This window comes from Sturnus vulgaris, chromosome 1 (assembly GCF_052056855.1).
Source record: "Sturnus vulgaris isolate bStuVul1 chromosome 1, bStuVul1.hap1, whole genome shotgun sequence".
Taxonomy (NCBI): Eukaryota; Metazoa; Chordata; class Aves; order Passeriformes; family Sturnidae; genus Sturnus; species Sturnus vulgaris.
Genome location: NC_142243.1, coordinates 50,969,033 through 51,100,576, shown reverse-complemented (window position 1 = coordinate 51,100,576; position 131,544 = coordinate 50,969,033). Strand labels below are relative to the sequence as shown.

Sequence of the window (131,544 nt, the reverse complement as noted above, 5' to 3'; positions counted from 1 at the left end):
TTTAGGGGTTAGGGTTAGGTTTTGGGTAGGGTTAGGCTTAGGATTACGCTTGGGTTTATGCTTAGTGTTATGTTTTGGTTTAGGGTTACCGTTAGGTTTGGGGTTAAGTTTTGTGGTATACTTAGGGTGAGGTTCGGGTTATCCTTAGCGTTATGATTGTGTTTAGGTTTATGCTTGGGGTTACACGAATTGTTACTCTAATTTTTACGCTTAGGTTTAGTGTTTGTCTTAGGATTTGATTTGCTGTTAGGATTACTTTTAGGGTTACGCTTAATGTTTAGTTTAGGTTTAGGGTTAGGGTTAGGGTTAGCGTTGAGGTTAGGGTTAGGTTTCGGTTTAGGGTTAGTTTTCGTGTTATGCTTAGGCTTACGCTTCGTTTTAGTCTTAGGTTTATGTTTAGGGTTTGGGTTAGGTTTAGGGTTGGTGTTGCGCTTAGAGTTAGTATTAGGTTAATGTTAGGTTTAGTGTTAGGGGTCAGTATTAGGGTTACCTTTAGGATTAGCGTTACGGTTAGGGTTTGGGTTAGGGTTAGGATTAGGTTTAGGTTTACATTTAGGGTTATGCTTAGTGTTAGTGTTGGGGTTTTGGTTACTGTTAGGGTTACGGTTAGGGTTGTGCTTAGGTTTAGGGTTTGGTTTAGCGTTATGGTTAGTGTTACAATTAGGATTAGTGTTACAGTTTGGATTATGGTTAGGGTTATGCTTAATGTTAGGATTTTGGTTTGGGTTACAGTTAGGATTACGGTTAGGGTTACGCTTAGGTTTTGTGTTTAGTTTACGGTTAGGCTTACGCTTAGGGTTTGGATTAGGGTTAACATTTGGGTTACGGTTAGGGTTAGGTTTAGGTTTAGGGTTAGTGTTAGTTATAGGTTTATGCTTAGGTTTATGCTTAGGTTTAGGGTTAGGGTTTCGTTTAGGTTTATGCTTAGGGTTTGGGTTAGTGTTAGGGTTACAGCTGGGATACAGGAAGAAAACCATGAAGGCAGATGCAATTCTGGTTTTGACATGATTTAGAAGTGATTTCTGATCCTCTAGCACACACTGTCCTTGAAACCGTGGGAGAAACTTAAGCTTCCCCTCTCAAAAGGGATGTGTCATCTGGCCACAGGCATCATCTATCGTCCTCTTCCTGTAGGACCTTCATCTGGGGATTAAAAATTCATCACTAGCAGCGTAAAACCTTCCTATTCCTGCTCACAAGTGGCTATTTCACTCTGTCCCAGTGACTACCATGTTTGATGTATGAACACTCACTACTTGACCAAACCTCTGATTTTCTTTTCACATGCACAGGAACCTATGACAGAAATGATAGCTTGTGGTGTATCTCGTGCTTCTGTCTGATACTGGGGAGCTACACGATATTTATCCCTCAAAATTATCCCCTTAGCAAAAAAGCTGGCCTTTGCCAGGTGCCAAGCTTGGCTATTGCCACTCTGTGCAGCTCTGCTACATGCAGCTAAATTCTGCATCCATTAAACTAGTTGAACCAGCATGAACCCTTGGATGTGAAACTGGCACCTGAAATAAGATCCAACATTTAAAATGTTTCTGAATGTCACAGCAGTGGTCACCATTTCTAACCAGCAATCTTCTAAGGACTGGGACTTACTTTTGAAATCGTCAGTTGGCTAAATGATGTGACCATTGAAGACATTGTATCAAGAACTATTTTCTGGCCCTAATAATTTTATTAACTTTGAATAGTATACAACAAAGTGTTTAGAAATTTATAGTCTTTTTTGCTTGTGTGAATTGGATCAAAGTCCAAAAGAGTCAATAAAGAGAACTCAATGTCATTTTTTTTTCTGCAGACGCTTGAATGAAAGCAACTTGAAAAGTTTTAACTCCTTTGACACGTTATTTAGGCTCAGAACATTTTAACAAGATTTTGTTAAGATTTAGCCTTCTCAATGTCATCTATTCAACTGCGTCCACCTTGTGCACTCTTTTTCTTTTTAAACCACTCATTATCCTACTTTTTCTTCTAAATGACCAAGTAGGGCCAGGGAATTTATATTAGGGAATTTAAATACAAAACCAAAACAAACTTAGAGAATCCAAATTGTGCTCCAATTGCTTTTTTATTTTATTCATTATGTCCATAAAAACTTATCTCAACTAGCCTCTGGCAAAGTTTCAGTGGCTCTTTTACTGCATCTGATTTCCACTCCTATTTTAGCAAGGAACATTACTACATATGCTACAAAATTTCTTACCCAATACAGCTGGGCAGATACTAGCTTGTCCCATGACTGGAGTGTAACTGCTTATTCTGCTTGGACTACATCACAATTCCAGTATTCATGTAATTTTCCATCTTATTTTCATGCCTGGTATTCTCTCATCCCCTAAATCTTTCCTCAAGCAAATTTTGGTACTCACCTTCATGTATCAGGATTAATATTTTTTTATTTTTCTGTACTGCTGGGAATTACTACTATGAATACAGTCAAGCTTTTCACATATTTCAGTCACATTTTGTACATGTTCAGATTTTTTCTGCAGATGAATTTCTCCCTCAAAACAGGAATATGCAAGAAAATTGTACTAGTTGAAGATCCCTAAAGTATAGAGAGGTCTGAGTTCAGCTGAGCCATTACCTTGGTTCAATTTGAATTTCTCTAAAAAATGTTTTGGTTTAATTTGAATTTCCCAACCAATGCATTAAATAATGTTATAGTTTTGACTTATTAATTTAAATATACTCATTTTTTGAGACGGACTCAGGAATAAAAGAGCAAGGCAGGGTTAAAACTTAGAAGAGTATAAAAAAAACTTAACTACATAAAGAAAGAGAAAGAAAAGCAAATTCAGAATAAGATCTTCAGACCACTCTTTCCTCCCCTTTCTTAACCTTCATAACAACAAGATAAACATACAAAAAACTACTTAAGTCAGTTCCCAACTTAAATAGTCCTTTTTTCAGTTCACTTTGGAGAGAGAAGTTTCCTCTTGTCAGGCCATAGGGACTTCTCCACAAGGAGGGAGAAAACTAGTTCTCTTGTGACTTTACTTCTCACAATTCATATTTGCCCGGGAAAAAGAACTTAAAAATCATGAGGCTCCTTTCATTTTCACAGCTTTCCCAAAGCTGTGCTTATGGGCCATGTTAAACTCATGGGGTATTTACTTTTAAGAATGAACTGTTCCAAACCAAAAATTCTTTTCATCTCTCTCTCTCTTCATGCTTTATCTCCAGAAAAAGAAATCTCCTTTTTCTCCTCAGAGGGAAAGATTTTTAACACAGATGCTTTTTGATTAACAATCTATCAAATAGAACATCTCTAACCCCTCATGTCTTTTCCCATGGTTTATAGGAATATTCAGTACATCAGTTCATCCCTACAATCTTACAAAAATATTTTCAGCCATCTTTACAGCATTTCATCATTCTTCTTTCATCTAAAGAAACTTAGGTCTTTCATTTTCCTTTCTCACTCCGGGGAAGACTGAAAAGTCTGCAAGTCTTATCTGAGCATTGAAAGAGTTAAGATTTTACACAGGGAAAGCAAAGCTGCAATACTGGCCCTGTGCTAAAATTTTGGAAACTCAGGCCATGCTGAAAAAGCAGCTGAGATCTCAATTAACTTCCTTGTGTTATAAATGAGAGACAAAAGTCTCGATATTCAGCAAAATTTTAGATTGCTTTATTTGATATAGAAAGAGCAAGCAGCGCGCTGGGGAACGCGAGGGGTCACCGCCCACTCCACGCTCCGCCGAACCTTGGTTTGTAGCCTCTTCTTATACTGTGGGTTCTCGTTCACAAATTCACAAAGCCTTTGGGTGATAATCAGTCACAGATTGCCATCCGGTCCTTGTAGATGACCAGCAGGGAAGTTCTGGAGGTCTGGTCTTTGTAGATAACCACCAGAGAAGTTCTGGGAGTCTGGTTTTTGGGATAGGCAGTATTGATTAGACCAAGGTAGGAAGGGCTTTTTGGGAAGTCCGAACTCGCAAGCTGGTAGCCGATACAACTTATTTGAAAAACATAATATAACATAATGTAATGTAACATAATACAACATAATATAACATAACAAGGTGATTTTAAACAGAATTATTTAATCATATAATTTCCTTTATTTAGTGTCCATGCTTCACTTCAGAGCTTAGTATTCTGGTTTATACAAACCCCAACACAAATCTTTTATCAATTGTCACAATTGGGTCTCCCTGGCCACTGTTGATGGCCACCCCTCCTCCCTGCCGGGCCGTGCCGGGTCCCCAGACAGGGGGCCCGGCTCTGCCCTCCCACCAGGCCCTCAGGCCTGCAGTGGAGCCAGGCCAGGCCAGTGTTACTTGCACTGCAGCTGGAAAAGAAAAAGAACTCTTTTCCGGGTTACCTCCTTCAAAATGTGTGTTCACAGAGCGAACTATCTTTCTTCAATTGCTTCTTCAGGCTGTCAATAATGAAACTGCCTTCAATTGGTCCCATCAACTCCCACAGGAAGTTCTTATAGAGAGAACTTCTCTCTAAGTCTGTTCTCCCCAAGTGAAACGGCACAGTCATCTTCAGTATTCTGGACGTTCTTAAACTGAGGCTCCAGAAATCTTTAGGTTTGGTAAAATAGAAACCAGTGCTGCATCTTTACCAGCCAACTTTGGTTAAAAATACTTATGTGAACTCCAATCCACCTGTTAACCTGATATCATGGGGTTTGCTTTGATATAAGGGAAGGTATTTTTCTTCATTTTCTTCACACTTTCTAGATCCCATTGCAAAGATCAGTCTTCTCTATCTCTCTTCGAGTAGAAGGCTAACCTCCACACATAACTAGTGTAAAACTGTATGTGAATCTGGTGAATCCATGCATTTGATACTGCCAGAGAGCAAACTACTGGTCTGTTTGCAGGTGGCTTAGGTATGATGCAAATCAGAGCTACCAGTTTTTTGAGCTGTTGGAAACTACTCATTATGTCTCTCTAAACTCTTGTGTTCATGGGTTTGCACATACTATAACTACAAAGGATGTTCCCAAAGCTACACTCTAATATTCTGCAAATCAGTATGTAAGGTGTCAAATGTGTTTCATACAGTCAAAAGATGAATCATTATACAAACAAGGAATAAGAAAAAATTAATAAATGAAAATATTAATACTGAAATTGCCAAACTCAAAACTTTAACAAAGGCTGTAATTAAATAAAAAGTACCATATGTACATCCACAAGTATTAACCATGCTGTTATTCACATAATTTTCAGATTCTAGCGTAAGGTAAAATAAAAAATCCCTGATTTTTCTTGCTCTAGGCAATCAAGTCCCAGAGGTAATAGTCATATTACTTGGGAGGATGAATGCTTATATTTCTAAAGATGTCTTAATCACTAAATTATCTGAGTTCCTTTTCATCAGTTCATTTTATATATATTGAACATTTACATTCATGAACCTCTATTGTGATACAAACTCTGCAAAAGTTTATGTATCAGTAACTTCCTTTAGGGCTACCAATCATGTTGTCTTCAGGGCAAATTAGGGGAACGTACCTACCACTGACAAGTATGGGTCATTCCTGAAAAACAAGCTGTCAAATCCTTTGTGTCCACTTGTGGGCAAAACTAATTGCTCCTCAAACCTCCACAACTGGAATTTATGGTGGTCTTGGACTGCCGCTCAGAAGTGCACTGCCTGGTTTTGGAGTCACCTGGTCTGTCACTCTGAGAGCCCACAAGCTGGTGTTTCACAGTAACTCCTTACAGAAAATTGTTCATTTATTTATTTTATGCTCTTTCTTTGTTTAACAAAACAGTTCTATTGCAAAGAATTATCCCACCAGCAACCATCAGACAGAGATCTGCACTTGCAGCAGCACAAATCACATTCTTCAGTTTTGCACTTTGTAAACTAAAACAGCTATCTTTGATTTCAAGAAGTTAAATTTTCCACCATTTCACATACTTTCTTTCTGTTTTACAGAAAAATACAAGAAATCAGAAAGCAGTTCCACTACTATCAGATCTATGGTCTCCTTATGACTGATGCAGAAAAAGCCAATACACACATACAGAGCTTTCAAGTTACAGCGGCTTCCACACTGCCAGGCTAAGAACAGTTTTGCAAAAGAGTTGGGAAGGTCAGATGTTCTCTCATCATAAACAGTCCTAGAACAAATCCAGGCAGAGAGCCAGGAGGAGCACACATGCAGGAAATCTAACTTGCAGAGGGCATAGGTTGAATGCACTGTAGCATCAGTACGCCTGAGGACTATGGAGCCACAGAAAAGACCACAAAAGTTTATGAATTAAGGTGATCAAGACCTCCATTGTGTTTACAAGCAGGCCGTCATCAGAGCTACATAGGCATTGGCTTCTAAGTATGTATTACGGCACATAAAAACAGCGACCAGCAGGGAAAACACATTTCTAGTTTTGTCTCAAGGGTTACAAGTTTCAGAAGGGTGTACAACTGCTTTCCACTATTTTGTAAAAAAATGTTAATAATTTGGAACTAGACCACTCTGGACATTAACAGCTCATGACAAAGAGCAGACCTGAAATCAAGTGGTATGCACAAAATGGAGTGAAATATTTTTAATGTTACTCAGAAAAACTATGCAGTTATTCATCATTAATACTTTTTTTTTTGTGGTTTATCCATTGCATATTTTCATTATACTTTTCATATACACTATACAAAACTTGAATAATTTTGATTCAGGGAAAAACCTTATCAACTCCTAACCCTTTCTCTCTGGATGCCTTTTATAAGGGCCACGAATACTGTTGGTCTACATAAGCTAACTATGTCATCATTAAATTAATTAAAAATTTTATAGAACTGTACTCTCTAACCTAAAGAAGGATAATTTTTTTTGCTTTTCAGCATTTTGAAATACCAAATCCCTTTACATTAACTATTTTGTGATATCCAAAGCTTGCGTATAATTCATTCTAACAGAGCAGTTAAAGAACAGGCTGCGTCAGCCTTTTAACATTTGCTATAGGAGCATGACTTCATTCTAGTGTTTCCTTTTCAGGACCTTTTTTAGTGGGGGGAAGTTTGTAATATATAAAAAGGTGGCTGTTCATGAAATAGTGTTCTGGATAAAAAAGTTAGCAGTTTGTGAAGGAAACCCCAAAAACATAGCCTAGTCTTTGAGTCTTTAACTTCCACATGGCGGTTCTGTTAAATATCTCATCTTTTTTAGTTCTTTCCAATTTTGTACGTCTATGAAAGTTTCAAAAGTGGTTTTCCTACTTCACATAGGAAAATAAAGATTATTCAACAGCACTCCCCCACTTCCAAGGAGGCCAATGCAGAGTTTGTACTAGTTCCAAAGTTAGGGTTTTCCAGTAAGAAATGTAGGATGTGATCTATGTTTGCCATATAAATGCATTATTTCCAACCTGAATACAAAATCTCTGTTGCCACCTTGTTGATCTAATTCAAGATATTAGGACATAGCACAATCTTTGCATTGAGAACTGCTGCAACTCTGTGGAAATGTTGCCTCATTCCCACTATTGCAGAATGAACATCCTTCAACTTGGGAAGATTTAACTGTGAGGAAAAATGTCTATTCTAGTGCCTCTAACAGCTTGTTTTCCCTACTTTTTTTCTTCATATTACTTTCATGAAATAAAAGTAACTTTTTCTTTGGAGCTTTGCAAGTCATACTTTGGTTAGCAGTAACAGACTGCTCAAGAAAAGCTACAAGAAAGTCACTGAAACTAGATTTTCTTAAGATATGGTAGACATACAACAGCCTGGGTATGGTATGCCCGTGCAAGGTTTCAAAAATAAATTGGATGCACAGGCAATTTATAGTTCTGTAACAACATGCATATGTGAAATGTGTGCAGTTTAGAGACACCAATATTTGATTTGTGAACATTCTCAAGACTTTACCTTCACAAAGAAATTCCCACCAGTCATGATGCCTGTAAGAGTTACTACATGAAAATAGCCCCACTGTACCCTGGACCAATTGTGCTTTCTATGTGTATAAATAAACTTAACCTTTATTCTTCTGTGAACTTTTTGGGGGCTGCTACAATGCAAATGCGCATCTTTAAAATGATAACTTTGTTCTGCACCAGTGTGATGACCGACCGGCACTATAGTCTATGAGCATGGGCACCACTATTAGGCTTTTAAGACCCTCTTTTGGTCACCATGACCTCCACTAAAATGTTCCTCTTTTAGCCTCTGCCGTCTCACAGTTTGCAAGACAGAGTGAAGGCAGATCACTGATTAGGTGCCAAGACTAATTATCTCACTTGTGAAAAGGATAAGGTTGACTCTCCCTAGGGTAAAGAAAACAGAGTGAAATGGTGATGTTTCCTACCAACCTTTCATTCCATAGCCTCCTCCCCATTTCCCTCTCAGCATGCCTGTATCTCAGCTGCCGATGCCATGTCAACTCCAGACTGATAAAATAGAGTGATGGGGGAAAAATGACCCTTGGAGATGAAGCAGAGATAGGGTTGGGCCGGGTAAAGGATGGGAGAGGACGTTAAGGCCGTTGAGGGACAGCAGTTGGGTGGCCACAGAGTGTCCCCAGGCGAGCAGCTACTCCAGGATAGATGCAAGTGGGCTGGGGGGCCTGTGTGTTCCTGAGTGGACTCCCACCTCAGGGCAGAGTAGTACTGAAGCCACTGTGCTGTGATGTGTTTACTGTGGGGGGTGTATATCAAACCACGGGGTACACAAGTGTCTGGGAACTGTTCCTGGTTACAACATCTGGTGTAGAGTGCTGTTGGCCCTAAACTGGCCTGTGTGTCTATGCATTTGTTCACTTACACGTGTGTGTGTGTGTGTGTGTGTGTGTGTGTGTGTGTGTGGAATCCACTGTCACACACAAGAGGTTATTATGCTCAGGTATTATGTGTCTGCATGCACATACCTATACACAGCAGCATGTCAAAATCTCATAAGCTCTTGGGTATCTTCATGTATATGTGTGATGAGGGTTTGTTGAATGGTTATCTGCAAAGACTGTGCATATTTAAATATCAGTTTGTGTATTCACTGTGTGAATATCACTTAGTGTATCTGAGTGTACACTCAGGTCTATTTTTATGTCTGACTAGTTCAAGGAAGCAGCTTTGATTGTAAAGAGAGTAAGTAAGAGATGCAGAGTTTGCAAATTTCATGATAGAGCGTGGATAGAAAAATGCCTTTGGTCAAGGTTAGAGAAGCATGTTGCCCATATCATAGACAAAGGAGAAAATATGCTTGTCTGTTCAGGTTTAATCAGTATAATACTGCCTGTATTACTGAGAGAATGTTCTGTGAAAATTTTATTTAGAAGTATAGATGTCACGTGTAGCCTTTACTTGTCTGTCACATACAGCTACTATGCCAGACTAATGTGCACATTTGTATATTTTCATACAGCAGCACGTGTCTCTTCTGCAGTGCTTTGCTTTGCTATCTTAGTATATATGACTGCATATTTCTAGTCGAGGAGCATGTAGAACAATTGGGATGTACAGACCCTTTTCATGTATTGGTTTATGTTTTGCAGAACTGATCTTGCAAAGAATTGATTGTCATTGCTCACTGACAGAAGGTAAAAATGAAAGATAGGTTATTTTGATGATTAACTACTAATATGATATATTTCTACCTGCCAGTTGTCTCCAGTGTCAGTAGTTAGCATCATCTCCTTAGCGTCTTTAAAGAATGGGAATTAATGCCACGTTTTGTACCACCATCTGATTTGAAGGATTTGAAGAAAGCCTTCATTTAAAATTTTAATCTTTAGCAACAATTTTACATGAAATGTGAAACAAGCATGAGGGTAAGAGCTCTCATATTGTCTTCTATGCCTCAATCTGTGATCTGAAGGGAACAGTTTTGGTGAGTGTATCAGGACAGTTCAAACCCTGGACATATTTGCTGGTTGATTTCTCAAGTAACAGTACCAGAGGAGTCACAATCATCGAGGCATTTTCCCTGATGCAAAGACCACTATCTTAACCAATAACTCTAGAAACTCAAGCTGCTCATGCTGAAGTCATGATCTATCCACATATGTATCTCAACTGAGATCATTGTTCTGTCCAGTTCACAGTTAATTGTCTACCACAAATATATGAAGGACATTATTTATTAATGAAAGAATGATGACTGTATCAGGATTCAGGGAGTTTAGTTATGGGGCGCAGGTATGTCATTGCTTTTTATGTATCACAGCAGACAGGAAGACTGATTTGATGTTATTGGAGCTGAAGCTCTTTAATCAGTATTTTTCTGAAATGGTCCAGTGTTATAGCAGCTGTCATCCCATTAAAGTGCTTGTGGCTATTCTGAGCAGAATGATTATAAGCATGAAAAATTGTTGAGGTCAAAAGTTTTGTACTCCCTAACAGATTAAGATACTAAATTTTCTTCTGTTTCTTGTGCCATGTGGGTTTTGCAAACAAGTTGTATATTTCTGCACAGAATTCAAAAGTGGAGTATTAATTACCATCATTGTAGGGGCTTCAATTGACTCAAATGCTAAGGGAATCAGAAGGCCGCGATACTTTGAGAACCATAAAAATCAATTCTGTATGTCATATGGTCTTTTAAGAAACTTCAAAGTGCTTTGGATTTTAATATTTTTCCTATAATCACAGGATAATGGCAGGCAAGAAGAAAGAAATCCAGCTGCAGGTATAACTCTTAATCACTTAAACAATTTTAAAGGGAAATAGATGCTTTTTCTGCCTTCTTAGAATGTTAAAACGTTAATTAATTTTGTTTCAGACCATAATAAGCAATCAAAACCAGTGGGATGAAATGCTGCAGACAAAGGATATAGTAGGTACTAACGGTTAATATTTCCTTTTTATACTTTCATGGACATATGTGAAGGTTTTCATATTTATTGATTATCTTTGACAGATATTCTAGAAGACTAGACTAGTGCCATATCTTTCAAAGAAACGCTATAGTAATATATGTTTAAAACGTATATCATGGAGCCATTGAATCATAGAATTCTTTCAGTTGGAAAAGACTTTTAAGATCATGTATTACAATTTTGAATATCTTATATAATAAGTATCATATGATTGAGTATCTTATATGATAAATACTCATAAAAATCATATTTATCTAAATTTTATGTTTATATGCTGCTATAAACCAATGTTTTGAAAATATCTTTCCAATATGGTGTTCTTCACGGTAGGGAGTTGGACGCTTCTGAGTGCAAAATCTTGCAAAGACTAAATAATTACTGCAGCATTCTAGAGAGTGCATGTTCTATGACATGCATTATTCCCAGTTTTCAGTTCACTTAGTCCGATAACTGTCTCTCCTATGTCTTGTAGGGACTGATTTTGGTAAAAGGAACAAATCTGTAACAGGATCATATCTACAGAGGGACAGTAATAGGCAAAGACTCAGAGAAGTGAAAATCCTGTAGAATAAAGGTCTAGATAAGAATGAAAACCAAGAGTGGGAAAAGAAAAGGAGAAAATAAAAGGAAAAAGAATGAGAGAAAAGTTGCTATTTGGATTAATAATCTCAAATAATATTCTGAAGTAGGTTTCCAATGTCAAAAGTAATTGCAATTAAAGAGTGTGTATCCACTAATATATCCACTGAATCCATTGATGTATTCATTATACATTCATTGACTAGAAGAGGACTGAAAGTGAATGCCTTCCCAGTGCTGTTTCAACCCAAACATAAATGTCTCATTTTATAAGTTCCTCAAGTCATCTGTCTGTAATTCTAAACGATTACATTTTAGTAATAGATGTGTATCAAGCATGGTGTGGTCCTTGCAAAGCTGTGCTGAATTTATTCAGAAAACTAAGGAACGACTTCAGTGAAGACAATGTGCTACATTTTGCTGTGGTAAGGACACAAATCCTGTGTGTGACTATATTTACATCTGGATTTAAATATATCTTCTGATTTGCATATCCAGAACTTTCATTTTACTGTCTTTATACTGAATTGCCATAATTTTGGCCTAGTTGCTTTCCCTGCATATATCCTCATAAGACTTTGTCTAGAGGTAGATTAGAAATGGTAATAAATATGTAAGAAGCTATAATAATAAAAGAGTTGATATCTCACAACTTTTGTTTTCTTTGTGAGATTGCAGAAGTATTCAAAAGCCAAACTATATGACTTTTAGTTTTATGTCTCTATATTATGGACCATTGCATTTTAAATTCTTACATCCATGAAAAATCGGTGCATTGTTTTTTGCAAATGTTACCTGGTATTTCATTTTTAAGCAAACAAAAAGGGGGAAATTAGAAAAAAATCACAAAACTGTAGTAGTAAAAATATTTGTTTACACTAGCAGTATATATATACATGAGTGTATTATATCTCATATTTAAAGTAGATAAATTTGCTTCACAGACTCAGCTTATCCAATATATTGACCAAGTTCATCCTTTTTTATGTTAGTGAAAACTTAAAATTCCACGATGAAAGAACTTTTCAGAAAAAACATTAATTTTTTATACAGTAAAAAAGCAGAGAGTCATGTTCAGAGGCTGTCTCACATGCTTTCATACAGTTGACCACATTTCACAAAAAATTAATACACTAGATAATCTCTTCCATCATGACTGCATGGGCTACTTCTTCATTTATAGATGTTATTATAACCTACATGAGAAAATAGTATCAAGAGAAGATATTTTTCCATTATTAATTGCTGTAATACAAAGGGAGGACAATCCCATGTTACCAAAACTGTTCTTTCTTCATCACTATAAGGACTGTTAGTTGCATTTAGGACTGCAGTTTGAGTTTGCAACACCAAAATATATATGAGTGGGGTTTTCCTGTGAGTAAAAAGGTTTCCTTTATATACGCATATGCATACACACTTATGTAAGCAAATAATTTTTTTTGTCTGACTTCAGGCAGAAGCTGACAGCATCAAAACTCTGAAACCATTTAGGAGGAGTTGTGAACCCGTGTTTCTTTTTAGTGTTGTAAGTACATCCCATCAGTTTCTTTTAATGTTCTGCCTACTTCTGCCTTAACTTTTTAATAGATTTTAAAATAGATGTGAAGCTGTATAAATCCTATCTTTACATTTTACATTATGTAGGATGGTACTCTCTGATGTTGTTTGCTTGAGCTGTTTCACATGTTTGTGTGCTGCACATACAGCCACAGAAGAATTGTGGTAGTCACTGTTTAGGTAGTTAGTGAGAAATACAGGTGAGTTTTCCAGGTTTGCCTTACATAAAGTGCCTACATGTGGTTACACTGAAATGATTATTTTATGCACGCTTTTCATCACAGAAAGAGAGTTTACATTTCCTGGCATTGTAAGATTTTTAAGATAACAAATAATGTTGTGTTTTCATTCTTGAGTAACCATAGCAACTAATCATATATTTATTATCTCCCACTGATGGACACAGAAAGCTGGTTCTCCTAGGACACAGCTCCAGGGCACTGCTCACTTGAGGAGAGGTGGGGATTGCTTTAACTTGAGGGTGCCAAGATTTGAATTTCCATAAGCAGGGACCAAGGATAATGATACTTTCAGGACACTTTCAGGTTTGAATCTAAATGCTGCCTAGAGATGTTAGCAGTATTTTGGGTCACCATTAGCTTCACTACTGCATCTGAATATGGTAGACAATGCACTGAAAAGTCCCACATGCACACAAAAAAAGACAGAAAACTCCATGTTACAGAAATTAAGAACAAGTAAAATCCATATTTGTATTTGCTTCCAACTGTATTATGAGTATTGAGCCTAAAAATAAACATGGAAAATTTGGTAAAGAAGGAAGCAAGGAATTAAATGCATGAAAAGTTTCATTCTGAAATAGAGGCAGTAGTAGCTTTGGTATTCCCTTCCTAAGACATAGGAAGTGATCCTATAGCTGAAAAAAAAATAGGAAGATATTGCATGTTTCAAAAATTTAAGTAAATGTGTAAATTAAGTGATGAAAACTCACTGAGAGTGTTATTTTCTCTTCTACAGCATGGTAAAATTCTTGCAATGGTGAAAGGTGTAAATGCCCCTCTAATAATCAAGACAGTAACAGAGCTAGTGCAAGAAGAGAGGGAAATTGCAGCTGGAGCAAAAGAACATGCTGAGGTACTCACAAACGAGATACTTATGCATAAATGTGCATTTTTATTACACTTACACTCTTTCTCTAAATGTCTACGATAGTGTTTAGATAATGTTTAATTTTTTGTATTTTTGTCCTAACAATAAACGATAATATATATGATGCACTTTTTTTTTAGAAATCAAGTAAAATTATCTCTGTTCTAAGACACTTCTAAGGATCATCTAGTCCAGCCCCTCCTGCCACAGGCTCACCTTTCACTAGATCAGTTGGCTCAAAGCCATGGGGATTGCTCCATACTCAATGATTCCAGTTTCCTACTAAAAACAAAGGCCATTCAACAAGTCTATTCCATCGTTTTTGACCCCTGACTTCCAGGTAACACGAGGATAGCTCAGTCTGACCTCAATAGCCTGCACTGTGAAAGATCCCACAGTTGGAATTCAGAGTAGTCGTGAAGCCTGGAAAGTTAATCCTCCCTTGTTGCTTGTTCACCTCAGAGCCCACAAATTTCTACTATTATTTCTACCTTATAAAAACCTAACAAATTTACAGGTTAGTCTAGCAATGTAAGAAATGGAGAGACAGATAAAATGCTCCTAGCTCATAAATGTTTTAGTAATCTTTTTTCTTTCAGGGCTAAGCATTTTTAATATATATGCATCATATGAAACAAAGACATGGGAAATAATCATGTCTCATTGCTTATTTTGTTAAAATGGAGATGAAATAACTCAGAGTAAAAAGGGCTTTTTAACAAACCGAAACTCAGTTAAGGAAAGTCAGACCAATCAAAGGTCCTTCTTAGAACTGCTTGTTTTCCAAGGTAGCAAATCCATTCTTACATTAAGATAAATATGTTGCAAAGATGTGACAGCTATGTTTGGTGACTTTACTTTTGCACTGATGATGTACTTTTACTCCATTTGCAATTACCTTAGGTAGAAGAACTCGTTTTTCAAGAAGAAGTTTCATCAGAAGGGTCTGCTGAGGAGACTGTAGAAGAGGGTAAATATATTTGATTTAGTTTAGAAATGTTAACAGAAAGAAAGAGAATAAATGTCTTTTGCTTAGTAATTGTCTATGTCTAGCACTAATGGACCTTCCTTTGGTTATGTTAATGAAATGCCATAACTGAGCTTTCTTCTGTAAGGAATCAATGTATTGCACTATCATAATCAATATTTTCACCCCCACACTGGGAACCTTCAGGCTTTAGACAGAAGTGATATGTGCGAGGCAATTTTCCTGTGTAAAGTTAAGGCCTGAAAATCACTTCTACACAGTCCCTGTGTGAGCTGTGTAATTCTGTTGAGGTGGAATACTAAGATGGAGCCAACCTGAGAGGATTGGAAGAGTTAATCTGTGAATTAACGTCATGCCTTCTATCTCAGATTACTCTTTCACCAGATTAGATTTAATAACAGATTTAAAGAAGAACATAAATCCACAATAGTAGTATAAGCTTCCAAAAAGATTGAAAAATAAGCGCCATCCTGTTTAAAAGTCCTGTCTGTGATTTCTCTCAGGTTTTTCATTAGCTGAGACCTACAAATTTTCTACTTTTATTGTTACCTGTGGCTACTGAATGTTCCTACTGCTTCATCTATGGCAGAGAATGCTATTCTACAACCCTGAGATGAAACAAACTCCTCTATCCTCTCCTTCTTCTTGATCTTGTTTTTTTTCCCTGTGAGAGACATTAGATCACACTCACGGCATCCCTTTTCCTTCCTCTTCATCTCTTCATGTTTTGCTTTTTTTTTTTTTTTTAATTGTATGGTTCAACTGACATATTCCTGACCTCAGCTTTAGCCTATATTTTTTCTCATAAACCCTATGAGACTTAGAAGTACAGTACTATCATTTAGTAATTATCTACAGACTTCACACTAATCCCCAGAACCTAAACATGATAGAAAATCAGAAAACAGAGCTTTAGCTCAGGTTCAGCTTCACATTAGAGGATGTCACAGACACTGTAATGTATTAACATTTGGTGGTAATATTTTCCTTAACACATGCAGTTCCTTAAGTGTTTCTAGTATCTGTAACATTATCACTATCTTAAATTCTACAGTTTTTGAGAGCTGATTGAATTACAGTCAAATGCTTAAATGTCAACTTCAGGTCTAGTAAAGATGATCCCCTTAATTTTGCTGAATGTATTACTTAGCACAATATTTTTTGCCTTTTTCAGAAGAAGTACTCACTTATTCTGTTGGAATTATAAAACCTGATGATGTCTTATCAGGACGTGTAGAAGAAATTAAAAAAAAGGTAGAGAGAATTTTAAAATAATAATTCATTCTATTCATTTAACAGACATAATAGCAAAATGTGAGGTTAAGTAGATCCTAATTTATGCCCAGGCTTCGGAACAGAATCTGACAAATCTTTTCTGCTAAGGATGATAAAAGTCCAATAATTTTTACCTGAAATAATGTGACATTCAAATTTATACTGTTACTTTAATATTCTATGCTAGCAGAGGTTAGACATTGATTCATATTGCTTCTGTTACCAAAAAAAATTGCCTTATAACAATATACATCAAGACCAACTTAGAAATTAGAAGAATTTTTAAAAGCGTTATGACAGGGACAGTGACCTTTGCAGGAAAGGGAATCTGAGTGCTATATATTGTTTCTGCAATTACCTTAGCTTTGCTGGAAAGGAAGGAAGTTCAGAAAGGCAAAAAAAAAAAATAAGGCAGTGCTTGAAAACAATTTAGCTGGAGCAGCCACTACTTGGTTCATGAGATGTGTTTTCCAACACTGGTTCCACAGTCAGCCTTGTTGGGGCAGGCTGAAAACACTCAGAAGCACCACAGGGGCTTTTAAAGGGCTAAGTGCTGGCACACAGGTTAATATTGGTGTATCATCAGTACTGGGTTAGATATTGTCTTTGCTGTTGAAATATCAGTATATGGTACAAACCTCATACCAATGGACTATGAACTTTGATGCAAGTCATGTGTGCATCACTCACAAATGCTTGCATTTAGTGCAGTAACCTAGTTTAAAACAAAAAATCAAAAAGTAGGTTTCATTTTTCTTTATTTGCTGTTTCTAAAGCCAAGTAGTTTAGCCCAATATAACTGTTAACAAGCATATATTTATGCGACTACTATAGCTACAATATAATTTATAGTATCTTGCAACATGGGTTGCATGTTAACCACTCATAGTGATCCAAAGGAGTTTATTCAATGTGAAATAAAAGGGATTATTAATTATTGAATTAATGTACATTGAACTGCAATATATTTATTCTCAAACATTAACTTAGGGGTATTGTAATCTTGAATTTAGTGAAGTGCTTTGAAAGACTCGAAGTTCAGTTTAGGCAAAGATAGCAGTTATACTTCGAATATTTCCGAGAATTTAAAATTAACATAGCTTCCAAAACCAATCAATCTTTAGATTTACAATAACATATGATTTTGTATGGATCCATTTTCAAATGCCCATGAGTAATAACTGAATAATTGCAGATTAAAGAGGCAGGATTTGACATTAAAGCAGCAGAGGAGAGAATCCTTACTGAAGAGCAAATCAGAGTATTTTATGCTCGGAATAAAGAAGAGGTAAAAACAAACTAAAAACCTAAATGAAAGGAACAGGTAAAACATATAATTGTTACCAGATGTGCTTGCAAATCTCTGTACGGTAAATTTAATGTATATTGAAGAACTGCATTAATGTAGATTTAGTACATATAAAAAGAGACATTTTCTCTCCCTTTTCTTCCACAAACTTATATAAATATCACTATGTAGCAATTTAATATTCCAACCAAATTAAACTGACCTCCAATTAAATACTAAAAGATTTTGTTCTTCTTTCTGTTATCTAAATGTGCATGATCCTTAGACAAGGAGCTGAATTTATAACACTATTGATCAAAACAAAATTATATTGATTTTAAAACATCCTATGACAGGCCTAATGACCTTTGTAGGAAAGAAAATTAGGGTGCTGTATAGATTATTTCTGCAATTCCTCAACCTATGTCACAGTATCTGATGTATATTTTTTCCATTTTTCCAGCCAGAAAATAAGTGATACTATATATTATATATATTTTTTATTCCTTTCCAGATTTTATCATGGAGTAGTTCTGGGAATAAACATGTGCACAGGCAGAGAGGGAAAGTATCTCAGTTAAAATGTATTTTTTTGTATCTTGTCCTATTTTAGGGGACAAAAATAGCTAGACAGATACAAAGTTCAAGAAAATAATTAAATTAGGCTGTCCACCATTAAATGGCAGTGGTCTGGCAAATTAGCAGCTGGATATGGCCATATTTTCCAGCAGTGTGATAGCTAAAATTAACTCTTCACAAGGATCTGAGATAAAAAATGAAGTTGCTTAGCAAATATTTATACCTTCTGCTATATGTATAAGATAGACAGAGGCTGGAACTATATGCAGACAAATAATTTGACATTATTAGAGGGAGCAATGGAAGGGTTCACCTAATCTTAAGAAGGTGGGAAGGGGTCCCTGTGGCATTCCAAATGAATAAGAGTGAGATGAGATGGCTCCTACTAAAGTCAGAGAGAAAAAAGAAAACACATAGTAAGGAACCATGAAGATCTTGGTTTTAGGAAAACTGGGATTGTAGGTTAGATGGAGGCAGTTTTGAAACAGAGGTAAAAGTGACTCATCTTCATGGGAATAGCAGCCAATTTGAGACTAGTTAAACGTAGAGGTAGACGCGGGAAGAACAAAGACAAACAAAACACAATGTTTGATACATCACAGAATCATAAAATCACAGAATAGCTTGGATTGGAAGGGATCTTAGAGATCATCTGATTCCAAGGGTGGGGACACCTTCCACAAGGACAGGTTGCTCAGAGCCTCATGCAGCCTGGCCTTGAACAGGGCTCCAGGGATGAGGCATCTGCAACTTCTCTGGGCAACCTATTCCTATTTCTTACCACCTTCACAGTAAAGAATTTCTTCTGATCTAAATCTACTCTCTTTCAATGTAAATCCATCCTCCCTTGTCCTATCACTATATGCTCTTGTAAATATTCCCTCTCCATCTTTCTTGTAGGCTCCCTTCAAGTACACTGGAAGGCTACAATTAGGTGACCCCAGAGCCTTCTCCAGGCAGAACAATCCAAATTCTTTTAACCTTTCCTCATGGGAGAGGTGCTCCATCCCTCGAATTGCCTTGGTGGCCTCCTCTGGACTTGCTCCAACAGTTCCATGTCCTTCCTGTGCTGGGATCCCAGAGCTGGACGCAGGTGGGGTCTCACCAGAGCAGAGCAGAGAAGAGGGGCAGAATACCTTCCCTTGCTCTGCTGGCCACACTGCTTTGGATGCAGCCCAGGACACATTTGGCTTTCTGGGCAGCAAGTGCGCATTGATGGGTCATGTCCAGCCTCTCATCCACCAGCACTCCCAAGTCCTTTTCCCCAGGGCTATTCTCAATCTGTTCATCCCCCAGCCTCTGCTGATACCAGGGGTTGTCCTGACCCGGGTGCAGCACCTTGCATTTGATCTTGTTAATGCTCAATGCTCATGGGCCACCTCCTTGTGCATGTTCCTCTGGATGGCATACTGTCCTTTGGGTGTGTCAGCTTGGTGTCATTTGCAACTTGCTGAGGGTGCACTCAATCCCTTCACCTCTGTCATTTTTGAAGATACTAAACATCACTGATCCCCAATATGAATTCTGGGGGACACCACTTGTCACTGATGTCCATTGGTACTCTGAGCCTCTGACTACTACCACTACAGCTGGATGCAGCTGTCCAACCAACTCCTTATCTACCAAACAGCAACCAAAACCACTTCTCTCCACTTCAGAGAGAAGGATGTTGTGGGGCACCATGTCAAGGGCTTTACAGAAGTCCAAACAAATGACATTTGTAGCTCCGCCCTTGTCCACAATGAAGTCACTCCATTGTAGAAGGCCACTGGGTTGGTCAGGCAGGACTTGCCCTCGGTGAAGCCATGCTGGCAGTTCCAATTCACTTCTTTGTCCTCCATGAGCTTTAGCACAGCTTCTAGGAGGATCAGTTCCATGGTCTTCCCAGTCATAGAGGTGAGGCTGATAGGCCAGTAGTTCCTGGGGTCCTCCTTTCTACCTTTTTAAAAGATGCATACAATGTTTCCTTTTTTTTTTTTTTGTCATCTGGGTCTTCACCATGACTTTTTATATCTCGTGGCGAAAGGAAAACAACACTATTACACCATAGCAGATCCCTGCCAACATTACGACAGAAGAATAATAAAACTGCTATGAAATGTATGTTTCCAGAGAGCCCTGTGCATATTGAGAAGCCAATTATTTGGAATTCCTTAAGTTTAATTTTAAGCTGAAAAATAATTTTGTTAAAACATATTGATTCCTTTGTGCTCAGTGAACAATGTTATTCCTGATTTAATACTCCACAATCTTGCTGAATTCCTGGAGTCTGCCTTTTACAAGGGAATGGAGACTCAAGGTGATAGACATTCAGATTAAACTGGAAGCAAAAATTGTTTCTTTTTAATGATGAAGCTCCAGGAAGAAGATGCAGGACAGACAAAATTAACAGCTACACGTAGTTCTTCTAACATAAGCAAGAGTACTTTTGGAGCCACCACAGTATAAAGATACCCTTTATGCATAGTACTGAAATTTTTTTACACTTCACTCTGTTTCTTCCAAGTTTGTTCATTTTGGGAAACGGATTTAGAATATGCATAGATATGAAGATAATTGAAAGAGAAAAGCAGTGAATTGAAAACATATATGTGAATACTTCATTCTTTTATTACTAAAGGAAAAAACTATCATATGCAATGATGTGATGCTGACTGGTAAGGATTTAGTCAAATATTTAAAAGGAGACTAGATATCTCAAGAAAAAGGTGACATTAAAAAAAAAATTCAAACTCACAGCACAAGCTTCAAAAATTATTTTTCTGATGGAAATGTACTTTTATAGGATTGAAAGTTGAAATTGAAGAAGTAAAAAGCACATAGCAAAGCAAATGAAGGAAAAGCCTGCAAATGTCTTGCAAGTAATTCAGCGCTCTATATTTATAGCCAGCTACATGACTTTTCGTTTCAAAAATTATTCATGGAACTCTATTGCAGTTTCTTACGTCACACTACATGCTGTAGTACAAGCATAGCCAGTGATCACATTGAATTTCTAGGTCATTTTCTTCATTCTTGTCATTTGCATTTTAACCTGGAAGAATATCTAATACTCGTTTAAAGTAGTTATATGCCTTTCTTTATCTCAATTTGCTTTGTTTTTAGACATTTGATAATGTTGTATCAAATGATTGATCAAAAACTTCCCAAACGGTTTACCAGAGTTCTGAGGAATGTATGTCCATGCCAGTTTGAAACAGGAATGTATGAGTTACTTTAAAAGCATAATTGTCTCATTTCTAATGACAAATTCAGAATTCCTGCAATTCATAGTGGGGGGGAAATTATATTTTTTAGCCTGACTTTGACGCATTTGTTCAATTCATGATGAGTGGACCATGCCATGTTTTGATAATCACTAAAAAAGAAACAAGTGATGCTATTCCTCAATGGAAAGAACTACACAAAACAAGTGTGTCTGGTGAGCCTGAGGAGCCAGTTAAGTAAGTACCAGTGAAAATGTGTATCTGTGATTCAGTCACAGTGTTCAGAGCACACCATAAACCAAGGCATGTCCCTACAGACGCATGCCCATGTGTGCAGGTCCAGGGAGCAGGCTGAGTTGGTCGCCTAGTCCTTCACAGGACCACCACTAGAGATGCAACCTCTCAAGTTCTCACGGGAATTCAGAAATTCATTGCTTCCTAGTTAAAGATGACAAGCCGAGATCATAGATCTCTTTGAACTCACCTTCAATGAGTTCTCAGAACAACGGGAGCAATGATACACTTCAAAGCTGATGTAGTCCTTGCAATTCTAGTTCACCCATGCCCAGGGGGACTGCCAGCACTGCCGATTGCAGATTGCACTCTTTTCCATGTTTTCTCCTACGTTTCTTGGGAAGCTGTAGATATGGCCCAGGGCAGACCAGGGCACACCTGAGGCATGCTCTTCTCCCTGGGAACACTGTAAAAGCCAGCAGAGAAGGAGAAGGGTAGTGGGGTTTGTGTCCCCACTCTGCATAAAGATACAAAAAATTTGTAAGGATTAGCTGTTCAGAACCATGGTATCTTGAAATGTGTGTTTCTCTTCTATGCCAAGGGTTTGTAGAGAATTGTAAGGATGGTAGTTGTATACACAGACTCAGACAATAGAGTATTCACAAAAATTCAAGTATCGAATTAAGTTTTATATTTAGACAAGACATTTACTTAAAGCAACATGAGGTTAAACACTTTGTCCGGAAAAGAATTGACATTTTTGTCGATGCCTGCTGCATCCCTTTCTGCATTAGTTTAGTGTAGCTGGGGAATACTGCATTTTCTACAACTGGCCAAGAGGGACTTTATTTACACAGCTAAACAAACAGGCAAGAAACAATGAGAAGTGTCTCTGTTATCAACAGCTCTGTAGTGCTGTCATTTTTATGATCATGTTGTGCATGAATTAAGCACAAGACTTCCAGTGACCATTCTTTATACCCTGTGTACTTGTCAATAGTAATTCTATCTCATGCAACAGAGAAACTATTTTGGATAAGCTAGAGGGGAATTGTTAAAGCAGCCTGGCTGAGACTTCTCCTTCAGAGCACATAATCAGGGACTTTTTGAGAAGATTAATAATTCTCTTCTCAGAAATGTTACTTTACTCATGAATATGAATTTAATAAAAACCTAGTTTTGCATTCTATTCTTATGTTTCGCTAAATTTTAAGAAAGTCTTCAAAAAGTCAGCTTGTTAACACTACACAGTGACTTAAATACTGCATGTTTCATCAGGTTGCCAGGACTCATGGAGACTGAGAGTCTGGTAAATTTATGTGATTTGCAAGATAGTGTTGAAGATGCCAGCAGACAACTTGCCTTCTTTTTCCCAAATTTTCATATAAACAAGGTAGAACAACACGTTGAAAGGACTTTGGCCATTATTAGACCTAGTCTCTTGAAGGAAAGGAGAGGTAAGTGTTAATAACTATATTTTCTATCAAGGGTATATAAATATTTTGAATTATAAAGTCTAACTCAATTAATGATAAATTTTTAAGTTGTACTGTCTCTCCACTGTTAGGCCAGCAGTAATCTTTGTCTGGAATGAAGTTATGAGGTTAATGATTTTAATATATTGAGAATGCAAATGTCAATGATATTTTGTTCCTTTGGTTAATTTTTCAAGAAACTCTGTAGATGAAATATTTCCAGAAGACCTCTCAGACAAGCTCATATTTTCAAACATAGTATAGGGGACAAGATTTCTCACCATAATAAAGCAGCTGATATTCTTGAATAGCAGGCTCAAGATAGATCAATGGCAAGGGGAAAAATATCCAATCCAAGATGCTCTATGTTACATGAGGCAATGCTGCTCAAGGGCAGTTCTAAACAATATTTTTACAGATGAAATTTAAAAATCCACCCCATTACATGAAGCTTCATCCAAACAAGTTTACTTTTCTTCTCAGTCATATATTTACATTTCTTCCTAGATTTCAGATAGTATTTTTAACTTGAGAATCCCTGTACTTGAGCAAACTTATGTGCAGAGAGCTGAAAGACTACAATCTTGATCTTTCCTTGTGAATTTATTTTCCTAATGGTTGTCTAGCATGTTGCTTAGAACAGCAGTTCTGCAGTTCATGTTTAGGTAATTACACACTAATTTTGTCGGTAATTTTGACTTGTGCCACATAGTGCTTACTTACCCATGTGGTCTTGTAAGACTTAGTTAAGTAAACATTTCACTTATTCAAATTCCTTAGACCTTCTTTTTCTTAGACCTTCTTTTTCTGGTAGTAACATGTATCATAGTTCTCAGTCAGGAATTCCTACTGAGGTTTTTTAACCAAGAGAATGCTTAAATACGATGAGGATCAGTTTTCTGAGTGTCCAGGCAGCTCGTGATGCCTCCTAGCAATTGCTTTAAATTAGTTTCCTGTTTTTCAGTTAGGAAACAAATTCACCCATAAAATATAACATTTTCATTGAAAAGTCCATGTCGTTTCTCTACAAGTGTGCAAATGAATGAATGAATGGCAATTTAGCATTATTTCAATATATTTACCAGATTCCATCATGAAAAGAATAAAGGATGACGGTTTCCAAATAGCAATGCAGAAAGAAATAATTCTCTCTGAGGAACAAGTACGTACATTTTACAAAGAACATGTAGATCAAGACTACTTCTCAGTCCTTCTAGAGCAAATGACCAGGTATGTTGAATGGAAAAGGAGAATGTAAATCTATAGAATCTCTATAGAATCAGATAAGACTGAAATTTTCACATTTAATAATTATTGAATCATAGATGCGCAGAATGGTTTGCCTTGGAAGGCATCATTATTGCCCATCTAGCTCCAACCCCCTGCCATGACACCTTCCACCTGAATAGGTTGCTAAGTGTCCCATCCTGGTGTTGAACACTTCCTGGATAATACATGGCAGTGAGATACACATGTATAAAAGTTTATTAGAAGACAAAACAGGAACAGATAACTGCAGATAACGGAATAATTTTCAAGAACAACAAATAAAAAAAACCCAAGCTTTTAAAAGTTACTACCTACTCCATATTGTTCTATGTATGATTCTCAGTGGCCAAGTCCACTGATTTGAATGAAAACAGTTTAGGTATGCTCTGAAAAGGCTGCATTTAGGTTGTTTGTAGGAGAGCTCTGAAATCTTCAACCAGGCTGTGTGCTGGATACCTTGAGGAAGAGAAATAAATCACTTTTGGATATTCCTTTCATATGATGTTGGGACATGGTTGTGGCATGATCAGTCTTTCTGTCTTGCCATTGTAACAAAATACAGTAACTTTACAATTTAAATTCATACTTAAGCCCCATAAGGTTTTATCAGCCTGTACCTTTTTAAATAATCATATCAGTTTTAAGGTCCTCCAATACTGGGGCTCATTTTCCTAGTCTGGGCTATATATAATCAAATTACTTTTTGAAAGTTCCAAGAGTTTGGGGTTTTTTTAAGTGTTACTTTTCCCCTTGTACAGTGGTCCAACTCTTGTATTGGCTCTAACACGAGAAAATGCTGTATCACACTGGAGAGATTTACTAGGCCCAAAGACTCTTGAAGAGGCTAATGAAAATCCAGAGAGGTAAAAATTGCAGAAGTAAATCATCATTCACAGCTTCCAACTTACTTTCACATTCCTCATCTAGTTCCACATTCCAATTAGTGTAACTATAGTGCCATCATCTGGAAACAGATACACATTTCTGCAGTTTTTTAAGCTTTTCTTGGAAGTAGTAGTGTATTACACATAGAAACTGCAGCATTTTATATAATGATATATATATGATACAATGGCTGCTAAACAGAATTAAAAGCTGAGTTTTAAAAATTGCAGTGAAGTGAAAGGGGAACCCTTGAGTGTGAGTCTGAGAAAAAATCTTGGCAATACCTATTCTTTATTGGGTGGGGGTGGGGAGGGAGGAGAAGTGTGCTTGAAATACCACCATTATTTTTCTTGAAATACCACTACGATTTTCTTGTACCTTATTGAAAACTTTGCATCAGTAGAATATTTTATTTGTGACTAAGTTTCTCCTATACATTTTATAAACAGACACCTTAGTTCTACATGCTTACCACATTGCTCTAGGAAACTGCAATGGTATCATCTTACCTACTGCTGACAGAAGTGCCATTTCATTACGAAATAAGTGGTATAATTTGGAATATAAAAACATGGGTGTTAGGAGGGAGGATGTTCATATTTCAGATTTCCAGATCAACACTAATATATATTCCCTGGGTTAAGGCTAATTATAGTTCAGAGCTCAAAATGGCTATGCTTTTAAGTAACTTCACTCTTTTAATGACTCTCAGTTTGCGTGCACAGTATGCTATTGAAAATGTACCTATCAATCAGTTGCATGGAAGTTCTACACCCAGCGATGCTCAGAAGGAACTAGAGTTCTTCTTCCCTGAGGAACAAACCTTTGCACTAATCAAACCTGATGCTGCTAAGACTCATAAAGGTAAGGCATTTAGAAAGTATGGGCTACATCTAGTGATAAAATAATTTCTACAAAAGATTCTTCTGATTCCCTGAAGTACATTTTCTGTGCAGAGAAATGCTTTTACACTGCTTGCATAATTCAGATCGAGATCTGAAATGTGATATTTCTTTTGCTTAAGCTGTCTATAGGTCTTTCTTCACTAGAATAGTGGTGAATTGAAGAGAGTTCCTAGCTAAGTTAAACTGTTTAAGGGCCAGGCACTTCTGCAGACTACCTGCCCAGCACCTTTATTAGTCAAAGGAGAGAGACACTTGCCAAACTACTATTACTTATTTCAGACAGGTATTTCTACTGGCTCAAAAGGGGTCATTGCTGAGTTAGATGCATCCCCATTCTTGGTTTAACTTACGGTTAGTCCAAGGGAATAAGGAGAAAAAAATCAAAATAAAAAGAGCACTATGTACAATTCAGAATCTTGCCCTAAGGATGTTTGCTTCCACTCTTTAAAAACCCTCTATCTAGACTCCCTACTTAGCATTATTTTATTCTGTCTTAACAAATTTCGGTAGTCTTTCTAATGCTAATTCATCATTGGCTTCTGGGAGTCTATCTTCCCCTCTTGTGAAAATCCAGATTGATTTTGGCTGGCCAGGTGATGTTTGATACAGCATTACAACTACCGTCCACATTCTGTTCAATATGAGAAATAACAGTGAATGTTGTTGGCATAGTTTATTAAAATCTGGGTTTGATAAGTGCATCAAGACGGATAATGCAGTTGCAATGGTTTCTGCCTATTATAGAGGACTGTTGAAGTGTTTCTTATGTTGTTCATATTTGGTTTGATATTGCAAGAAGAATTCTAATAGTTATTGTTGATTTTTTTTAGAAAAAGGCATCTACTATTTTCTGAAACTTTTAAAGTTTGGGTGTATGGGGTTTGCATTTGTTGCATCTAAACCATTCCAATCAAAAATGAGCTTGTTTGTTATTCTCCTAGATGAAATAATGAAAAAAGTTAAAGAGGCTGGATTTAGCATCACAAAGGTAAAAGAACAAGCCTTAACTCGTGAAATGGCTGCACAGTTTTACAAGGATCATGAAGGAAAACCCTTTTTTGAACAGTTGGTGAATTGTATGACACAGTAAGTGATTTGGTTTACAGTACTGAGGTATGTAAGCAGGCATCACACTTTGTACAGTGCCAAAAAAACATGTTACACCATAACTGGTGCAAGGATTTTACAGCCTGTCACTCTTTCTGGCAAGTTTAGTGGCTTCTAGCACAGAATACTCTTCCTTTAAAAGGGAGATTTACAATTATTTTCAAACTTATGGGTAGTTTCATTTTGGATTTTATTTTCCCTAAAAAGAAACTGCTTTCCAACAGAATCCTTTTTCTCCTCATGCAGGACAAATATCTTCCTCATAATATTGTTAATATAGCTGATAAAAACAGTATGTATTGTCTTGCGTCAGAAATTATTGGGTGAGAATGTCTTTTGGACAAGAAGTCCAAATCCAAATATCTGATCATCATAATCTCTTTGGCTTTCAAATATGGGATTTTTCCTTAAACAAAACACGCAGAAACAAATTTTAATATTTATGCAGCTTAATAAAATTAAGATAGTTCAATGCTTATTAGAACACTTCATGGTAGCTCTGACATTAAAACTACGTCTGCATCTCAGAAATCTCAGAATAGTATAAAAGTTTCTCTATATTGATTTTACAGGGGTCCATCAGTAATAATGGTCTTATCAAAGGAAAATGCTGTGGAAGAGTGGAGGCAACTAATGGGTCCAACTGATCCAGAAGAGGCAAAGAAGACCTGTCCTGAATCAATTCGAGCTCAGTTTGCACATGATATTTTGTCTAATGCTGTTCATGGATCATCTAATATAGAACAAGCACTGAGAAGCATTCAGTTTGCATTTGGAGAGCTGGATGCAGACTAAACAATTAAGATACAGTCTCTGAAAATTGATATTCATGTAATTAGATGTGTTTGTCTACCCAACAACTATACTTAAGACTACATAAACACACGTATTTTTCGTCATAATCCATCCAATTTTAGCTGGAGAGTTTTTGTTATCAGCTCTTCCATATTGCAAAGCATATCAATGTAACAAGTAACGCCTGCTAGGAGTTTGACATTAGTAATGGTTTCTTTATGTATGTTTAGTAGATGTTTTTTCTTTTATCGTTTTAACAGATTTGTGCCTTTCCAATAGTTCCAGGATTCTAAGGTGGTTTGTGTATAGCTAGTCTAAAAAGAACAAGGAAGGACAAGGGTCAAGGAAGATGATTAAAACACTATTAATGGCACATATGCTGGTGATGTGGATCGAGTTCTGCAGTTCCAAATGTGAGCCAAATGAGGCTCCTGGGCCCACTGGCCAACTGTATATGTGTGCATCCCTGGTGAGACTGCTCTGGGCTATTGAGGTCTATTGGTTTCCTCAGGGCCCTGAAAAACATTTGCATTATTTATTTATCCTTTTCCTAAATAGCTTCTAATGATTACTGTCACAGGTAGGATAATAAACTAAAAGGTCCTTTCCAGTCCATTTACTTAATTCAAATATAACAGAAGAACTAAAATATAAAGCCAACTCTTAATAACAGCTATTCTTGACATGTACCTCCTTGCCAAACTAGTGAATTCATATCCTGTCCAGTCTAACTTGGCTGGCCTTCATGAAGAACACAAGTATTATTCTGTAGCTGATATATTCTCACTTCTGCTGTCCAAATCTTTTGAAGGTTGAGATTCTAAGGAATGGCATTCACTTAAAGCAATTTACTTACATAATTGATTTTAAGTGTAAAGTCTAGAAAGAATGAAGTCCTTCTCATACTTTCTTTATTGTTCCTAATGTATTTAATACAACTAGCTGCTATAAAGAGCTTCCTGACAAATATTTCTGTTGTGATGGGGCATTTGTCATTGTAGACATTTCTCCAGAAGAAGCTGGACTGAGCATTCTCCTAATGGCCCTTTTTCACCTACAGCTGTTTTTCTGCCACAAACTCAGCATGAGGTTCACTAGCCTATAGGAGGTTGTAATTAGTACAGAATTTATGTCACCTTAGTGAGGTGGGTTCTGAGAAACATACTTCAAGATTGCTGTATGTTCTTTGGCTTCTTTTTTTTTTACTTCAAAAACTCATTAAAACTGTTCTTCCTGGCATTATTTAAGCACCCTGGGTCTTTTGGGTCCTGGCATTTTGTACTTGAAACCAAGAAGCAGCCTCAGAAAAGAGTAGCTTGCTTAAGTACAGCAGTTTCACATACATCAATTCAGCTCATTTTTCAGATCTTTGCTGGAGTTAATAGCTTCTCAACTAGTGGGACAAATACAAAGTTGAAAGTTTAGGTGGGTTTATTTTTTGACAGGACCAGAAATGTTTAAAACAGCAAAATGCTTTTATGTCTTATTAAGAGTCCATAACACGTCCAGTGGAAGTTCACAATCAAAGAGCTTGATAAGTATCATACAGGGGTTATGAATACTGTGAATCACTTATTGCTCTGGATTGAGAAATTTCAGTTTGCTGTGAGGGTACTGTAGCTCTGCTTCTGCCTATTTAAGTATGGTAAAATTTTGCATACTGAGTATTTGCTCTTGCTTAACCATTATCCTTCATATTGCATCACATCATTCTTTAAAAATATAAGATTTTTGCCAGTTTGGTTTAACTATTGGATGTTGAAGGATTTTGTCTATTTGGGGTTTCATATTCATGTGTGTCAATTATAATCCGTGCTTTGTGCTTGGTTAAAGCAATCCAGTAGATTCCATTGAAATACTATGCATAGATCCATGATAGTTTTTTCTTCATGTTGCCTACATATACAAACCCCAACTGAAATGTGGGAACATTTCATTTATTAATGTCCATCTTCTTCTCTTAAACATGTTCTTGATCTTAAAGTCTTTTAGCAACTTTGGAAAGGAGAAATTTAACAGATACGTCTTAAGACATCAAACGTAACTGTTTCATTCAGATGATGAAGAGATTCAGATTTGCAAAGCTTTTATATCTTTGAGAAGCAGACTTTTGAACAATTTGTACAACAAAATATGCATTCAAAAGAATGGCATTCAAAATACTGTGAGTATTTTAAAAGATTGCTTTGTCTCTCTAAAAGTTTAACTCATCTTGTAGGTATTGCACACATTATTTATACTGCCATCCACTCTTCTTCGAAAATTGTATTACTGTGACATCGATAAGGATACAATTTTTAAGGATTTGAACATTTCTGGTGGGATCAGCAATCATTTGATTTATAGAGTCAGAAGGACTCTGCTCCAACGTAAACTCCATGGAGTCTCAGAGATTAAAATCTTCCTGCAATTAAATTTACACAAAACTGTGGCATATAAAACTTACAAAAATTCTCTGTCCATTTATCTCATATCTAAATGCCAATTCAAAAGAGAATGTGGCCTTTATGACTATTTATTTAGAAAACGTCTTGTAGTTCATTATAGAAGTAGGTGGTGCAAAAATTTGATTATAATTCTTCCAAGACTAACAAAAGATAACATAATTATTCTTCTGATTTTTGTCCCAGGAGTAAGAACCACAGGGCATGTTTATTTGTACTACAGATCACATATTTCCTTGTTTCATTAATGGAATGCACTATAGAATAGAGTAGCATATAGAATAGCTCTGGGCGAAAAAACAACCTAAGTGATCATTGCTGAGCTTTGAGCAACTGGTTAAAATATACAAAGGTCAGCAGTTGAATGTAGCTCTACTGGTAATTCTGGTCAGGTGCAGTACTGTGTTGACATGGAACACCTGCAGAACTAGATCTAAAATTCATTCCAGGTGCCAGGAATGTTGAGCATATATAGGATCTATTGACTTTAGTAGGAATGATGTGTTTGACACGTCTAAAAAAAAGACTAAAAACTTAGGTGCTTAAATACAGCCTAGAGGTGAAACCTTAATCGTATTCAGTGAAATGGAAAAACTGAAATAGAAATCAAAGGAGACAGAATTTCACTTGCAGGTGACTAATTTATGTGAGTTTGAAAATGCTGATCTAAAAGATCAGTATGATAGGAAAATTTCTAAAATAGTTTTATGTACTCTGTAGCAGGAATTCTTCAGCTCTGATTACCTATTTATTCAAACTTAAATACCTCAATAAATGTACATATGCTAGCCATTAAAGAATGAGCAACAGTCACATCAATGTGATGTTGAAATAACAAACACTGAAGTAGTGATATATCACTTAAAGAAATTTTATTGTGAACATAGTCAAATGTGGTGTTTGTTAAATGAAACTTTTGGAACAGCTACCTATACTCCACAGCAACATCACATATTATTTTACAACTATTAAAGTCAAACTTTTTTTTGTTTTATCAGGGGTAAAAATATAAAAATTATTTTCTCCTGAGACTTGTCACCATTCCTTCTCCAAGCTGCTGTCATTAGATTGACCATTCCGATACACTGGAATAGACATGGATGCACAAAGCCAGGTGTTTCCAAACTCCTTAACATTTTTATGTACACTTTATGCTGACTAACTTTCAATCTGATATGATAAAAATATGGAAGAAGGAGAGGCAATACAACAAAAAGCAGGGGATATCGTAATAGAAAGAATAGACATGCAAGGAATAAATTAATGTTAGTGTGTTTTTCCAAACCCATTTTTCCTATATTTTAAAAAGCCATGGGTCAATCCAATTCGGCACTAATGCAAGCCATTCCATTTTGAAAATCCCCTACAATTAACTCCCTGTAACATCAATTGCCAGCTGAATCCAGACCCAGAACATCCACACCCTCCAGCCACCTTCCCTTCCCTTCCCTTCCCTTCCCTTCCCTTCCCTTCCCTTCCCTTCCCTTCCCTTCCCTTCCCTTCCCTTCCCTTCCCTTCCCTTCCCTTCCCTTCCCTTCCCTTCCCTTCCCTTCCCTTCCCTTCCCTTCCCTTCCCTTCCCTTCCCTTCCCTTCCCTTCGCATGAAATAGGTGTTGGAGCAGTTAAGGGCTGCCTGAACAGGCAAATTCCTCTCCAGAGGGTCCACTCCCCACCTCTGCTCCCTGGCATGTGGCCAAAGGTCAGAGTCACCTCTTCTCGTGCATGTCCATGGCCAGGTGTAGCCATTGCTGCACTAATGCACTCCAGCACTGGAGTCATGAAACCTCGATTAACCAAAGGGGGGCAAATAGTTTGCTGATGGATTAATGTAATTACTTTACTTAAAGATGAAAAATTAACAGGCCAAATTCTTGAAGTGTTAAATGGGTTTTTTTTCTCAGTGTTGCAGCTGCCTTCTTACTGAGGGGCTTGGCAGTTTTTTTTATATAAAATAAAATAAAATTTACCTGGAACACCAAACATATGTTTCTAGTGAGTTTCTTACTGCATCCCATACACATGTGCTCAGTTTAGTTAGAAATGCCATTCAGTATTTTCACTGAATGTTCTAACCTCAGTTCCAAAAGAATGAAACCTGAAAAAATATTTACTCTAATTGTGAATGATTGGCACCATTTTAGATGCCCACTACAAAAGCAATTCAGAATTGTTTTATGAAACATTAAAAAAAAAAACATAAACCCCTCTCCAACAAGACCCAAATGACCCGATCACTTCAATTCTGTGTTGCAACTTTCGTCCAGTCAGTGCATATGACAGAGAAATACTTCCTAAGCAAATAAAAAGAAGATTTTCCTGTCCAAAATACTCAAACAGCTCTTAAATTCTTTTATCCAGAATTGTAACCTACATTCCAAATGAATGAAACCTGAAAAAATATTTATTCCAATTATGCACAACCAACACATGCTTTTTAGTTGTACCTAGCAGTTAGTTGAATGTAAATGAACATCTGAAAACATTTCCTCAACCAGATTTTTCTGCTAAACTACATCAGCTACAATTAATTTTGTAAATATAATTCATCAATATGGGTCAACAAACATTCAAAATTATGTTTCAATTTATAAATATCCCCACCCCCCAGGAACTTGCAAGTCATTAATTTCTATAGAAGTGCATTACTTCTGATTAGAGCTAGCCAAGACTTTCTGAAAAAAGTGCAGTGAATTTCAACTGCTAACACTATATTTCATGTAGCATCTGTGAAATTAAACCATAGCCTTACTGGAATGTAAAACAGCATTTCAAACTTGCTTGTTGGATATGCAGTAAATTTGAGGGCTTGCAGGTAATGTATTAATATTAGATTTGTTCCTGCTGCTGCCAAAAGGCTTGTGGATAAACCACTATGGAAATGAGCATAAAGCAAGGGAGGGCAATCCTCCTTTTCTCTAGATGGGGATATTAAGATCAAGCCCCAAAAGTACCCTATATATATCAGACAGTCCACATCCAGATAGAAGGTTGATGGTTTTATCAGAGTAATCAAGAGATGCCCCAAACAGAACACTTTAAGTATTTTGATTCCTTGTGGTTACAGTGGGATAAAAATTTTAGTTTGTAGATACTTAGAGAACTTCAGTATGTATTCTCTGAGCAAGGTAACCAGAAAGCTGATCATTTGCTCACAGGGAACTGTGGATAAACTGAACAGATATTTGCAACGTCTGACTTGACAGTGTAGTTCATTCAGTAGTCAGAGTAAAGGAAAAACAGTGCAGCGGTACAGAGCTGCAAGCTGATTGACTCCATCTTCTCGGCAGGGAAAAAAAGCTTTTTCTCCACTTGCCTTATTTTTTTATGTAGTAATTCAGTACAAAAATGCAGTACAATCAGACATACTTATTCCTCTAAAACAATATTTTAAGATTTATAACCCTCTTGTTTATCATTCTAAACTGAAACAGATCTTTAATATAGTCTTTAGTGTCAGGTTTTGATTTCATTAAAGTTCCTAAACAAGGAAATATATGGTCCTTGGTACAAATAAACATGTCTTGTGATTCTATTTCTCTCCTGCTGGGACAAAAATCAGAAGAATAATTATGTTATTTTGTGTTAGTATTGGAAGAACTATAATCAAATCTTTGTACCACCTAATTCTATAATGAACTACAAGATTCCATTTTCTTGTAACACATCTGCCCCTTTGTTTTAAACATAGTAACTTGGCATCTATGTCTCAAATTTGCTTGAGCAAGTTACCAAGTATAAAATTGCTGCTACAAAAATCACTTCAGCATAATCTATTGTGAATTTCACTCATGCAAATTTCATTGGAATTCTTGTCATGCAAAGATCAAAATAATGGCATGACCAATTGTTACTCCTTATGATAATCTACACAGAACTCCTTTTTTTTTTTTTTCTGGCATAGAATTTCTCTACCATAAAAATCCTCATTTTATCAGAATTGACCAGTCTAGTTCTTAGTCTTCCTGCAGGAAATCTTGAAGGTCTTTCAGGCATCTATCATTAACTCTTCTGATCTTAATGTGAGTGATCTTGTGTGTTACATGAAATTGAAATCTGCATGTGTTATCTATACTGCCTCATCCAAGTACACCTTGGAAGGAATAGTATAAATGCCATCTTGGATTTATGTTGATTAGATTTGTATCATCTTTTCTGCTCTAATATCTCACACAGAAAATGTTAAGTCAGTAAACTTACTGTGTAAATAAAAATATCTGCTTTCCTGTCACCCTTTTCAGGGTAAGCATTACTTTCTGATAAGAAAAACTGCAGATAGCCACTTGTTTTGAGAAGCTCATTAATAGGGAAAAGGCTGATTTATTTATTTATTTATTTAATCTCAGAGAAAGGTTAGAAATATGGTATCAAATTATAAAAAGTTATCCAAATGATCACTGAGCCACTTGAAGCCCTATCTTCTTAATACTGTACAGAAGCTGTCAGTTATATTTAGAATAAAGCTTCTATTCCAGTTTTTATAGCAAAGCTATAATACAGCAATTGTGTTAAAGAATCCTACAGATCAGTTAACTTTAATCTGTCCTTTCAAAAAAATTTTTTCAATTAGATGTTTAAATATATTTGAAATTAGAACAACAGAAGCCAGCCTGAAGTACAATAAAAAAATTGAATATCTGCTTTGAATGCATTCTTACTACACGAACCCACAAGATCAAATACTATCACTGCAAGCATATTTTTGGCACACACATTAAAATAATCACATAATGCATGCCCAGATGCTTAATGGTAAACTATGCTTTTGAACACTCTGAACAAGGGCTGTGCTTCCAAATAGTAGATAGGATCAACTCCAGCAGATGCAGCTGAAATATCTGCCAGTAGTTATCATCCTTCTGCTGCTCTTCAGCTGCCGAGTCTAGTGAGCTCTCAGCTAATTCACAGGCTAATTCACCAACTACTGCACCAGCTGAGGAGAGAAACTCCATGTCGCTCTCCAACATGTGGCAGGGAAGCAGACCAGGCAGCTGATACAAGGAGTCAAAACTTCTGGCAGCCAAGGTTCTATCTAGTTCTAGTTCTATCTAGGTGGGAAATCAGAGCCCAAAGATAAAGCTCAGTCAGCTGGAATATGCCTACCTCATATTAGTGCAAACCTATGCTCTATGGCTTGCAGTGACTTGAAAGGATAAGCAAACCTTGTAACAATAAAGTGCAGCAAAAACGTCTATGTAGAAACTGACATGATTTTTAAGTCGATGAGCTCCAGATTAATAAAACATGCTGACCAAGCCAGATTGCAATCCTTGTCGTGCAGGGAAAGTCCTTCCTTTTGGGAATTTCACACTCATACTTTTTTGGGGTTGATTTCTTTCTGGCCATTTCTTATTTTAATGGCTTTTTTGGGGCCACTGATCAGTGGGTTGGTGTTCTTGGTTTGCGGTTTCAGGGCTCCACTCTGACCACTGCGTCCTGAGTTCTGGTTCTTACTGCGTGCAGTTCGCCTTTTTTGCTCTTGCAGTCGCTGTTCCCACCTCTGTAGAAATGCAGAAGACAAAGAGAATGAGTTAGGGAAGGACATATCAAAAATAATTACATCTTAATGAAAGCTATCCTGAAGCACTGATGCTAGTGCTGCCTTTAACAGTTTAATGCTCTGTATTGCAAGGCCATTGATGTCAGCATGTTATGGCTATTTGCAGGGAGAACCTTACACATGTGCTAGGTTAGAAGGAATTTCCACAACAACAGTGGATGGAAATGACAATTGCCCATCTCATGTTCAAGCTGCGAGTGCCCTTTCAGAAACAGAGGAGAGCTGGTACCATGCCATCAAAAGGTCAGGACCAGAATATTGGAACTCCTTTGCAAGGCCCTCCCTTGCTGTCTTGCTGAACGTGCTAGTTTACTTTTCCTCAGAAAAGTCTACAGGAATCAAACTATCCTTTCACAATATGTATTTAAGCACACAGCTACAAGGGGAGCTGGTATTTACTTTCTGCTTCTGCTTTTCCCTGGGTTGGAGAGGACTAGGCATGAACCAGCTTATGTTATGGACAGACAATAGCGATGATCACAGTGAAATCACATGCTGAGAGTTGCAATGACATGGTTTGAATAATGTACCTGCAGCTTTATTCAGCAGCATCCCCAAGAAATTTTGAAAAGCAACGAGCCTACCAAAGATAACAGTTGTCAGATTTTTAGACCCAATAGTGCAGTAGTTACAAAATAGGTTTTTACACTAAGTTTAACTGGTCAGCTCTCCAAAACGTGGAGGGATCCATAAAACAGCAACAGAGACTGCAGATTTTCACCTCTAGGAACAGAAATACATATTTTAAGGAAAACAACGTAGCTATTAGAACCCAGAAAGGGTCTCACCTCTCCCCTCTATTATCTTTCCCTTCTGAAACTCCTAAAGTCAGGGGATTTACCCAGTGATCAGAGCAAAAGAAATGGTCTCCAGCTTCCCTATTCAGTACCTCTGCACTGACTTGGTTGCAACTGAGACACTTGCCCTGGCTGGAGAAAAGACCAGCCATGTTGTGGTTACGTTAAGAACTGTCTTCTGTGGTTGACAGACAGCTCAAAACATCGATTTTAACAAATCTGGATGCAAGGCCTCAGAGATGAATGATAGGTATTAAAATGAAGTCACTGTGATACCTAGCTCTATACTAGCTTTGTGTGGTCAGAGTAATTTTATCCATCTTTATAAAACCAAAATTATCAGCAGATATTTGGTTGTGTCCCGCTCAAGCATGTTTTAATGAGGATTTAGTTTCTGAAACTATTAATATGAGAGGAAATGACATGTGCTTTGAAGGGTATTTTGCTTGGCAGTCCTGCATCTATTTGACAATTTGAAAATTAATGCCCAAACATGATTCAAGACACAATTAGAAATGATAAACAGTGTGAGGGGGGTGACAAACACACTGTGCACCAGTAACAGGCCATTAAGTTGACAGCTAAAGGATTTCAGGAACCCAAGTCATATGCCAATATTTTTCTAAATCCCACATGCCATCTTCGGCAATTGCCATGTATTTATTTTTTAAAGATTTAAAGCATGTTTTCCTTTCCACACATAGGTTTCACATGAGTAAGTGAAGAGGGTATGAGAGAAGATTGAATGTAATTTCCTGCAAGAAGTTGGTCTGTAATCTTAAGCTTCTGCTTATGGATTCCTACATCTCTTTTCCTCCTATCAATTGCCAATCAACTCATAATTAAAACAAACATGTATGTCCTTATACATCTATGTCCTTAATGCTCTGAAAACCTTTCTGAATTCCAAAAATAACTTTCTTCCATCTCTAAAAGTGGGAGGAAGAATCAGACCTTCTCTCAATCCATCCTTTCTTTCCATTAAAAAGAGGAATTCAAAAGTAGAGAGTGATATCAAGTGCTATCCTGAAGCCTCAAAAAGCAGGGGCATCTGCTGTGCCTGTCACCCATGTCCCTATATTGGACTTTTCCTTCCAGTGTTTCCTGAATCCAGAGAGAAAATGCCCAATCCTTTGGGTGGGTCTTAGTAGGGAGTACCTGATGAGAAGTGTATGTGCCCAGCCTGCAAAATTTAATGTAGCAAAAAACATTAATCCAGTGCAGAGGATTTTAACTTCCTTTCTTATCTAATGTGGACTACATAATCATCTGCATATCACCTTCACTTTCGTATCATCGCTTCTTGTGGTAGCAGGGATATGAAAGAAATTCCTAGAGACATTATTGTAAGAAACCAGAGTCCACATGAAGATCATCCCAGAGGGCAAAATTAAATACAAATAAAAATTTAGAGATCCTAATCCACAAGACTAAAGTATTCAAATTTTCACTTATAATTGGGTAACTATGAGGGCTGAAAATGATGAAAATAATTATATCCAGAGGAGTTACATATATCTGAAAGTCATCAAAGTTAATCAGTACTGAAGTAAAACAAAGGTGTTTAACGCTTTATCAAGAACATTAGCATTCTTTTCTTTGTTTGCATTTACCTTAAATCTTCTGTTTAGTTGATCCTTCCATTTCTCAACTAGACAGCCATCAAGAAGCATCAACCTGAAAATTAAGAAATACACACAAGTTATAGATATTTCTGATTTTAATTCCTGAGATGCCGTTCCAGATGATTTAACACGGATTGGGGTTGAAATGCACCCACAGGTACTGGTACTGACAGGTTTTATGTATGGGATGATGGGATACCATATGTTTCTCTATATGTTTATGTGAAGAGTAGATTAAACTGATGCATTTTACTTCTGACTTTAAAAAAGAAGCTGTTTCACATACACCAGCTAATAGAGCTTAGCTGAAATATAGCATTATAATTATATGATCACTTACAATTGTATCCATTTCTACCTATAAATACATGAGGATGGCAGTATTTGTTTCCTACACCTAACTTCTCAATGAATACTTTAAGGTGAATTTGGAAGATGGATAATTAGTGATAATTGCCATACTTGCCTACCAGTGAAATCTGGCTAGCTCCTGCATGAAAACATTGAGTCTAGATGCTATGAAATGAACAACAAAAAGAAAGTGACTATTAAATATATATATATATATATATATATGTCTTAAACAGCTCCTAAAGCAGCTTATTCTAAAGCAGCCTGATGCCACACATTCCCAACCTAGAGACAACTTTTTGGAGTTTTTTGGTTGGTTGGTTGAGATATCAGGCCTTAACATGCTCTAATATAAATTTCACTAAAATTCTGGGGGTTTTTACTTAGACACCAGTGTTGTCTGGAAACATCAAGACATCATTAGAAATGCATACAATATCACACAGCTGGTGTTCTGGCTGGTGAAGGTTAAACAGTGTAGTAGGGCCTGACCTCCATTTTCCATGAACAGTGCTGTTGCTCTTAGCAGCCCAAACACAGTACAAAATGCAGCCTCTCATAGTCACTAGCCACTGTGCATCTGGTTTGACCAAACATAAAAGCCCTAACGTGAGTGCAAACCCTGGAGAATCAGGACCAATATGTTGTACATTTCCCTTTCTTTCCAAAGAGAAATCAGAGGATTAATGTACAGGATTGACACCAAGGCCACACTGCCATGAATGAAACCAAAACATGGGATATATCTAGCACAGCTTTGGTTCAGGTCGAATTATCCAGTGATGCTCTAACCCCAACAAAAGGCAATAGGTATTTTGCCATTGACTGTAGAGGAGGTACAGTTTCTACTCATTCTGCCTCTGTCATTTTAAAAAACTGCTGTAACTCAAAGCCTTCTGTCTACCTGCTACTGAGCTCAACAGGAAGCACATAAAATAGTTTATGTTTCTTTTGCAAATCCATTTTATTATACTGTAAGAAATTAAAAACCTCAATGACCTTTAAAAACCATCACAAGATATTTAGGGAATCACGTGCTTTTCCATAATAATGGAGATGCTGATTGTGATTTTTGACTTATGAACTCTCTCTTTCCTATCAGCCTCCAGAGGATCCTCTGCAACCCAGAGCTCCTCCATCGCTGTTCTGGTCATAGTCCTTCTACATGAATCAGAGCTTGTATCCCTAAAATGGTGAACACAAACTGAGTGATCTACATTAATATTTGTGAAATACTTCCAGACCTGGAGGAGCAAAGAGCTGGGTAGTAATAAAATACTGTGTTTGCTAGCTCACCAAAAAACAAGTTAAAACAATACAATATCAGATGACAAATTTTAGAAACACTTATAAAATGCTGCCAAAAAATCAACATAAAACTCATTAAAAATATGGATATGGCCCATCATATCCCACACATGGATGTTGTGTGGTCCTTACAAGCGTGTGTGACCAATTAATAGCAACCTCACAATATGTAAAACCAGCTTGCACATTTTACAAACAGCCTTGTCTCCAAACCACAACACACACACCAACACAGAACCTAAAACACCACAACCTGCTCTGCTGGCATCTACTGGTGCACTTGGGGTGCTAATGGGGAATAGGATGTCCCCTTCTGTCTCAAGAAACCGGGAGAAAAGGAAGCTGTGATTCATCACTCCTTTCCCTCCAGACCAGCACTCTGGATTTCCTTCCATGTCTGGGGCTAGGCTGACTGCCAGATGAAAGGTCTGGTAAAGTTAGTTTTGTTTTGTTTTTTCTTTTAATCATATAGCAGGATTGGCAAGCTGCAATCTGGGAGATGGATCTCCAGTGGCTGCAGCTTTGGCTGGTCCCAGTATGGCTGTGGGATCAGAAACATCTCATTGATGGCATTAGTCCAAAGTATGGACAGGACAGCGGAGAAGGCCTGGCTCTGACTCCAGCAGCTCTGCTGACAGAAGATGTGTATCATCTCCTGCCCCCTCCCTTGGTGAGACAGAACGGTGCCTTCCATGTGGTCCTGCCAACACAGCCACCATTTGGCTTGTTGCACACAAAGCAGCTCATCCCTGTGGAAAGTGGTCCTGGAAAAACACTCCCAAGCTGGAGGTGACTGAACTGCTGAATGATGCCTTATCAATATGCTGTCAGCACCTAATGTCAACAGATTTTACACTCTTTGCGTGAGCCATATTTTGCAAACACCACATCATGGTGCAGAGCTGAGGCTGATGAAGTGGAAAAAATCAGCTGTGAAAGTAATGGAAACATGTATGTGTGTGTATGAATTATACTAAGAAAAACTATCAGCAAAAAGAGCCTATGATGAGGGAGAGAGCTTTTCTGGTCCTCCTTCCCATCTATCACAGCCAGCTTTAATACTGTTTTGCACCACGTCATCACAGCTCACCTTGAGTGCCACTCATAGCACATGATGAGAACATCCTGCTTTGGTTGAAGAGGTGGGCAGTGGCAGGAGGAATTTGTAAGAAGGGGCACTTGGGACAGAGGAATTGGTGTTGAAGACTTGAGTATGTCTTTGACTTCAACAACAGTCGTTATCTCATTGCAGTTCCCTCTTTCTATGCTTTTTACTTTAGCGTGAATGACTGCAAATAGAAAAATACAGGAGTGAGAACAATGAGCAGTCTTAGAAATTTAAACACACGTCAGAATTAAAATGTCTTCAATTGGAAGTTGTTGTTTTGGTTGTGAAACTAGAACTGCTTCTGCCTGGACATGAACAGTGGCTTAGAATAACAGGCCTGATCTTGATTTGGTTTTCAGTAGGACTGTTGACAACTGTGAAATTAAACATGTGCTTAAATCTTTGCCAGATCAGGTTAACCAATCTTGGCTGGAATCACACACACAAACAGCTCCTTCAACTCAGACTTGAACAACCCTTTGCATAAATCTAACCCACTCTCCAGCCACATCTGTCTTTTTCCAATTAAATAATGAATAATTTACCTCACAGACAATTATCATGAATTCAGTCTTTTGAATAATAAAATAACTTCCTGTAGATTGCAACCAGGAAATAGTTTTTCCTTAAATATAAGAAACAAGGGAAGGCTAGAAACAATAGTAAAAAAACTTAAGAGGCTTAGGATTGCCATGATTTACTTGACCTATACTTTTTTTCATCTTTTGCATTTGGATTCTGTACCAATAGTGAGATCCTCATATAAATGAGACATTGAAACAGGTTTTTTTTGACTGAATACACAATCATTTGTATTTTTACCTCTCATTGAGGAAAACTGCATGTCTGCAAGAATGTGAAATGCTACAGATTGCTCTGAAATGATCCCTGGCTAACTTCGTGCCTACAAACCCTGGCGTGACCTACCACTCCAGCATTTCATCTCTTCTCTCTTGTGAGAAATACCAGATCTAATAAGCTAAGTATAATTTTTACATAAAGGATTTTGTCTCTAGGAAATGTCAAAATAGAAAGGCTTCTACTGTCAAAACACTTTTCAGTGAAAAAAGCATTAGAAGCATATAGACCACAGACCATCAGCCTGCCCTTGCCAGCCACCGGGTCAAAAGCCTTCACATGAACCTCATAACATTTGGAATAAACTTCACACATAGAAAACAGGAGACCAGCACTTTTAAGGCAGTCTGGGGTTTATGAGCTACCTTTATCAGGACATGTACAACAGACAAAAAACGTGAGGAATTTCAGTTTTGGAGACTCCAATCCATTTTAAAGTTTGATTGGTTCTGATAGCTAAAAGTACAGTTTGGCTGTATGTCTTATTTTAAGGGTTTGCAGAAAAAAAAATGGATTGATTTTCAATCCATTAAATCTCATCTGTCAATTCATTTTCCATATCAATAGGTCTATTTATCTCAGAGGGTGCTGAACAAAAATTTATGTCTCAAAAACAAAATCTTGATTTCACAAATTCAATAGAATTAAATTTTGGACTCCAACATACAGCCTTTACTCAAGGAACACTACCACTGAAATCACTGGAATCAGAATTTACACGGCTAACACCTGTCTTTCATTTTTGAACAGTCATTTGATATCACTACCTTTTCATATGTTTCAGGCAACTGTGGAAGATCATTACTCTACCTAAACATATCTCTATGTTGTACTGATGCAGATCAAGGAATTATATAAAAAGAGTATGTCGTGTAAATGCACCAGAATGCTATAATGAACAAAAAATTGTACAATTACCTAAGCTAGAGGTTCAGCTTGATTATTCCCAGCAAACACGCTAACAAAGAAGCAAATAACTACAAACTTATTTTAATTTGATATCAAACAAACAGGAATTGAATTATAACCCTACTGCAGAAGAACTGGATAAATGACTGGGAAAAAACCTGCCATCTGAGAAAATGCTTGCAAAATGCAAAATGAAGCAGTAATGTATATTAAATTCATAGTTAGTAGAGGCTTTGTAATTAACACTAGTTTTAATGTGGCATTTACCTAATCTTAATTAGAGTTCTTCCTGACTGACACCATCATAAATCTGAGAAGAGAGAAGCCAAGGGGGAAGAGGAGTAAATACTTACTTTTATTGCCAACATGTCATGCAACATATAATAAAACTATTGACCTTGGTTGGATGGGACAAATTGTCACTGAATTCAGTAAATCTCCAACATTCTGCACCAGAGAGAACTCTGGCTAGTAAGTAAAAGCATATATAACTTTCCAAAAACGTTTTACTTTGCTGCAGCTGGCTCACATTTACAAGTTTTATTTGGGTAGCAAACTCCTGTTTATTCTACATGCTGGATGAAAACAGGAGTTGGCCAAGTCATAACACTCACATCAGATGAGTGACCTTCGCAGCAGCAACCACCCTTTCTGCAGAGCAGAAGGGTGCACATTACTGACATTTTGCTGCTTTTGTCAGAAACACAACATGACCTATGCAACTAGTATTACTGCCAGTAGTTTCCATTTTGGAAGAGGACAGCTAGGTATCCCCAGGCAAACACCCACTTGGAAAGGCTGTGTTGGAGCAGTCTTCTGATGCCACGCTTGCTGGATGGGCCTGGTGTAGGTTCAGCACCCTCACAGAGCTGCATAACTTGCAGGGACCCAAGGAGGGTGTGGGACAGGCAAAGTGAAGCATTTCCCCCATGCACTTACTGTAGCTGTAGTTCTTGGCCAAGTAGGTTGACAGCGTAGGCTTTGTCTTTTTGCACCTGCACCGCTCTTCAAAGGAAAAAAGGGAGAAAGGTTGAGGGGTGTCAGAGGGACCCAGTCTCTGGGGAGGTGGAGGCTGGGTATCGTCCTAGGCTCACCCTGGCCGCGGCTCCTGCAGTCAGGCTCCAGGGGTCTGTCCGGCACCATAAAGCCCTGTGTGAAGTCCGTCCACTTCACATCTGCAAACAGAGGGGCGTCAGAGAGTGAAACTGTCGGTAGAGGTTCCAGGACTGGAGCATGGGAGTCCCGCAGCCCCCCCATCCCACCCTGGGGCGTCCCGCGGGGATGGAGGGAGTCCTCGCTGCCCCCAGGGTTCTCACCCTGCGGCACGTCGGTGACGATGGCCTCTGGGGAGATGCAGACGCCGCGGTCGTACACGGGGAGGTCGTCGCAAGCCAGGCTCTCGGGCCAGCTGTGGTTGTAGCGGCGCATGATGGGCTCGCAGCCGTCGCGGGCGCGCTGGCAGACGGAACGGCACGGCTTGATGGGGTCGTAGAGGAACTCCAGAGTGCAGATGGGGGCGTACATGGCGCAGAGGAAGAAGGGCAAGACCGGGCTACAGCCGGTGGCCACCAGCTCCTCGTATTGTTCGATAGCGAGGACGGCGTTTTCCTGGGTGCTGTGGTGCAGGTGGTTGGGCATGCGGGTGATATTCCAGGGCATGGAGCGGCACATGGGGATGCGCACCGCCTCGCACGGCGCGCCCTGCGCCCGCGGGCTCACCCGCAGCCACAGGGACACCGCCACCAAGGCGCGCAGCATCCTCTTCCTCCTCCTTCTTTTCCTTGTCCTCCGCCTCCTGCAGCCGCACCGCGGGTCCTGGCGGCCGAAGGGCGCGGAGCGGTGCTGCCTCCGAGAGCCCTGCTGCAGTCAAGTCGCGGGAGCCGCCACGCCGACAGCCATGGACATTGCGGGACCGCATTTATACCAGTGGCACGACTGACGTGGGGCCGATCGCGCTCTGTTGGCAGCCCCGCTCCTCCGGGGGGTGGGGGGCGTGCGTGTATGTGTGCGTTTTGCTTTGCAGGCACGGTGACATCACCTCCACCCTGTTTAATCCCCCGGCGACATCACTGAGTCTCTCGGCCGCCGATCCAGCTCCGTTTCAGTTTTCATCTGTGTCATAAATTTCTTCAGGTGGAAGGGGGCGAGGGGAGGGGGAAGGAAACGCAAACCACATGGTTCTGCTGCGGGGCTCTGCGCTCTGGCGCGAGGAGAGGGAAGGCGACGGTAGGAACCGCGACCTCTTTCCCGTGGGGCTGTACTTTATGCGCCGCGTTTTCTCAGGGGAGAAGAAACTTTTTGCGGGCTTGAGCGAGCTCCGGCGGCTGTTCCCGACGCCTTCAGGGGTTTGCAGAATTCCCTCCATGAGCTCGGCACGGAGGGGAAAGGCGTGAAGCGGACTGGCGAACAGACGGGGTGGTGGCTCGTGGCCCAGTTTGCTCGGGACAGGGGAAGCGGCGGCGGCCGAGCTGAGACGAGAGCGGGCGGCGGGGCCGAGGCAGCACGGGGCCGGTGTGAGGCTGCTGTGCGGGCAAGTCAGCCCGCCGCCCCGCTCCCCCAGCCTCTGTCCCTCACCAATCGCACCTGCACACGAGTGGAAGAAGAGGCTTCGGACTTTTCCCAAGCTGTTTTTTATTTTCCTTCCCTTGGTGGTCCACGGCCACGCGCCCCTGGTGCAGCGGAGTGGTGTGCCCACGCGGGGACAAAGGGCTCCCTCACAGCCATCTTCCTCCCTTGCACCTCTGGGCCGGTTCTTCGCTGTGGGAAATGCCACTCCCCAGTCTCTGAGGACCCGCTGAGATAAGATTAAATCAATGCCAGGTTATCCCAGTGACCTGAGAGAGTCCCAGCGTGGCTCAGGCGTACCTGTCCCAGCCCTGCCCTGGTGCCACCGGTGTTGCCCTCTGCAGATGCAGCAGAGCTGCAGATACGGAGCATCTGTGGGGCACGGGTCTCCCCTTCCCCTAGTGGGTGAGGAAAGCACATCCAGACCAGGCAGGAAACTTAGCTGATACAGCTAAGAAGGCACTGGGACATGAAGGAATGCAAGTGGTGAAGGAATGCTTGGTGATACTGTCCGTGGGGAGGCACTAAAATGAGGGCAACATCAACATTAAAGCAGTTTGTCCCAGCAGGTCACTCCTGTTCGCGTACCCCCTCCCTCCCCGAGGTCACGAAGAACGCCCAGGGCTTGGGGCTCGAGCTGCCCCTCTGGGCAGCCCTCTCGGAGCAGTGGGCACGGCCAGGGCGCCCGAGACGCTCCTGGCTGCGGGGAGGGAGGAGTGGGAGGGCGAGTGTCTCTGTCGCCTGTCCCCGCGCTGCCTCGTACCCCGCTGGCGTCCGGACGCTGTGGCAGCAGCCGCACCTCGCCGCCGAGATGATGCGGATTTGGAGGCGGGCTGCCCCCGCCCCCCGGGACAGCCTGCCCGCCCGCCTGCGCGTCGTGCGGAGCGGCCGTGCGCCGAGGGAGCGCGGCGCCGAGCGGAGCATGGCGCGGCCACGGCCCGGGCGGCAGCTGCGCCTGGGGCCAGGGCCGCCGCTGCGGCTGCTCCTGCTTCTGGGCGTCCTCCTGCTGCGTGGTGGAGCGGCAGCGGCCGAGCCGTGCCAGGCGCCGCGGCAGTGGGAAGGGCGTACCGTGTTCTACGAGCATGGCTCAGGCCGCAATACGCGGGCCGCTGTCTCCTACGACGGCCCCAACCAGCGCCTCCGCGTCCTGGAGGAGAGGAAGGCGCTTATCCCCTGCAAGAAGTAGGTGGTGGCGGGACCTGCGGCGGGGCTGGGCCGGGTGGGGCGGTGAAGGTCGGCACAGAGCCCGGAGGCGCCTCCCGGGGCGTGTGGGGTGATGCGAAGCCGGGAAGGGGGGGTCTCCCTCGGGCCCCGCGTTGCCGGCGGCACCTCCCCTGCCTGAGTCGGGGTAGTGCAGGGACGGCGGAGGCGAGGCACCAGCGTGCTGAGAACAGCTGGCGCTAGGAAACCTGTCACCAACATGGCTTGGATCTATCTTTCCTGTAGATAAGTATGTGTATATATCGAGAAATTGAAGGTCAACAGTGTCAGCTTTTTATCTTCAGAGATATTCCCCCCCCCAACTCTTTTGCTATTAAAATGGAGTTGGAAGCTAATCAAAAAATGTGAAGTATAATGAAGAGGTTATACTCAAACATGTGAATAATGTTATGAGGCAAGGGAGAAGGTTCTAGCTCAGTAATTTGCTAACAAGTTTGAGTTACAAGTTCTCTGGGCCTTCTTGGTCCTTGCCAGTGCTTGGTCCTAAGTCAGTCAGGATGCATCCATTACCTGTGTTACGGTGTATTCATTCCTATTGCACAGCCCTGCAGGACCTTCCTGTTCTTCATTTATACAGGATGTATCTGTTAAGCCCATAACTAATCCCAGAAATCCCTGTGTCATTGTCTGTTTCTTGGTTTGCTGAAAAGCAAATGTAGAAAAATGCTGACTAAAGAACCTCTTTTTTCTTCCCCAGCCTGCCAAGCTCAGGTTGGGTGGAAGAACTGATCGGCCTAGAGAGGCCTTCCTGGTGAGACATTTCTGTCTACTGAGTGTCAATCACTTTCAGACAACATGTCATACCTGCTAGTGTGGAGATAGCAGGTCTGTCCATACCTTGGCCTCTCCCACGTACGAATTGTTCAAATAATAGTGTGTCCATTCTGGAGATGTGTGAGACAAGGTAAAGACCAGCCTACAAATGCTGTATTAACAAAATTAATGGTCTCTTCTGTTGAAAGATCAATATTCCTTTTTGCTGCTGTCTTTTTTTCCTGGCAATCAATTTCATATCAGCACTGCATAGTAATTGTTTTAATCTTTCCAAAGCATGTGCTCTTCTGTGATCCTTTCCCTTCAAATCCGCTGATGCTCTTAGAATTGTTTTGTGTGTTTCATTTTTTCATTACTGTTTCTACATAGGAGCCATATGAAGAATGTTGAAAACAACACACAGGTGTTTGCTGGTGGTCTGCTGACAGAACACAGAGTCTGACACTGGTCATGGGGTGCTCATGCCTCCCTTCTTCTGCAAATCTTAGATTGACTTTCATGTTTGACAAGCATAAAACTGTGCCTACAAAGCCTGATGCAAATTTTTCTAGCTCCTAAGTTGTACTACACTCATTTCTTCAAGCTTATGTTTATTTTATTTGAAAACTTTAAGATTGAATAATTATTCTATATTTTAGACTCTGGGCCAGAGTTTGCCTTTTGCCAAGATCTTACCTTTTTACGTTTTTGATAAATACTAGCTCTGGATGCAGTTTTGTGTGGGTTGGTAGGGCTAGAAAGAGGTAGAGTACAGACAGGTGTGCTTATTGGTTTTTCCTGTATTAAATTTTTGTTGTAGACAATATCTGACCTCAGCGGTCTTTAATGTTTCCAGGTTCATGTCTTCTACCATCCAAAATTGGCAGAAGAAAATTGGAGAGGGGTTTTGTTATATGTGCAGTAGTGTCTGCTCAGGGCATGACCCAGTTTCCATTTAAGTCAACAGAAAGTCTCCCATTGGTTTCAGTATGTGTTGGACCAGGTCTAGAATTGTGATCACAACTTCATTTCACTATGGACACAGTGAGTCGTAAACTGAAGCCTTCAGAAGTTAGAGGCAAAGGGATGTATCCTGTCTTTTGAAAAATAACCTAACCTCTTCTCTCCTCCACCCAGTTTTGACATTTACAAGAAACGGGTAATTATGCTGAGGCAGTGATTACAAAATCAACAAGAAAAATAGTGCTGCCCTGGTGTCTAAGGAAATTTCAATCTAAATTCTCACATTTTGTTCCTATCAGAAGTAACTTATGTGCAGCAGTCAGGATTGGCCAACAACCACATTTTTCTACAAAACATTTTCTGAAGCTTGCAGATGTGGACCTTAATCAGACACAGCTTTGTTTGAGTTATTGGCCGAGGTTAATCAAGGGCACAAATATTTGCCTGTGTGGAAAGGCTTGCAGGTTCATAACCGCAGGAAAACATGAAACTTTCAGGTCTTATTAGGTAGATATATGTTTCAAATTCATGTATTCTGCTATGTGGCATTTTCATACCTACATCAGCCTAGTAAAACATACCTACCTCAACTTCAGAAAAGTAGCCAATTGCTACTTTGTTAACATCACTTCTTTGCCCATCAGTTGTTTCAAGATCACCTGAGATGCAGTGACCACATTGGTAAAGACTGCCCATTCCCTGTTGTTCAGCTGCACTGTGTCACCTGCCACCTGGGCAGACACCTCACTTGCCAGGCAACCAGCAGAGCCAGCCATGAGAAGTCATAGCTGTGGTTTCAACCAGTGTCTTACGTGTGTGTTTCTCTAGATCTCACTGTTGACTCTGGCTCAGAGTGTAAAAAAATTCTGCATGATGGCACTTAGTATAAACTGTTCCATAACCTTACCTGATACTGAGGTCGGGCTAACTGGCCTATAATTACTAGGATCCTCCTTCCCACCCTTCTTATAAATGGGTGTCACATTGGCCAGCTTCCAGTCATCTGGAACCTCACTAGTGAGCCAGGACTGTTGGTAAATGATGGAGAGTGGCTTCACAAGCTCATCTGCTAGCTCCCTCATCACCCTGGGGTGGATCCCATCTGGTCCCATAGATTTATGAACATCCAAGCATCTCAACAGTTCCCTGATTGCCTCCTCTTCGATAACAAGGGGATCATTCTGCTCTCTAACACCATCTACCAGTCCAGGAGGACAGTTATCCTGAGGACAAACCATCTTCCCACTAAAGACTGAGGCAAAGAAGGCATTAAGCACCTCTGCATTCTCTTCATTTGCAGTAACTAAGTTCCCTCCCTTATCCAATAGAGAGTAAAGGTTGGTCTTATCCTTCCTTTTATCATTAATATATTTGTAGAAACATTTTTTTATCCTCTACAGAATTTGCCATTTTAATTTCATACTGAGCTTTGGTGTCCCTAATTTTTTTCCTACATGCCCTAGCAGTCCCCTTAAATACTTCCTGAGACACCTGACCCTCCTTCCAAAGAACTCTTTGAATAAGTCTCCTAAATAGGTCAGAGTCTGTCCTCAGGAAATCTAATGTAAAAGTCTTATTGATGTTCCTCCTCATGTCACCAAATCTCGAGAATTCTCTAATTCCATGATGACTGTGCCCCAAGCGGTCTCCAACCACCACATCTCCCACCAGCCCATCTCTATTTACAAACAACAGATCTAACATAGTCTCTCCCCTGGTGGGCTCACTCACTAGCTACAACAAAAAGTTATTCTCCACACACTAAAAACTTCCTGGACTGCCTTTGTTCTGTTGTAGTAAGTTCCCAGCAGATGTCTGGCAGGTTAAAGTCACCTACAAGAAACAAGGGCTGATGATCCTGAAACAGTCTCTAGCTGCCTAAAAAATAACTTGTCCGCCTCTCCTTCCTGATTGGGTGGACGATAACAGACTCCCAGTAGGATGTCAGCCTTGTTGGCCTTCCCCTTAATTCTTACCCGTAGGCATTCAACTCCATCATCATAGGTTTCAATACCTATGGCATCAAAGGCCTCCCTAATATAAAGGGCCACCTTTCCACCTCTTCTCCTTTTCCTGCCTCTTCTGGAGAGCTTGTAGCCATCCAGTGCAGTGCTCCAGCTGTGTGAGTCGTCCCACCATGTTTCTGTGATGGTAACTACATCATAGCTCTGCTGTTGCACCATGGCCTCCAGCTCTTCTTGTTTGTTACCCATGCTGCATGTATTGGTATACATGCACCTCAGCTGGGCTACTGACTTCACCCCTAACTCAGGTTTATCACCCTTGAGCCTGCTTTCAGACAGCCCAGCTGCACCCCCTTCCCCCTTCAAACATAGTTTAAAGCTCTCTCACCAAGTTCTGCCAATTCATAAACTAAAATCCTTCTGCCCTCAACAGACAGATGGAGCCCATCCAGTACCAGTAGGCCAGGTGCCGTAAAAGTTGTCCCATGATCAAAGAACCCGAAATTCAATGACACCAACTCTTGAGCCACATGTTAACAATGTGAGCTCTCCTATTCCTTTCACTGTTTTTCTCAGCCACCAAAGGGACTGAGGAAAACACTACCTGTGCTCCTGCCCTATCAGCCAATTGACCCAGTACCCTAAAGTCCCTTTTCATTGCCCTAACACTCCTCTTTCCAATCTCATCACTACCAGCCTGGAGTATCAGCAGTGGGTAGTAATCACACGGCTGAATCAGCCTGTGAAATCTCTTGGTGATGTCCCTCACCCGGGCCCCAGGGAGGCAGCGCACCTCCCTGTGGAATGGGTCCTGTCAACATATGGGCCCTCTGTTCCCCTCAGAAGGGAGTTACCCACCACGACTACCCTTCTTTTCTTTTTGATGTTGGAGGTGGTGATCCATCTCACAGATGAAGCGTAATTGGGAGGCTCACTGTTCAGATAATTTTCTTCTAAATCATCTGGCTGACTCTCTAAATCCAGGATCTTGTACCTATTCTGAAGTGACACCTGGCTAGGGGATGGGGGGGCAGGAGGAGTTTTTATTACGGCCTCTCTAACCAGAGACCCATTTCCACTCCCCTTCATCGACCAAGTGTCCTCCTTTTGCCTGACAGTGGGAGGTTTGGGAGTCTTCTGACTCCTGATGGGCCTCCCTCAAGGATGGAAGGGCAGAGCTCCACCAATATATTTCCCTTTCATTTTCCCTAATACTCCTTAGTCTTTCAGCTTCCTCCCTAAGCTCGGCCACCAGTGAAAGGAGATCATTGACCTGTTCACAACACAGGTAGGCTTCATCTGCAATGCCCCTGCTGTGAAATTTGATGATGGGAAGAAAGAAAATTTCCATTTGGTCAAGACAGTCAGTAGGAGGAAGAAAATGCACTTTTTTTCCCTTTTTTTTTTTCTTCCCTTCTGTTCATGTATTTTAACTGTAACCTCCTTGGCCTATTGTACAGTACTCAGCATATTGAGATGTCTGTGTATTTGCAACTGTTAGGGTCAGTGTCCTAAAAGCTGTAGCTACACAGCAGAAGAACAATCAGGAGGTACCCTACCAGTGTTAATTTAAAAACAGAACTGCATGTTAAATTCTTTTAGTTCAATAATATTTACAAAATATAGGCACAGATAAGGGGAGGATAAATTCCTCACCTGGCAACACAAACTACTGGTGTGATAGAGGAGTGACAAAGCCATGTTTAGAGAAATAAGTCTCTTATTCTGGCAGGCTCATTGCCTGCGTGTGTCAATCCCTGTCCTTGACTGAAGAGAGACAGCATAAGTTTAGGTGCAAATACAGTTACATTCATCTGAAGAAGAGGTGATGACTTTGCAAAATAAACTGAGTGTGGGCACGCATGTCTGACTTAACTACTTTTTAGTTGGTTTAGGATGTGTGATTGTAAAGGAAAAAACAGCAGTGGCTGACCTATTGAAATCATATAATCCATCCGTTCTGTGGTCATTGTGGTGACTCAATAGGCTAAGTATTGAGCTACCCTGAGCAACTGCAAATTTGTTTCCCAGACTTGGTTTTGGGAGTGGTTTCTGCAGTTTAATGTTTTGGGGAATTAAAGACTGTCAGGGGTAAAATTTTCAGAATTGGCCAAGTTGCTCAGGAACCCAAGTTCCATTTTTTAAGATTATGTAGAACATGCAGACTTGTGAGACCTTTAATTTGCAGTGAAACAGAAATGAATTTTCAGCAGTTTCTTTAAAAGTAACCTGAGTTATTGGAACCTAAGATTCTTCCTAAGCTGCTATGTATGTTACTCACTTCAGAGAATAAGAACTGTGGGAAAGTACTTAGACCTCCTCCATTTACTTTCCTCCTGTAGGTGTCAGGTTCTTTCAAGTGTCTGCTGCTGCTCATGACTGTGAGTTTGGAAAGGTGGCTTTGGAAAGCTCCTGTACTGGATGCACACAGACAGTCAGATGCCAGGCAATAGCCTGAAACAAGCCTCATTTATTCTGTTGAGTGTTGTGTGATGGGATGTGGAGTGTTGGTTGTACAAGCCTCAACTCCTGCATTTCCATCATAAGCCTATTTACAAGTCAGCTTACTGAATCCCTCAGTGATGCTCCCTGCCAAGGCAACTGGTTCCTTGGAGAAGGGCCCTGTACAAGGAGGAACTGTAGTGCGTGACGGCTGTGTGGAGGAGCATCATGTCTCACTCCAATTGTTCATTCTGTTTCTGCCCACAGGCAGCAGCAGTCATTCCCTTTTCCAAGTTCTTGATCTTGTTGGAAGTTGGCCAGGCTATACAGTTCAGGAAGGCACTGGAGTTAATTGCTTTTGTTGTTACAGGTGGACTGGTTGGGAAGAGATTAAAACACTGCTCAGGGGAGGCAGCTGAAATTCTTCAGCCATCAAACTGCAGCAGTAACAAACAAATGGACTCTGTTATAGGAAATTGGAAACTGTTAGCCTAGCAAAACTTTTTCTGTCTTGTGTGCTATGCTTCCTTGAACAACAGCATCTTTGTTAATTGTGAAAAAAACCCAGAAAAAGCCACCTGAGTATGAGTAAGCAAATCCATTGCTTTGAGATGGCTGTTCTGTTTAGTGTAATGTTCTTTAAACCATTGTTTATGCTAAGTGCTCTGGAGACATTTCATACAATACCAAAACACAGCATACATCCAAACTGAACAAAATAAACTGGCTCTTAAATTCAAAATAGCAGGATCCACAAAACCTTTTAAAGCTAGAGAAAAAATGTAGATAAAATGTCCAGTGACCCCCAAATTGATAATTTGCTAGAGTGCTGGTTAAAAACCACTGTCAGACACTCACTGGGGTCATTACTACCACGTGAGTTACAGCAACTGTTTACTGGATGTTCTTAAAAAACAGGTTCTCATTAAGAAGGTTTGTTTTTCTAAAAGTTGTTAAATGGTAGTCACTAATACCATGTTGTACTTGATGCTAGTGGATATAGGCTTAAGCCTTTTATCCACCGGAACCCTTTAAATCTAGGGAATTACTTCTTTTTTCCCTTTTATCATCTCTTGCTTGTCTGTTTGAACTTTTTGAAATAATGTGTTTCTGCATTGTTGGACATTACAGCAAAATCTTAAGGCAAAACCAGGACTGTACTGAAAATATGATATGTCTATATCTCTATAACTTGGACCAATATTTTCAAAAGGTAAATCGCTAAATTGTATTTACTTTTTTCTTGGCTTTGGGGTTTTTTTGTTTGTTTTTGGGTTTTTTTGATAAAGATTTAAGGTGGACATGAGTAGAAAGAGATTCAGTGTTCTATGGTCACAGACAGCTGATGGTGACATGACTGCACAGCTAAACAAACACAATGAAAGACATCTTTATATCCATGGTCTTAATTTAGGCTCCATTCAGCTTGAAGCCTGACGCAATTCAGATGTCACAACTGATGACATCACACTTATTCTCACAGGACCAAAGGCCATTCGTCTGAAAAAGTATCTCCTCTGAAGGTTAAACCAGAATTTTCTAATATAGGGCTTCTGTGAGGTTAAAAAAAAAAAGTTTTCTTTTCCAGATAGAGACCTGATATTTATTGCATATCAACAGGCTTATCCATTTATTAGCTGCATGGGACAGGTTTTCAAGTGGATGACCTTTTCCCAGACAAGTGAAGTCAGTGAAATGGTACCTTATTATGCCTTTTTTGGTATGCCAAGTCATTAGTTCATTCAAAATTGAAAGATGTGGTTCAGGTATCCTTCTGTCCTCTCAATTTTGCTATAAACTAACTGGTGGCTAGCCTTGACATGGCATAATAAATAATAGTGAGCTATTCAGACTTGATGCCATCCAGCTGTGAATCTGTGTAGCTTCAGCTGCAGCAATCCAACTCCTGAATCTCATCTTGATCTACCTCATCCCTGTCTTCAGATGACTTTCATTTTGGCCTTACCTGTAGATTTGCAAGGAATCACATGCTCATAGAACTTGATGAGTTCTTTCTCCTGAAGTATTTTTACCTGTTGCTCTTACTTACTCAAAGAGGGAATTATTTTCTCCTCCAGAGTGTTTTCAAGGCATGATATAGTGTCTAATGTGCTGGGGAGGGGATGATGTCTGGGTAAAATAGGGCCACTTTGTGCAGTATTTTGGCTCTTCTAGAATCGGGAGCATTATGCCCGGCATGGCATTGCATAATGTGAAGGTACCAGTGGCCAGTGAAACTTCTTACCTCTGCCAAGCAGCCGTTTCTTTCAGTTGTTTTTGTTTACTGCCTCACTTTCATGGCCCCAGGGGAGATGTATGTATGTTGACTAGAGATCTGAGATTCCACAGGGAAATTTTGTGTTGTCCCAAGTCTTCTCAGAGGATGCATCTTTGCCTGTATCGTGGTCACTCTCCCATACCTGAGAGTCAAGAGCAAGGACAGGATTTTCTGCCAAGAATTTGTTCCCATGTGTGAAAGCACGGATGGTTCAACGTGTGAGACAGTCTTTGTTTTAAGTAGTGTATTAATTTCTGGAGCTGGTACCTCTTACACTTTCATTAATAACAATCCCTGGCTAACATTTATTTGAGAATCAGTTTAATCATTGTTTTGAGGTTAGGTGCAGATGTTTGGCTTTTTTGTCCTATTCAGTTAATAAAAGATGTTTCCTGTGTATCACAAAAAGTCAAAAAGGTAAGGTAATTTCTGCAATTCTTGTTTTTGCTGAGATTTTTATTAGCAACATTCCTACGGTCAATAAGGTTGTTCCCATAACTTAACAATGACCATATTTATGCTTTTACAGATTTTTGTTTATGTATTTTCATGATTTTAAAAATTTCTGGAATCAAAACTTTCACTTGGCAGACATTTTCTTCCTGTACAGTGCTCACACTGTAGTTACTTCAATTTTTCAGTCTTTGGCTACTAAGAGTTCATATGTCTGGGGAGCTACTTAGCTATTCATTCCATGAAAGCTTATTTTCTCCCTTTCATTCCTTATGAAATTTACCCTTCCATTCTGGCATCATCTAGACTATGTTTTGTGGGCTAAATTCAGCCCAGAGGGAACTTCCATCCAGCCTTCTGCCTTTCCCCACTGAATAGCTCCTTTTTGGTTTAATGATTGTCTGAAATTTGAATCCCTCTGAGTTGCTGCCCTTCTGTACATGTGGGAGGAACAGAAAAAGACTAGATGCATAGGTTGGAAATTACCTCAGTGAATCAACCCTGTGGCTGAGGGTTAGTGATATACACTGCCATATTGAACGAGTGACTGAAAATTCATGGTAATATGTATGCAGATGCCACACTGCATGTGAATAGCTTATTTCTTCTGTATATGAAAGTGAGCTATCTCAGGATATTATTAATTTCTTTCTGACAAAAATAATGTGTAAGATTCCACCACTGAAAAATACTTAGATTTCAGACATCATTGAGAAATACCAAAATATTTTGATTCTGGACCTCTGTCCGCATTTTTGTTTGTTTGTTTGTTTGTTTGTTTTGTAACTAAAAAAAGAACGTGTTTCAAAGCTTCATAGAAATACCTGTAGGACTGCATAACTGTCTAATTCAACCCAACTCAAAGAGTGATTGAACAGCTACAGGTATAAGACCGCATAAGATTATGGAGTTCTAAAAGAGCAGTAAAAATCTCGATTGCTGTCTTCTTTTGGATATTAGAAGACTGAAACTTTCTTTGCTCTACCTTGACTTTCTTTGTTCTAGCTTTTCCCTAAATTATAAACAAAAGCAATCTCTTCATTACAGTTCAAATTATTTTTTAATATAAAGTGTCTAAGAAGTGGTTTATTCTTAAGTTCATTAAATTCATTTGCCCTTCTCAAATGGAAAGTGATATTATCTACTTAGTAGTTGTCCTACTTTCTGTATGTATTATTTTTCCTGAGGACAATTCATAATGGAATGTGATAATCTGATAGACAGCAAACAATGTGGAAGATCAATATTACCACATGTATTGCAACATCTCTTATTAAGGTTACTTACTTCTTTACTTAATTTAAAAAATAATGTTGTAATAATACCCTGTACATTTGCTATTTTGGTCAGTTGAATAGTTCACTAGTAAATCATTCCAAAAACAGTTTCACTGACCCTTAATGATTGACTTCTAGTGCAGTAGTGTGCTCTTCAGAATCTGTTCCTTTTTAGCTGTTGCCAGATATTATTTCATACTTTAGAGTGTATGTTCAAAACACACGGTCAACTGTTTTAGCAGGAAAAGTTTTGTGATATCTGTAACTAATTTTTTAGGTTGTCTGTTTGGAACAAACCATTTTCTAATGTACATTTTCTTAAGGATTTAATGGAGTAAGATGAAAAGGCCCCCAAAAACAAAAACCTCTGTCTCCATTCTACTCTGTTATTATTTGGAGCTTGGGACCAGCTGCAGTAAAAAAAAAGAAAAAACTTTAAAAAAAAAAAAGTGGTATAAGATGGTAAGGAAGATAAACCACTAATAAGATTTTCTGCTGAAGTTTTGGTCTCTGATGTTACCCATCCCTTACTCTTGTCAGTTCTGGTACTTTCACACTTAGCAAGCATTAATTTGCTGTCCTTCTGTCTGTTCTTTGTGGGAATTCACAGTTGCTACTTCATCTGAAAAATCAGATGGCTCAGTAGATACGAGGGCTTCTAAAAATGTGTCATGCTTTGCCATTTATTTTGGTGAAACCCTACACAGGAAACCTGGTATGAGACCTGTATAGCTGCTAAACAGCTGGAAATTTCTCCTGAAGTAGTCTGTCTGCATGGAAACCTATTGTTTGTATGGGTACCTGTCATTTCAGAAATTAATGTTTCTGAAGGGGAATGGCCAGATTTTCCCCAGTTTTCCAAGAGCAGTTTTGTCCATGGCAGTGCAAAAGATGTATAAACACTCACATGGAGGCCAGAGTCCACCCAGTGAACACATTAAGATTTCATTTTTCATTCTTCCAGTATCTCCTAATACTATTTGCAACTGTGGTTTTATCATACTCGGATACTTTTCTTGCCAGGAAACTTATGATTCTGCCATACTTTAGGCAGCCAGCACTGGAAAGTTTACTCATGCTGTGCAGTTCTGATATTTCTCAGGGAATGGTTATTTGGAGAGCAGAATTCTGTACAGATTGAGGAATTCTTACTAGAATTAGTTTCCAAATTAATGTATCACTATTTAATTAGATGCAGATTTGTTAACTTACATCTTCTGTATAAGAAATTAATTTCTTTTTCTTGTCTGTGAGAATACCTGAGGACTTTGAGCAACCTAGTCTAGTGGAAGATGTCCTTGCTCATAGCGGGGGGTTGGAACTAGGTGATCTTTAAGATCCCCTCCAACCCAAAGCATTCTGTGATTATTTGGACACTTCCTTGTATTATTTTAAGTACCTGTGCCCAAAACCACAGAGGATTTGCAAAGCCAGACTGGTTTGTTACTGTGTCACTTCCAGAAAACAGAGGAAGGCACAAATTCGGATAATGTGCTTGATAAAGTGTGAAGGTGAGGTATTTCCTGTACTTCTTTTATAGATGAAAAAAAAGAATTGAGGAGAGTAAAAGGAGATAAGGGTATGAGAGTAGAGACACCCTATTGCATTAAATTTGTCTCGTTGCTATGGAAGAGGGAAAATGTAAGAGACCATGTAATTACTTCAACACAGCCAAAGAAAAAGAATTGCTAATTTTTTTTACTTCAGCTCCCCCTATCTCTAAACCAAATGTAAGCATGAAGATACTGATTCTCAATACATTAATGTGTATTCTTTGTTTAGTGACATACTGACATGCATTTTTTGTTAGTTTCACTAAGTGTGAGAGTAGGTGACTTCACAAGGTACATACCTCATAGCCAAGTTATTTTAAGTTCCTAAATTCCTAAAGTAAATTATCTAGTCCTCTGAAGAAGAAAACAGTTGGTCACTAGAGATGTCTGAAGTACCCAGTCTGTCACATAAGTTGTGCTAGCATAGTCAAGCCAAGTTAAAGTGATGTACAGTCAGATGATAGTTGAGGCACTGCCTCAAAAATGTAGGTACCACAACTTCTTTGCTGGAGTCTGGTAGACGGATACATAGTGGGTCAAGTGGGACCTCTGTCTTATGTTTTGGAAGTCTAACACATCTGAAACACAGTTTGGTTCTTTGGATTTCCTTCCTCTGGAAGAATGGAAAAAATCAGGCTTACAAGCCTGATTCATGTTCCCAAATATGTGAATGCAGTTTCAGGTTGTAAAACTCTATAGATTATTTTTGTAGATAATTTTTGTATTTTTTTGATGTTTATGATGTTTAGCAGGATCCTAGTACAGTGTATGACCAGGCATCAAATATAAGTAATGAAGTCAGCTCAAATCACTAGACCAGACTGTTTGTACTGAAGTAGCACGTATAGAAATTAAATATTGTGAGACTTGATCATAGCAACCTCCAGGTATAATGCCCTTGAGATACACCTGCAGGGCGGAGCACTGGGGCAGGCAATAACAACATGAGGCTTGGTTGGTGGAGAAAGTTTTTGCCATCCTCTTTACCCTGGTTGCTTCAGTAGCACCTCCCTCCCTCAGAAACCACTTTCCTATTCCCTGGAAGAGTCCAACTACATGGTTAATACAATTCAGAGAATGTGGGAGATCAAGTACTGCAAGCAATACAGCAGACCAGAAAACGAATTGATAAATGAAAATGTCCCAACGATTTCTCATAATCAAATTGATTTTCTGAGTTTCCATACTCTCAGAGTTGTAACATTTTTGTCCAATTAGCTGTAGCAGGAGACTACATAAAAAAACCTTCCCAAAGGAGAGATTTTATGCCCAGAACACTATAAAGGAGAAGAAAAAGAAATATCACAAAGCACAGAATATGTAAAAGTTGGCTAAAACTTGTGTAAATATATATTTGTGTAGTTGAGATTGTATGAAATGTTACATTTGCCTTTCAGCATCTCCTTAAGTTGCCCATTTGAGATAAGTTGATAGCCATGTTAGATTTTAAACTTTTTTGAGCTAATTTTTTCTTCTAAATGGCATACCTGATGTAGCATATGTAAAAATCAGTGAAGCTTCTCTGGCTGATTTCACAAGACTTTGGGTCAGGTTAATGTATAATTTTGGAGAAGGCATTATAGAGCCATATTTTTCTCTAATTACATAGCTGATGGATGGAAATTGCAAACAGCAGCAGTTACATGAGGATCTATTACATGATGTGGAAAGAACAATTGTCTCTTGACAGTTGGAAACATGAGAGAAAATCTGATGGGCCGAAAGTGATTTCTGCTCATATGCTTCTCTGGGGAGAAAATTCAGGAGTTTCTTGTGCAGTCTTTGAATACAAAAAAAAAAGTGTCTAGTAAAACTAGGCACCTCAATTTTGAAATTATTATTCTGACACACTGAAGTCTTGAAAATACTGGATGCTGTCCCTCTGAAAATTTGCCCTGTTTAAGTACCTTCATGTTGAATGCCCAAAATAGGAGGCTGTTAAAAATCATTGATCAATTTTGAAAAGCTTACCCATTAAGTATATAAAATAATGCAGTTAGAACAGCATGAAATCTGTAGTATGCAAAGTATGTATGAGTCTGTGTAATTTTGAAATAATTATAAAGTAATTTTTTAAAACAAGAGTTATGTTCATTTCTGTTATGATTATAGGAATGGTAAAGGAAAAGACTTTCAGCATGCACAAAAGTTCTTAATTCATATGATTAGGCAAAGCTCAAAGAAAACGATGGCTCCCTGTGAGTGTATGTAGGACACTGGGCTCCATGTCAAGAAAACACCCCAAAATTAGGTAAGTGTACCACATTGCTAAAGACTTCAGTTTGTATTTGTGTCAGATGCTAAATGGTAAAGCTATTTTTGTCATGTTTTAAGCAGCATGGGTAGTCTAAACATGTTCAATAGGTCTGGTGACCTTTTCCTGAGTAATGGAAAACTTTCAGCTGTGCCAATGTAGTATATTTATACCAATATTATTTACACGTCTTGCCTTCTGCTACTTGCTTCTCAGAACTATCCTTAAATGAAAAATAAACGTGTCAGAAGTTTAATACAATTGAAATTAGACATTCTTAAACATAGAAATGCATGCTTAACCATGCTTTCTTTAGCTGATTGCAGTGTGTTCAGCAACTGTTGTTTCTGTGATGGATTAACAGATAACCTGTGAAATAGTTCTTTATCAAATACACTGATGTATGCCCAATAACTTGAAGATTGAAATGAATTTTCATCTACTAATTATTTATGTACTTTCAGCCCAGCTGATTTTTAAAAGGACATGCTAGTTTCTTGTGCTGCATCATGGTTATTGCTTACAGAGGATTCCTACAAGCAGAAGGCATATGGTGACTGCTGAAAGCCACTCCCCACCCCCCAAAGGTGGAAAAGTTGTTGTCATAGCAAAAAGCACAATAACTCAGTAGAGGACCAAAGAAAAACAGTTCTGTGAAGAGCAAGTTTAACAGATAGTTCAACTTTTTAATTATTCCCTGTGAATGCTGAACATGTTTCATTTGACTCCTATCTCACCAGTCCTCATTTTAGACAGTATTTGTCTTTAATTCATTCAGGCACTAAAAACTGTGTTAACAGGTGTCATTAGAGTTAATTGTGCAGGCAAACAGAGCTGAAGGTCATGAGTGTGCAGGAGATGGCACTATCTCTCAAATTCCCATGTGAAATTAAGATGAAGCTCTCTGCTGAGACTCCTCAGAGAGTGCCATTATTGCATTTGGGAGGTCTCAGGAAGTACTCTCCAAAGGTTGTTCTCTAGGAAGGTAGCAGTCAAGAATCCAGGTCTTGTAATATCAGGACTTACTGATTGAGCTAGTCTGTTACAAAAAAAAAGACCAGCAGCCATCAGTATTCTCCAATCACTTATATGTAAGGCTGGGAAGGTCTCCCAAGTTGCCATATAACCTGTTCCTCCATCCTGGAGGAGAAAAGTTTTACATAGGTTGTCCCTAATTCTGATTTTCTTACCAGTTCTTGTAAAAGCTGGACTGTAAGAAGACACAGACACTTTCAGAGTATCTCCTGAGTAAGCCCTGATTGCTTCAGATGACTTGGAGAAAAGTTGGTATTCATTTTTAGCTTTTGATATACTGACTGTCTTATCATCATACCTCAGTCTTGCTGTTGTAGACTAAGCATGCTCAGTTTCTTCATAGGTCATGTTTCTTAAACATCCCACTTTCCTTGCTGTTCTCTGGACTACACCCTGTCTGTTTATCTGTTCCCTGAAGTGAGGCATCTAAAACCTGGAGCAGCGTCAGTGTTCTGGTCTCATCAGGACTAAGCAGAGCAGTGTAAATGACCTCCCTAATGGACCCAGAACTATAAACTTCCCTTTCTAAATCATTACTGTGCACTGCACCACTTCTCAATGGATATGTGTTCAAAATGTAATTTCCTTTGCAACCATGTAGCAATTAACATCTTCCCTAATTATATGTTTTCTTTCACATAGACATTCCTTTTTTTTCCATAATTCTTCTGTTTTGTACACTTTCAGTCAGTTCCACCTGGAATTTTAACACACTGACACACTACTGTATTTGAATCCAGTTATTAATTTATGCACTCACCTATTGGTTGATAGCTCTGAAGGAAGAAGAAGAAAAAGACTTGCACAAAGACTTCTGGTTGAAATGAAGTTATTTTTACATTGGAGGTGGGGAGGAAGAATGTAGTTCAGTGCCATGATTTCAGGTTGCATGTATTTCCAGTGAAGTGAATTTCCATCTTTCACAAAGTTTAACAATAAGCTATACTCAGATCTTTGGATGGACGTTGGAAAGTTGAAGAGTACTTAGCTGTCAAAGTGTTACGTTTGATTATCTGGCCTAACTTCCAAACTCCCTTGAAAACAGGCACAGTCTTTTTCTTTTTTATATTGGATATATATCAGAAAGACCTGAATCATCCCTCTTCAGGAAATCATTGCAGATGTAAGGTGGAAAACATTACATCTTGGGACAGCAATCTGGTACAAGGGCATATCCTCACAAATTTTTCCAGGGAATATTCCATCATGAAAGAAAAGTTTGCTCTATCAGAATAGGGACTGCCTACCCATCTGTTCCAAAGGGCAATCTGTTCTTCAGACTGCTTCATGATTCCTTTTTCTGCAGGAATGCATACTGAAAAGCAACTAACTAGCCAAGTATATGCATGATGGGGTTTACAGTCTTGAAGAAGATCATTACAGGACTCCTGAAATGCATGTTATCCCTGTTCATGGTACATGAAGATCCTTCTCTGTTCATGAACAGAAATTAAGATGTGTAAGAAGCAGCAGTACCCAGTTCTAGTTGAAAAAAGTTTTTTTATATTTTATTATTCTTTTATTCTAAAATACGTGTCTGGAAAAGGGAGAGTATTTCAATGTAGTTACATGTAATTAAGTAACCTCATTCTACTATGCCTTTCTCATTTGTAAAATAGATACTTTCTTAGGGGCAGAGATAACATCCAATTTAATAACCTGTTTCAGACCCTGGTTAAGAGAGAGGTGTGAAAATTCCAGATAAATCTGATCATTAGAATAATTTAATTATTTTTTTTTTTGCAAATAACTTTTAGGATCATTGAGTCCAAGAGTTAAATTAGCAACAGCCAGGGCTACCACTAAACTGTGTCCCTAAGCACTACATCTTCAGGTCTTTTAAATGCCTCCTGGGATCGTGACTCAACCACCCAGCTGAGCCTGTTACAAGGCTTGAAGAAATTTTTCCAGATATTTAATCTAAACCTCCTCTGGCACAACTACAGGCCACTTTGTCTTTTCTTATAATTTGTTCCTTGAGAGAAGAGACTGACACTCACCTGGCTACAACCTCATTTCACGTAGTTGTAGAGAGCAGTGAGGTCTCCCCTGAGCCTTCTTTTCTCCAGGCTAAACACACCCAGCTCCCTCAGCCACCCCTCATCAGCCTTGTGCTCCATACCCTTCACCAGCTCCACTGCCCTTTTCTGAATGTGCTCCAGCACCTTAATATCCTTCTTGTGGAGAGGGGCCCAGAACTGAATACTTCTTTTAGTGCAGCCTCACCAGGGCTGGGTACAAGAGGGAGAATCACTGCCCTGGTCACATTTGCTGATACAAGCTAGGATGCCATTGGACTTCTCGGGCACACTCCTGGCTCATGTTCAGCTGACTGACAACCAGCAATCTCTGGTCCTTGTCCACTGGGCAACTTTCCAGCCATTCTTCACCTAGCCTGAAGTGCTCCCTATGGTTGTTGTCATCCAAGGGCAGGACCTAGCTCTTGCCCTTGTTGACCTCATCCCATTAGCCTCAGCCCGTTGATCCAGCCTGCCCAGATCCCTCAGTAGAGCAATTGTACCCTCCAGCAGATCACCAACCCTGATGCCCAACTTGGTGTCATTTGCAGATTTATTGAGGATGCACTTGGTCCCCTCATCCAGTTCATGAATAAAGATACTAAACTGGACTAGCCCCAGTACTGAGCCCTTGGGAACACCACTCATGACTGGCCACTAGCTGGATTTAACTCCATTCACCACCAGTCTTTGCTCCTGGCTTTTCAGACAGTGTTTAACGCAGTGAACAGTGCACCATACAAACTACAGGCAGCCAGTTCCTTCAGGATAATGCTGTGGATAATGGTGCCAAAGACTTCACTAATACCCAGGAATCCATCAACATCCTTTACCTCATCTACTGAGTGGGTCACCTTGTCATAGGAGATTGGGTTGGCCAAGCAGGATCTGCCTTTCATAAACTCCTGTGGGCTAGACCATAGTGGCATAATGCCACTCAAGGTGTGATCTGCTCTGTGACCTTTCACGGCACTGACATCAGGCTGACAGGCCTTTAGTTCTCTGTGTTCTCCTCCTTGCCCTTCTTGCAGATGAACATCACATTTGCTAACTTCCAGTCAGCTGTGACCTCCTGAGTGAGCCAGGACTGCTGGGAAGTGATGGAAAGTGTCTCGGTGAGCAATTCTGCACACTCCTTCAGTACTCCTGGGTGGATCCCATCCAGCCCCATGGACTTCTGTGTGTCACACACACAGGATATGACAAGTGGTGTACCAAGTCACTAACCATTCCCCCTTAGATTATGGGGGCTTAATTCCACTTCCTGTCTTTGTCTTCCAGTTTAGGGTGTTTGGTACCCAGAGAATAAGTGGTCTTACCATTAAAGACTGAGGCAAAGAAGGCATTAAGTACATTGGCCTGTTCCTCATCCTGATAGGCTGAAATCTGTCCTCCAGAAGTCAGATGTTCTGCTGACATCCCTGTCCTTCTCTGTCATTTTGTGATCACTGTGCCCAAGATGGCCTCCAACTATTACATCACCAAAGAGCTTGTCACTTTTCATTAACAACATATCCAGAGGGATACCTTCACTAGCTGGCTCCCTCACCAGCTGTGCCAGGATACATGTGTGTGCCACACATTTCAGTCACCTCCTAGACTGTTTCCTCTCTTCTATATTTTATTTCCAGCAGACATCTGGTAAGTTGAAGTCCCCTGTGAGAACAAGAGCAAGCAATTGTGAGTCTTCTCCTGTAGGACACATATTGAGAAAGTAAGAAAATTACAGCCTGAAAAATATTCCAGACTGGAGCTTTTCAGGTCTGTTCCCAGCCGATAAGCTGGTCCAGCTCAAGGCTAGGGAGAATTTCTCCCATGGTGATAATTTGGTCAAAAGAAAAAGGAATTAATAACAAGATAGAACACCTGTTGTGTTGCGTAACCAGGCCCTGGGAATGGGGTGCCTTCTCTCTGAACCAGTCAACTTTTCTCTACTCTTCGAATTGCGAGTCATGCTATAAAACCAAGTGTGTTTCTGAATAAACTTGTCTCTTTCTTCCTGTCATGAAAGACGACCATGTAGCTGTGCATCTTATTTCCGCTGCACTTAAAGGGTTAAAACCCCTTTCCACGGCTACATTCTCCCAGCTACTTGTAGAATATTTCATCTGCCCCTTAATCCTGGTTGAGTGGTCTGTAAATGACATCTGCCTTGCTGGTCTTCTTACCCATGAACACTCAACCCTGTTGTTACCATCACTGAGCTCCAGGCAAACGAAACACATCCTAACGTACAGGGCTACTCCACCACCTCTCCTTCCTTTCCTATCTCTTCTGAGGCATATACAGTCATTTTTACAACACTCTAGCTGTGCAAGACATCCTGCCATCTTTCAAACTATATCACGGTTTTCCTGCTGCAGAATGGCTTCCAGCTTCTCCTGTTTCAACTGCCTCTGTTGTGTGCATCCGTTCAGTTGGGCTGCTGATCCTGCCACTTTTTTTATGAAGAGGAGAAGTCTTGTGTGACTGTTCTCAAGCACTTCTATCGTTTCTAATGCATCAATAACCCTTGTGTCTTTGCTGTCGTGTAGATCTCCGTACCCTCCACTGAGAGGGCAAACCAAAGGACCTTGATAGTGCACAATTCCTCAAGCATTGGTGTGCCACCCCCAGGCTTATCTCTAGCAAGCCTGGTTTTATCTCTTTCCCATTTCAAATCTAGTTCAAAGGTCTTTGTAATCCTTGATACTCCTCAGCCTACTTGCCTGCTCCCGTAGCTCTGTCACTAAGCAGAGGTGTTTCTGTACCAGGCCTCAGTTCGCACAGGGATGCTCGCTGCCACTATCCAAGCAGGTGACACCTGGGTCCACTAGAGCTGTGTCTGGGCAGCTGCATCAGTTGAACTAGCTGCAGAGCTTAGGTAGGCTGTGCCTTTCTGCTGGGTGGATCCCATTGCTCCTTGGTCAAGCTGGCAGAGGTTCAGCACCCTCGCTGAACACCCTTGCACAGGAAGAGCTGTCCCACACCCTGTTGGCCTGCCCTGGCCTCTACTGCTCCCTGTGGGCTCCATTTTATACATGCTAAGGGGGCTTGGCCACCATTGCTCCTGGCCCTGCCCAGGTCCTGCCAGCCCTTGTGGCAGGAGCTGCAGGCTCCTGGCTAGTTTCTAGAGGTAAAAGTAAAAACAGGAACACAGGTATGTCTTTTATGTTTGGGTAGGGGTTTTTTTTTCCCTTTTTGAGATGCTCTCAGTCATTGTAACTGTGTTTTTTCTGGCTCTCTCTACATGTTAAATTTCTGTTTCCTATTTCGTACATCTTTACAACCTCTCAGAGTACGTTAAAATAATTGCATTCAAAAGAGCATTTCCATGTCTCAGTTTTGAGCATCGACTCTTCCAATTGAGTTACTTACTGCCCTTCTGTATATAGCACAAAGAGGGTGAAAAATGTAATACATAAATTATAATGTACCTCTGTCAATTCCCTCTTTATTTCGTCTTTTCTAAGGTCTTTTGTATATACTGAGAGGTGAATCCTGGCCTTCCGAACTCTTTTTGGTCTCCTTCAAGCCCTGCTGTGATTTTTCAGTAACCTTTATTATTATTAACTTACTCATGGAAGCCTCATTGTACTAGACTTTTTTACAAACCCATAACAGGAAAACCTCAAGTATATTTTGATATCATGTGGTTTTGCTAGCATATACCATATTGCCTAAGAGATTATTCCATTGATTCATTTGAAAGCATTATGGTATGCTGGCCATATCTTCCATTCCTTTCATTTTGAGCTGTGTTGTTGTCTACTGAGGGCTCCAATTACAAATATACTGTTACTTATGAAACACACAGATGCTCTCTATTAAGGGCAGTGCCTCTTTTAGCCTCTTGCAAAACACAAGTCCCTTAAACAAAATGCTTTATTGTTTTTCTGAATTTCAACTTCAATTGCAATGCATTGTTCTCAGGGGTGTGACTTGGTGGATTATTAAGAAGTGTCAAATAGCCAAAAAGGGACAACAAGGGAAACAGACTTCTTGCTGAAGAGCTGATTTTCCCTTAGTGTGTGCCAAAATAACAAATCCAATTTATGGGAAAACAATTACAATAATAAGAAATTAATAATTTTTAATTGAGTTTCATAATTTAAATCACAAAAGTATGTCATCCTTTAGCTGGTGGAGCTTTGACTTTGCAGCTTTTGATTCATGTATTTAAGATTTTCTTTCTATACCAACTGCATAATTAACAGGACTTACTATTGGCTAATTCTGCTTCAGAAACGGGAAGTGTGGTCAAAGGTCATCCCATACCTTGTTAATTAGATACCTGATACAGGGGGCCTGGTCTCCTTGAAAATGAAGAAATAAAAAGAAAGCCTTTACAATCTGCAAGTGATTTAAGTCAGACTAAAGAATATTGCTTTTACACAATAATACATTACATTTACTGTCACATGTATTTCCACAGTCCTGTATTTGTACAATATACCATAGTCCTGCACCACTGCCAAACATGTGAGATCAAATATGGTAAATTACTGTTGTTGTTGAGGTCTGAAATACCAGAAGAAAAACACAAATCTGAAATTACCAAAAACTTCATGGGAAAGAGGAAAGGAGTTCCCATAAATATACTAAAAAAACAAATGCTTCTCCCTTTTGAAATCAGCTTGCCAGATCCTTCCAAAAGCAGATGAATGTTCTTGACCTGACGAGTGTTTATCAACTGTCTGCATGTCTGCTTGGCAGCTTTGCTCTCTTGAACTTGATCTGAGGACCAGAGAAGATGGGGTTATGTAGTCACACTTCTAGTAGAGGTTCCCATTCTACCAGTCCATCTTCAGTAAAAAGTGTGTAAGAAAAGAGTAGTATCATTGTGGGGTATTTTATCCCACAATGATACAAGAGGATACAAGATACCTCAAGAATTAAATGTAAGGATGTACCTATCCATGCACATTAGAACAGAGAATTTGTTTGGGATATTTGCAGTGAAATTCCTTCTAGTTAGATGTCGGGTTAGCTTCTTTCAAAATGTTTAAAAATGTATTTTTACAAAAAGAACTGGCAAAGAATTAAGTAGTACGACAAAGGCAGAAAGATGCTTCAAGTGTTAACTTAATCACAAAAGAGAAAGTAAAGTTAGCTTGGAAATAATTGCAGTGACCTCCGCTTGAGATAGTGAATAGGAAATACTATTTCCTGCTGAGTAATACAGTATCTCAGATACAAATAATACATAAAATTTTGCTTCTGTTTTCACTAGCTTTATACTACTAGATAATAATAAGTCCTGCCTAACATGAGTGAGAGTTTTAAGGTTACAATAGCTACAGCTGAATCAACTGGTTGAAGCCCTGGATTCAAGAAACCCCAGTACACCTTTGCAGTAAAGTCTGTTTTACCATTGTTTCAGTGTTTTTTTGGACAGGATTTGTGGTTTTGTTCTTTGTTACATACAACGCCTCACACAACTGGTTTGTGATCGCAGATCTGTGTCTCTCCAGTGCTACAGCAATCAAAGAAAAATAATAAACAGCATTTTAAGACTCTGGTACTGTAAGTTGATTGTCCAAAGCCACAGAGCAAAATGATGCAGAGCCATTTTTAGCACAGAAAGAGTTTCTATTACCCAGTCTCAATCTCAGACCATTATTTTGCTTCTCTCTAGTAAATGACCTTGTCTCATATTCTTCAATACATCACATGGGTCTTGCCATGCCACTAACAGTGTCTCTGCTCCTCTGAGTCACTACAAAGGCAGTTGGACAGCAAGCAGCTCCTTTTTCTCCGTTTGGCTCTCACAAGGAAGCACTTGGAAGTGCAGAGGTAGACCCTGGGAGTCAGGCAGATGGGTTAGATGATGGGCAGGCTAGCAGGCTTCAGAACTGGGAGGGACCCAGCACAGGATACAGACTGAGCACCTGAAAAGGAGCTGGTAGCATGATCTTAACATTAATGATTTTTTTTTTCTGACAAATGTTGAAAAATACTTCACTGTTATGAATTGCATTATTAACATGCAAAAAAAATCACCCATTTAGAAGACAACTTTATTAGTTAAGGCCTTTGTGAGGGTCCAGGAGTGTCTCTATGTTATCTGGGCTGTGTCCTGAGAGGGAACTCTCTATCTCCCCAGATTTCATGAGCATTCTCAGAGGTAGGATAGTATTTGGATACACACTCAATCCTTGCAGTATGTCCTTAACACAAGTGTTTCACCTTGTGATTGTGTAGTCGTGGTATTCTGGCTTTGCATTTAACTTGATTGGTCTCTTATTCAGAAAAATACTTTGCTTAGCTTGGGAGAAGAAAGTACTGAACTCAACCTGTATCCCACCTATCTGACATGATTGCTTCCAGAAAAATCAATGGAATTATTTGTGCAGGATATGGTCCAGAGTTAAGAAAAATTCTTTAAAGCATGGGAGCAAAAACATGTGTGTCTTTATATGCTGAAATTTATCCATTTTCAGGTGCAAAGAGAGTATTAAGGATCATGAGAGAGTCCCATAGTGTACAAGGGGGTGAGGCATAGGACAGGGTAAGATGGAATAGGATAAGAAAGGAAGGGAAATAATCTCAGTCAGGCAAATAGGATAATTGTCCAAGTAACTTCTTCAAATCTGTTTCAAGGTGCCTAATTGAGGCCTAGTTGAGGCACTTGGTTTTAAGTTGGGACTTTCTTGAAGTTGCAGTTTAATTAAATTATTCTAAAAATAATATTAGAGGTGGGCATAGGCTGGAAATATATTACATTTTTCTGGAAAAACAAACTAATTAAAAATAATTTTATCTTCTGTTTCTTTGCCAAGACCTGTTTTCTGGACTCTGTGCTTCCCCTCAAGAATCCAATGAAATCTCAGGCACCTAAAACAAATAGAGGCAGCATACTCAGGACTTGGCTGGTTGAAAACAAAAAGAAGGAAATAGTTCTTATTTTATTTTTTTTAAGTATCATTTTTATACTCGTGCACATTTTGCTATTAATTTTGGCTAGTAAATACTTAAAAACAACAACTTAACTATTCCCCTTTCATACGCTGTTAAACTCAGATCCTATGTAATCTTGGGTTTCTGTGCTGGCTATTCCCAGGACATAGAGCAATTCTGTATGAAACTTGAATGTGAGGAACGTCTGAGTTGAACAGGGATAGTGTAAATTTTGCCCCTGCTTACCCAAGGCTGTAATGCACAGTGAGCAGAACGACATTTTCTGCAGATCTCCTCTCGTGTGCCTGCCACCACAGAGGCAGAGTTCATCCCAGCAGCCCATTGAGGTCTAGGACTGGTGTCTTTTACACATATGTTCAGTCCACCTCTCCCAGAACCAAAAATGTCAGAAGTGGAGCGTCTTTCTCTGTAGAATGGCTGCCAGAGAGATGAATGGTGCTGAGTTTGATTTGTTTGGATTTGCCTCATCTTTATTTACTTTGGAGTTCCACGATGTTCATCTTGCTGTCTGCAGGATTGTTAAAAATGTGAGTAAAATTTCTGTGTGAATTAAGTTTTAATTGAGGATTTTAAATAAAAAAAGAAATGTAACTGTTTAGTTTTTATTCCTAGTAGTTTGTAATGCTTTTCTAATACATTGGGATTTTATGTTCTTTAGCAAAATCATTGTATTATCACTCAGATGTCTCAAACATGGTGATAGATTCCTCTGTAAGGCATTTCTCATCCCACTTCTGTGGGAACTGCTGTGTAGCTGTCGGATTAAGGATTTAACCCTTTGGATGTGGCTACACAGCTACATGGTCATCTTTCAAGATAGGAAAGAAACGTTTATTTTATTGAGAGAACAATTTGTACTTTTATAGTATGTTCCACAGAGCTAAGACAAGACGGTAGCTCATTGGATAATTGAGAAGACACCTCTGGGACCATACTTCAGGATGAGTCCCACAGCCTGCACCAGGTGTTAATCTTTATTATGAATTCCATTCTGTTTTGACCAGATTATCATCCTGGGAGAAATTCTCCCTACTGAAGCTGACACGTTATCAGCTTGGGAAAGAAGCTGAGAGAGCAGGAGAAGCTCCAGCCTGAGAATGATTTTCCAGGCTGTAATTTTCCTTGATCTCTAACAGTATGTCCACACTGATGGGCAGCCAGCTGAGGAGTAGGTAGGTCATTAAACTGTCATTGAAAACACATAAATAAGTGTATTTTAGTGTTCTTGTATGTTCTCTGGACCAAATGTGATATAAAAATTATGTATGCCCTTATGTGATCTCAGGTTGGGTTTATGTAAGAAAAGAGTTTAAAAATACACTGAATAATTCAGTAGCACATCATGACTGTGGAAACCTTGCCTTTGACTAAGGAAATGGCAGGCAAGTTTAGGTTGGTGAAAGTCGTGGCAGAAGCAGGAATATTTTAAGATACGGGCAGGAGAATGATTTACCATGGGGAAGGTCATATGTAGCCTTGCAGTTTGTCAGCCCTTTGCATGAAGTTCCTAGTTTCCCACTTGGAGAGCAGGACAGGCTACCTCCCATGTTTTGCAAGGTTGTGAGTGAGAGATGGACCCCAGTTTACATCATGTCAACTTCCTTGTCCCATTTTATATTCTCCATCACTGTTCAATTTGGCTAAGGGCATTAAGCCTGACCATGTTTCCGTGCATGCAGGATAAATGATGCTCTCAAGAAGTGATGGGAATGTTGCTCAGATGCTTTTAACCATGCTGACACGCTTCTTATTATGCAACCTTAAAATACCACAGTGTCAGTGGAGGATGAAATTCTTGCTGTCTGGTGCAATTGTGTATTGCAAAAATCAAAACTAAATTGTTTTGGTTTCAACGCAATTTTATGTAAACTTTGCATCCACTCCAAAAGGATGTGAGGACTGCAAAGAGAAATATGCAGGAGTTGGAAAATAGAGAAGGGTCTGCTGTTGCTTTTGTGCATCATCTTTTCAATTACATGAATTATGCAACGTTTTACACTAGCTTCCCATCTTCCCGATGGCACAGGATGAATAGTGTTAGGGACTAGCATCAGATTTGTGAAGTAGATATCTGTGTCCAAAGACACCCAAGCCTTTTTTTTCCCCAGGAAAAGGAGACAACATTATGAATGAAGCAAGGAATTACAGATGGAAAGATGAAGCTCTTCCCTTCCTTTTCTCTAGAGTCACTGCATAACAGTAGTTTGTAGCCAAATACTTGAGCTGCGATATTCAAGGGAAGCTTCTAATAATGAATGCAGAGTTTTGGAGGGTTTAGAAAGTGACCCCTGTAAGTCCTTTGCAAATTATTTAGAGCACGCATGACGATGATTTGAGACATGCATTGAACAACTTCTCATCTGACTAGTAATGCAAAGTATCCCAGAGAAGTTAAGTTTCTGCTATTTCCAGTATTCAACATAAGCTGATGCTTCTGATAATTTTGATTTTCTATTTCTCTCTGGTTTTGTGTCCGGTTTAAATGTAAGGACATTCCTTTTTGAAGGTATGGAAGCAATGTCACAGTACTGCTGGTAGACCAGACCACTGTAAACAGAAACTAGATGAAAGTGTCCATGTAAATGTTTATTTTCTCTCCTCAGAGCATGGCTTGGGCACTTCATACTCATTAGAAGATTGGATTTAAATCCTTATAAATTATTCATGCTGGTGACTTCACCTTCTAGCCTCTCAAGCTCATTGACCTCCACAACTGTCCTTATCACTGGCTTACTATTTTGCTCTTCTGCTTTTCTTTTCACTATTGGGTCTGGTGAATTCCAGGGAGAAACTGCCTTATGAGGATGACCCTCTCAGTTCTGCACTTGAGGCCATCTACTTCTCCCTTCACCAACATGTTCAACTTGAGCTATGTGTGTTGCCATGGAGAAGCATCTGTGAGGATGGTAGATACCACATCTAACCAGTGCAGAGGAAGGCTCTACCACATTTGTGGATAAGTGATTCTATCCAGCCTATGCAAGCAGATTTTTTCCAAAGGCTTATAACTTAGCCAAATCTGGGCAACTTTTAATAAAAACTTTTCTCCTGCCAAAATTTTAAGTCCTTTTTGCAAAACATGGAGGCACTGGAGCTTTTTAATGAAACAGTTATTAAAAAAAAAAAAAAAACTAGGAATAATAACATGTTTTTCTCTCAGTTTTTCTCAGAAACAGCTGAACCAGTTCAGTCTGATTTATTTATTTGGGAAAGAATCAGCTGAGACAAACTTCCAGCATGGGAAATTTCAGCCCAACTGGTTCGCGTTTCTCAAAGTTTGGCAAATTTTAATGCAAGTGGAAATATTTTTACACTGAGAAGTCACAGGCAAGCTTACATATCAGCAATGTCCTTGCTTAGGATAGAAAAAGACTGTATATATTAATTGCTTTTTCTTAATGTTTCAGGTTCTTTGAGTATATATTGCTCTACAAAGATGCAGTGATGTTTCAGATTGAACAAGTTACAAAGCTTTGCTCAAAGATTCCTCTGACAGAGCCATGGGATCCATATGATATTCCTGCCAATTCAACGTATGAAGATCAGTACTACATTGGGGGACCTGGAGATGAAGTTATGGTACAGGAATGGTCTGACAGAAAACCAGCCAGGAAATGTATGTGCCTGCATTTGTTTGATTTTAATAATAATCAGTGTCTCTTCTGCACAGGGAAGAATAAAATTATTCGTGTTTCACCCCAGCTTTCCATATTTCTATAAAGTTCTCTGAAGAAGTAATGAAAATGCCCTGTGGACAGAATATAATTTTAATAATAATGCATTTTTTTAGGAAAATGTCATATCTCAGCAGGATTAAATATTTTCAGGGGACTTGATTGCGTTGTATTTGGTATCATACAGAGTTTGGCATGGAATAGCATCATTTCATGTCTGAATCTGGCAGCCTGTATCCAAAATTTATCTAAAGAAGAATTGGTACTATAATTTAGGGGCACACTCAAACTGGAGTCTGTGTAACAGAATCAAAGCAGGTTTTTTGTCAGTGTTTGTCTACACATGGTTCTGCAGCCACTGAAATGTGTGCCTAAATTTTGTTGTCCTCTATACTGGTAAGAAATATCTGCTTGCAAGGCTTAGTTCTGCGCTTGGCAGCTGAACTCTGAGGCTGAATTTTCCAAGGTATAGTATGTTAGATTTGGAATGCATGTAAATTTATCAGCATTTTGGCTTCAGTTTCATCTATGGTTTATTGATGACCCAGACAACTATAAAAATAATTCTAAAACCTCCTTGAAATTGATGAGACTATTCAACTAATGCAGCTCTTACAGTTATGGTCATGTAATATATAGGCTGGTTATGAACTTGAGCATTTAGCTAGAGGAAATATTTCTTTCTTGAGTAAAAGTAGAACAAATGAAGTAGAGAATGAAGGATAAGATCATTAGACCTCTGTAACTAGGTTGATATATCCTCTGATATTCTGCAAAAGACAAGTTATCACTCACTCCAGTAATAATTTTTTTCCAGATCTGATATTTTTGGAATTTTTTTGGAACTTTATAACCAGATACATTCAATTAATGATGTGTGATTTTTATCCTGTATTATTTTGTATCTCCAGTGCTTTTCTGTGCGATCATTCATAAACATAATGTCTGAAAGTTGCTATCTACCTATATACTTTTCAGCTAGAATTGGTTTGGATTGTAAAATTATATTTCTTTTACAATTAGAAAAGTTTTAGGGGAGATACAGGCTACTTTGGTAGTATCATATTTAACCATTATTTTTTATTTTAAATTCTGAGAGAAGACTTGTTCAGTAGAAGGTTGCCTCCATTTCTGTGTACTCAAAACCATATTAATTGAGGTCAGAATGTTTTTGTATATTAGCATGCTCAAAAGAGGTATATTCAAATATTGCTTAGCATGCCACCCTTTCTTTGGATACAGTACATGTGTGTTTCATGTCACCATCTCTTTATTTCTGGTAATGTGGTTGTGGTACAGCTTGTGACTCAAAACTGAAAGTACTGAAAATAAGTGTGTATGATTGCTGGGTGGGAGAAAGTAAGTGTCCTCGGGACTAGAAAAATTGGTTACAGGAATTCCTCAGCAGAACTGATTTACAATCACAGTAGGTAATTTTAACATTGTGAGTTTCTGTTACCAAGAGATTTGAAATGCCTAAAACAACGGGATGAAGTATGATTGAATGGGTAAAGAATGATCACAGAAGGTTAATAGAAGAGAGATAAAAGCAAAGGGTATTTAAAGGAAACCACTTCACCAGTATTACTGCCACTGCCTAAATAGCATAGTGGGGAAAGTAGAGGTGATAACAGAGAAAAAGGGGGAAAGAGAGCGAGGGAACACCTCTGACGTTAGCACAATGTGGAATTAAACTGAAGTTAAAAAAGGGACAGACTTGCTACATCATGTCCTGGAGGAGATCAGCATTGAGTGTTTTCTTGAGATAATGAACTGCTAGAAGTGCTTGAAAAGAATAGAAATTTTAAAAAATTACAATGAGAATCTGAACAGACAATGTTAAAGAGAAGCAATGCATTAAAAGAGACTGACATCATCATGACCCATTCATCTTGCTTTGTCACCTAAAACTGTCACATTTCTGGTTGGTTACAGTGGAATCCTGGGTTGGCATTTACACCGTCAAAGACTGTTACCCAGTACAGGAAACCTACACCAAGAACTACAGTGTGACAACCTCCACTCGCTTCTTTGACATCCATCCGGGCATTGTAGACCCCTCCATCTTCACCCCACCCAGCACCTGCCAGACAGCCCAGCTGACAAGGATGAAAGATGAATGCTGATTATGGACACTGGCTGCCCTGTGCAAACACATATTAGCCAAGAGGATGGTTATTAGTAGTCAGTTGTTGACGTCTAAGCTGATTTTTCAAGCTAATTGTTGCTCTTTTTGGAATTTTTGTTAAGTTTTGAGAACAAACTTGAGAGACAACATAAGCATATAACTGAGTAAAATATATAGAACAAAAGATACCTTTCAGTCACATTAATCTGCTCAGTGATGCATTTGCCATATTATATAGTTACCAATAAGATAATATTTCTAGATACTATTTATTTAAGGTTGGTTTTTCCTTTTGCAAAGATTTCATTTATTTTTTCAAGAACACAAAGCATAAGCAGACAGCAGCAATGGTACTGTCTAGAAGAAAAAGCTAAATTTTGATGTCATTTTTATTGTTGCTCTTGGAAACTTGAAAAGAAAGGTGACCTGTGTAAAACCTCATCCCTAAGTAAAAAATATAATTTTTAATGATACGCATCAAAATTGTGTAAATTTGTTCTTTAGGTTTCATTTTGCTTTGTGTTCTGTTTTGGTTGGTTGTTTTTTCTTTCTTTCTACTCTTCAGGAAGCTAGTAGTCAATTTTTGAGCTAAGTTTTGTTCTTTCTGAAAAGAAAACTGGCATAGTTTCTTTTCATGTAGTGCTTGCTGACATGCCAAAAATTACTTTTGTGTTTCTTGGGAGAATGGTGTGAAAGGAAGTGAAGGAGGGAGAGGTACACCTTCAAAAAGAAGTAAGCTGAAGTTTTTATGCATCTCTCTTTTGGAGAAGGCTTCCAGTAGGGTGTGATGAGACAATTTTACTTCAGCACTCAATTTTCAAGGCAATACTAGTTTTAACCTATGCAAAGGGATGCACTCTAAACTTCTTTAGTGTTTTGTAACTTCTTTCAACAGTCTTTAGCGAGAGTGTGGAAACACCTTTATAATTCCAGAGACGTTTGAAAAAAGGAAAGCTGTGCTTCATGCATGCAGTTAGTAAAGGCTGAATCAGCATTAACACAGTACCCGGTGGTTGAGCTGGAGAGAAAGACAGAGCCTGTGACCTGTGTAGAGAGGCGGAAGGGAGGAATGTGAGACACAGGTTTTAGATGTCCTCTGTGCAGTGTGGCAGCAAGGCACTGTAATCTAAGCAGACATGACAATCTTGCTTTCTTTTGCACCCACTCCATTGATGCCTGTTTTATTTGCTGTTTCATCAGCATCTCAATCTTATTATCTTCACATAACCAAAAAAGTGCAGGGAGTGCACATATTTTGCATTAGAAAATTCAAACCAAACCTTCATGCACCTTTGAGATTCTCACAAATGTGATAAATTTTACACTTTTACCAAATGAGATTAACTGGTTTATTTTGTAAGGTATGTATTTTATTTATTACTTGAAAATAAATTTAAAGACAGATTCTTGTACTCTTACGCATGTTGAGTAGTAGTTTGCTCCAGAAGTCATCTGGCATAAACATTTGGAAGTTTGGTGTCTCCACAGGAGAGATGCTGGGAAGGCCTTTAGTACTTTATATCCTCACAGTTTTTTGTACGTAAGCAAGAGGGACAGTGGTTGTCTTTCTTTCAGAGTCATGGTCAGAATGGCATTTTACTTTGCCGCATGCCTAATGGAAGCATATATACATACCGGTAAAAATTTAGCTAGTTCATTAAAAATTTCTTTTGGAGAGGGTCATTTTACTGAAACATGCTAATGGAAAGAAGGATTTGGTTTCCTTGAATTTAGAGTGCACTTATTCTATACGCGCCTTCTGTATCTTTTGTGTGACACTCTAAATGCTAACTGCATATAGTTCTCATTAGGACAATGATTAACATGCATTTCTTAATATGTGTCTTGTTAGAATTTGGAAAACAATCTGGCTAACGAGCATGAAGCTGTGGTACTGAATCGTTTGGGATGACTTTGTTGTGGTTGAGCTGATAGCTGGGTAATCAAGGTTGTCTGTATTATGTTTTGCTGACAGTGATACGGTTTCTAGCAATAGCATTAAATGTTCCTTTAAATATGAATTTGAACATTTGCAAAAGTCTGGTGCGCAAAAGTGCTTTAAAAATTTTGCACTGACTTGCAGGGCGATTTTATATGGCTAAATGTGTTCCTCTAAAACAATGCTGTTTTCTTCATATTTGCGCTCTACAAATCCAATGCAGAGAATTGTCAAAGAGATATCAAGCAGCAAAATTTAGGACTACGTATTTTGAATTAGCCACAAACCAAATATGAGGCACAACATGCATATGCCTGGTTTGTTATCTTTGTTATGATGTGCTTTGGTTTGTTGTGTACCACAAGAGACATTTTGTCTTTAGGCAGCTAAGCCAGTGACTCAATGAGAAGGAGTATAAAAGGAATATGAAGTAATTATATAGTATGCTGCTACAGTTGAATTAAAACGGGGAGTTCATATGTCTGATAGTCTGGGAAACTTGTTTATCACAGTTATTTGGTGAAAAATTAATAATAAATTGGTATTTACATGAGTTATATTGTATTCTGTGGGGTCACAGCAAGAGAACCTGATATATTCAAATTCTATAGTAATAGAACCTGAATAGTCTGTGAGGCAAAGCTTATTTTGCGAGATTTCCAATGTTTCCTGGTTTCAGCTGGGCCAGAAATAGTGTAAACAAAGATATGCCTGCCATATTTTTGTGTTTCTGCTTGGAGTCTTCACTGAAAGCGGGATGTGTAGAAACACAACATTGTTTAATTTAACATTAACCAAACATTCCTGAACCTCAAAGGAAGGTTTCGTTTGAGTTTGGGGAGGAGATCTGAGCATTTGGTTCAGTTCCTATTTTAACAGTTGGCTTAATTCTCATATTAGGGACAGATTTTCCTGCCTCGAGCCATGCTGCACACCATGGAAATGCTGCCATTTACCTGGGAAATTTACCAGGAAATGCCAACCATCATGAAGAGCATACGAAGAAACACAATAATCCATTGTCAAAGTCAATTTTAGTCAATTTTAGTCAAGAAATATCTATAAACAGTATGATATTCTTATTTTGGGACATTAACAAAATCAGTGTATTTCTCACCTTGAAGTTTATTTCATTTTAGTGGTTGCACTTACTCCTTGCAAACTTGCATCTCTTTTCCCACCACCGTTTACTTCTTAATGTCAGTGAAGTCCACATCCAAACAGTGTTTGCAACTCTCACTTGCATTTATTTCAGTAGGAGTTGAGCATCTAAATACCTGATAGGTCTGAGCTAGACTTGACCTATTTATTTTCCCAGCAGTTCTATCTCAAGGGCAAGGGCAGTGCCAACCATATGTGAGCAACATGCACTGAACTACGTATGGATGTCAACAGAGACGCCAGAGTTGGCTCGTGTGCAATTGCTGATGGCCCAAAATACTAGTCCCAAAACACCATTTGATGAGAGGTCTTGTCTGTTGTATCATATCCTGCATCTTCTGCATCCTGATGCTGTAGGCAAAATGCAGGATGTTCGCACATGAAAGGCACATCACAAGAGCATCAGTAGCTTACTCCCTAACTATAAGGAATAACGATTTCAAAAGGGTACCCATGCAAATAGACTGAGGTCCCTGGCTATAAAGATCTGGAGTTCACAGTCTTTCCAGGAGGCTGCATGTATGGCATGGACTCAGACACTTAGAGATTTATTCTTCACATCTGCTTTGGCATAGGAACAAATGGAGCAAGCTTGGAAAATTTTTTAAACAATCAAAGCACTTACTACTTGTAAAGGGAGAGGAACAAAACTAATGATCCAGTCAGTAGTCATAGAAAACTGTCAGAAATGTAGGACAAGATGCTGCTCTGAAGATTTTAGCATAAATTTCCAAACACGTGCTTTGAGTGTCTACTGATTCAACACACTCGAGGGCAAAGATCCCTCTGGTTTGATATGACTTTCAGCATAGAGCCTGAAACTGCATCCTGAATGAAGTCATGCATATATCTGCAGTATGATATTTTGTTTCAAACAAAGACAAATTGCCTTGCACCGTGCATTTTGCAGGTGTGAGTGCATGACTGATGACCTGTATGTTTATCTACAAGAATGTGTGTGCCTTCAAAAGAGTGCTGTTTTTGAAGACTGAAGAATTAATCTTCTCACCACTACATTAGTAGGAATCTACTTCAGATTCCTTTCTTTCCCACCCTGCAGGGTAGGAACAATTATTCTGCTTTCCACTTGTTCTTGCCTTCCTGGTTGCAGTAACAGTGGGCCAACATCACTGCCTCCACCAGTGATGCCCTCAAAGGCCTGGAGGCATTGGGGCTATAGCACCAATATCATGGAAGGTTCCCAGCCCCTGCCTTAAGACATGGAATAAAATTACGTGTGCATGTTACACGTCTGGGCTTACCCTTTGTGCCCCTGCACACTCACTCTGTGCACAGGGATGTTGCTCATGCCCTCAGACCCAGTCATCACCATTAATTTGGCTCAGCGCAGGCTTCTATGACGCCAGGCAAAGGGGCTAGTGAGCAAAAGAGAAGGAGAGGAAATGAAAGGAAAACCTGCTGGGCTCACCCTGCTCCCTGCCAAAGTTTTTCCCACACTTGCTCAGGGCTGATAAACAGCTTTGACGTTCCTGAAACAGCAGCAGCTGAGTTGCCAGCTCAACGTCACAGCCCATGTGACACTGAAAGAGAAGGTTGGGTTTCACCCTCTGCACTAAAATTATGCTTCAGGCTAGGCCAGTAACTCAGGGGTTTTTTCCATGTAGAATGAATGCCCGCTCTCATCACCTCTGCCACTGCCATCCCAGCCTGTCTGGCAAGGGTTTGTGCTCATTCCTCCTGCCCCAGTCCTGCAGTCTGTTACAGCCCCCTGTGTGGCCAAACAGTGTCCTTCAGCCTGTCCCCACTGTCCCATCTTCAGGTCTGTCAGGGACCTCACTGTACCCACACACAGGGCAGGCAGGTCTTCTCCACTTTCCTATAGGGCTTTTAAAGTTGTGGAAGAAGCCTTTCCTGTCTGTCCATTGCCATGGCATTTTGAAATTAATTTTTTATGTGGTTTCTTCACCTGTTTCCTCTTTTTTTGTATGGAGCTGCTTCTGTTAATTTGATGGGGCAATTTTTCATATGGGTGTTGAGTTTGAGGTTTTTTTACCACAGATTTGGTGCCATGTAGCAACCCTTGTTTATTGCTGCAATACCCCATAAAAGTAACTTATATAAAGAAGGACATTCTTGATGTTGACAGCAGTTTGCACTGGCAAGAGCACAGGAGGTGGAAATGCTGAAAGTAATGACGAGTGACAGTGGAGATATCCTTACTGGTGGCCCAAGTGACTACCAACTATGATGACAGTGTTAAAACTCTGGTCTCTGCACAGTCTGTAGACACTTAACCCAGGAAATATATCACATTTCTCCAAAGGAGATGAGGAACTATTCTGGGCAGCTCACATTGCTTTTACTTTATTAAAGTAAGACCCTGTACTAAATCCTGTATGCATGACAGTAATTTTTTCTTGAGCAGTTGTTCATAGAGAGACAGAAAGCAAGATGTTTTCTCCCATCATTCTTCTACAGAAATTATGTAAAAGTTATTTACAGACTTTTGAATTAAAGAAATAGTATGCAGAAAGCTCCAAAGATTTGTCATGGAACTAACACTGTATCTATAAAGCAATATGTAGCTTTTTTAAGTTTTTCAGACTTAGAACTTCTACTTTAAAGTAAATAAATAACACAGCTCGTTAGAAGGACTAAACTCTCAATAACCCCTCTCAGCTGACATACAGCTTTGAAAGAAGCTGCTTCGGCTGTAGGCTTGAAGAGGAGCTCTTGCCTAAAGCTGGCTACTTTTGCAGTCATACCAATTCAGATAATTTAAGACATTGCCTCTTCCTGCAGACCCAGTCCTATCAAAGGAATTGGGTTTCTTTACTTGTGTGTTAGCTCAATACTCTGCAGGTTTCCAAAGAAATGTGATGTTTTATTCTGGTACAGGGTCTGTTCTGAATCTTTTGTTTTGCAAAATGTGCTTGCTTGAACACAGAGGAGGCTATGAGCAGCAGGCAGTGTCCCTTACCATGGGAGAAAACTTATCCAAAATGAAGACATTTTTCCCTGTTTCCAGCCTGCTGGGACATCCTAAATTGGAAATCTCATTCAGAAATCTGTAAAGTTCATATTTCATGTAGGTGATGAGAGGAATGTTGAATTTGTCTTTACAAATGAGTTGTGGATCAGCCTGTAGATAAGGCTAGCACTGAGAGATAAAAGAAACAATGGGATGGATTCCACTGATTGATGAATGGAAAGAGATATTTGCCTTTACAAACAAACTGTAGGGCTGCTGATAAATGAAATTGGATATCAAAAGATGAAAGAAGCAACGGGGAGGAAACTATGAATTCTATAAGAATTAAAAATTAAAAGGGAGGGTTATACATTAGAGGGGAATTTCAGGTATCAGGCGTTCCGGGAAGTCTGTGCCTCTCAAGTACCTAAGCCAATGGGGAAAGAGAGAGGGAAATGCGGCCAGGAAAATAGGATAAAAAGGAGGCTGCGTCCTCCAAAAATTTGAGAGATCCCAGGGGAATGTCCCATGGCCTCTCCCTTTATTCGAATAAAGCAAAAAGGACTCCTCTGTCTCCTTTTTGGACATAAACCTCTGGTATTTGTGGATTAATTTTCCTGACAATTTTGGGGGTTCGTCCGGGATCTTTCCACCGTCCGGGGCGGCGGGCGGCGAGCGGAGCTGAAGGCGCGCCTCACCCAGTTTCGGTGATCAGCTCCCCTTGGTGCCAGCTGGCACCGGGCGATTGATTGGGTTCCCGAGACTGTCCAGGAGACAGACGAGTGGCGGACCAGGGGGGTCCGTGAAGAGTCCGCAGGGAAGGACCACTGAAAATCTCACCGGTGAGTAAAATGGGATCTTCGGGGAGCAAACCTGGGAGGGCACCCATGAAGGGTAGCACAGGTAAACCTGAGAGGGCACCCATGGAGGGTAGCACAGGTAAAACGGGGAATCCAGAGAGGGTTGGAAAGGTGAAGCCGCGAAGGGGCCCCGGAAAAAGGGATGACGATCCCATAATACTCCCGGAGAGTCCCTTGGGGTGAATACTGAGGTCTTGGGACAGAGTGTATATTCACCCAGAAGTAACTATGGAAATGATGGTAAAATATTGTTACTTTGTGTGGCCAGAGTATAAGTTGGCAAGGAGACTTATATGGCTACCTTATGGAACAGATAAAATTCATTTGTGTCGAATTTTGTGGAGGTATCTAGAGGAGAATTGGAAAGGATGGATTGAAAGGGAATGTGGATTAATATGGGTCAGACAAGAAACAAGAGAAATGTATGTGTTAGAAAAAAAAAAAAGAGAAGAGGAAAAAGAGGAGGAAGAGGAAAGTGGTGAGGATTGAGATGTTTTTCAGCACCTTCTCCCGTCTTGTCCTCCAGTGTTGCCAGCTGCAGGTCGTCTGTATCCTCAACTTTCAGAGCAAGGGGATCAGGAAAATGTTATTCCTACAGCCCCACCTGAGAAGGATAATGGTGTAGGGGGAGGGGAGCAGCATGTTGTATCACCCCCAGAACTAGAAGAGGAACTCAGTTTAGGCCATTGGAAGCCCCCCAAGAGACAGGGGTACACCACATGCCACTCCGTCAAGTTCCTTTGGGGGGGTCAAGGAGGAGGATTTAGGTTTGTAATTGTACCACTTACTACCCAGGATATAAGAGGGTTGTAAAAAGAATTACCCCCATATTTGGATGATCCCATAGGGGTGGGGGAAAAGATAGAGGAATATTTGGGAAATGCGGATTATACATGGAAGGATTGGGATTTTCTTTTGGAAATTTTGTTTGGGTCATCAGAGAAACGAATGATTTTGCAGAAAGCTCGGCAGCTGTGGGAGGATGAACATCCACAAGCAGCAGGGGAGGCTGGACCCAATGCACCTACGGTGGATGATGCCATCCCCCAGGCAGACCCCCAGTGGGACCCAAATAACCAGGCCAGTCTGGCTCGCCTTTTCGATTACCGTGCTTATTTGATCAGGGCAATCAAGTCTGCAGCTCCCAGAAGTAACAACGTAGCTAAGGCTATGTCATTAGAACAGGAGAAACAGGAAAGCCCCTCTCATTGGTTGGAGAAGATTAGAGATGCCTTGAGGAAGCACGGGGGGATGGATCCTGAAGGGCCAGCCTTCAACACATTGCTTAAAGTACAATTTGTTACTAAAGCCTGGCCTGATATACGGAAAGGAATACAGAAAGATGAAGAGTGGCAGAATAAGCCTCTAGAGGAATTGGTTAAAAAAAACCACAGCAGATATATGTAAGAAGGGATGAGGAAAAGGCAAAAGCTAAAGCAAGGATGATGGCAGAGTTTTTTGCAGCCCCGGAGGAATAAACCGCAGGGTCCAAGGGGTCCCCAGCGACAGAGGGGACGGGGTCGGCCACAAGAAAGTGGCAGAGGGATTCCCTCCTCGGCAGGGGACAGCCGACCCAAACAGCGGCTGAGGAAGAACCAGTGTGCTGTCTGCAGGGCAGAAGGCCATTGGAAAAACGAGTGTCCGCAGAAACAACTGGACCCTCAGGAGGAGGAAGTCCAGAGGATAATGGAAATGGATTGTTAGGGGTGTCAGGGGCTCCTATTATACCAAGGACCCACCACTCAAGAGCCCTTGATAACTTTTAAGGTGGGTCCGGATCGAGAGGAGGTGTGTTTTCTGGTAGACACGGGGACCTCTCGGTCCACCTTAAATTTTATACCTAAGGCAGGGAAATTGTCAAAAAGATCCTTGGTTATTCAAGGAGTAAGCGGGAAGGATGAGCGAGTGCATTTTATTCAACCGCTGTTAATAAATGTGGGGGACAGATTTGAACTGCATGAATTCTTGTTTGTTCCTAATTGTGATTGTAATTTACTGAGAAGAGATTTGATGGCTAAAATGGGAATGCAAATTAGCATTGTAAGAAGTGACATGGAGTCCGAAACTGTGATATCTTTGTGTAAAATGTCTGAGAAGGCTTATGCTGAAATAAATCCGGAAGTATGGGCAGCTCCAGGGAAATATGCGAAACTGGACATAGAGCCTCTCCAAATTACTTTGAAGCAACCAGGACAAGTGGTGTCTAAAAAGCAATACCCTCTTTCAAGGGAGGGAAAGAAGGGGTTACAGCCTATTATTGAGTCCCTGCTAAAAGCAGGTCTTTTAGAGCCGTGTATGTCTCCCTATAACACTCCTATCCTGCCGGTTAAGAAATCAGATGGAACCTACAGAATGGTGCAGGATTTAAGAATAATAAATAATATTGTCAAACCAAGGCATCCCACGGTTCCAGATCCATACACAATCCTGAATCAAATCCCTTCTTCACATCAGTATTATTCTGTACTGGATTTGAAGGATGCTTTCTAGGGGTGTCCAATCACAGAAGATAGTAAACAGTATTTTGCTTTTGAGTGGGAACAGGAGGAAGGAGGGAAAATGATAAAACAACAATTGACATGGACAGTACTCCCTCAAGGATATACAGAATCACCAGTTCTGTTTGGGCAAGCTTTGCAGAAAATATTAAGACAGTTTACTCCACCCTCAGGAGTCAAGTTGTTGCAGTATGTAAATAATTTGCTCTTATCAGGGGAACAGGAAAAGGTGGTTGAAGAGGCTACTGTAAAGCTGCTTAATTTTCTTGCAAAAAAAAAAATGGACTTAGAGTATCCAAAAAGAAAGCACAGAAGGTCAAATATTTGGGACACATTCTGTCCGAAGGGTTACGGTGTATTGATCCAGAAAAGATACAAGGGATTTTACAGGTACCATTACCCCAGACTAAAAAGGAGTTACGGCAGTTTTTAGGGTTGGTGGGGTACTGCAGAGCATGGATCGAGGATTTTTCTGTGGTGGCCAGACCTTTATATAACTTTTAACCCAAAACAGTCCTAATGTCGTGGTATGGACACCAGAAGGAGAGAAAAGCTTTAAGAAATTAAAAGACAAATTGGTTAAGGCCCCAGTCTTAGCTCTTCCAGATGCAGAAAAAGAATTTCAGCTATATGTGGATGTCAAACAAGGTCATGCTAAAGGAATTTTGGTGCAAGAGCATGGGGGAACACGGAGGCCTGTTGCCTGTTTTTCTAAGTTATTAAACCCGGTGGCCAGAGGCTGGCCCCATTGTCTGCAGAACTGTGCAGCCACAGCTCTGATGGTGGCTGAGGCCCGAAAGCTGACAAGGGGAGGGTATCTCATTGTTAAAGTCCCACATCAGATTAAAGCTTTGTTAACTGAGAGAGCCTCTAAGTGGATGACGAGTGCTCGATTATTACAGTATGAATCTTGTTTAATGGAACAGGAGGATTTAGAATTTAAAGGTGGAGAAATTTTTAATCCAACCTCTTGTTTAAATGGCCCTGGAGAAAAGGGGGGCCAGGAAGAAATCCATGATTGTATCCAGATTATAGACCTCCAGACACGGGCTAGGGAAGATCTACGGGATATTCCCTGGCCTGAGGGAGAGAATGTGTTCATTGATGGGTCCTCCAAGGTGGTAGAAGGGAAACGATTTACAGGATACTCTATCGTGAATGGAAAGCAATTAAAGGAAGGGGTGTGACAATTGCTAAAAGATTCGTGTTAATCACAAAAGCATTGGGGTTTGTATAAACCAGAATACTAAGCTCTGAAGTGAAGCATGGACACTAGATAAAGGAAATTATATGATTAAATAATTCTGTTTAAAATCACCTTGTTATGTTATATTATGTTGTATTATGTTACATTACATTATGTTATATTATGTTTTTCAAATAAGTTGTATCGGCTACCAGCTTGCGAGATCGGACTTTCCAAAAAGCCCTTCCTACCTTGGTCTAATCAATACTGCCTATCCCAAAAACCAGACTCCCAGAACTTCTCTGGTGGTTATCTACAAAGACCAGACCTCCAGAACTTCCCTGCTGGTCATCTACAAGGACCGGATGGCAATCTGTGACTGATTATCACCCAAAGGCTTTGTGAATTTGTGAACGAGAACCCACAGTATAAGAAGAGGCTGCAAACCGAGGTTCAGTGGAACGTGGAGTGGGCGGTGATTTTGCTGAATATCGAGACTTTTGTCTCTCATTTATAACAGGGGGGAGGTTACCAGCCACCTGGTCAGCTCAGACAGCAGAGCTGTACACGCTTGTGAGAGCCTGTGAATTATACCAGGACAAGACAGTAAATATATTTACTGATTCTAAATATGCATATGGGGTAATACATGCATTTGGAAAACTACGGGGAAAAAAAAAGGTTTATTAAGCTGCAGGGGAAAGAAGAAAATAATTGGTTTACAAAGGATGGTAAGCAGTGGATACCAAAAGCTCTAGCCTTACAATTGTTAAAACAACTTCATGAAAGGAGTCATTGGGGCTCCCGAGGACTGGCAGAAGCCTTCCTCAAAATGAACACTGCTGTTGGTCTCTTTAATCTGGCAAAGCGAGCTATTGAATGTTGTTTGACTTGTGCTAAAACCAACAACAAAGTTACAAAGAAACTGGCCGGGGAGAGAGGCGTTGGGCAGTACGTCCCTTCCAGAGATGCCAGGTAGATTTTACTGAAATGCCTCGAGTGGCAAGATTTAAATATCTTCTGGTGATAGTATGTCAATTGACCAAGTGGCCAGAAGCATTTCCAACTGTTTCAGTAACTACAGGATCAGTTGTTAAAGTATTTTTGAAACAAGTAATTCCAAGATATAGGATGGTGGAAGCAATAGATTCAAATAAGGAAACTCATTTTACAGGAAAATTTCTTCAAGAACTTATGACTGCCTTAGGATTACGGTGGAACCTCCATACCCCCGGCACCCACAAAGCTCGGGTCAGGTTGAGGGAATGAATGGAGAAATAAAGAAACATCTCCTGAAGCTGGTGATAGAAACTAAGATGCCGTGAGTACGGCTCCTGTCCCTGGCTTTAACAAGAATAAGAGCCAGACCCAGGGGAGATATTAAATTATCTCCCTTTAAATTGATGTTTGGAATTCCTTACCCTTGTAATTCTCAGCCTAGTGGGGGGATAGAGATAAGTAATTTAAAACAATATGTGGCTCGGATACTGTCTCTTGTGAAATCTCTTCGACAGGAAGCTCAGCTGGCACAGACCTTGCCTTTGGACTTTGCTGTTCACAAAATCCAACCGGGAGACTGGGTCCTAGTTAAGGAGTGGGAAGAAGCACCACTGGTGGCGAAGTGGCGTGGACCTTTCCAGGTGTTGCTGACCACAGACACAGCCGTCAAGACAGCTGAACACGGCTGGACCCATCACACTCGGGTGAAGGTCTCTGCAGCCCCAGAGATTTGGACATCTCAGCTGGAGGAGAAGGACGGGAAGCCGCGACTGACATTCGGCAGGAGTGGACTGGAGCAGCAGCCAGGGCGTCGACATCGCGTGCCCACCCACAGACTGCCTGCTGAAATAGTTTGTGTGGGCATCCCTCCTCTCAGATCTCCAGGCATTGGGGGCCAACCCTTGCTGTCATTGTTTTCTTTATGTTAAACTGTTTCTGTGCCTTCACTCGCCACAAGTGGTGTGAAAGACAACGTGAAAGTAAAAATTAAGTTAGGAAATTAGATTACACAATCAGAATGTTTCTCTTAATAATGTTACCTTTATATCATCAGTTAGGTTGGAGCCAAGAATGGGAAAATAATGGTTTTGAGCTTAGGAAAAAAAGTAGCAAAAACCTTTAACCTTAGCAATTGTTGGGTCTGTGGAAGGCCAGGAAAATCTGAAAACAGGCCATGGGTGGCCAGCCCAGTAAAACCTAAATAGTAGATTAACACCCTGAGTAAAGTCCGTAATGGAACAGGATTTTAGGATGAAGAAGGAAGTCCATGGCGGCTTCATTCTTCTGAAAAAGGCACTTATTGTCTAAATAGACAAGTAGATGACAATAAAAAAATAGTGAAACAAATAGCAAAATGAATAAAAAATTAGCTCATGTACCAGTCCAAACATGAAAAGGATGGAAATGGGACATGTTTTCTTGGCTACCTGGTGGACTATAGGTTAAACAATTACTTTTTTCCTCTTATGTGCTGTAGCAACTCTAATCTTTTTACCATGCATGATCCCTTGCTTAGTACAACTTATTCAACATGTGATCAAAGGGACGCAAGTAATAGCCATGCCTACTGATCCAGAGATGGTTACAAAAGGACAAAAATTGATGTCACTCCAAATAATTACAAAACCAAAAAAGACTCATTAACAAAAAAATTAAGTCAATGATAGCTAAAGTTTGTAAAGACAATTATTAAAAAATAAAAGAGGAGGCATTGAGAGGAATGTTGAATTTGTCTTTACAAATGAGTTGTGGATCAGCCTGTAGATAAGGCTAGCACTGAGAGATAAAAGAAACAATGGGATGGATTCCACTGATTGATGAATGGAAAGAGATATTTGCCTTTACAAACAAACTGTAGGGCTGCTGATAAATGAAATTGGATATCAAAAGATGAAAGAAGCAACGGGGGGGAAACTATGAATTCTATAAGAATTAAAAATTAAAAGGGAGGGTTATACATTAGAGGGGAATTTCAGGTATCAGGCGTTCCGGGAAGTCTGTGCCTCTCAAGTACCTAAGCCAATGGGGAAAGAGAGAGGGAAATGCGGCCAGGAAAATAGGATAAAAAGGAGGCTGCGTCCTCCAAAAATTTGAGAGATCCCAGGGGAATGTCCCATGGCCTCTCCCTTTATTCGAATAAAGTAAAAAGGACTCCTCTGTCTCCTTTTTGGACATAAACCTCTGGTATTTGTGGATTAATTTTCCTGACAGTGAGAAGGGGAGAAAAACAGCAATAATAGAGCAAGGTAAAAAAATAAACGGGATAAGGTGGAGTTAAAGTACACCAATAGAGTAGTAGCCAAAAAAACCAGTCAACCACATCTCAAGGAAAAGAAGTGGGGGCAAGGGAGGAAGAAAGGAAGATGAAGAACCATATTTGCCTACCCCTTCTCAGCCTGTTTTATGAATTTATAGAAAGGACATTAATTATGGTGACCCAAATCCAAATTCAAACGTTCCTAAACATCAGCATTTCTTTTTGGGCAATACAAATCCCTGAAAGATCTGACCAGTCTGACAGAGCGCTCATTGGGGTTTGCTCACACAGGCACGATTCACTTAGTGCCTGACAGCCCTGCAGCGACCAGTGCTTGGCTTTTGGGTGCCCTGCAGAAGGAAGGAGGCCTTGGATGGATTTGACCTTTCACGCTTGCTTCAGGAAAGTACCAAACATTTTCACCTCCCACTGAAGTGAAGAGATTAAGTGTGAAATAATTTCTAGCCGGTAGAAATAAACAGCCGGCACTTACGACTCTGTTCTTTCAATTCCAAGAAAAAATTTCTTAACAGAGCTGCTGAATTTGGACATTGAAAGTCCCCAACACCCTTCAATTTAATTTCCACCTTGTGCTAGCTCACACTGCCAAAATGATATTGCCCTTAGGATTAATTTGTTCCAACAGTCTCACTTTTACAGATACAGATGAAAAAGACTGATGGTCCCCACAGGAAATATTAGGAGTAATAATCAGAGGGTGAAGTCCAGAATGAAGCAAGGCAGGACAAGTTCCCATATACCTGCTGCCTCTCCCATCACTGAGCCACCCAAGCTGGAGTCGTGAAACAGGCAATCGCAAAAGCTAAGCTGCAGGAAGCAAAACATTATTGTGTTCAAAGACTGTGGCTCAATGTTGCCTGTATTAGAGCAGCTCTAGCATGATGTCAGATATGTTGTTCACTTAACAAAATCTCTCCCTCCAGAGGGTCTTTTTAAATGCAGAAGAAAATGTTGGATATTGCCTTGATGATGTGAGATGTTACATAGTGATTCATTTCATTATGAAAATACACCATGGGATCAATATAAACAAGAATACTGAATCCAAAGTAAAGCATGGAAATGAGATACTGGAAAATCTAATGATTTCATTGTATTTGTTTAAATCACTTTGCTGTAAATTGTTGGCCTTTTTGTTTTCATGTATTTTTTATTTTGTCACTATGATTATGAGTTATATCCACTTTTTATGTACAAGGAAGTGCGTGCTTGTGTGGACATGAACAGACTTGTTACTGCTGTTACCTGCTTGCTAGGAGTGTAAGCTGACAACATGTTCGAGCCTTGTCCAGACCTGGTGGGCACTTGTAGCTACTGCTGCTTGAGTGGTAGCCAACGTGTTCGGGCTTGCCCGGGCTTGTACCCCAGCACATTAGGCATGACACAGCCCCACCAGAAACTGCTGATAAAAGGGGCAGTGACCAGTGGTAGGACGGACGTGTTGGTGGAGCGCAGACTCCCTGCGTCCCCAGCGCTTCTTGCCCATTCCTTATCAATTAATTAATAAATTGCCTTATTGATCGACCTACCTGATTGTGGTGACTGAATTTATAACAATGGTGAAACATATCCCTGCCAACCAAAAGCACCAGGCAAGGGCAGGCAAGTACAATACATCATTAAAACTCCCTCCTTTATTTCTACACCAGCTGCTTGAAACATGGCTGGCAAAGGGCTGTAGAGAAGAGAGACATACATGGTGTGTATTTGGTCAGGTGTCTTGAGCATTGCAGAGAACTTTGGGCCACCTGAACCCAAGGGCGTGAGCAGAATTGCTGCACTCCAGTGCTGTAAATAGTGCTGTGAACAGCACTAGCTTTGAACGTACTGAAAACGCTCACATTAAAGTGCCCCACTATGTAACAGCAGCCCATAGGAAAATGTTTGGGATGAGACATAAACCTCTGATCAGGCCATCAATGACCATAGTTAAAAACTAAAGCAAAAGAAAAAAGTCAAGTCTCACTTGCACTTCCAAAAAAATTCCACCTACAGTGGCCAAAAGATGTGACAAATTTTTTAGTTTGATGTGGCACTCAGTGCCAATTACATAGGAAGTTGTTACTTCCAGTCTGGATTATTGCTAGATACAGCCAGAGCTAATTGGTTCAGGATGTGCTAGTTCAGCATCCATTTGAGTGTGGCCACTTTCACAAGGCCCTAAGATAGCTCTAAGCTGAGGGATAATAGGGTTTAGACATCTTCTGGGAGGTGTTGACCAACCTTGATACAACAAAACAGGTCTTAGACACATGCCTAGACAATAGCCTGTAACAGTGCTGAGATCAGGAAGGAATTTTCCTATGGGAGATTGGCACAGTGTTCCATGGCTTTTTGGCCTTCTTCTGCAGCATAAAGCATGACCACTGGTCAGGGCTTCCAGGGTCCTTTATGGCCAGGTTGCTGCCTGCTGCTCATGCCCCACGAGGATGACCCTCACGTCCCACATCTGGGGAAAGGCAACTTTCTAGGCTGCGAGAGTAGCCCCCAGGCGTTGTTTTTTGTTCTGTGTGTCATTGAGCAAAGCCCTTTGCCAGGGCTTCTCTGGGCCTTTCCAATTATGTTTCTGCCTCCTGCACTTGTGTTTCCAAGGCATCACATGTGCCCTGGCTTTCTCTGGTCCATTTTAAACCTGGAATGGGAGTCAAGTCTGCTCTTCCCTTGGCTCCGTTTCTCCAGGGGTTCTTGCTTGTGCAAAACAGCTTCTGCTTGGAAGGGGTCCAGGCTTGCAGGCCCATGAGGAGCTGCCACTTCTCAGCACCCCATGTGGGCAATACTAGCACCAGGCAGGCACAGGGGTGCATTTCATGCATCACTACTCAAGAACCACAGCAGAAAAAGTTTTGGAAAACAAGAAGTCTGGTTCATAAGTGTGTCATCAAGGTGTGTCATAAGCTGGAAAATACCAAGCATTACTCCTTTTCTGTGTGTCTATAACCAATCCTTATTCTTGCTTTTCAGGAAACAGGGACTGCTCAGCCTGAATTCATAAATCCAAACTGTTTCAATTTTTACATCCAAAGTAATACATGACTTTCGTTATTGTTCTTCCTCCTCAAAGGCTAAAAATTAAAATAATTTTAAAATAGAGAAAAAAATGTAAATAAAGTAGGAATGTTTGGGGATTGGATTTTTTTGAAAGCCAAAATACAAATTCTTACATAAAAAATGCATTACCAAATACAGAAAATCACATTCTTAAAACTTTTGAGGGTTTTTTCCTAGAAAGACCCTTCTTTGTGCATCATTCAGTTATCAACTTCCCCGTTTCTGGTAAAGGTTAATACTTTTTAGATAATTTTCAGGGTTTTTTTCAATATTAGTTATGTATTTTCAAGACTGTTGTTTTATCTGTGGCTTGACCAATGTCTGCCTCTGATTTGAAGAAGGCTGGGTTCCACTGGCAGGACTTATTTTGCCTCCGGGCAGTTCCGTTGTTTGGGATATTCTACACAGCAGGGTTCAGGAAGTATGTGTGGTCAAAACAAACACATCCTATGAAGAAGTGATATTTAGAGACCAGCATCTTCATCTTCTGTAGATCCTGGGTGCAGGACACTCATTGAAAGTGTCAGCCCATAAATCAGAATATTCCAAGAAACTCTGTGGGCAAACTTGCCTGGAATGAGTGAGACAGAAATTTGTTCTCCCCATGCAGTCCCACCAGCAAATGCCTCTCCACAAGATGCAGGGGATTTGCAAAATTCTGGCTCTGACTTTTCCAGAGTTCAAGTGATGGTTTTTCAAGCTAAACTGAGGATCACATTAACCTGCTCCTGACTACACCTGTACATTGTGATAATGCTTGTGAACATCTTCCCTGAAAGAGACTCAGAAACATAAATTAAAATCCTGTGTCCAGTTATATCCTTTCTGTTGGAAGTAGCTTTTTAGTCATTCCCACACATGCTGGTACTAGGCACCCTCTGCACATCCCTTTCTCGTGAAGCTGCAGAGACCCTCAGCCTCCTTCTCTGCAAATTAGATTAAGCCCCCATCATCAGTCGCTTACAGCTCTTTCACTATTTTGTTGTCCTCCTCTGGACACATTCAAGAACCTTCACAACCTTGTTAAATTTTGGGACACACACTACTTAAGATGACTCTGCACCAGTGCTGAATATAGCAGGACAATCATCCCTTTTGATCAGCTGGTTGTGGTGTATTGGATGCATCCTGAGATGGGCTTGCCACTGCCTACTTGTGTTGAGCCTGCTGTCAGCCTGCAGCCCCAGACCCCTTCCTGTGGGGCTGCTCCTCAGCTATGCCACTCTCAATTCATACTTGTGGAAAGTATTTCTCCATCCCAGTGTTTGTTCTTGTTCAGTTTCAGCCATTGATGATTGCTCAGTGCTCCAATCTATCCAGATCCCCCTGCCAGGCCTCTTCCCTTGAGAGTCAACAGCACATTCCAATTTAGCATCATCAGCAAACTTCCAACTCCTGTCTCTAGATCATTGATAAATATATTCAACAGAACTGTCCCTAGAACTGAGCCCTGAGGAACAATGCTGGTGGCTCTCCTCCAGCCAGATTACCTACAACCTTTTGAGCCCTGCTCTTCACTCAATTCTTCACCCACTGAACCATGTACCTGTTCACTTCTCAGTTGAATGACTCGTCTAGAAGAATGTTGTCAGGGACAGAATCAAAAGCCTTAATAAAATGAAATCCAGAAAATCTTCCTTCACTGCCTTCCCTTCATCCAATGGGTGGGTGATCTTATGCTAGAAGAATATTAAATAAGTTATACAGGACTTTCCCTTTGTGAATGCATGTTATCTGTGCCTGGTGATTGGCTTGTACTCTAATGGCCTATCAGTAGCACCCAGTATTATGTTCTCTGTAATTTTCCCAGGCACTGAGGCTAGGCTAACATGTCTGTAGTTTCCCAAGGTTTCCCTCATGCCCTTGCAAACTGGAATAACATTGTCTTCCTTCCAGTCAGCAGGAACCTCTCCTGAATAAAACCACCAGGTTCCATCACCATACTTGCTGAAGTAGTGTAATTGACCAACTGCACTACAAAAAGGGTGCTTGCAAATTCTTTTTCATTGGTTGTAATGGCACTGTCCTTGTGATACAACCTTCTGTGAAGAACATCTGCACAATTGCATCATCTAATCTTTTAGAAAGCTGAAAGCCTAAACTTTCTGTGAGTTTATGCAAGTATGGAGTCAAGGACAGTGGCAGATACACTCAGCAAGTCCATATATTTGTTTTGCTGACAGACAATGAAAGATTAGTCTCACCCTTTGCACAGCATCAGATAACAAAAATAATGTATTCTGCTTCAGATCAGACTTTTCAGCCACACTTTTCTGGCAAGTATGACAGGAAAGAAGACATCCCAATAAACAATTCAAGACTGATATTGCAATGCTCAGTAGCAGGGGCATCAACGTCTCTCTAATCTGCAGCCAGAAGAAGGAGCATCATGACAGAACCTATCAAATATCATTGCTTCCAGGTCCAGTATGACAATGACCTGGGCTCCTTATTTGTTCATTGTTCATTGCATTTTTTAAAACCTCTTGTGGAATTTCTTAATGGAAGACTGGAAAATTCTAAGAAGGAAAATTAGTGTCTGTAATTTATGTAGTTCTTGGAAGAGCACAGGCCAGTTCACTCTATAGCTCCTAGTATTTTACTTCAAATTGTCTGCAGTAGCTGCAGGGCTCAGCTGCCACTCATTTAAGTTATACTTTAAATTTAAGCTTATACCTTTCTGTCAAAAGTCTTTCCTCCTCTATCTGCCCTACGGCTGGCCTCTGCTCCAAGCTCTCTCACATCACTTTGTTTTTCCAGTTATTCCATCCTGATGCTTCCATTTTTGGAACTTACTGGCATATTATAAATATTTCCTCTTTGGTACTAAAATGCTTGATCCCTTTTCAGATGGAAATTGAGAACACCTCAAGCCTCACTCTTAATGGCATATTATATTCACTTTTATGTCATGCATGTATGCACAATAGAAGGATAATGTATATAAAAACACTGGTTACTATTTCTGTGGTTATTTACTCTTCATTTTACATGCAATGGTTATTACGCCATGTTTGGAAGTTTCCATCACTTCTATGATTATTATATTAAGCTTTTTCAGCCTTATTCATCTTCTCCTGTTCCTATACCTTTGTTTCAGTGTAACATTAGAACGGGTTGACATCTGCTCATGAAACTAACTTCTATTTTGATGTTCCTTTGTGGCAAATTCTGACAAGGTTATCAGAGAGTGTAATGCTCTGTACCACTGTGTAAACCCTTAAAATACATGCATTACAAAAAACTTTCCATTTGAACTCCTGCTACCCTGGTAGGGGTCTTCCCAAGTTAAACATAGCCTCTCCAAGAAAGAAGTTTTTCCAGATGGTATGAGATCATTTTTGTTCTGTGTTTAGATATAGTGTTGTTTCCACAGGATCTAAAGCTGGACTGAAGTTAAAAAGCAAGTGGAAGGCTAAATCGCCAGGGAGATGAAAGAGAGTGTTTTCATGAGATCTATAAAACTTCTTGATATATGCTGAAATTACAGATAGCTGCCTTGGCCAGATTTGATGCTAGCAGTCAAGAAACTAATCACTAATTTTATTTTTTTTAACGGTCTTAAAATGGGGTTATATTTCAGTTGGAATCTGGGTGACTCATAGCAATCACAAAGCACAAAAGACTTTGTGCCAGATCTTTGTGTGGTGCAAAACAGTGTCAGTCCACAGCATCCAGTGGAGCTACTCTGGCTGGCATGGAGAAGTTGCTGACTCTTGCATACTACTTTCTATCTATGAAATCTTGGAAAACAACCCTTCTGGAGCTGGGCAGCTCCAAGGGCTGTATCAGAGAGCTTCTTGGCTTGGCCTGGCTCAGACTTGTCTCCTTTTCCACTGACCCCAGTAGCAGAGTGATGGTCAACTGCCTCTGAAACAAAATGTGAATCCTGTCAACTTTGCTGGTCTGTCCATGCAAGTACCCCAGGAGACATGTGACATGATATTGGAGGAGTGACATCACATTTCTGAGCACCCTCTCCAGCATGATGAAGGCAGCATATTTTCACATAAGCAATGAATGGGCATGGTCTTGAATTTACTGTCATTTCCTTGTCACCCTGCAAGGCGCAGCAGACACCAGCACTGTCTGCAGTTGCATAAACACACACCATCAAAGACCTGGAAGCCACATGCTGGCACAGCACACAAGCAACGCTCCTGTTCTTGTAATTTATGAACTCCTGGCAGGAGGCTGCTGGGATCTCAGCAGCCCCAAAAGAGCACATGCCAGACTGCTCAGGGTTGGCACTCACTGAGATTAAAGAGTTGGCTCCAGTGAAAAAGAAAGCGGAAGCAAACAGCAGCCTGCTGCCAGTAAGAGCATTTCATAAGGCCAAGGCTCGGTGTTGGTGCTCAACAGAAACTGGATTTTCTTTACTCATGTTCAGCTCAGTGCTTGTCAGCATCACTCACAGGCTCTGTGATGTTGCCTGGGTGTTCTGTTTGGTGTACAGAGACTGTGGGTCAAACCTCAGTGCACTTGGAGCATCACAAAAAGTCGTCCTGACATGATGTACAGAAAAGGTTTGGCCTCCCAAGCTGTAATGCACATACAGGCACATGTCCAATTCCAAGAGGTCCCTGTTGCTTGAGGTTTCCATATATTGTAGATTGTGGCATCCTCTGCTAATAATATGGATAGCCAGTTCCACTTGGATGAAATTCTTTGAGAGGACTCAAATTTAGGCCACACAGAGTTTTGCAAGGATTCCAAGAGAAGATGTGAACACAACTGGGCAAAACTGAGATAATCTATTAGAAAATCTGCAATGTAATGCTGTGGTAATTCCAGGACATTATGATACCAAGTTTCTCATCTATTCAAAGTAAATGAACTCAAAATATGACCCAAACCCTCACTGGAGGACTGCAAACGGGCATTTTCAAAGTCAAGCCCAAAGGTTAATCCAAGACCATCAAGGTAACTCCTTATCAAGCACCAGACTGCATGAGGTGAGCAGGAAAATGTCTCACTGTGATGCCTTGCCTTTGTGAAAGCTGCTGGAACACAGACAAGGTACAGTGGATTTCATGGAATGTTTTGTTCAAATGAGAAATTCTCTGGCATAAACTCAGTGAGTCTTGCTCCTAACCCTTTGTGTTGGTTTGAAAGTAAAACCAGTGCGAGACTCCAAGTCAGTAATACAATTTAATAGGAGAAAAGAGAAAAAATAAAATACATGCAATAATATAAAAGAAAAACCACCGACAAAGTCAGAAATACAACCTGACACCCTGTCAGTCAGGGTGTTGGTAGCAGTCCGTATAAATGGTGGCTGCAGTCCTCCTGGATGACAGATGTGGTTCAGTTGAAGCAGTGCTCCTGTAGAAGGTGCAGTTTTCCTCCGAAGATCCAGCGATGATGTGGAAATGGTCCGACTTTCCTCTGGGATCCAGTGGAAAGGTCTGCCTTCGCGTCCCAAACCCCAGTTTTTTTATCTAGGTAGGAAAGGCTTGGCTCCTGCCCCTGGCTGGGGCATCTCCCAATGGGATCATGTAATCTTATCAGTCACACAATAGGACTTAATGGCCCATTAACAGAATATATCTTCTGGAGGAAGGATGGGTTGTGAATAGATAACGATGATCATCCCCCGATCTTATCAGATGGCACATCAGCAGAGGATATCTCCCACAGAGATAAGGATCACCACCCCTCCCACATTTTAACAGATGGTGATAGAATACACATTTTTGCATTGTACCCCAGGACACGCTTACTTCTTCAGAGCCAGCACAGCTTTGGCCTGCTTTATGCCGCAATTTCTAATATCTTAGTTCTGGTTGATACTCATTACCCTTAATAATCTTCAGTTTTCCAGCACTGGAAATTCCTTGCTACTAATTTTAAAGTCACAGTAAACATTAAGAAACCAAATCACCTTTCTATTTATGGCTTGAATGGATTTATAGTGTTAGAAGTTATGGTTAACCTCTTATTTTCTGACCTTCTTTTCTTATATTTTGAATTTAGGAAGAAACTTTGGACAGGAGTGAATCCTATTTGGCTATGGGAAATGTATGTATGAAAGAGGGCAAAGTGGCACTAGGTAATGAACATATATAAACAAGTAGAAATGGTTTTTTATTTCATTTTGAAAATAACCCACATATTGAAAAGTAACGGTAGCCCAATAACACTTTGTTCTGTCTTTTGAAGATAACATACACAAGCAAACAGGCATTTAGGTCAAAGATTTAGTGATCATTTCATACCTCTCTAATGAAAATAAACAAAATATTTCATTTTATCAGGAATTTTTAAGCTCAGTATCTGTAAAACAAAAAAGCCCCAAAGTCATCGATTCGGGTTTCTAAATTTTTGTTGTTGTTGCAAGCATTATTGACTTGTACTGCAAATTTTAACAAAAATTGCTATGACTTTTCCTTTAGATAGAAATAGAATGAAGTGATTAATTTCCTATATTTTTTTATTCTCCTTTATCACAATTGATTTCTTGGGGTATTATTATTGGTATCTGGTATATTGTTATAACTGATCTGAAATTCAGACCTGTAAGTCTGTAGTCATGCTTTTCATTTACTTAAATATGGATCAAATACTCCTATAGCTGATGATAAAATGAGACTTCTATTACTTTGATGAGAAAACAAATGTTTTCTACCAAAATCTGAGGAAGCAAATAACATGTATTTGCTAATCTCTGCAGTGTATTGTCTCTAACTGAGAGGAAAAAAATACTTCTGTTTGTTCAAAACACTTTATGAAATTAAACCTTGTCAGTGTACAGGTATGGATCTTAATTTAAAGGAAACAATCTTTTTAAAAAATTGTTAAAGGAAACCAACTCAACTTTCACAATTCAGTTTCTTAAATTCACATTTAAGCACTTTAAAGATAATATCAAAGACTGGTTTATTAAATATTCAACCCCTGAAAAAAAAAAAATTCAATTGCCAGTAAATTCTCTTGAAACATAACTTCTGACATTCACTTTCAAAAATTAGAGTCAAGACTATGATAACATTAATCAAAAGAAAAAAGTGCTTTCTACACACAATCCACGGAGATCCAGCTTCAATGCTATAATATTCTATTGAAAGCACTTTGAGTTGAAAGTACTTTAGAGTATGTTTTAGACCCTTTAAACTTCTTTTTTGTTATTCTTCGGAAATGTATACAGATAATACTGAGAAAAAAATTCTGGATGTTCTAATTGCAGATATAAATAGTTACAAAATGATATTAAATTATATACTAACTAAATCTATTTATAGACTCAGAGAATTGTTTAGGCTGGAAAAAACCTTCAGATTATTGCATCCATCCATCAGCATACCACTGTCAGTGATTCTGTCTATTGTAACATTCATTGAAAATGAAATTTTCAATTTTTTCTTGCGTTTTCTAAACGTTTATTTCACACTACAATACCATATATTTTAACTTACAAGATGCTGAAAAGAGCTGCAAAGCTAAAAACTTGGAGAAAGCTCAAATTAGAGTTGCCTTAAAATGAAGCAACTCAACTTGGAGTTCACGTTCTGTACACTGAGCATTGCGTTACTGAAGTGAAGACTGTAAGATAAAGAAAGGGGAAGCTGAAGCTAAGGAAACGAGGAACAAAAAAAAAGAAAGAGAAGAAAATGTAGGGGCTCTTGGAAGCAACAGCTTATGCACTGCATATTCCAGTTGATATCTCCTTGAAATGTTCAGTTCCAAAAACATGTATCTCCCAGTGTTGTTAGAGAGTTAACAAGCAATGTATTGACTCCCAAATATGACATGTCTCTGTCACACTGAAACTTACTGATAGTTAAAGGTAATGGAAGGTTTATCTGCCTAAATAATGATCCCAATTTGTTCTACTGCAGCTAGGGTATGTGCTGAAACCTAATGAAAGCATTGGTAATGTGCCCATTGATTTTAAAGAGATTTGGATCTGGTCCTGAAGTGCTATGGAGAAAAAAAGCTATTCGTCCTCTCCTTTCCCAACTCTAAAATATTAATTGTGAATGTGATTGCATGGTCATGCTGGAACACAGATATTGTGGTAACAGAGTAACAGATTAACAGGCATCTTTATGTCTCAGTGCCTTTAGTGTGTGTATCATACCCTAACACAGACACACAGAGCACAGTTCTCGCTCACTTAAATGATTTAATTATTCCTATGTCTCTCATAGCTGACTCATGCTCTTCCTGCATTAGGGTAAGGGTAGATCAGATCAGATATTAGATCAGATATTAGGAAGAATTTCTTTGCTGTGAGAGTCATGGGACACTGGAACCTGTTGCCAGACAACCTGTGGACACTCCATCGCTGGAAGTGTTCAAGGCCAGGTTAGATGGGACTTTGAGCAACCTGGTCTAATGGAATGTGTACCTGCTCAAGGTAGGAGGGTTGGAATGAAATTATCTTTAATGTCCCCTCCAACCTAAAACCATTCTATGATTCTGTGATTGCTTGGCATCAGCATCCTACTGCATCTCTCCCCGACAGTTTGATCTCCTGAAGGTGGCTTATGGGGTGAAGGCAGTCTGTGCTGGGCAGTCCTGTTTAGCAACATCCCACTGACAACATGGCAGAAATAGTCTTTACCACAGATGGATCTGTGTTGCTGTTTCCAATTTGTCTGAAACAAATTACTTCATAGAGGTAAAACTCTGGAACCTCTTTTCCATCCCCTGGTCAGTGCAGGTCACAGATTGGGTTACACACACACTGCACAGAGACAAAGGAAAATTTTGTCTGGGTGCTCAGAACCTTTTTTAATCTCACCCAAACTATAATAACTTGTCCCTGTCTGACGGGAGTGCAGGGGCTGGACAGGCTTCCTGCATTGTGCTTCCAATGTCTCCTGGCTCGGGAAGTGACAACATCTTGAACTAATTTTTTCTAAATGGGGGTCGATTTTAAGCAACATATTTTCCAAACTGTTTTTTTCAAGCATAAGTCCGATTATTTTTTTCTTCTTTTTTCCCTTTCTTTTTTTTTTTAAATCACTTGGCAGGGGAAGGAATTCCATGTAGGACCTTGAATGAGGGACACTCAGGGCAGCCAAAGACATCAGCAACTTCTGCCAGCCACCTCTGGAAGGCAGGAGCATCACTAAAGGCTGGATGTAGGCTCCTCCATCAGCGAGCCCTTAGCCACAGACAGGATCAGTAATCACAACCCAATCTGCTGCTCTTTCCACAGCAGACAGTTGTGCTTTTCCACATGGCCAGGTACAGCACTTCTGGGACAAATTTGAGGGTATTCATCACCAGTGGTGAGGGCGAGGGAGACAAGTTGCATCCAAATAAAGGACCACAACATGTTGGGGCTTCAGTAAAAAGTTCTCATGTTTACCATCCTGCACATGCAGGGAGAGATTTTTCACTGTATTTTCTCCTCCTGGATGTTGAGTCATTTGAAGTGATGTGAAATGGGCAGCCAAAGTTTCATCTCTCCCCACTGCCTTCTCACCTTTGAGTCTCCACTTGTGGAGCTTCCTTGGCACATCACGAGTCTGCACAACAGGGAAGAGGACTTGGCCAGCCCCAGCTGCTTCAAGCTTGTTGGCTTACCTTGTATGGAAAATCCAGGAAGCGCCAAATATCCACTGAGGCTGTTTTGCCAGCCCCAAACATCTAAATGTCAGGAAAAATGCTCCCAAATATAATAAGAGTGGGTTAAAGCCCCTAAAATTACAGTGTGTTAGATTATCAGTGGATGTGCAATTGTTTCTTTGCAACTCATGGTCAGACACTCCTGCATGCCAAAGAGGACAAGCTTCCCAAAGGGATGTTCCTTTCCTTAGGCTTGCCTAGGGAAGTGGGGTGGTGAAGATGCTGCTAGACACCCAATGGTCCACACCAGTGGGACAAGACAAGGTCCTATGCCATGTGCAGGACTATCACCTATTGCAGGGGTTGGGAGAGCAAACCCAGATTCTTCACAAAGGTTCAAGTTTTTCACACTTTGTGAAATTTTCCACCTCCTTCACAGACAGGGTTCTCTGGCTTTAGGCTGGTTTCCATGAGGCTGGATGGGAAAGCTTTTAACAGCAGCAGGACGTTTTATTGCTGCCTTTTGTATTTTGCCCAGACAGCACGCTTCTGACTGTGCCCAGTGGCAATGAGTGTAGATTTTTCTTTGGTGCTTTGGGTGCTTTTATCTTCCTGAAAAGCCAACTCCAAAGCTGACTAATTAAGCTAATTATTTAAGCTAATATTTAGGCTAGGACTCACTGCCAAGGACCAATCTCTACCCAGAGAGGACTTCATCTTACCCTGTAGCAGAAGAGCATTTGCCACATGGCTGCCTCGAGAGACCTCGAGTAGGTCCTGACACCCAGCCTAATCTCTCTGACTGTGTTCCTGAAGCAAGGAGGAGCTTTTAATCTAGATTTGGTGTTTTAGCCAAGGACAGGAAACTCTTAAAACGTATTAGCCCAGAGAGCATCTTGAATATGGCCAGCTTTCTAGTTCTAGTAAAGTTACAGCCCCACTTTTCCACATTAGTCTTGTTTCTGTCTCATGTCTTAATCTCTTATAATGGGCAAAACTAGGCTGTAGTTAGATTTAGCACCTCCGCCTCTCCAACAGCTAAGCAAGAAAATAGTTGTTTTAAGCAACATAAATTTAGTTTCAGGCTGCAAATTACATAGTTTTCATTGCATAGGTTACTTTACACTGACAGTTTTTTCCCAGGTCTGCACAAAAGCATTAGTCTGTAAAGGTCTGGGCGTTTTAGGAGTGGGCAAATCAGGAAACTGGGAAAGGGAAGTTTGCCATAAACATCCTTTCATTGCAGCTGAGGTACCAAGTTCAGGTTTCCTACAGTAAAATGTTAACTATAACAAAACAATAAACCTTAGATTGAGCTAAGAATTGTATTTAATATTTTGATATCATGCATAATAGTCAAATGGTACTATACCAAAATCTTGCTCTGAGGGACCCTTGTGCCTTTGCACCCCAACCCTTGGTTCAGAACAAAGCAGGCAAAAGGAGCCAAACCAGCAATTTTGTATTAAGAAAGAGGGAAGGAGTTTTTCACAGGGGCCAAGTAGCAGCTAGCTCAGCAGCAGGTGGCAGGGAGGGCTCAGGGTTTGCTGCACAAGTGTTTCCTTATGAAAGAAGCAGGATCAGGAGTGTGTTTCAGCACCTTAGCAAGTAATTTCATAGTAGAGGTTTTCCAAAATTATTGGACTACATTAGAGTATCTATTACCACTGAATTTTATCTAAATCCCTAGAAATCTATTAGGAAACCATCTCATTGTTACAGGAGCAGACAGGAGCACAGTCCTAAACTTGCAATTTTGCCATTAAAGGATTCAGATGCCTGGCATGGGGTCTGGTAGCCTCCAGTCCTGCAAAAATATTTAACAATTTAATGCACTTTTCAACACTATGAGGTTGTAGTGATTAGCAAATGCCGAAGTTTTGGCAGGAGTTGATGCAAATTCTTCACCAAGTTCTGACCGTGCCCCTCAAAGTACACTCAACTCTGCTCCACCCCAATATAAACTGCTGTGTAAATACGAAGTGCTGATCAAGCAGTGAGGGTTGCAGTGCCTGGGCTGTGGATGGGGAGGACATCTCCTAAAAGCAATAAACCCCACTCCTACCTGTCTTCCCTGCTCCCAAGAGCAGCATCTGGCTTCTCCAGAGCTTCCGTCCTGCTTCCCTTTATGCTTTGGGATTTTGCCTGTGGAAAATTGATCTGTGTTGGTGCAAAAACAAAAGAATTGGAAGTCTGCCAGATTGTTGTATGGTACCAGTACCTACAAGACAGGTGAGCACCAAAAATATCTTCATTTTAGGTAGCCTTTTGACTTCAAAGCACATTGGAGGTGGGTGAAGGACATGGAGCTAAGAATGTCATGCTCCATGGTAAGATGTAGGACTATACTTTTATGGCTTGGAAGTACTGGGATCAGGATTAGCAGTGCAGACATGCCAAGCCAAGAGGTGAAACTCAGCACACAGATACCTAGAGGTACCAGTAAGAGAAAGTAAAGCCTGGGTACATCACAGATATCTCCTGTGGATATGTTAACTGTGGGAGTGAGGGGACTGCAGGAGGCTTGGGACAGACCCAAGGAAGGACTTTGCTATTGCAAAGGATGACCCAGTGCCCCTGTAAGATCTACAGCCTGAAAGGGTGGACCATGCATACAGCAGCAGAGGTGGCTATCCATGCTTGTCTCCAGATTTTGTGAACTTTTGTTTGCCAGAGCCCTGAAATGGGATATTTAGTACATGTCACTACTTCCCCTCAGACACAGCACTCAGAAGCTTTTATCCAATTATTAGTTTTTGCTTTGTTTGCATATCCTGCATGGAAGAAGAAGGTGATTATAAAGGCAAAAGTGGTTAGGTAATGTTTCTCTTCCAAGGCCCAAAGTGAATTCACTTGAAAGATTCCAGTTAACTTCAACAGGTTTTAGACCAGTGTCTCAAGGAAAAGAAGTAAACTTTGATTTGCAATCTCCCATACCATCCAGTTGATTGACTTTGGAAAGCTAACTTGTAATTTAGTGCTTAAAACATTTTAACCACTGTTTCTGGGGATTTTAAATCTAAGCAGTATAAAAAATCATTACTCATGGACTTTTTCATAGAGTCAAGTTTTTAATTTGCTTTTAAGTCATGATTTTACCAAGCATTGTCTTCCTTTCTAGGTAGGACTTTGAATTCAGAAAACTGATAGTTTATGTTTGCAAATCTAGCAGACAACTAGAAAGCCTCCACCGATGTTCATAAAGGCTAGCCTTATGTTATATTTGAAGACTGTGGCAGCTTTGTTTATAGTATGGTTTAGGAGAGGATTGCCTATGCTTTCAAAATATTTTCAGCCTTAAAATGTTCATTGCTGGATTTAAAAATAGATTTATGTCTTCCTATTTCACTACAATTACTTTTTTTTCTCTGTGAGAAAACGTGTAAAGTGAGTAAAGACAAAGCTACTTTTGGAAAAATTTCTCAGAGAAAAAGTAGTACATTTTTGAGGACTTTTTAAAATTGCACTCATTTAAACTTGTTATAGTATCATTGTTACCAACACAGTGAATGTTTTCTAACAAGAACTTTCTCTTAAATGAAAATGAAATCCACAATATCATAATGAACTGGAAAAAGATTACCTTCCAGAATATCCAACAGTTTTCAGATGCTCGGTACTAAGTATTGTCAGCTTGCTGTTGACTGAAGGATTTGAACTAAATCCTTTCAGAAGACAACTGATTTCTCGTTGTATGTTGCAAAAAGTATGTTGCATCCTTGAGAGAACTTTACAGTCTATTTTCTATAACCAGAGTATTTGAACAAGATTTCTATGTCATTTACCTTTCTTCTGAAGGCATTTCTCTTCTTTCACCTTATCTCTCTGAAGGGCATGAGAATGTTTTTTTCAGTCTTTGCACATCTACCCTACCTGGGTGTCTTACATGAAAATCATTTTCCTATGGGATAGCTGAGGCTGGAAGTGACTACTGGTGGCCCTCAAATCAAGTTTTGCTCAATTCAGGGCTAACTCTGAAAGGAATTCAAGTTGCTCAGGGCCATGTCCAGCTGTGTCTTGAGCTTCTCCAAAAAATGCATCTCCAAGGATGAAGCTTTCTCTCTCTCGGGGCTGCACCACTCACCCAGTGAGCTTTCCCCCCTTATGCTAGCACTTGTCTTGATGCAAATCTCATCTGTTCCTTTTTGACTTTTCCCTGAGCACCTTGGAGATCCTGGCTGAATCTAATCTAATAATCAGACTTCAGTGAGTGAAGGATATCCTTCTTTGCCTGCTGTATGTGCCAGCTCAGACAGGATATCACCACTTTGGTGGGTCGGTGCCAATTGTCCCCTAGGTAGCTCTTGATCTCACCACTCAAGGAGACAGCTGGCTCTGGTATGCACCAAAAGCTTCTGGGACTCAAAATCCTGGGAAGCACCTTGCTCTTCCTCACTCCAAGGGTACTTGAGTGTCGAAATATTGGTCTCTGCCACCCTTGCTGTCTCACCTGCAGATGTTTACAAAGTCTGGTCTGTTCACTCCTACTCCCTCAAGTGTGTTTAAAGAGGTAGTAGAAAAAATGGAGGATATGGCAAATTAATTACCAAAAAACCTGAAGATGTGAAGACTTTTTTGTATTTTCATCAGCATTTTACAATATTTGCCATTTTCCCTTTGAAACAAAGCTGTCTAATTTTCAAGCGAATTTGGGAATGAAATGTTGATCTATTACAGAAGGGCACCTTATTTTGTCACATAAAAGAATGAAGGGGCATCTGCAATAGATGAAGTCCACAGACATAACGTGGTAAATGCTATTTCACAGACTTTGTGAAATGAGGAGTAATTTATGGTCTCTTATTGGAGGACCTTTGTGAATAATTCTATCCTGGAAATAACTTAAACACCATCAACTACGTTTTTAGAAACGTTGGTAAAAGGTCAGGTCTTCTAAATTCAAATGTTTTTTTCAAAATATCACAAAACACAAAATGTGGTCATCAGAGTTGATCACCTTCAGAAGACAGAGGAAAATTATTTCAATTTACTTGACTTGTTTTCACTGCCATTTAGACTGAGCAACATCCTCTTGAACTGAAATTTCAACTTTCTGAAGCAAATACTCAAATTTTGGATGAAGTGAGGCAGAAAAGTTTATGGTTTAGACTGGGGAAAGCTTTTCACCTCTATAGTAACAGACACAGAAGCATTACACCAAGGTTGATATACAGACACTAACTGCTCCACTTCTCAGTGTCTCTACAGATTTTCCTCAATCACCTGAGAGCACAGGTTAAATCAAAGCTGTAAAAGCTGCAATAAGTTTTTTATTAAAATATTCTAAATTGATAGAGAACTTTAAAAAGAAGGAAAAAAAAAATGGTATAAATCCTGGGAGTATAGAGAACAGAGACTTGGAAAAGTCAGGCAAATTTTAGTTTTAAACCTAAACGGCTTCTCCAAACATAACCTCAGTGGCTGATATAAATTCACATTCTGGATTCATAACCAGTAATTTAATATGGAAATATTTTGCTCCACCTGAAGTAAAACATTCACCCACCTCTGTAAAGCACCTGGGTATATAATTAGGGAAATAAAGAATTCTCTTCAAATTTAATTTTGCTTCCTCCAACAACCTTAGAAGTTTCCATGTGTAAGTTCCCATACTGTACAATACAAAACAATAAATTTGAGCCCTAACTTTTCTGACCAGGGTAGATCCTCACGCAGGTAAGAAACCAAGAGCACCTTTAGCCTCATGCCTGTGAATTTTTGTCCCTCTGTACAAAACAGACACATTTCCTAACTCATATTTCTAATATTTTCTTTTTAAACTCTTCAATGCAGCAACAATATTTGTGCAGCTTTATGCTATGGTTGCAGATAGTAATAGAAAAATTGCAGTGAAGCCTTTGGCTATTTTTTCATCCCAGATTCAGAAAGCATGTACCAGATGAGAAGAATGATACAGGTCCTTGCAGGAAGAGTCTCCAGTGTCAGCACCATCACAAATACACCTTTTTAAAATAAAAGGGATGTACTGAGCATCCCTGACAACGTGCACTTTCCAGTGACCATGTGAAGGGTTACTTTTTCCTCTCCTCTGCTGGTCTGTAACATGGCCACAAAGGGCTGACAATGATATGCATATCCCTAGGCCGCTGGGGATGCCTTCAAGGTCTGCACCTGTCAACAAGATTATAAGGAGATTTCTGGACTGATAAAATACTGAATTAGAAGTCCTTTTAATGGCCAACTTGGACAGAAAAATAGTTGCAGGTCAGCTGACAGCAAAAGTTAGGCATAGCTGAATGTCATTTCCTAAAATCCATTTCCTTCTGCACTGAAGACAGACCACTTACTGCAATATTATTGCTGCACCAGAAGGAACCCAGATGGATTAGACTGAATCTGAAGGAAAAATGGGACAAAAACTAAAAAAAACTTATTATTTACCAATAGGCCTCGAACCCAAACCATGACAGAGACAAAGCCACTACATTTCACAAGACCAGTCTGAAAGGAAATTCTTATGTGTCGTTTAAAAGGCCATTTATTTTTTAAATATAGGACCCTCTAATGGAATAAGTGTTTCACCTCTATCATTCTTACATAACTTTTTGCGTATTAAAATTCTACTGTACTTCATGAAGATTTCTGACCATTCTTCAGAATTATAAGAGGACAGTCCAAGGGGATGGCTAATTATAGGGTTTCTCTCTTTGTACTGAAAAGACTGCTAAGAAAGTTAAAGAATAAGAACTTTAAATATTGACCTTGCCATCAGCTTCTAAAGGTATTTTTTTGGCAGGAGTATTTTTAAATTCCTCTGAAATAACCTTTTGATAATATTTAAACTGATTTTTACATACTCTTTGAAAACAAACCAGTTTGTTCAATCTTTTTGTTCTGCAAATTTAGCAATCATATGAGGTCTTCTACTTTGACAAAACCGGTATTTTAACACTGAGACATCCAAAACTTCCTGCAAATTAATTATCACATAGTACAACCTCAGAGAAAAGAAACTACAACACCAGCAAAGTTATCTTAAAGGTTAAAAGAACTTTTCCCAAAGTACTAGCTTGGTGTGCTCCAATCTTTTTCTCTTGAAGCTCTAGAAGAGTAGAAAGATGAGAGGTTGGGCTTGGAGAAGTACAAGAATCCCAGACTGCAGTATAGGAACTTTTTTTTTTTTAATTTGACCTCAATTTTTTTTATAAGACCATGCTTTGGTAAAGATTTAAGCTTTTACAATTAGAATTCTGGGAGATTTTAAAGAAAATTTAAGTTAAGAGTGTTAAATCTACAAGTCACGAGCAGACAAAATGGAATTAATTCCTATACCTATTTTTAAAATAACAATGCATTTGTCATTTTTAGAAAAAAATTTGTTTGTTGTTGAATGAAAGAGAGCATGACTGTAGAAACTGATATACTTTTCCCTCATTTTTTAAGGCATGATGGAAGCTCAAGGGCAGTGTAAACTCAGGCAGGGTAGGATGTGCTCAGTGTCAGCCTTAGAGATTGTAAATTTTGAAGTAAATCAAAAACAAAAAAGAAAAATAAAAATCCTTAACATAAGCTTTTCAAAAAAAGGGGGGTTTTGTGATGATTTTTTTAAAATAAATTATCTGTTCTAGAGACATTGGTTTTGTTCAGTCAATAATAAATCAAATAAACAGCAGCTAAAGCATTTCTGTATAGCCTGACATCAGATGCAACACTTACTTTGTACCTTCAGGAAAGCTAGAAAGCCAAATGCCAGTGTATTTTTCCCTGTGTCCACAAAAAAAACCCCTGTATCCTTTATCAGTGAACAGGAATGTAGCTCTGACCATGACTGTAAAACGAATGCCACAGGAAGAGTCAGAGACCAAGATAAATAATTACAACCCTGTTTACAGGCTTTGCAAACAAAACTCAGTATTACAAAACTCTACAGAACTTTCAGCAGATGAGTGTTTTGGTTCCCAGCAGATGGATGTGATGTACCATGGAAAGATGTTGCCTTCTGTACTCAGCTGTGATCTGAATCCTGTGCTGTCTTCCACTTCAGGAAAAGCATCAAGTGTAGATTAAGTCCATCACGGTAAATCAGTCCAAAGTAAAGAGCCGAGAAACAAAACCATCACTCTGCCCTAGAAACTTTTGATCACCAACAGCAATGATTTTATGTGATTGACATGGCTGTTAACTAACCCCTTAATCATTGCTTTTCCAGGTGATATCACTGCCAGATATTGCTTACTCAGACTGACTGGCATGGAAAACTACTCACAAGATTTTGCAACGTGAAAACTTTAGCAGATAATCTTTCCTATGAAGAGCTTTGCTGAGTTCTTTAAGCATCTGCCAAATGTCTCCTCAACACCTTACTCTGTATTCCCAAAGTTTGTCTTACTTTAAGCTTCAGCTTCTTACAATCAATACCTACAGAGCAAGCGCTACAGACATGAGGATTTATTTGAAAACTTTCTTATCTGGACTTATCCATCAGTTCACATTAAAATGAGTACTTTGAAGTGAAGTCTGGAAGACGAATCCATACTTGCTTTTGCATAAAAACCATGCCCTCTGTTCCAGACCTGTTGCTGACTTGCTGTGCCTCTTGGTAAATCTTGCTTCTACATACATAGAATTATTTGGTAATATTATTCTCTAACATCTCTCTTCCAAGAAGAAGACCATGTGCCGTATATATAAAATATTTTTGATTGTAGGTGGTGGCTGGTACTTAAATCTGGAGAAAAATGGCTCTCATAAATGATTTTGATTATTTTGTTTTGCAGGGCAGCCAGCACTGCATTCTCTGCAGTATAGATAAGACTGTTTAGTAAGAGGTTCATTAACAGCTCTGTCTCATCCCTAAAAAAAACCCAAATCAACAAGCAACTAGGTGTAGGTATACAACTGAAAGAAGTAATGAGAACTACCGTAAAATATTCTAATTCTGCATAAATGTATCCAGCGCAACAATCAAACGTGCTTCCAAGTATTCCCATTATCATTTGCTCATGATGTCTTTGGAAAATGGCTCCAGAAGATAGATGCCTGTCCATTAGCCAAAAATTTAAATGTGGTAGCAGTTGTCTAAGGAGTTGTAGGCCAAGTCCAGATAGAAAGCTGAAGCAGCTCAGAGACTGAGCAGTCTTGGAACCAAACAAGACAAAGACATATGTGATTGTAACATGGCACCATACATGGAAGAGCTCCCTTATTTTCTACTTTGTCACATCCCCAAATTACATCATATCATTTTAGAAGCAGAACTGGTTTTTAAACTTGAGCATAGAGTACATGAATATTCAAGGAGAATAAAGGAGCCTCCAAGCATGACACATGAAACCTTCCCATGGCATGACTGCTGGTTATGACAGCTGTCCTTTTTTAGGCTACATTGGCCACTCCAAATGTTAATCTTCAACATTATGCCTCAAAGTCTCTATGGGAACATCTGCTATCTCGGCTACAGAGAGATGATAAAGAGTATTGGGGTCCTGGACATAGACAGTATAGACTAGTACAGCTGTAGTGCAGAGATCATTGGATGCAGTAATAGAGTCCTTATCTTGGTGAAGCTGGTAGTATTTGGTAGTGGGTAGGAAAAACTGACACAGGCAATGCTGGGAGCCACTTTCCAGACTTGGGTAAAGATCCTACTGCAACAGTATCAAAACAGGGCAGGCGAAGCACATCTCAAAGAGCCTCTGCTGACTCATGGGTGTTAGGTGTGTCAAACTTAACTGGGATCAAGGAACAGTTGCAGACATGCAGTGAATCATTCTTCCAGTTTTATTCAAGGCAAAAACTCCCCACTCCCCCAGCCATATTATTAAAGCATAATATGTTTTCAAAAACTGCTTCAAACCAACTTTAAGACAACAAAACATTTTTCCCTGCACCCTTTGCTTCCCAGTTCCTTAGAGAAGCTTGTCTCTTTCTATTGTTCTTTTCGCTGTGTCTCTATTTGTTTCCATCCATTACAGGGAAGGGCTTCACCTTCAGATTCTTATTGAGAAATGTAGCATATCCAAGCAAGGCATTAAAACTCTCCCTCAGAGGTCTATTTATTTATTTTTTAAATTCCATTTGCATTAGTTAGGAGAAGGGGATTATTTTACCTGAAACTGTGACAAAGGATTTATTGTCTAATAGTGTTAGTGCTATCCAAATAACTACTGGCATGTTATCTGCAGATGGTTTTATGTGCTAATATAAAAAGATTCTATTTCTATATAGAAATATAGAGAGATTGTAGTTCTTCCATTATCTAGAACACAATTTTTAAAACATCTGGAGATTTTTACCGACAAAATCAAGAAAAATTATTTAGGCAGATAAATTCCTTTTGAGCTCAGCATGACTTTAGGAAAATGAATGTAATTTGAGACCTCAGAGACCTGGCTGACTCAGACTCTTTTTTGACTTCCCAAGTCTACAGTGGCAGATTATGTGAATGACTGCTGGTTTAGCATCCCATTTGTAAAACAGACAATACTCTTTTCAATTTTTTTAAATTATTATTCCAAAAGAAAAGAAAAGAAAGAGAAAATAAGCCTCTCATACATAAGGAGCTCCCCAAAGGAACCACACAGCAGCAAGTTCAAAAAGTTACATGAAATAGAAGTGTGCCAGATGTACCTGAAAGACCATGCACTTCTGATCATCACTTTTCTTGTTCTTGTTGGTCTGAAACTCAGACTAATTACTGTCAGATTTTAGGCTGATGAAACAGTTTCCATCACACCTTGATGTTTGGAGAGAAAGTCAACAGAAATTGTCATGTAATACATGAAAATATTCTTAAGTTCCAAGTATTGAGTGAGGGCAGTTAAGGAATTACTACTGTCAGCAGCGATGTAAACTGGCATAAATATACAGAAGCCAAATTATTCATATCACCTCAAACTTCTTCTTACAGAACACTGTGAAATAAGGTTTCTTTCCATTAACAGTTTTAAATATACCAGTTTAAATACACTGTTTTAAACTCGGTGCTGACACTACAGTGAACAAAATTTTCTAGTTTCACTGTTCTGAATGAATTGAGGGAAAAAGAGGCCACCACATTAGGGTCCAGGAGTGCATTATGGAGCTGAAAGACAGACTTACCAGCCTCATTCTGTTAATCATCAAAGAGATGGAAAATTTCAGCACTCAAATATAGAAGGTGCCATTCATTACAGAAACTGTTGTTTTGACAACAAAAAAAATTACTTGATCTTGCTACTGCAAGAAGTGAATGGGTTTTTTCCATCATCTATAAACTCTTTTAAACTGAAAATTAAATACTGCCCCAAACAGTCTTCTGAATTTCTTCCCACAGGCTTACTAAACATCCAGATGTTACCACCTCAATGGCTGGTATTTCAACTCCTTCTCTTAATGGTTTCACACTTTATATTTCCTGTCTTATGTACCATCTGGTTCCAATGAAAGCATTCCAGGGATTTGCACATCTTCTCAGTTCAGAAATTTGATGTAAAAACCTGCTTATGCAGCTCCGTAAATCTGTTAGCTCTTTAGTATCTTGACCACTTCAGCAATACCTTCCCCTGCAGGATGTAATGTGCTGATTTTGCTGACACTGAAGCTAATACCACTCAGGAAATCTCTTTCATCTTTGTTGTAGCAGCCTGCTCTGGTATAATGGGTGAGGAAGACCACAAGGCTATATCATTCTGTGATTAACCTCAATCCTTCCATGTTGTTGTCTTTGTGCAACTTCTGAAAACACTCAGATTGGATTCTGCCTTTTCAGGACTTTTTATAGTCATTATGGAGGTCAAACTTCAAAGATACTCCTTGTAAAACCTTGATGAGTAAATATTCATAATAAATTTTCAACAAAGGCACAATTCCAGTCCTCAGAAAAAAACCTTGTGTAAAACCATCAAAATAAAATAAAAGAATAGTGGGTATATGTAGCATCAGAGTATTTTTAACTAAAAGTTATTTATGTGTTATTTTTCACATCAACTCCCCAAAGTTTTCTGACACTTTTTTGTCCCAAGTGATTATCAAGAGCTGTTTGATAGAAAGAACTTGTGCTGTTACATCATTGTATACATTTGCTCTTTTGGGACACTGGTTCACTACATGTCACATATTATTTTTCACAGAAATGTGGCCCAAAAGATGTGTTTCTGGGGCTTATGAAAATGCCCCCCTCTTGGTCTTTTCACAACATGAGAGAGCCCTGTCCAACAAAACCTTTGGGAACAGTAACTCACAAAGAGTTGCTGTGAGAAACTCTAGCTGTGATTACCTGGGTCAGTGGACTACAGGATCATGATCCTGAACCTTTTTTCCCTGTAACGCCCAAAGTCCTGCAATTTTTATGAGATACCTGAATGGTACCTGAAAGGAGCTCAAGTATATTCAACATACCCAAGTGGTGGTAATGCTTGATGTCTGCCCCTCAAGTTATTTAAGAAGTATACTTCTGTGTAGGTCAGTGCCCTTTTTTGCATATGTACTTTAATTTGCATATACTCTGCAATGTAAACCAATCCAAACTAAACTCATATCTCTTTTTCACTGTTTCTCTCTATCTTAAGGTGAAATACTGCAAGCTAAGACTTGTGAGATTAATGCTGTCCTGTTGATATTGCAATGGTGAGAAGAGAGTAACTAAACCAGACAATAAAACTTTTTATTGCCAAGCATTAAACCACACTTTCCGTCAATTGCTCTCAAATGGCATCATACAGCCCCATCTCCCCAGAGTATAACTGCCCAGAATTTCCAGGCAGCCATGAAAAAGAGCTGTGAAGCCGTAATTTCTTTGAAGTGGCATGAGTTCATTCTTAAAATAGCTTTGAGCTGTCACCCATATTTCCAACTGTTGTTTTACCAGGTCAGTGATTTCCACCTCAGCAGTCTGTCTAACTCATCTCTGCTGTCCCATGACTGGGTCAGTTCTGGCTGCATCATTCTTGATCAGCATTTAACCAGACTGCTCCTAGCAGTCTCCAGAATATTTTCCTCTGGTCATGTACCTCATTCTTTGTTTCCCATGCTAGTGTCCTAGCTGATATTCTGATTGTTCTCCTCACTTTATCAGCAGTTTTTCTTGGTTTGGAAACCTGTGATGTCCCTGATTAGCCATTCCTTCTTCAGGAAAAACACAAATAAATCCAATCTTTCTTCCAAGACTGTATTTTCCAGGCTCATGCTCTTTGTCATTACTCTTCTCTGTACTCTTTCCAAGTAGTTATGTCCTTTTTAATGTGCAAGCCCCTCGGCTACACGCAGTTTCAGCTGTGGTTGAGCTGTAGCACAATGTTTGGGCTTTTCCACCCATGTGTCTTATTGGCCATCCTCTATGGAGCCCAGTTTTTGCTTTTCTTGTACCTCTACAATTCTGTTAACTCATGTTCAGCTTGTAGGACCTTTTCTACTGGTGTGCTGTCTAGCTTCCACTCAGTGTCTACACACCCCGCACTTGTCCCCGTTGAAAAATTATCTGTTTCATTTTGTTTCCATTATGTGGTCCCAATATGGCAAAATTTCTTTGAGGTCAAACCTTGTACTTCTCACCAGCTTGGTGTCATTTGCACATTTAGTACAATACCTTATTCTGTCTTTGGGTCAGACCTGGAAATACTTCATCACACCACACTCATATTAAATCCCTGTGAAACTCTGCTCACTGTATTCATTTGACTCCACAGATTATGTGATTTTCTGGAAGCTTTGTTCCGCCCCCAAATCTTCCATTTGTCTTGACCATGCTTCTCTAGCCTATTTATGAGTGTTATGTTTAACATGAATGACACCTACTGCTTTTGTTTTGCCCACAAAATCTATGACTATAGGAAATTAAATTTGCTTGACATACAACTAAGAGCAAAGAAAGGTAATTAATACTGTGGTGAACAGCAACCAGTTAGAACTTCTGTAGAAGGACCATCTTGACTAGCATTTCATATTAGAAATAAATTTAATTTACAAAAATGCACACTGACAATAAGTAGCATATCACCAATTTTCAGCCCAGCAGCTGCAGACCACCCTCAGGAGAAGGTCCACCAGATATGCAACAGGATTGGTTGAGCACTCACACAGAAATATGGGGAGGTTGTTGCAGCCCATCTTAAATTAGGCCAGGGCTGGCAGTATGAGAGACAAGGGTAAGGGCGCTGGCAGTCACATTTTTAACATTTGTGGATTTTATATGTGTGTATGAGCCAAACTGAAACCTCATGACATGTCTTAAACATTGGTAGCTGTTGTGGCACAAGCAGGTTATGAAATCCCAAACCTCAAAATCCAAGACTTGTTTACCCAATTGCAGATAAGTGTAACACATCTGCTTTTGAAAGATTTTGCTGCTAGGATTTTTTGTAAAAAACCAAGAGCCCAGAAACATGGCACTTCTCATCAAACATTTGGTTATAAAAGATGCTTAATTAGGCAAAGAAAATATTCCCAGGGCTTCACTAAGCACAAGTCAAATTAAAAGCATGGAGCAGCTACTTTGCTTGTTTTGGGAGAGTACTCCACATTTGAAGCTATGAGTGTTTCCTCACTCACTCACTCACTCACTCACTCACTCACTCACTCACTCACTCACATTACATGAATCCATTATAATAATCAACAAAATAAAGTGAAATTAATTTGTTTTTCTCTGTATGAATGGGTAGCTTTCTTAAATTCACCTTTCCTACCAATCAAGAGAGCACTATGATTTCTCGGACCACAAAGGTCAGGTCTTAGCCTTTCACGAGCACAGAGTTGCTACATCTTAAAAACAAACATGTTGTTTTGCCTCCCGCTGCTCCTATGAATAGGGTGTTTCAAGATCCCCTTACTCTAACAGTTAGACAGCTCCTACTTTCCAGTTTGAATTTATTCATGCCTAGTTTATAACCTTTTGCTGTACTTTATCAAGGAGAACAAGTTCAAATGTGGGGGTCCATATTACTTGTATCTGATGGTGTATTCCTCTCTTCCCCTATTTCCACTTCGGCCCTACCAGGAATGGATATTCAGTGAAGAAAACCAGTGGGGAAAGTCACAAGGGTTGTGCTGGAATCTTGCAAGTACTGAATGTAACATTCAGTACTGAGGCAATGTCTGCATAAGTGAAGGAAAGAATTCACCCTAGCATTGATTTTCTTTCCCATCATTGTCAGCCTCTTCAGCTCTCTCACAGAAATTCATTCGGCTTGGTTAAAATTTCTGGGAAGGGAAGGTTTCCTCTGTTGCCTGCCCAAGTCCACAGCTCTTAGAGTGGAAAACAAGGACGAGTCACTTTTAGCAAACGGCTAATGGAACTTTTCTTTATTTCTGGCTCCTTGAAATCTTTTCTTCTCACGCACAAGATTCACACGTTATGCCACAATCATGATTGCGGTGTGTTAGCACTCCCCAGAGACATTCCAATCTTAAATATAATTCATTAGGTCAACAGGGAGACTCCATAGGTCTCTGCTAGCCCTCCTTGAGATGCCCTACTCCAAGGCATCTAGCAGTAACAATGATACGAGACATGGGGAAGGCATGACCAGAAGTAGAGGAAGTCTGTGAATATTTGTGTTCTAAAGCTGCCTGAACATTCAGCTGTACAGTACTGCTCAGCCAGGTTCCTCTGGCCAAAATAACCTGTTAGGGTGATCTGGGGTGGGATCTCAGTGTAATCTCTTGGGGTGCAGGAGGAGCGTACCAAGAAGACGACATTGCCCGGGAGGCTTTCAAGGCCCAAAAGGACACAGGCTTGTGCAATGTGGTCTGAACTCAGCTCTGTCCCTTCTTTGAGCAGAGACTTTCTGAGATCCCTCCCTGCCTGAGGGACTCTGGGAGTCTGCACACACAGAAGACACAAATGGGTAATCTAATCCATGTTAACATCCTTGATGTATATAAATTCCCAAGTGTGAGACACTAACAAGCTCTGCAGTTAAGAGATGGAAATGAAGAAAGGTAAATAAATGAAGAAAGGACCAGGGAGGTCATTCTTCCCCTATATTTGGCACTGGTGAGGCCGCACCTTGAGTGCTGCATCTAGTTCTGGGCCTCTCAGTTTAGGAAGGACACTGAGAGGTTTGAGCATGTCCAGAGAAGGCCAACAAGGCTGGTGAGGGGCTTGGAACACAAATCCTATGAGGAATGACTGAGGGAGCTGGGGGTGTTTAGCCTGGAGAAAAGGAGACTCAGGGGTGACCTTATCACTCTCTACAACTCCCTGAAAGGTGTTTGTAGTCAGGTGGGGGTTGGTGTTTTTCTCCAAGCAGCAACTAACAGAACAGACAACAGAGTCTCAAGCTGTGTCAAGGGAAATACAGATTGGATATTAGGAAAAAGTTTTTCACTGAAAGAGTGACCAAGTACTGGAATTATCTGCCCGGGGAGGTGGTGGAGTCACCATCCCTGGATGTGTTTAAAAAAAGACTGGATATATGGCACTCAGTGTCATGGTTTAGTTGAGGTGCTAGGGCATGGGTTGGACTCGATGATCTTGAAGGTCTCTTCCAACCTAGCAATTCCGTGATTCTGTAACATTCCAACACTACAAACATAAAAACCAAGATGAAACAGTCATGGTTACTTCAAAGTAGATACTGGGTATAGGAAAACTGAACTATGCTGAAGAACTATGTAAAATAAGTTTCCTCTTGCTTTCAGTTACAGAGACTTCATTGCCTCACGCTGAGATTCTGGCAAGCATATTTCCTGAATATCATCTATTGGAAAATGATTGATTCCTCTTTGACACAGCATCAGATTATCTTTGGAATTTAGGTTTCCTTATGATTGGCAAGCAATTTGAATTATAAGGAAATGGAAACATCAGAATACAAGTGTTGAGTAACAAATTCTATGACTACATTGTCCAAGTGACAGACCTGTGCAGCATCACCTATTTAATGCTAGCTATTTGTAAGCCTAGAAAAACATTTTAATTCCATTTAATTCTATTGTTTTCTGTCAAATTGCCAAACAGAATGTTTCTAGATTCCACAGCTTCTGCAGAAAGTTCTTTGCACTCATAATGTTGCAGGAGAATTACTAAAATCAGTTTTGCCATTGCTGACTCTGTGGTTACCGATATGGCTAATACAGACTGAGATTTAACCCAAATTACCTACACAGAGGACATAAATCTAAGACCCGGGCAGATGGGCTGTTAAAAAGCAAGGTCTTGCCCCTGCCCTGCAGATGCAGAGGCTGTCACCTAAAACCGTGGGACTTGTGGGGACATGAAAGGGCATGCCCAGACATGTTCCTAGTTCTGGTTTCTGATTGGACCCTTGCCCTCAGGTATCCCTATGTAATGTTAACTTGGCGCCTCCCCCTGGTCTTTTAATGCTGCCTCTCGGACCACGTGGTTATGGATGGATTAAAAAGATATCTCAGGCACACCATCGCACCCATCCCCTTTATTATTACAGCTACGCTGTAACCTGGTTAAGCCAGTGAGGTTGTTGCAAGGAGAAAACCCTCCCTGCAGTTGCACCATGACCCCACCTGTTACATGGTCAGTTCAGAAGCTGATAAATTCTTTAACCATTTTGGCATGATGGCATTTAGAATAAATTTATCCAGAATTATTCCTTCATTGTATTCAGTCTTGCTGTCAGAAATCAAAACCTAAGAGTGCATGTAAATTGGCTGTTGCTTAAATACTCAGCGTGCTAGTAAAAAGACAAAGTACGTTGCTGCAGCACAGTACATTTGCCACACTCTTTCAGTTTGTTCCAGGACTCTCATGCTAATGCCTTTTCCAACCACAGTGGGTGATCCCCTGTTCTGTATTGGTTTCATACAATTCACTTCAGTAAATTCACAAGGCATAAATGTTTAACGTGACTAGACTATTTCTCCCAAACAAAACATAAGTTAAAATGTGCAAAAGAATCAGAAAATGCCTTTCTTTCCCAAATCATCATACCATTGCATGTCTTGGCTGTCTCCAATAAAGGTCATAGACTACAATACTACAGCACTTTTAAGCCTTTCACATTCTTGTGAATGCATAAAGATTGCATATCCATTTCTGACTGCAATGGTACCCCAATTTGTTGCATAGGCTGTATTGAAATATTCAGGATAAAGTTCATATTTTGAGGGAAATTTTCTTTATATTTCAATTGTCCTTCTTTTTTCATTTGACAGATCTCAGTTCCTGCTCTTCCACTTTCAAAAGCCATTTGCATCCCTATATTCTAGCTCAGAAAACTGCCGGTTTCTTCTCAGTTGCTCCAAGTTGCCATGTTAAAGCATCATGCATCACACAAGGGATGGGGAGTCTATTTTATGTGTGATCTGGGACCACATGGTTGCAGATAAGGATATTTTTTGGGTTGAGTTATCCGCCAAGAAAACACAACATTGGCAGTCATTTCCTGGGTATCCAGTCTATACACGACTCCCTAAACACCGCAAGACTAACTAGCTCAGACCTAGGCTTCACACATCATTGTTGTGCTGGTGAAGAAAGGATTGAGCATGAAAACCAAAGGCGGGGTGCAACTGCTGGCATTGTGGGCCTTTTGCAAGCCTTGCTGAAGCTTTTTGAAGATTCAATCTGGGAAAACATCATCAGTAAAAAAGATAGCTATCCTGTGAAAAGCTATGTTTCCTTCTCCAGCCCTTAGTCCTTAAACTCACTTTGTTACCATTCTATTGCAAATCAGACTTCAACCATTACTCCATCAAAAACCTGCCAGAAGTATCCCTATTCCTCCTACTGAGGCCAAACACTTTATTTCCTCAGTCTCAATTTAATCAGCCACTGCTGAACTTTACCCCAGATGTTTTCCAGGGTAAGTCCCAAGCTCCACTTCTGGACCAACACTTGGAGACCTCTCAAAATTTCTGAATTGTTTCCTACAAGCAACATGCTGGCTTCATTGTATGCTGGAGTGGACACCTCACAGCAAGCTTCTGTGAGGCCTCAGCCTCACGGGGCCGTCATTGCAGAGAGAACTCAAGCACGAAGGGTAAGTCCTGGGACAATTTGGTTCTGCCATAGCTGTGTGTTCAGCTCAGTTGACTTCTCTGATATATACAAACCATGGTGGCTAAGCAAACTTCTGGCACCAATAGCAACATACCTTTCTTAATTTAGCTTAATTTAGGAAGACATCTATTGACCCTGTTTGTGTCTTCTTTGGGTGTACTGGTGAGTTCTGATCTGTAGCAAGCCAATGGTAATGGGCTCTTTGCCCTTTTGCACTTGCCACGTGGTCACTGCCATCACATTCTGTCTTTTCACTACAGTTGGGTTCATATTTTGAAAACTCTGCTTTTCATTCTTTCGGGAATTTTTATACTATCAAATTAATCTCTGGTACCTCTTCTTTATCTATAAAAGTAATGTCTATGAATTTTAGAGGTGTAATTGGAAATGGAGTGCATTTTCCCAATGGGGAAATTCCCATTAGCACCTTCAGAAACTTTTAGAGACCTTTACTTTTAAGGTAGAAAACTCATCCAAACCTGTGGGGATTGCATGCACAGAGAGCTCTCAGGGCCTTGTGCATGCAGGCTCAGAGATAGAGATGTGTGGAGACCCTGAAAGGCATTCCCTATGTGATAAACGTGATTCGTGCTAATTAAGTTGTAACTATATTAACAAAATTGTATTTAGATCAATAAAAGACAATTGTTACAGAGTGAGGGGGGAGATGGGTGAGACAGGACAAAGGACATCTTCCAGATGCTGGGAGTCGAAGAAGGAGGTTGGAAGAAAGTCAAACAAGAATAGTAGAAGGACGTAGGTCTGACAAGCAGCATCTAGAAATAGAAAGTTTTGACTTTGAAATGGGCCAAAATGGAATGATTCCAAGCATGGGACTCAATTAAAGTCTTGTTATGGAAAACATCTGCTCAGTCACACAATGCGCCTGCGCTACCTGCAGGTCACACCTCGGTCACTGAGGAAGACAATGAGCCTTCATTGGAAATAAGACCCTCAAAAGGATGAGAGACCCCCTAACCCATTAGTAGAGCATGTGTCGTACAACATGGTGACGTAGATTTTAGGAATAGAAACTAGGAGGAGTTTTCTAGAAACTTCTGTAGCCTACAGTATATAAGTGGGATTGTTAGCCTGGGTGCTTTGATACGTGAGGAATGGCGAGCCACTCCCCGTATCCCCGGTCGGGGGGGGGGGGCCCTCCCCGTTCGGTTTTGCTTATGCTTTATACGAACCTCAATTATACTAAATTACTTACTGCCAAATTTTGTATATTCTTAAATATATGCACTTTGTTTCATCTCCAATACTTTAATTGTCATCTCCAATACTTTGATTGTATTCGTTTTGTTACTATTAAAAACTTACTATTAAATTTAATCTTGTTGCTTGATAAATTGGAAAAAATAGAACATCATTCATAACACCTAGTTAGGGAGACACAAGAGGCCTCTCTCAGCTGTCCTCTCAGAAGAGCAAACCCTGTTCTGTCATGGCAATGTGCCCCTGCTCTGTTCCCTGGGTCAGCCCCATGCCTTCCCCGTCCCTCAGTCTTTCTGTCACTCCCACCTTGTCTGTTTGTTGGCTCGCTTGCCCTAATCCCACCCTTGTGCCACACCCATGTCCCCTGGTAATTTGTCTCTGATGCTTCTTCCCCCGCCCCAAAAGACCCATGTACTTAAACCTAGACGCTTACACGAGCCTTGCCTTTGCTTCTGCCTTTGCTTCTCACCCTGTACTTTTCACATGCGTGGCTGAAATAAACATCTCTGTGGAACCCTTGCAAAGGCCCTTCCTGCTTCTTTACTTACACCAGCTCAACAGCTAACCAGACCACAACAGAGATGGATACAATGTTTGTCCTAAGACCTTAGGGAAGGCTTGAAAAATTAGGACAGTGAAGTGAAACACACATAAAACAAGAATATAAGTTTGCAGTTTAAGTAAAAATATGTTTTAAGCAACAGAGATATGTATTATGCAAGCAAAGCAATATGTTAAGTAAGATAGTAAAAGATTTTAAAGTTTAGCAATAAAACCTGTTATACATTTCATTAGAAGCTTAAGATGTATCAGTGTAGGTTTGTGAAGTGTTATATGATTGGTTAAAATTGACAGATTATGGCAAAGCCACGAAAAGCAAAGCAATTAATGATTGGTATAACAAGTTTTGTAGAAGTATGTGATTGGCTAAAAAACTAACATAAGGCATTTTAACTAAGAATTAGATGGCTTCTGATAATATGGCATTGAATATAACACCATAGGTCTCACTCTTCTATGAGACTGATGCCATGAGGCAATAAACCATATTTTTAAAAGTCTCTCATTTGCCCTGTCTCTCATGATTTTGATCTCCTAACACAAAACTTGGCATGTATCTAAATGAAATGTTTCAAGAGGGAAGACAGTGTTGCTGCGTATTTGTTGTTTTCACCTGCAGAATAAAGAAAGGTTCAGCCATAAATAACTTCTAGACTACATGTTCTAGTAGAAATATCAACATTTTTTCAAGTAAAACCAGACTCAATGTAAAAATATTACCTTATCATTTATTCAGACAATCTGATTTATAGGCACTGCTGTGTTTGCTTCTGACTGCCCCCTTGTACTTCACTGTGTGTTCCTAACACTATCTCATTTGTGGCAATAAAATCTTGTGTGCAGCACTTTTATTGAGCTTCCCTTAATTTTTTGGATAGAAGTTGATTATTGAGAATTGGTACCATTTTGTCATCATCCTTTTATGCAGGGTAAATACTTTCATGGGTGATACAGTGTCTTGAAAGATTTAAGTGGGTTGATCCCGTCTCAGGATGAGATTTTACTTACAGTACTTCTTGCCACATAATATAATTATAAATGTATATGTGTATGTATGTATATATTTAATAAATATATATTATAAATATAATATATATGTGCATATATATGTATATATAATTAAAGTATACAGAATATCAGACTGTAATCAATTTATGGAAATATTATTTTTTTCCACCTCTTTTTCCAAGAAGGTACAGTGCCCCTCTGTACACAACAAAAATTTCCACTGAGCTTTATTTTCAGTAGTCTGGAACTTATTCTTGTTGTGTGCTGCTGAAGAAAAAAAATGATCATATTTTTAGTTTGTCTGGGAAGGCACAGGCTTCTATGCATAGGGCCTGGAAGAGATGGGATGTTTTGGAATTTCTAGAAAAGGACAGTGGCTTGATTTGCATAGTTCTGCTGCTGATTTGTGGCACGAAAATCAGACAGCATCTGTTTTATTGCATCACCATTACTAGACATCACGTGAATGATAAGACTGACCCACCCTGGAATGACTAATCGAGTGGGATTCTTTAAAACATTTTTTGCTTTTTTACAACCCTCAATTACACAAACCACATTTTCCAGGGTAAAAAACAGTAACTTTTAAGCGTGCATGAATGTGTATGTGTGTTGTCCTTTTTGACTTTTGGATTTTTTTTGTTTCTAACAAAAAAGGTTCTCCCGCCCACTAAAGAATTTGGTCAGAGAGACTTTTTGTTTTTAAACCTGTAGTGAATCAATATGAATCATCTAATTTTAGCCATCATCTTTATAGTTTGAAGCAGAAAGTAAGACTTACTCCCTAGGCAAGGCAAAAATGTATTTCCTGGCTCATGCAGCTTTTCACCCCATTTGTTCGAGATACACAGCCACGTTACTTTTCCCACTTTTCAGCTATGCCTATTGGAACTGCAGCTACACCATTTCCCAAGAATTTGCTTGGTGCGTCAGCTAACCTTTAAATATTAAAAATGGAGAGTGGCTTTGCAAACTTATGCCAAAATGGAAAGGTGTAAGGAAACCACAGGCTGGAACAAGAGAACTTGACGTTCCTAGTGCTGAGGCCTCTCTGCATCTTTCAGCACTGAGGCCATGGGTGGTTTCTAGAAATAATATTGTGTTTGTAGCTGTGCACTGCTAGAAAATGGTCTTCAGACATACTTGTTTATAACAAAGCCTCAAGCAATAAGCAACCATCTTTTTTCCCTTTTCCTGCTGAAATCGGCATGCTTAACTTCTCAGTGAGGCCTAGTTCACATCCCTGCAGGATGCATTTTCTACTGACTTTGGTAGGACTTAACTTTAGCATGGAGAAGCAGACCGAGCGTGGGACAACCACCATTTAAGATATTCAGGTCAGTTTAGATCTCTTCAGTAGTTTTGTAAGAGTCTGAGAGCAAAAGTTGATGTTCATCACAGCTGAGGTCCTCTACGTAAATTTATCATGGGGCAGATTGAAAAGACACCCTACTAGACACCATAGGGCAATAATAACTATCCTTTCAGCCTGGTTGTTTAGGCTATGTAGAGCAGGCAAACAATTGCTGAGCCAGGTTTTGGACCGCTGAATTTGGAGATTACTGTCTAACAGGCTGACTATGGAAAACCCCTAATCTTCACAGAGATTGAGAGGCCAGACATCAGATGTGGCAGGATCCATGATGTCTGACCATATCCATAAATAAGTTTGGGGCTTTACAGACCATCTTTATATGTGACACATATGGTTTGGGTTTTTGGTTATTGTTTCTTTGTCTTCAATAAGGTTTGAATCTACTTGAAACTGGGGAATAGGAAGAGGAATTTCTTTGTTTACAGCATCTATCCAAGAACATATCTCCACAACAGTTATCCGCCTTTTCTTGGAGCTTCAAGACTATTCCTGCATATTTTGGCAAAATAAGGTTTTGGCACTAGTGTGGTGATGAACTCTGTGTTAGCAACCTGATCAAGTCTTTCTCTGCCTGAAGATAATAGGATGACATAACGGACCACTGGGGTCTAATATTTTGCACAGAAAAATGTGAAGAAACGTCCTTCTTCCACCTCAATTTTATCTAAAATACCTTCTAGCCATACTTGCTGAGAAGTGCTTTTGAACATGAAACAGCACCCTCATAGACAGCTTTAGGCATGAAACATCCTTTCTGTGATTTCCTAACCTGGTTCATACACACTTTCCTGACAGTTGTAGAGAGGGATAACATATTTTCTGCAGCTCTTTTATGCTACCCAAGTTACTTTAAACAATTACAAAAGACCTCCCACCCCTCTGAAAACCTCACACTTTAAGTATCCCCAGGGGGGAAGTCTGCAGCTAGAGCTCTAGGCATGCCAAAACACAAGCAAACGCCTTCAGGCAAATCCTGGGTAAGTAAAAAGCCAGTGAAATGCTAGAAAACAGTTGGAAAAGCACAGCTAGGCCCTCCAGGGCTTATATTCCTGTCAGGTGTATGCTCTAAAATGGTGGAGAGGGGTTGTGGTTTGTAGCTTGTAGTCAGCTGGTGAATCTGAACTGCCTTCAGGGCCTCCACAGGCTGTCAAAAGAAAACAAATAGTTGCTGCTGTGGCTGCAGCCCAGGGAATCCGTTGGGCCACTGGTCATAGTCCTCACACCCCAAGCTTCAAACTCACAGTAACAAAACAACTTCCAGCCTAGAAAGCTGAAGGGAGACAGGTCCTATAAAAGCATCCTAATATGTTATGGAAAAGATCCCAGTCTGCTGTAAAGGTAACAGTCTGCCCACAAAAAACACTGGTTTTAGGGAGGTTTTGTGCTCACTACAGCAACTTCTCTGGATCCATAAAGACGGGGATGACAGGGAGTAGAGCAAGTACAGGACAACCTTCACCATCTCCCACTCTGGCTGCACCATTTTCCCAAGGGATTCCTGAAACAACAGAGTTCGCATCAAGTTGGGGATCTCTAGAGAAGTTATAAATATGTCCCAAGACTTGTCTGATTTATTGAAAGGACTCTACCTCTAGGCAAACAGCCAAAGAGTACCCCTAAAATAAGCTGCAGACAAAGCCCAGGATGTGTAGCAAAATCTATACGCTCTTCTCTTCTGTTTCTTCCCTATAAACCATTATGTAGCTGAGAGTATGGCTGGAAAGTTACAAAGAATTCAAGAAGCTACATATAGCCCTTCTTCTTTCTGCCTAATCCTGCAAGATAGTCTGGCTTCAGAAACTTTGGAGGATTAGTCAAGGTTTCAGGACGATACAAAATACTGTGCCATTTCTTAGCACTCTGCCTTGATGGGGCTGAGCAGAAAAGCTCCTGCTTCCAGGGCTGCCTCCAGGATATGCATCTGCTACCCTCTCCTTCTGCTCCTGCTGAAGTATTCTCGGATACTGATGTTCTTCAGGTCTCAGCAGGACTTGAAGAAGGTGCCCGGTGCTGCACTTTCAGTGACCATTTGGTCCCTATTAGCTCTGACAGTAGTTCCCCATCTCCTTTTAGGGCAGGACAATAGGGATTGCATGTTAAGGGCTGCTCACAGACTTATCAGCCACAGCTTTTGGGCTTGCTATTCTTTAGGACATCAAAGTGGATTTAAAAAAAAAAATTTGAAAAATGAGTTATTTATCTTTTTGTAAAAATCTGACACATATTTGGAGATACTTATGGTGTTTTTTGTGCTGGCTTTTCAGTTTGTGCTTTACCATAAATTTCCTATGGCTGTAAAGGCAAATACAAGCATGTAATTAGCATGGTTTTCATTATCCAGTGGTATTAACTGGCTGGTTAGGGTGGCTTTTGTATTCCAGTTCCTAGCCACATTCTAACATTCACTCATAAGTTTGGTCCCTGAGTCAGATCCATAGTTCATGTCTTATTGTGATAATGTTTCCTTCTCCTTTAGCTCTTCTGTACCTTGTCAACCCTATGTCTGCAGTACACATATTTTTTTTAAAATCCTAAATCAAAACATAGAGTAAGCACAGAGAAAACTCAGCATGGATACTGGTGAATGACTGTTTTGGAAGGAATATGTGCTTTGATTAAGACTGTTATTAGATGAGCTTTTAAGGTGTTGTGTAGAGTATAACAGAGCAACCATTTTGAAGGGCAATCACAGGAGGTTAAGTGGAGAGTTTGTTAAATACCCACATCTACTGACTGGAAAGGAGTCCAGCAGAAAAGGAGCTGTGGTTGCTGGTCAATGACTGAACATGAGCCAGTGTGTTCCTAGCTGGCCAAGAAGGCCAGTAATATCCTGGCCTGTATAAAAGACAGTGTGGCCAGCATGATCAGGGCAGTGATTATCCCACTGTACTTGGGATTGGTCAGGCTGTGCTTCAAATCTTGTGTTCAGTTATAGATCCCTCACTACAAGAAAGACATTGAGGTGCTGGAACATGTCCAGAGAAGGGCAACAAGGCTTGGGAAGGGTCTAGAGCGCAAATAGTATCAGAAGAGGAGGCTCAGGAGAGACGTTATCACTCTACAGCTGCCTGAAAGGAGGTTGTAAAACAATGAGGATCAGCCTCTTCTCCCAAGCAACCAGTGACAGGACAAAGGGACAGTCTCAAGCTGCATCAGAGCAAGTTCAGGTTGGACATCAGAAGGAATTCACAGAAAGGGTGGTCAAGAATTGGAATAGGCTACCCAGGAAGATGGTGGAGTCACTACCCTTGGAAGTTCAAGAAATGACTGGATATGGCACTGAGTGCTTTGGTTTAGTTCGAGTGGTGGTGTTCAGTCAAAGGCTGGGCTCAATTATCTTGGAGGTCTTTTCCAACCTTAATGGTTCTATGATTTTTTTTCCTAGCAGAAATGTTCTGGCCATGGAGATAGAAGTGGAGCTCCATAGCTGTGTCTCTTTTCTGGGAACAGATGATAGTGACACACAAAGAGGAAAGAAAAACCTTCCTTGCACTTCTGAGCACTTTATATGTGCTTTACTACATTCAAAGGAGATAGAGATTGGATTACTTTTTCTATAATTCATTAGATATAATTACCATTTTCATTTAAGGAGTAATGACTTGAGATTTTTTAATGGGGATAATTTTTTGATCAATGGACAATATCATGGTAAAAAAATACTTTAAATCATTCACCAATCCATACACAAAAAAAATATTATTTTTAAATTTTTTAATAATACTTAATAATTATTAAATTAGCAAAACTTATTAAATTAGCCAATAAAATCAGTGGAACATTATTTAAAATGTCTCTTGAAAAGACATGACTAGATCTCTTCCAGTTGTAGGTGTAAAACATGAAAGGAATTCGCTATCAGAGCAAGCAAACTTAGTAGATTTGGACCAACCATAATAAAAGCCTTGCTGCCTTTTCATTTGGAATGCAATGGAAGCCCATAAGTGCATGAATCTTGACACAAAACTCTAACTGTGTAAGTCACAGGCTTTTAAGAGTGCCAGACAGCATCAAACCCTTTTGTGTAACGGAAGTTTTACTGTGATCTGGATGGGGAAGGAAGGTTCAGCAACTGAAAGCAGAAAGTTATTCTCATCTTCATACACAGGTCCTACTCAGAAACTCTGTGGATCCAAATTGCCTATAATATATAAAGACAATACAGCTGAAGAGATGAGTTTTTATCACTATATCATTATCTACAAGAGATAACTTTTCTATAGTGCCCTGACACACTAAGTGAGCTGAGTAACACACAACTGGCTCTGTCACACTGCCCACTTTGCTTCCTGAACTGAAATCTGCTCCTTAAGCAAGTCTGGAAACCAGAATTTTACAGACTAAAACATGAAGTACTGTCTGGCTTGATCAAAAGAAACATGAACCAGTAGTATAGCATAAAGGTCTTCACATATTCTGGGATAAGACACAAGTAGACTGATCCTCCAGACTTTGACGTAGTACTACAGGATGATTCACTCTAAACAGAATAAAAATGCCAGGCAATTTATGACTACTGGGTGAGTGATCTTTCCTCTTTCCTCCCCATCCTTGCCTTTCTTCCTTCCCAAGTCCAAGAGGTTGGCTGATTCAGGGACCTGTAGCATCAAGTATATAGTTTTTACTACTGCTACAATAAGTTTAAAAAGTGTTCCAGACAACAGTGTAGGCAAGTAACTGCAGTTCAGTTTCGGAGGATCATTATTTGCAATAAATTCAAACTAAGAACCAAGATCACACAGTTTCTTTTGTCCATAAACCTGTTTAAACTGAGACATTGGGAGCTTTGTTCCCCACCTGAATTTATTTTAATTATTTTTTTAACATGTGAAGGTAATACTTCTGAGGTTCAGTGTGAAGAGTCTTGGAATATTAATAAAAAACAGAATCACAAATGCTATGACAAGTACCCCATACACATATGAACAGCCCCAGTTTTTTTTTTAAACTCTGCTTTCTGCCCAAGCACTATACAGCACTAGAAAGCTGTATAGTCTAACTTTGACTCAGGTCTGGCAGGTGGAACAGTTATTAAAAGAAAGGCTGCAGTGCCTGGAGGTTTCATTTCCTTGAACAAACATGAGGGTACACTGGAGCATATGGTGTTGATGATACTGTGGGGACAAAGCAAAACTACTCATGCCATTAAAAACCCACATCCCAGACTATGCCACATGGCAGCACAGAAGAAAACCCAAGCATTTCTTGCTAACACAAACCAATTAAATTATTTTTAGCTTCTACAATAACAAAAACACAGAATAAAAGCAGCCACACTGGTCACTAAGACAATAAGCATTTCTAAGATTAGTATTGAAATTCTCTAAATACATGCACCCCTTCCCTCACCTCCCAAAAGGAAAATCATAGTAACCATTTAGGTGTCTGTATTTATGACTAAAGATCGTAACACAAAAGTCTAGATTTAAGGTTGAAGGGTTTACTTTTCCTTCTGCTGTGCAGAAGGAATAGTTTTGCTCTTCTTTACTCCCAATACAATGACCTATGTGGCCATTTTCTGTGACTGCATGTTTAGCAGGGTGAGATAAAGGA

General features: G+C 39.8%; 3 protein-coding genes and 1 long non-coding RNA gene across 5 annotated transcripts; 3 read left to right on the top strand and 1 right to left on the bottom strand.

The window, feature by feature from the left end:
* Window positions 1-10,575: 10,575 nt before the first annotated feature.
* Window positions 10,576-28,053, top strand: NME8 (NME/NM23 family member 8). The gene is made up of 15 exons (XM_014891666.1): window positions 10,576-10,608; window positions 10,702-10,759; window positions 11,696-11,802; window positions 12,834-12,905; window positions 13,916-14,032; window positions 14,951-15,017; window positions 16,210-16,289; window positions 17,506-17,598; window positions 21,475-21,620; window positions 22,896-23,074; window positions 24,178-24,322; window positions 25,120-25,224; window positions 25,959-26,110; window positions 27,093-27,237; window positions 27,831-28,053. The coding sequence occupies exons 1-15, from the start codon at window positions 10,576-10,578 to the stop codon at window positions 28,051-28,053; spliced, it is 1,722 nt and encodes a 573-aa protein (XP_014747152.1).
* A 6,744-nt stretch (window positions 28,054-34,797) lies between these two features.
* On the bottom strand, window positions 34,798-45,171 carry SFRP4 (secreted frizzled related protein 4). 2 transcript variants are annotated; one of them, XM_088167314.1, is made up of 7 exons: window positions 44,326-45,171; window positions 44,104-44,184; window positions 43,949-44,014; window positions 41,225-41,423; window positions 38,464-38,527; window positions 36,584-36,633; window positions 34,798-35,993 (listed from the first exon to the last, which is right to left on the bottom strand). In XM_088167314.1, exons 1-6 carry the CDS (start codon window positions 44,765-44,767, stop codon window positions 36,592-36,594), a joined length of 894 nt encoding a protein of 297 aa, XP_088023440.1. In that variant the 5' UTR covers window positions 44,768-45,171; the 3' UTR covers window positions 34,798-35,993; window positions 36,584-36,591. The 2 variants fall into 2 exon arrangements, with proteins under 2 accessions (XP_088023440.1, XP_014747153.2); XM_014891667.2 differs by lacking the exon at window positions 36,584-36,633 and having other exon boundaries at window positions 44,326-45,168.
* Window positions 45,172-46,428: 1,257 nt separating this feature from the next.
* Window positions 46,429-78,979, top strand: LOC106862566 (mammalian ependymin-related protein 1). The gene is made up of 3 exons (XM_014891664.2): window positions 46,429-46,756; window positions 74,093-74,301; window positions 76,295-78,979. Exons 1-3 carry the CDS (start codon window positions 46,497-46,499, stop codon window positions 76,483-76,485), a joined length of 660 nt encoding a protein of 219 aa, XP_014747150.1. The 5' UTR covers window positions 46,429-46,496; the 3' UTR covers window positions 76,486-78,979.
* A 31,668-nt stretch (window positions 78,980-110,647) lies between these two features.
* LOC148225210 (uncharacterized) lies at window positions 110,648-124,453 on the top strand. Its single transcript, XR_015804606.1, has 2 exons — window positions 110,648-111,467; window positions 120,980-124,453. It is a non-coding gene; the product is annotated as an uncharacterized LOC148225210 (long non-coding RNA).
* The last annotated feature ends 7,091 nt before the right edge of the window (window positions 124,454-131,544 follow it).

What these genes read in the sequence shown, in the direction of transcription:
- NME8 (XM_014891666.1), top strand. Translation starts at nt 10,576, where the DNA reads ATGGCAGGCAAGAAGAAAGAAATCCAGCTGCAG. An exon ending in TGAGGAGACTGTAGAAGAGG is followed by an intron (nt 15,018 to 16,209) that starts GTAAATATATTT and finishes TGCCTTTTTCAG; the next exon opens with AAGAAGTACTCACTTATTCT. An exon ending in TAGAAGAAATTAAAAAAAAG is followed by an intron (nt 16,290 to 17,505) that starts GTAGAGAGAATT and finishes GAATAATTGCAG; the next exon opens with ATTAAAGAGGCAGGATTTGA.
- SFRP4 (XM_014891667.2), bottom strand. Translation starts at nt 44,767, where the DNA reads ATGCTGCGCGCCTTGGTGGCGGTGTCCCTGTGGCTGCGGGTGAGCCCG. An exon ending in TGCTATGAGTGGCACTCAAG is followed by an intron (nt 38,528 to 41,224) that starts GTGAGCTGTGAT and finishes CTTAATTTTCAG; the next exon opens with GTTGATGCTTCTTGATGGCT. An exon ending in AACTAAACAGAAGATTTAAG is followed by an intron (nt 35,994 to 38,463) that starts GTAAATGCAAAC and finishes GCATTTCTACAG; the next exon opens with AGGTGGGAACAGCGACTGCA.
- LOC106862566 (XM_014891664.2), top strand. Translation starts at nt 46,497, where the DNA reads ATGGCGCGGCCACGGCCCGGGCGGCAGCTGCGCCTGGGGCCAGGGCCG. An exon ending in GCGCTTATCCCCTGCAAGAA is followed by an intron (nt 46,757 to 74,092) that starts GTAGGTGGTGGC and finishes TTAATGTTTCAG; the next exon opens with GTTCTTTGAGTATATATTGC. An exon ending in CAGAAAACCAGCCAGGAAAT is followed by an intron (nt 74,302 to 76,294) that starts GTATGTGCCTGC and finishes GGTTGGTTACAG; the next exon opens with TGGAATCCTGGGTTGGCATT.